The sequence below is a fragment of the Colius striatus genome, chromosome 9, assembly GCF_028858725.1.
Source record: "Colius striatus isolate bColStr4 chromosome 9, bColStr4.1.hap1, whole genome shotgun sequence".
NCBI classification, from domain to species: domain Eukaryota; kingdom Metazoa; phylum Chordata; class Aves; order Coliiformes; family Coliidae; genus Colius; species Colius striatus.
Window position 1 is genome coordinate 11,568,068 of NC_084767.1, and position 134,925 is coordinate 11,702,992.

The 134,925-nt window shown below is 52.0% G+C and overlaps 10 protein-coding genes, 2 long non-coding RNA genes and 1 other non-coding gene across 20 annotated transcripts; 6 read left to right on the forward strand and 7 right to left on the reverse strand.

The window, feature by feature from the left end:
• The first annotated feature begins 1,004 nt into the window (after positions 1–1,004).
• Positions 1,005–3,296, forward strand: LOC133626091 (uncharacterized). Its single transcript, XR_009819282.1, has 3 exons — positions 1,005–1,090; positions 2,201–2,286; positions 3,016–3,296. It is a non-coding gene; the product is annotated as an uncharacterized LOC133626091 (long non-coding RNA).
• On the forward strand, positions 2,684–2,887 carry LOC133626150 (small nucleolar RNA SNORA74). Its single transcript, XR_009819324.1, has one exon. It is a non-coding gene; the product is annotated as a small nucleolar RNA SNORA74 (small nucleolar RNA).
• A 1,716-nt stretch (positions 3,297–5,012) lies between the features above and the next one.
• On the reverse strand, positions 5,013–6,200 carry LOC133626092 (uncharacterized). Its single transcript, XR_009819283.1, has 3 exons — positions 5,903–6,200; positions 5,250–5,372; positions 5,013–5,145 (listed from the first exon to the last, which is right to left on the reverse strand). It is a non-coding gene; the product is annotated as an uncharacterized LOC133626092 (long non-coding RNA).
• A 53-nt stretch (positions 6,201–6,253) lies between these two features.
• MATR3 (matrin 3) lies at positions 6,254–33,092 on the forward strand. 5 transcript variants are annotated; one of them, XM_062002735.1, is made up of 15 exons: positions 6,254–6,342; positions 14,809–15,881; positions 20,337–20,398; positions 20,879–20,920; positions 21,161–21,264; positions 22,407–22,459; positions 22,928–23,053; positions 23,768–23,893; positions 24,081–24,251; positions 25,427–25,558; positions 26,907–26,950; positions 27,391–27,781; positions 29,345–29,738; positions 30,331–30,452; positions 32,007–33,092. In XM_062002735.1, the coding sequence occupies exons 2-15, from the start codon at positions 14,991–14,993 to the stop codon at positions 32,055–32,057; spliced, it is 2,709 nt and encodes a 902-aa protein (XP_061858719.1). In that variant the 5' UTR covers positions 6,254–6,342; positions 14,809–14,990; the 3' UTR covers positions 32,058–33,092. The 5 variants fall into 5 exon arrangements, with proteins under 5 accessions (XP_061858719.1, XP_061858721.1, XP_061858718.1 ...); XM_062002734.1 differs by lacking the exon at positions 6,254–6,342 and adding an exon at positions 6,419–6,486; XM_062002733.1 differs by lacking the exon at positions 6,254–6,342 and adding an exon at positions 6,499–6,678.
• Positions 33,093–36,218: 3,126 nt separating this feature from the next.
• Positions 36,219–43,865, forward strand: PAIP2 (poly(A) binding protein interacting protein 2). The gene is made up of 4 exons (XM_062002929.1): positions 36,219–36,363; positions 40,306–40,463; positions 42,432–42,611; positions 43,623–43,865. Exons 2-4 carry the CDS (start codon positions 40,326–40,328, stop codon positions 43,686–43,688), a joined length of 384 nt encoding a protein of 127 aa, XP_061858913.1. The 5' UTR covers positions 36,219–36,363; positions 40,306–40,325; the 3' UTR covers positions 43,689–43,865.
• A 2,778-nt stretch (positions 43,866–46,643) lies between these two features.
• Positions 46,644–50,567, reverse strand: SLC23A1 (solute carrier family 23 member 1). The gene is made up of 14 exons (XM_062002536.1): positions 50,545–50,567; positions 50,279–50,380; positions 50,009–50,166; positions 49,839–49,927; positions 49,661–49,728; positions 49,400–49,581; positions 49,186–49,306; positions 48,934–49,090; positions 48,638–48,785; positions 48,435–48,540; positions 48,226–48,355; positions 47,922–48,065; positions 47,707–47,802; positions 46,644–46,912 (listed from the first exon to the last, which is right to left on the reverse strand). The coding sequence occupies exons 2-14, from the start codon at positions 50,336–50,338 to the stop codon at positions 46,650–46,652; spliced, it is 1,722 nt and encodes a 573-aa protein (XP_061858520.1). The 5' UTR covers positions 50,339–50,380; positions 50,545–50,567; the 3' UTR covers positions 46,644–46,649.
• A 634-nt stretch (positions 50,568–51,201) lies between these two features.
• MZB1 (marginal zone B and B1 cell specific protein) lies at positions 51,202–52,748 on the reverse strand. The gene is made up of 4 exons (XM_062002796.1): positions 52,415–52,748; positions 52,128–52,234; positions 51,949–52,053; positions 51,202–51,624 (listed from the first exon to the last, which is right to left on the reverse strand). Exons 1-4 carry the CDS (start codon positions 52,604–52,606, stop codon positions 51,447–51,449), a joined length of 582 nt encoding a protein of 193 aa, XP_061858780.1. The 5' UTR covers positions 52,607–52,748; the 3' UTR covers positions 51,202–51,446.
• Positions 52,749–54,016: 1,268 nt separating this feature from the next.
• Positions 54,017–58,327, reverse strand: PROB1 (proline rich basic protein 1). Its single transcript, XM_062002763.1, has 3 exons — positions 58,060–58,327; positions 55,558–58,017; positions 54,017–55,518 (listed from the first exon to the last, which is right to left on the reverse strand). The coding sequence occupies exons 1-3, from the start codon at positions 58,325–58,327 to the stop codon at positions 54,017–54,019; spliced, it is 4,230 nt and encodes a 1,409-aa protein (XP_061858747.1).
• A 3,587-nt stretch (positions 58,328–61,914) lies between these two features.
• On the reverse strand, positions 61,915–74,432 carry DNAJC18 (DnaJ heat shock protein family (Hsp40) member C18). Its single transcript, XM_062002446.1, has 7 exons — positions 74,350–74,432; positions 74,058–74,203; positions 72,755–72,940; positions 69,430–69,542; positions 68,364–68,473; positions 66,291–66,463; positions 61,915–63,185 (listed from the first exon to the last, which is right to left on the reverse strand). Exons 1-7 carry the CDS (start codon positions 74,385–74,387, stop codon positions 63,061–63,063), a joined length of 891 nt encoding a protein of 296 aa, XP_061858430.1. The 5' UTR covers positions 74,388–74,432; the 3' UTR covers positions 61,915–63,060.
• Positions 74,433–75,615: 1,183 nt separating this feature from the next.
• ECSCR (endothelial cell surface expressed chemotaxis and apoptosis regulator) lies at positions 75,616–93,629 on the reverse strand. 2 transcript variants are annotated; one of them, XM_062002498.1, is made up of 11 exons: positions 93,484–93,629; positions 84,934–84,975; positions 84,611–84,661; positions 83,120–83,233; positions 82,582–82,629; positions 80,656–80,733; positions 80,019–80,117; positions 78,775–78,873; positions 78,159–78,195; positions 76,776–76,875; positions 75,616–76,269 (listed from the first exon to the last, which is right to left on the reverse strand). In XM_062002498.1, the coding sequence occupies exons 1-11, from the start codon at positions 93,539–93,541 to the stop codon at positions 76,261–76,263; spliced, it is 735 nt and encodes a 244-aa protein (XP_061858482.1). In that variant the 5' UTR covers positions 93,542–93,629; the 3' UTR covers positions 75,616–76,260. The 2 variants fall into 2 exon arrangements, with proteins under 2 accessions (XP_061858482.1, XP_061858483.1); XM_062002499.1 differs by lacking the exons at positions 80,019–80,117; positions 80,656–80,733.
• Positions 93,630–96,655: 3,026 nt separating this feature from the next.
• Positions 96,656–97,084, forward strand: SMIM33 (small integral membrane protein 33). Its single transcript, XM_062001967.1, has one exon. The coding sequence runs from the start codon at positions 96,656–96,658 to the stop codon at positions 97,037–97,039; it is 384 nt and encodes a 127-aa protein (XP_061857951.1). The 3' UTR covers positions 97,040–97,084.
• A 7,334-nt stretch (positions 97,085–104,418) lies between these two features.
• PCDH12 (protocadherin 12) lies at positions 104,419–114,681 on the forward strand. The gene is made up of 4 exons (XM_062002093.1): positions 104,419–107,443; positions 107,834–107,928; positions 109,002–109,153; positions 113,933–114,681. Exons 1-4 carry the CDS (start codon positions 104,567–104,569, stop codon positions 114,295–114,297), a joined length of 3,489 nt encoding a protein of 1,162 aa, XP_061858077.1. The 5' UTR covers positions 104,419–104,566; the 3' UTR covers positions 114,298–114,681.
• Positions 113,708–134,204, reverse strand: DELE1 (DAP3 binding cell death enhancer 1). Of its 3 annotated transcripts, none has more exons than XM_062002095.1 (12): positions 134,074–134,204; positions 133,817–133,928; positions 133,550–133,670; positions 133,039–133,170; positions 126,948–127,003; positions 124,484–124,577; positions 123,609–123,751; positions 122,729–122,887; positions 121,729–121,821; positions 118,125–118,281; positions 117,118–117,365; positions 113,708–114,291 (listed from the first exon to the last, which is right to left on the reverse strand). In XM_062002095.1, the coding sequence occupies exons 1-11, from the start codon at positions 134,202–134,204 to the stop codon at positions 117,127–117,129; spliced, it is 1,437 nt and encodes a 478-aa protein (XP_061858079.1). In that variant the 3' UTR covers positions 113,708–114,291; positions 117,118–117,126. The 3 variants fall into 3 exon arrangements, with proteins under 3 accessions (XP_061858079.1, XP_061858078.1, XP_061858081.1); XM_062002094.1 differs by having other exon boundaries at positions 124,484–124,598; XM_062002097.1 differs by lacking the exons at positions 124,484–124,577; positions 126,948–127,003.
• Positions 134,205–134,925: the final 721 nt, after the last annotated feature.

The window sequence follows — 134,925 nt, forward strand, 5'->3', positions numbered from 1 at the left end:
CTGAGATGCTTTGTTTCAAGACAGATTATAGATATAAATTACCACAAAACAAAAGGCACAGCCAGCCTTCAGAAGAGCTCTAGTCTAGACACAGTCTCCCTTGAAATCCCTGCATCCCAACACAGCCCTGCAGTTTGTGTTCAAAGCAACTCAACGGCCCCAGAAGCCTGTTTAACCCCTCTCAAGCTCTGTAACTCAGTTACAGAATAAAGGAGAGGTCGCATCTGAGAGATTTTGCTCCCATAAATTAGCAGGATAGGTTGAATCGGAGCATGAACCACTCTCTGCCGGCACAGCTTGAGGGACCTGCAATCACATGGAGCTGTAATGTTTCAAAAATACATGTTCTACAGGCCTAGGATGGGACAGACCAAGGCCTGGAGCTCCTGCAGCAGCAAGAGCGATGTTTTACTGTTATCCTCAGCTCCTAAACCACCTTGGACTCACTCCCTGCCCCAGCTCAGTACCACGATCCTTCCTACTGAAACATGGCTCAGCAAGCATCTGTGCTGCACAGAGTCCCTGGAGCACAAGAAAGAACAATGCTGGGGGAGTGGGAAGAAAATTCAGTGAATTGCTGCGAGAAAAGTTCTACAAAGGGGTGGTGTCATCCAGCCCCGTTTCCCTTGGCCGTTAAGTCCAGCCTGACTTTCCAGTAAAGTAGCTTTGGGGCCTTGCGGGTTCTGATGGGCACTTGTAGAACTTTAAATGTCTGTATTTGTTCCTACAAGCATGACTGAGACACAAGATTCGACGCCGGCATTTGTCCTGACCCCGAAGAGAGGAGATAGAGAGAAAGCAGCACCCTTTCCGCTGCCTCTCGACGAGACAGCGAGTTTATCCCCACAGAGCGGGCACCCACGGCGAGAGGCTGCCCGGGCCCCGCCACCGCCCCCGAGCCGCGCTGTGCCGTGCCGGGCCCGCCCCGGGGGAGCGGCCGAGCCGTGCGGGGCGGCGCCTGCGGAACCACCTCGGCGGCGGGGCCGGGTTCGGCCTCTCCTGCCGCCCGCAGCCGGGAGCGGCGGCCGCGGGTACTGGCCTCTCACTATGAGGGCTCGCAGCGCGGAAGAGGCGGGCCGCCCGCCATGAGGTGAGGCAGAGGAGGCGCCGGGACTCCCGCCACCCCTTCCCGGGCTCCGTAAGAGCAGGCAGAGCCCCGGGACTCTCCGTGCCCCGCTCGCCATGAGGTGAGGCAGAGGAGGCGAGGCAGAGGAGGCGCCGGGACTCCTGCCACCCCTTCCCGGGCTCCATGAGGGCAGGCAGAGCCCCGGGACTCCCCATGCCCCGCTCGCTATGAGGTGAGGCGGAGGCGCCGGGACTCCTGCCACCCCTTCCCGGGCTCCGTAAGGGCAGGCAGAGCCCCAGGACTCCCCATGCCCCGCTCGCTATGAGGTGAGGCGGAGGCGCCGGGACTCCCGCCACCCCTTCCCTGGCTCCGTAAGGGCAGGCAGAGCCCCGGGACTCCCCGTGCCCCGCTCGCCATGAGGTGAGGCGGAGGCGCCGGGACTCCCGCCACCCCTTCCCTGGCTCCGTAAGGGCAGGCAGAGCCCCGGGACTCCCCATGCCCCGCTCGCCATGAGGTGAGGCGGAGGCGCCGGGACTCCCGCCACCCCTTCCCTGGCTCCGTAAGGGCAGGCAGAGCCCCGGGACTCCCCGTGCCCCGCTCGCCATGAGGTGAGGCGGAGGCGCCGGGACTCCCGCCACCCCTTCCCGGGCTCCGTGAGGGCAGGCAGAGCCCCGGGACTCCCCGTGCCCCGCTCGCTATGAGGTGAGGCAGAGGAGGCGCCGGGACTCCCGCCACCCCTTCCCGGGCTCCATGAGGGCAGGCAGGGCCCAGGGTCTCCCGCCATCCCTCCCCGTCTGCCATGAGGTACGGGGCACCGGGTGTGGAGGCCTGGGTTACCTCACCTCTCCCCGGGGCTCTGGAGACAGAAAACGCCTCGTGAAATATTTCCCCCCTCCCCCCTCTATTTTTTTAATTGCGGAAAGGCGGTCGGCTGATGACCTCTGAGGCCCTGGGACCGAAGGGTAATTTGTTCAGGCCATGCCGTTTAGAAGTAATTTCCCAGCCTATTACTCAGTTTAATTTTTTTTCCCCTCTTTTTCCCTTCTGCAAGCCTGATCCCAGCTGTTTAGCTCTATTAATACAGATTTAATTAATTGAGTATTTGAAGTGATGTTTCTCTTATGCTCTCTTCAGGATTTCCCGCAGATAACATGGCTTAAGCGCATGTGAAGCTCGGAGGTCTGGCTGGCTATGAGCTCCCTGGAGGATGCAGCCTTCAGGTAACAGGGCCTCACTGGTGCCCTTTCTCTGTGAAATCCCTGGAGTTTTGCAGTAGTGCCTGTAGAGAGGTGTAAAGGAATAACCTGCATATGAGGCAGGAGGGAGCTCAGGAGCTGTGCGGGTGAGGCCTTTCCAAGAGCCAACAAGGGGAGATGGTCAAAAAAAGACACCTTGAGCCATTCTGAGTCAATTGAATGGCCTCTGCTGGCCTGTGAATATGCTACCGTGTCAGCCTCCAGTGCCTGAGGGTGGAAATAACCTGGTTTATCGCACATGGGGTCCAGTTACTGGAGGAAGCCCTGATGAGAAGTGCCAGAAGCAAGGCGTACATCACCAGATGTAATTTGGGGCCTCTGCTTTCTTCTGTCCTTTAACTCAGCTGTGAGTTGCATTTGATCCAGCGGTAGTCAGCTGCCCATAGCTGCTCAGTGCCTGGGATAGTGTTATGCTGCTGGGAGAGGAATGTGCTGCCGAGTCCTTCCTGGCACCATCAGTGCTGTTCTAGTGCTAGATGATGCCAGGTTTTGGCAGCACTCTGCATGCCTGAGAGTGGAGTAACTCCTCCTCAGTGGAGTTAATCCTAGACTGGATGCAGACAATGTGCAGTCAGAATGAAAAAAATTAGCGATTGCAGCCTTTCTGTTTAATATTGCGTCGTGTTGAGGGGTTGAATTTGAGGTCTTTAGAGACACTCCTGTTAACTGTCTTTGTATGTGTTTTAATTGCAGAGAAGTGGCTTGCATGCCCTCGTTGGGGCAGCAGTAGTTGTCAGAAGGAACAAGCCATCCATGCTGCTTGGAAGATCCCCATTTGACAGGTACTGAGAAGATGAAAACTTAAAGTCCACAATATCAGTGAAGTACTTCAGGGTCTGGATGTAGTAACTTGAAACATCAGTGGAGGCTGGAGGCAAGGTATCACAAGAATTACATGTATAATGTGTTAATCCCCTCTCACTGCTTGTTTAATTTTTTTAATGTGACCTCTATTAAACTTATTTGTATTTAAACTTGCTCATTTTGGCTTTTGTTATATCATAAGGCTGTGGGGTACAGCAGGATTTGAAAGTCCAGGCTGAATCCTGGTCTGTGGGAGGCTCTGGAGGGGCAGGAATGTGATGCTAGGTGCCCCTCCTGCCACACTCTCACATGCTCTCCTCCATTGCTGCTGCTGCAAGGACAGGTTTTTAACAAGGTTTCCTTTCCTCCAGCACTCTGAAGGTGATGAGGTGTCTGGAGTTTTGCTTAAGGGACATAAGGTCTGGGATTCTTGCTGTGCACATAGCCAGTACAACTTCATGACATGCTGCAGTTTCTGGCTTGAAAACTTTCTCATCTTCTCCCTTTCCTGGGCCTGGGGGAGGTGAAACCCATGAAACAAAGATGGGTGAGCTGGAAAAAGCTGCCAAACAGCTAACACATGAGCAGTGATGGGGAGGGGCAGGGGGAGGTGACCAGCATGGACTTGACGAAAATCCTCTTTAAAACTCAAATGTCACCGTAGTTATCAGAGCAAAGCAGTATATTGCTTTCACCAAGATGCCTGGTTTTGGCTTCACAGTCTGGAGAACCCTGTGTTGGTGAAATAATGCAAATTTGGGAGGTTTTTTATGATAAAACTTTAGTTTTCATACTTGGCAATGCTTCTCTTTCCTGGTAGTCATCCAGAGGGGAGCAATGAGCCAAGTAACTGTCTGGGGTCACTCCTGTGACAGGTATTTCTGAACCTGCCAGAAGGGAGGAATATACACCCTGCTGTCAGCCACATGAAGGAGGTGCTATATGGACAATAAATACATGCTAACTGGCTTATTTCCTTGAAAAACTTTTCTGTGATAGAGCTCTGCTATATTCGTCCCAGGGCTGAGCCCAGAGTCTATAGGCCTGGTCGTGCTGTAGAAGAGGGTGGAGAGGCAGTAGAAGAGGGAGCAAGTCTGTTGTCAGTGATGTTTATCCCATCAGAGCATCTGGGAACAGCTGCAGAGCTTTTCTCAGTGCACTCCACACACACCCCAAGAGCTCCTGTGTTGCCCTGCAGCAACTCTCAGGCAGCTGGAGGGGTACTACTTTTTCCACAAATCCACCAGGCTTTGTGAGCAGATGCTGGAAAAGAAACCAAACCTCAAACATGAGGATGTCATAAATGTTCTCCAGTGAGGAGCAGGAGGCTCAGGCAGCTGCGCTGGCAGGGTAGTGATGGTCAGTGCTGCACAGCTCCTTCTGTGGCACAAACATAACGAAGGCCAAAACAATTCACCTTGCAGGCAGGTTGTGCCTTGCCCAAAGGACAGCCAGGGAAATTGAGAGAGAACCCACGTGGGCCATGAACAAAATGCTGGCGCTGAAGTAAAGGCTGGGCGATGGAGCAAGACCGGCTCTTGTACTCAGGAAGTGCGACTGTGATTTATGGGTTCCGTTTAGTAGCACCGTATGGATTGCAGCCTGGAGATGACTCCTGCTGAGCAGAAGTGGCTAGGCTGCTTTACATGTGCTCTGCAGTACTGTTAACTTAGATTTACGTGTTTGTTTCTGAGCACTGAATTGGTTTTTATCCTGAGCTTAAAAGAGCTGAATTCCTTGTGATTGTTCTCTGAGCCCTTCCATATTATTTCAACACGTATCTTGTACAAATCTGGGTTTCATTTGGGTTTTTTTTACCAAATACCTTCCATGCCATTGTTTCATTATGTTCTCCAGCTACAGAGAAGAAAAAAATCAGCCTCTGATGATTGCAGAAAGCAGATTTTTCCTTTCCCCTGGAGACCAAATGCAACCACACACTTTCACCTTTGTAAAGCTGTTGGAACTTAGCAGCTCCCAAGATGATGGAGAAGCTTATTCTTTAGCCACAAAATTAATCTGGAAAGAAAGATATGGGATATGGAATAATTTCAAGCCGTAAACAGCGTTTGCCTGATGAGTACTGCTTTAGCCAGAGTATGAACAGACAAAAGTGAATTTACCTCCTACCAGCGCGAGGTGGCAATGTCGGCTTAGATGAACAGGAAAGCCTTGCGCATAAGCTGTGCGGGTTTTCTTTTACCAGAATCTTCTAACGAAGCCAATAAGCACGGAGAGCCCATTGTCTGAAATATTTTAGAGATGGCAACATGTTCATTCTGCTGAGGGGTGCAGTCTCTAGGCTTCAGCTGACACAGCATAGAATCACAGAATGGTGGGGATTGGAAGGGACCTTCAGAGATCATCTAGTCCAACCCTTTTGCTAAAGCAGGTCCCACAGGAACGTGTCCAGGTGGGTTTGAAAACCTCCAGAGAAGGAGCCTCCACACCCTCCCTGGGCAGCCTGGGCCAGGGCTCCCTCACCTCAGCACTGAAACATTTTTTCCTTATGTTCAAATGGAACTTTTTGTGCTCCAGCTTCTTTCCATTACCCTTTGTCCTGTCACTGGATACAAAAAGTGCTGCCCCAACCTCCTGACACCCACCATTTAGATACTTGTCAATATTAATGAGATCTGTCCGCAGTCTCCTCCAGACTAAACAGCCCCGGATCCCACAGCCTTGCCTCTTAAGGAAGAGGCACGGCTAGAGTGGAGGTCTGCCCTGTGACAAAAGGGGTCAGGAGAGCCATGGGGCAGCGAGGAACCCTCAATACCTTGGACAAAACGCAGCTAAAGCTCTTGGCGGCGTGATCCGCCCCTCCCGTCCCAGCCGCGGGCAGCGGCCTAAGCGGGCCCTGAGGGGAGAGATTGCGTCTGCGGGGCTGCGGCCGCGTTTGCTGCGGCGGGTTCCCCCGGGTGTGAGGGCACTGACGCCGGGCTGCGGCCGCGTTCCCTGCGGCGGGTTCCCCCCGGTGTGAGGGCACTGACGCCGGGCTGCGGCCGCGTTCCCTGCGGCGCGCTCCCGCCAGCGTGAGTGCGGCGGCCCCGGGCCGGCGGCGGCTGAGGCGCCGAGGCCCCGCCCCTTCCCCTCAGCCCGCCCCGCCCCGCCCCCGCGCGCCTTCCCATCCGCCCTCGCGGGCGCGCGCGGACAATGAGCAGGGGGCGAGCGGCGGCCCGGCGCGGCGTGGGGTGGCAGGACTCTCGCGAGAGCAGGGTGAGTGGCTCCCGCCTCTCGCGAGACGTGGGCACGGCGGCTCCTCTCCTTGCCCTCCCCCGTCGCGGCCACATCCACACGGGGGGGCGGAGCGGGGCAGCGGCGGCGGGCGCGGAGCGGAGCGGGGCGGCCACCGCCGGGCACGTGAGCCAGCGGGCGGGCGGCGGGCGGGCGGCGGGCGGGCGGGCGTGTTCTCGCGAGAGCGGCGAGGCGTGCGCGGGGCTCGCGCAGCCGTCCCTTTCCTCCCCTAAGTCCCTCCGTCCCTCCCCCGCCGCTGGTGCGACAGCGAACGGGAGGCGCCGCCGCGCTCGCTTCCCGCCGCCCCCCGGCCCGCAGGTAGGAGCGGTGCTGCGGCCGCCCCCGACCCGCCGCCATGTTGGGAACCGGCGTCGGCGGCCGCCGCTGCGCGAAGGAGGGTTGGGGAGCGTCCATTAGGAACGGCCGAGTTAGGGGAGAAACGGCGGGGAGGGGAGCAGGGCAGCAGTAACGGCCGCACGTTCGTGGGAGCTGCGCGCTCGGCTCGGCCCGGCCTGGCCGGTGCCTTGTCCCCGCCGGCGCCTCACGGGCCGCCCACTGCCGCCGGCGCCCCCGCCCGCCGCCTGGCGGTACTGCGGCCGGGCCGCGCAGCCTCCGGCGGGCCCGAACAAAGCCCCGCGGCGTGCCTTGCCGCGACGTCTCTGGCCGCTGGCTGGGAAAGTCCGGCTCCGGCGGGCCGGGTGCCCGCTTCCCCCGGCTTCCGCGGGGACACTTTTCGGTGCTCGCTGCAGGGAGAAAGATTTGTTCTCGGTGGTTCCGCCCGTAAAATATGTTCTCAGGGGCAGCCCCAGCGGAACTCACGCTTCGCCCGCTGCCTGGGGCTTTATGGAGCGCCCTGCTAGTACGTCTGGTTCCGGCTGAGGCAGCGGAGGCGGCATCTTTCCTCCCGGCCCCTCGGAAGCTAACCAGCATGTCCATGCCCTGTGTGCCTTCCTAACGCCTCTGAAGGCCGTTAGTCTCAAAAACTGCTGGTTGTTATGCCTATCTGGTGCTGGGAATTAATGAGTTGAGCCTTAAGAATGCTGATAGTAGAACCACCTTTTTGACTCCTTTCTACTCAGTTTCACTTTCATATAATTGAGGCAGTGGTTACAAGTCCTGCTGCAGGGATTGTTTTGTTTTGTTTTCTCTCCCGAGGTGGATTAATAACGTTCAGTGCTTTTTTTATGTATGTATGTTGGTCCAGAGTAAAAAAAAAATCAGATGTGTGGTTAATCTATGCTGAAAAATAAAAGAAAGTTAAAAAGAAGTTTCTGGGAACCTGAACACCAGCTTTGTTCTGAGAAATTAAACGTTTATGTTGTAGAAAGAAAGCTGAAAAAGATCCCTCTTTTAATGTATGGATTTTTTCCTTTCTTCAAGGCATACCTTTGGGGAAAAAAGTATCCAGTTCTGTTTTAAACAAGTGAATAGTCTTTGTTCTTTTTACTCAAGTCTTTAATTCTTTAGAGTTTTTAAGCTATTGGTGTCGTTAGGTGGTCCTGACTTCCAAAGGTAAGATAAGTAGAGAGCAGCTCTCGATGAAAACATCCCTTCAAGCAGTCTGTGTAGTGTTGGTGCCTCAGAAGAGAACAGAACATTTTCAGATACTGTTGATCCAGAGGCATAATCTTCCTCAATTTTGAAATGTGTTAATATATTGAAAACATGACTATATTAAAATCATGTAGTTAAACATATATTAACATTTTTAAGGTATCACTGAGAAATGGATGAACTTCTATCTTGAATTTTGTCAAAAAAAAAAGCCTCACAAAATGATTCATTACTGAACTGCATGGAATAATGAAGTTAAAGTGAGGATACCAGCTCTTGAGCCTCGTACATGTATTGGTTCAGTGGTAACCCTATGTCTGTACTTTTGTGTTGTGTGCTACCAAGGAGATGAAACCTGAACAACCAATTGAAGACTCTGGATCATTTCCTAGTGGTTCTCGTGCAATGTCACAAGCTTCTTTTATGTGTTTGTTTTAGAGAAGCCATCCAAGGTAACTGTGTATTGAGAACTTCAGCTTCCAGTGGTTTGCATGTATCTAGTTGTTAAATCCTAGCACTAAATGAGGGGAGGAATAACCAAGAGAAATCCCTAAATGCATCCTTAAAATGCGAACATCTGTGTTCCTAAAGGCAAAAATGAAAAAACAATTCAGGAGGAGGGAAGAAGAGTCAGTCCAAACTAAACTGAGGATCCGTGATATTATCACAGAATGGCTGAGATTAGAAAAGACCTTTAAGGTCATCAATTCAGCACTAACCTGTAACCCTCAGTGCAACTGAAATAGAATGATTACCACCTGGTTTACCCAGGACTACACTTAAATAAAAATGCTCTTTAATTTGATAGGAAATAAAGGAGTAAATATTGTCCACTGCCCTTCTCTGTGACTTGCACTCCATCTCTGCTGAGAGTTTTCCTGAGCACAAAGATACTTCGTAATCCAATACTCTTGATAGTGTTCTGAGCTGCTCAGCAAATGTGGGGGAGAAGCTGTTGTAAGCAAAGCTGCAAATAAATGATTGCCATTCTGTTTGTTAATTTATGAGTGCATTTCTGTGGCCTCCTTCCTCAGTGCTCTGAGTCAACAAGCTCTGAAAACAAAAAAGCAAATCCCTCACAATATTTCTGAACTGATTTAGTTTGGAAGTGTTTTAAGTACCAGATTGTGCAGTGATAACTTAACCAAGAGAGCCTTTTGAGCACTGAAACAGTGGAAAAAGTCCCTTGATTCTTCTCTGCAGCTAGAATACATCTCAGCAGCCTCATGCAAGATTTCAGCTGGGAGAAAATGTAATTTTTATCCCAGCTGTGAACGTGCCCAGAGGCAGATTTACATTTGCTGGTTAGTCAGAAGGCTTTTTAATCACTTAGATCAGAATACAGAAGTGTTCTGGTTTGGGGTTGGTTCTTTTAAAGGTAAAATTGGTTCTCTGTTACGATGATTAACTCTGGTTGGTGTATCTTTGGATTACTTTATGACCTATTTTTTAAGGAGAGAAAAAAAAAAAAAAGGAAAGCTGAGGTATGTTCTGTGGTTTCTGTCAAAGTTTTGCTGCCTTTGAGGCTGTTTCCAAAGTGGATGTGAATGTGAAGAGTGATTCTCTCCTCGCTTGACCGAGCAGTCTGAACGTCTGATCCTTACTACCAGAACTTCCCAGCTGAGGTCCTTCTGCAGCGACTGGTTTTAGCAGACTCCTGCTGAACCAAGTCTCAGTGGCTTCATGGAGCTTTTCCTAGATGCTGGAGCCTGTGTTCATCCATCTTACTGTAGAGCTCTGCAGGTAGAGATAGAGTGGACTCGAAATTAGTTGGGAGGAGTGTGTTTATGCCATAGAGGTAATTGTGTTTTTGGAGCAGCCAGGACATGCAACAGCAGTTATTCTCACTGTTCCCAACTGTGTAATTTCCCTTCCTAAAAATACAGATTTTTTTGCCTCCTTTACTCTTTATGTACTGTTCCCTGGACCCTTTTTCATTTCTGCTGTTGCTGTAAGGGAATAAATGCATTTTTTCCAGGCACTTCTTAGAATCCTTCAATTTATTAAATTACATAACGAGCAAAAAACCAGTAAATTAGCATCTTAGTTTTATAATGCTCTTTTCTTCATTCAAATGGTAAAAACTCTCTAAGTTCTTTCAAGATTCTTAATTGCTAAGCTAGTAATTTTAATTCCCCATTTATAAATAAATCTTTTTCATATGTGATACTTCTCTGTTCTGAAGCAATCCTCTTGTTACAGTAACTTCAGATCTCAGAATATTATGTGCTCCTCTGATTGAGCAAGTCACTGAGATGAAGCTGAACATAATCCTAAGAAATGAAGCTCTTCCTGTTGTTCCGCAGGGCCTGAAGCAGATTGTCATAGCTGTGCACCAAAAAAGCAAGTGCATCCAGCGTGCCAGGTGATGCTTAGATTTTTCAGGTCATGGCCTCTGTGTACAGTTTAAACAGAAGAGTTGTTTTCATGCATGTGAAACAGCAATGTTAAATAACCACCCTGAAACCTGGTACCTGAAATGGGTGCTAATCTGTGTTTTCTCTATCTAAGGCTGCTACAGATCCTCCTTTGCCTTTGGAAGACAGAGGCCTTTTTTGTCTTGTCCAACTTACAGTAATCCTGCAGATTCTAAAACCTTTACACTTGGTTATTCAGCAACGAGAAAACATCTGCTTCTAATTTCCTGGCAAGTTCTTGGTGTTACTAGCATTAATTCTCAGAGCAACAAGGGGAGCTGCCTGTCCAACTTTGTCACTCTTCTGTCAATGAACTTTTTTTTTTGCCTTGATGAATTGGAGGCAGTTTTGCCAAGAAGTATGTGAATTCTTTCATAGTAGAATAGATGGCTGCAAAAAGGATTGCTGCACCCCTTGTAACACATGAGGGAGGAGAAATCCACAGATTCTTATCCAAAGGGGAAGGATTGTTGGTGTGAAACTTCTTGGAGACTTTTTTCCCCAAGGTGTACAGTCTTCAAAAAAAGTCTTGTGTTACAAATGGAGGGTGTGTCTTTCAGCTTGCTGATTGTTTCATGTTTGTACAGCAATTGAGCTTATTTGATGAAATTCAATGTGTTTTGAGGAGTTCTGGTTTTGAAGTGAAAGTGAAACTGACTAGAAAGTGTCAACACTTGAAAATTTTTAACCTTTTTTCTAAATGATGAAAAAGAAATGGGTAAAAGATGAGTTGTTCTAAGAAAAAGATGAATATTCGAGGTATAATATGTATCCACAAGGTAGAAAAAAGTTGAGCGGTAGAAGGAACAGGGAGACAGGGGATTCTTTTCAGCCTTCTAGTGTTCCATAAAAGATGGTAATCGAAGGTTAGGGTGTTCAGCATGCTCAGAGTATCCCAGGAACTCGCTGAACTAAACTGTTTTCAGCAACAAAATTGATATTTATCTGGATCAACTGAATCAATTTTACACAAAGAAAAACACCCCTTCCATAGTGTTTGACAGTCAGCCTCATTTGGGCCTTTATTTGATAGCAGTGTATTCCATCAGATTCAAATTTCTTATTTTTGTTATCTGCCTTTACAGAAAACTCTTTGGCAACTTGTAGGTAAAAGATGTGTTTTTTTCATTGTCTGCATTTGCCTGGAAATCTAGTAACGCTTTGCCTTTCAACTTATTTCAAGATTGCTTTATATTATATATTTTCAAATCTTAATATGGCCAAATTTCTGTCCACAGAGCTTAAAAATGTATATCTGAAAGCCTGTCTGTTCCCAGTATAGCTGAAATTATGTGAAGAACAATAAGCATGACACTTCCAACTCTGCTAAATCATGTCTGGATCTTTTTAGACAGCTTTGTTCAGTCCGACTCATCTTGTCGCTGTGACTCAGTTGATGGCACACTCACTCGAAAGCTGGCATTGGGCCCTGGGAACCTGTCTCTATCAGATACTGACATGGAGTCATTGGGATGTGATCCACACAAACCATGCAGTCTTAGGATCACAGATTAAACCTGACCATGTGGAAGTTAAACATCCTTGGGTATCATATATAGAGCTTTTCCCCCACTTTGTTCTGTTGTTGTCTTCCTTTGATCTTAAAGACTAGGGGTGGTTGGGAGTAGAGTACAACAGAAAGTGCAGGATGTTAGTGATTTTTGAGGATAATTTGGAAATTTAGATTTTGTAAGTACTGGAATACCTAGTTGAGCACAGGGCAGTTTACTGGCCTGCATACCAGCTGCCAACATTATATACTGTCTTCATCATACAGTTGTCTTACTGTCCCACCTCACGCTTTTTCACGAGATTGTCCCTCTTTGTTTACTTGTCTGGCTTTCTCCCCCATCTTTCCTGTCTTTATTTTTCCTTTTGCCCTTTTCTCCTGTGGGTATCTGCAGCAGCAGCATTGGTATGGTTCTGCGAAAGCTCTGTGTGTCTGTGGGCCAAAGCACAGCACATTAACCAGGTTCTCTGCAGTCCAGATCCCTGCTAGGCTGGGATGTGCTGGGTTTTGTTCTCTGCTAATCTCTCCAGAGCAGTACACAATGACCTGCCAATTGAAAATTCTGACGAGAGGATTAGTGGTCAAAGAGAAAAGAGTATTTTTGAAGAGTGGAGAACTTTCCTGATTTAGTGAAAACTTGTGAAGTGCAGGTCCTTGCATTAACAAGAGGACGCACTGTACCTTTCCTGACCATGCTGAATCACTCTTGGGCTGGTTTATAAAGCCCTCTGGAATATCTGATTTATAAAGAATCCACTAAGTTTGTTTTCAAATCATTCTGTAAGTGTGTGAGTGAACTAGAAGGGAATTGATAAGTAAAAATGGAAGGGGCGAAGGTTCACTTGTAAAATTGTCATAAAGTGCTTTGAAGATTACTGAGTGTACGACAGAGAAAACGTGGTACCAAGGTGAATGTTAGTGTTTCTGTTGTGTATGAACTCAAGAGAGTCTTGTTTTTTACAGTATAGTCCTTAAATGCTTTCTATTCGGGTGTTCTTCAGTGTGGTCAGCCTGTCCTGGATATCTCAGAAATTGCCTCGTCTGCTCTCCCTATATTCTTGTTTTACCATTTTCCTCTGAAGCCCTCTGCAGTACTTTTCTGTCTTCTGCCTCAGAGACTTTTAAACTTATTTTCTTACTGATATTTCTCAATCTCTTATTCCTAGCTGAATGTTGCACAATTAAGCTTACTTGGAATCCAATATATGTGGATCTTAAAAGCGTAACTGAAATACAAGTTCAGATGTACTGATGACAGATTATGTAGCAAACTGCACAAAGCCGTTACTTTCCAAAGATGGAATTCTGTGTGGGTTGTGTCCTTCATGGATCTCGTAGAATCCATTCTTTTTCTCCATAAATGAATAATTTCATAATGCACTTCTACTGAGAAAGAAAACCCAAGAGCTTTCCAGCTTAAAGTAGAAAAAAAACTTGGTACAGTATTAAATCAGGGCTCTGGATTGAGTAGGCAGTTGGGATAGAGACACACTCATAACCTTGACCTTTTTTCTTCTGTTTCCAGTACAAGAGAAATTGCCTTCTGCAGAATTGGTCTCTTCAAGGCAAAATCCTTGCTTTCATTTTATCCTTCCCATTCCTCTCTAAATGTACCTGTTCTCTTAGAAGCCGGTTTCATCTGGAGCTGTGCAATTTTTTCCTGTTTCTGTTTTTTTTTCCCCAAGTGATAATAATGTTTCATGTGCACCTGAGTGGCAGTGCTGGGGAAGCAAAACTGCTCTGCAGAGATTTGAAAGGGTTTCACTGCATTGAGGACCCAAGAGCAGCATGTTTTCATGTGTGTTGAATTGCTTTAAATTTTGTGTATCCATCCCAAGGCTGAAAGAATATGGAGAGAAGTGTTACAGTTTTTCTGCTCTGGGTTAAAAAGAATGAACCCTTTATGAAATGTATCTGTTGCACCATCAAATAAACTGTAGGTATTGTTGCACTGTTTAGTTAAAACTGTCGAGTAAATGCAGTGGAATCAAATATTTCAATACAAGGTTAGCGTTTCAGTGGGACATGGGGCAGATCTTGATCTCTTCTGAGCATTGTTTTAGGATCTTTAACTACCACATGTGGTCATGGTATCAAAAGTGTGGGGCCTGAGCCACGGCAGATAAGAGATGTGGGCCAGGGCCGTCTGCTGGGCTGGCTGGGACACAGTGCCATCTGCTGACTCGCCTCTTTCTGCAGGAGCAGGGTTTTCCTTGGGGCTCCCATCCCTGTACTAAGCCTGACCTTGTTTAGCTTGAGGTCTGCGAGTACATACTGATGTCACGGCTGCAGTGTTAACCAAAGACTCCCTTCAGAAGTTCCCTCACCCCTATAACTGCAATTGGAGCAAGAGGTCTTGTTAACTTCCTGCAAAAAATTACAACTTATGTTCCTCATTCCCATCTGTCTTCACATCGCTGGTTTGAATTGACTGCATAAAGATTGAATGGTGTGGTTGGTCTTTATTTACCAGATCTTACAGCAGAAACTTTTTGCCCAAACTTCAGTTACCTTTAACTTCCTTTCGTCCTGTTCTGTGGTGGTACAGGTTTCATTTTCAAATATGTTGTTATATGCCAAAGTCATCTTGGATTCTGTGGGCTTAAGGGTTTTTTTGTGGTCTTCTCATAGACACAGTACAGTAACAAAACTATTACCCAGAGATCAAGGCTTACATGCTAGTAAACTTTAGATGCTTTCAGACATCCCAAACTTCTGAAATTCACTTGTCTTCGGTATGAAAGTAGCTTTTTGTAGAAGAGGAGTAGTATGTACAGGAACCACTGCTGTATTTTTATCTGAAATAATATATGTAGGTTCTGGGTACCTCTTGAATCTGTTAAGTTATGTAATAAAAGCCTTGTAAGATTGAGCTCTCTAATGTTTTTTTAGATCAACATGATGCATAAGTTTAAAACTGCATCTGTTTAAAGGGATTTATGACTAAAACTGCTTGTTTTTCTACAGAATTGTCTGGTGTTTCTCAGCTTGAAGAAGATCTGCAGTCATTATTGATCCTCTTTCTTGGCGTTACCGTTGTTGAAGTGAAGTTTGCCTAGCTTTCTAGTGTGAGCTCTCTTTTCAGCCATCTTAAAAAAAACAAAGAACATTTTTTTTGATCCATAAAGTAGACAAACTATAGTTCTACAATGTCCAAGTCATTCCAGCAGTCATCTCTGAGTAGGGATTCGCAAGGTCATGGGCGTGACCTCTCTGCAGGAATAGGCCTTCTTGCTGCTGCTACCCAGTCTTTAAATATGCCAGCATCTCTTGGAAGGATGAACCAGGGTACTGCACGCCTTGCTAGCTTAATGAATCTTGGAATGAGTTCTTCATTGAACCAACAAGGATCTCATAGTGCACTGTCTTCTGGTAGTACCTCTTCCCATAATTTGCAGTCTATATTTAACATTGGAAGTAGAGGTCCGCTCCCTTTGTCTTCTCAGCACCGTGGAGATGCAGACCAGGCCACTAACATTTTGGCCAGCTTTGGTCTGTCTTCTAGAGACTTAGATGAACTGAGTCGCTATCCCGAGGACAAGATTACTCCTGAAAACTTGCCTCAGATCCTTCTACAACTTAAAAGGAGGAGAGCTGAAGAAGGTTATGGTAGAGATGGCAGATCATCCGCACGGGAACCACCGTACAGAGTACCTAGGGATGATTGGGAAGAAAAAAGGCATTTTAGAAGAGATAGCTTTGATGATCGTGGTCCTAGTCTCAACCCAGTGGTTGACTATGACCATGGAAGTCGTTCTCAAGAATCTGGTTATTATGACAGAATGGATTATGAAGATGACAGATTAAGAGATGGAGAAAGGTGTAGGGATGAATCTTTTTATGGTGAGACTTCGCATAACTATCATAAATTTGACAGTGAGTATGAGAGAATGGGTCGTGGTCCTGGTCCCGAGAGATCTCTCTTTGAGAAAAAGAGAGGTGCTCCTCCAAATAGCAATATTGAAGACTTCCATGGATTCTTACCGAAGGGTTATCCCCATCTGTGCTCTATATGTGATATGCCAGTTCATTCTAATAAGGTGAGTTATGCACCAGATGCTTCTATTTTCCTTTACGTTGTAGTATCTGTTCTGTTTTTACCTATTTCTTTAATGATTTCTATAGCCTGGTTGCTTTTGAAATGATCTGAAAGTTGGTTTGAGAGTGAAAAAGGCACTCGGTTTATTTGCAAGGTAATTGTTAACAAACACTGTAAACCAGGGCTTTACATTAATGTGTTTTGTTTGCCCAGATTGCTTAACTTCAAGTCAAACAGCTATCATCTGCTGGGATATCTTATTTATATTTTACATCTACATGTTCTCTTAATCACAAACATCTGGCATTCAAGCAGTTTTTGGGTGGGTTTTGCTATTTTTGTTGGTTTGGGGGGTTTTTTGCAGTGTATCTACTGTGCTATTCAGGAAGCTAGTTTCAGCTCCTCCACATCTGTCTTGATTGCTGATTTATATGTAGCTAAGGTGCATTCTTGCACAGTTCTGCTTTTTCCCTGTCCAAAGGGAAAGAGTTAATGTAGAGCCCTGGAACTTATTTGCAAAAGTAAAAAAAAAACCCAAAACCAAACCACCCACGTTTTAGACTAGCTCATTCTTGCCTTTTTAATTTCACTTTAACACTCTATCTCATACTATGGCTGAAATTTGTCGTCATTTTTCTCCTTTTTCACAACTTTTCTTAGAACACTTCAGACTCACTTTTTATTGTCACATGTTGCATCTATCCCTGTAGACTCTCCGAGCAATCCGTCTGCTGTTGCAGTATCCTGCTCTGTGTTCCTAGTAGCGTTCTTTCCTCGGCTTGCAAGTAGAGTGGATCTTCGGGTATATTCGGTTATGCTGAGGCTTCCCTCTTTAGTTTATTCACGAGTAGCTCAACTCTCTGCCAAGGTAGCAGGTTACTCCAAACGGCTGGTTGATTCAGATGGTTTTTTCGGAGCCTTCTCACTTTGAGCTTTTCCAATGTTACTCATCTTGCTGATTTTCAGTATACTAGGCAATTTAATTGGCTAATTGGCTAACGGTGCCCCTCTTGTCGCAATTAGCGGCTGATTAGCTTGAAGGCCTTCAATTGAAAATATAATACATGCTATGACTGTAACGTTGATACGATGTGGAATTGCTGTTACTAACCAGTTTCTTTACAGTTACTTCTCAAAGTGCTGCTTCTGACCATCTAATCTTTTTGAAACGTGAGAATTATTCTATCCTGGCAAGGAACGATCAAACCAGTTTTAGAGCACGTGCTGTATGACTCCAGCTGATCTGACAGTCGATGAAACTTGTGTTGCTTTAATTACCTTTTGATATAAAACAATAATCGCAGTAATCCAGGTTTCTCGTCTCCTGTATTTGACCTTTATTTCCATAAAAGGTTTTAAGTGTTAACAGTTTAGCTGCCATGCTCAGTTCTGTAGAAGGACTTCATTTGGTTAGATTGAAAACAAAACTTCTGAGGCCTTTGAAGATGGCAACCAGTAATCCTGTAAGTAGGGTTCTTTTTAGCACTTTATTTTAAAGCCTCGTGGTTCTTAGTTTGCTTTGATGTGCAGATCTGTTGAAAGGATATCCAACACAAAGTATCTTTCCAGGTATCAGAAATACCAAATCCTTTGACAGCGTAAGTGGCTGACTTCTTCCTTAACACGGAAAACCATCTCTTTGTTTTTTAAGGGATATGCTTTGACTTAAACTGCTAGTACACCATTAAATATTTGAGATTGGATCATCTGTTTCTTATGACCCAAGTTTGGGCTTTGTTTCTAATTTCAGAAATCAAGTCACTGCAAGAATTTATCTCTTTTCTCTCCTTTTTTTTCCTCTGCTTTGCACACCCAACAGTTACAGAATTTCCTGTTTTCTGTCTCCCACAAAATGGAAGCAAGTGGAACATAACTTTTAAAGTAACCTGATCTGAACCAAAATTTATGGAAAGCAGAAAGGGAATGCTTTTCTTAGCTGGGACAACAAGCAAACTTGTCACTGTAGTGTCAAAATCTCACTTTGCCCATCTCCAAATAAAAACAGCGTAGATGTTTGATAAGCATATGATAAAGCAATGTGTATTTTTAAACCTGAGCAAGGGGTTAAACACCCTCAGTGTACCTTAAACTGGCAAACTAGTCCTCTTGTTTTTCTTTCTCAGCATTATTCTTAATTGCTTTAGTTTGTGTATATATTTTTAAGCCCTGGGGTATTTTCTGTCTAACTGTGAAGTAAATTGGGCCCCAGGTTTTTTAGGCATTTTCTCAATCCTGATCCCTTGATCAAGGAAAGAGGGTTTAGATGTGGAGGGATTGTTTTTCCTGCCAAAGAAGGCGGCTGATGTAACGCGATCAGATGAATTTGGAGGTTAAATGCTTGAAATGGTGATACATCTCACAGGAAAACAGGACTGTGTCCCTAATAGAGGGCTATTTAAAATTAGGTGCTTAAGTTTGGCCTAGTTTTCTGAAGAACAGTGTGTCCTCTTGCCTGCATCGATTGAGGCAAAAAGGGATCTGAGTTTTAAGAAACACAGTTCAGATTTTCTCTAGCTTGACTTTGGGTGTTGGTGTTAGTGGTTGTAAATACCCAGCACCCTGAAGCCTCAGGAGTGATGCTTCCAACTGGGAAAAGGCCAAGACTAAAGGGAAGTCCAGATTAAGAGCTGTACTTAGTGACAAGTTAATAACATAAATGAGCCCATGTGTTGTTCTGAAAACCTTCCCTAGGGTGAGGGAGGAAACCTCAAACTTAATTTATACATCAGAGCTCTTTTTTTTTTTGGCATTTGAAGTATAATAAGCATCAGATCTCCCGAAGTTTGGCTCTAACTTTGCAACTAACTTCTATTTCACTTTGTAATACCTTTTAGACAGCTTCAAAGCATATTGTACAGCAGAATCGAACACCGAGGCTATGCAGATTGTGAGCCCATAGTTAGAGGGAGGTTTTTTAGTGCTTAAAGGACTGTTTTCTGTAGTGTAGTGCTAAAACTTGTTAGGAAGGCATAATCTGAAGAAAATTAGTTTTTAAGCATCAGCTGTTTCATAGGCAGACTGGCTTGGGCATTTTGGTGGGGGTTTCTCGTCCTAATTGCCAGCACATTTATTCATGTGTAGTTGCAGAACCTACATCTTGTTTAGGTAACAAGAAGTGGTGCTCTCATTTTACACTTTTTTGATAAAATGAATGAAGGTTTCATTCTGCTCCATGTTATGTTCTGTGTACCATGGAGTAATACTGCAGTGTAGCCTAACGACAGGACTTTATGGGAGACTTTAAATCCAGGTTTTTCTCCTCAGTGGAAATTGCAAAGTAGGTGTTTGGCATATGGAAATGTTAGACTAAGCCTCAGAAGGATTGTGGTATCCAGAAGTATGACTATAGTGTGGTGGAAACTAAAAATCAGGGAAGCTGAGAGATTAGGAAAAAACCATTTGTGAGTCCTGAGCAGAAATACAGATGTGAGACATATGAAACAGCCAGTGCAGTGGCTGTGTGACTGACAAGAGAAACCTCCCATTGTTAAACTGCCCCCCTAAAGATCTACAATTGCTCTCTCTGTGAACCTAAAGCAAACTTCCCCCCTGTCTCTCTGCTGATCTCTTTGCTTACCGAGGAGCAGCAGAGTGGAAACTAGACACAGATGTGCAACAGTGAAACTTGAGGAGGTTGGTCACTTTACAGATGTGAATATAGCACCAACTAGTGCTGCTGCAAGAATGTAAGGATAGAGAGATCAGGCACCCTGTACTTCCATAAAGGAGGAGCCCCATGCCTTCTTGAAATAAATAACTCCATAAGCAAAATAGCCTGCAGGGAAAAGGTAAAAACCCTTATTCCTTTCTAGTGCCAAAGCCACAAAGAGTTTTACCTGGCTGGTGTGGTTTAATTCCCTTATTCCTCCTCTGCAGCACTGTGATTTAGATCTCCTTTCTGCCTCCATCATTCCCCTCAAATAGTCACATTTTTATATTTCACCCCAATACTTGTAGTTTGTCCTAGCTATACACTTTCATTTCTTCTAGTCTTTCCTTTCTGAATTCCTTGCAATTTCCTGGCTGCTTTATGGATCTAAAAACTTGAGTGTTTAGTTCACGTTAATCTTGAAAAGTCTGAGGAATGAAGCAGAGAGAATGGAGGAAATTCTGAATTACTAAAGACAAAAAACCATCTCAGCATCTCGTTCCAAAAGTTGCAATGGCAACAACGTGCATGTTTGCTGTAGCACTTACCCTGGTAAGCTTTGCACCTCTGAGGCAGGATCAAGCCTATAGATTGCAAGGCATTTTTCACCAGACACCTTTTTACCCAGGTTTAGAGGGTGACAAGGTAGGTCCAGTTTCAGCGTGTCTTTAAAGTGCTACAAAAAGAGATATTTGTTGGCTATGGATCTTCAATACTTCAGCTTAGAAGAGAAGATACTGTGCAGTTGTTTTGTTAAAAGGCTTGCCTCGTGTGGCTGTTAATTTTTCATTATTTACTTTGCTGCAGGAGTGGAACCACCATATCAATGGAGCGACTCACAGCCGACGCTGTCAGCTGCTGCTTGAAATGTATGAATTTGAAGTACAGTACACGTTCTTGTGGCATGAGGGCTTTCACTGCACAGTAACGGGCATTACATACACAAAGCAGGTTCAGACAACATGCTGTGCCTTGTAGGGAAGAGAAACATCTCAAAAGGGTATCTTCAGAACAAACAAGGGGTTATTTTTGCGTCCTGATCTATATGTAACACTTTAAAGAGCTGGATCTTAACACTTGAGACTCCTTATAATTTTTTACTACTCCCTTAGACCAACTTCTACATTTTGATTGTGAAACGAACTGTGCCATTTGTATTATAAATTAACAGACATGTTACAGTAGGAAGTTTCTCATCAAGAGCAGATATTGCACATGTCTCTTCCATGGGCACTGTTTCCACTCGCTTTGTGTTAACATGTAAAGGTATCCCTGCTGGTATGAAGATTGTTACATGGGTAGAGAAGATTGTCTTTTTCTTACCTTTTCCTTTTCCTCTTTCTTTTAAGATACCCAGAATGGAATCCTGACAGTGATTCGGGACATGGAATGTAAGTAGTGATGAATTTTGAAGTATTTATAATGCTTTGTTTGAAGCGGAGGGTGTTGTTACTATTTCATGTAAAATGGCACACCTTCTTTTCTTAAAAGGGATACCTTTCTGCTAGCTGAAGAGCAGCAGAAATACCTGAAGCTGTCTTCTCCTTAGATGCCCTACAGAAATTCAAGGGTTTATTTGAGAATGAAAGTTTTATGGCTTAAAACAACTCTGTGTTTTCCCCTCTTTCTAGGGGTGATCCCTTTATGTTGCAGCAGTCCACAAACCCTGCACCAGGAATTCTGGGACCACCACCACCTCCATTTCACCTTGGAGGACCTCCTGTTGGGCCAAGAGGTAACATCAACAGGCACCTACTTCTACAGAACTTAAATTCTTGATGATTGGTTTTTTTCTTAGTCTTACTTTAATTTGTTACCAGTGTTACAGAACAACAAACCAAAACACTCAACTTTTCTTGAGCGTGGAAGTGAAATGCTTTAGTCTTTCCCAGCACTCTGATCCCACACTTTCACCTTCCAGCCATCTTCAGGCTACCAGCCACTTTATAATGACTGAGTTTTGTAACACTGTGAGATGGATCCACACGTGTTTTAGACTTATCTTTTTTCCTGTAACTCTTCTCATCAACTAGAGATTGGTGGGCCTTTTCTTTGGGTTTTTTTTTTAGTGAAACTTGTAAGAATTAAATGTCTTCAGTGGTATCCCCCCATAATGTCAAATGAATTTGACAACTAGATTTGAATAACTCCTGAGAAATAAGAAGACGTGATAAAAGTCTCTTCCTTTCATAGAAGAGCAGGCTAAAGATCAGGTTCTTGCTTGAAGTTGTTAATTCCTACCTTTTAAATATATCAACTGACCAAAAGAGCAAAAGTAATTAATTTACCTAGGTACAGGTATTTCAGACACTTCAAAGTTGGATGATAGCTGCACTTGTTCTTCATTTCACTGTAATAATACTGTTCATTTTTCAAACTTGACTTTGAGCCAAACTATCAAAAGGCTTTTTTGAGGTGTTTACTAGTAAAAGGGGCATTATGATAGAACTGGTGGTGTTTTGGAACTGAAACTAGGAGTCTTTTTGTACATCTAAAACCTCACTGGAAAAAGTGTATCTTAGAGAAGTCACATCTCTGGTGTATGGAGATATTTTTGCTATGGCAAACCTCACTCTAAAACAGGAGAGAGAGGTTTTATCAACAGGCTTTACTTTCTGCTATTTCTGCAGGTCAGTCAGCGCAGCTCTTCATCTAGTGATAAACTGAAGAGAATGATGCAGGAGGTTAGAAGAAGTTACAAGAGCTCTGAAATAAATTAACAGCCTTTTTAGACTGTAACGAAATAACTAGTTTTTAGAACTTGATGTCATTCCAGTTTAGTATTAGGAGTGACTTCTGTCTCTTAAGAACTTGTGATGTGTTAATACCAGTCTTAGATGTGGAACTAAGCTTGCTCATTCTTTTAATTTCTTAAAGGAGCTGGGAATGGAAATATGCAAGGACCGAGACACATGCAGAAGGGCAGAGTGGTTAGTATGAAATGCTTCTCAGTGTGTTTTTTAGAACCTACAATTTTAGTTGCATACTTCTTGTTTAAGGGGTGTTTTTTAAAATGAATTAATTGTCTTTAAAAGTGAGATTTGGGAGTTCATTTGTGTGGAAACACTGAAGCTTTGGAATATGCTTAGGGTTTTGTTGTGCCAAGTATCGTACAAGATACTTGTTCCAGAACCCTACAGACCTTGTTTAAACATTGTCTTATGATGAAGCTGTGGGACATGAATGTACAGAAAGGCAACTTTGACACAACAGGCATCTTCCTCTGGAGAAATCTCTGGGGGTTTTGAGCCTTTTCTGGATGAATCTGGTTTGGTTATTACTTGAGATTTTAAAAATGTACAAGTAGGGCAGAGCTTTGCCAGGCTTTGTTTTGAGGTTAGCTGAGAAGCATTTTCTTTTCATGTTGTGTATGATTGATTGCTTTTTGTCTTCAACAGGAAACAAGCAGGGTTGTTCACATTATGGATTTCCAGAGGGGAAAGAACTTGAGATACCAGCTGCTTCAGCTTGTTGAACCATTTGGAATCATTACAAATCACCTGATTCTAAACAAAATCAATGAGGTAAGATGAGGGGCTTTAGGACTGCTGTTGGCTCTGCTTGATGTCCTCAGTATACTTACTCTCTGACCTTAATTTAGGGCTTAGTGACACCTGTGTCATCTTACTTGGTAGCCAAGGTCACATGTGTGCAACATGTATGTTCCTTTCCAGAAGTGCTGTAGTATCATAGAATCACAGAATGGTAGGGGTTGGAAGGGACCTTTGGACATCATCTAGTCCAACCCTGCTGCCCTAGGTAGGAGTTGGAAGGGACCTTCAGAGATCATCTAGTCCAACCTTCCTGCCCTACTGTGTTTTAAACTCAATATTGTTTAAATATGCCTTCTTGTTGGCTGTTCATAGCTTTCCCAAACACATGTTATGCTTGCACATCTTGTTCTAATACTCTGGAAACTTACTTGGTCTTAGTTTGTGTTGTACACAGTGTCATGTTTGGAAGTGTTGAAAAAGTCAATATCGTAGAAGAAAAACAGGAAGCAATTGAATGTTCTGAATCCAAACCTAGGTGGAGTGTAAGCAACCAAACAGTTCTGTTTGTGCACCTAGATAAAGTGTGTGAAATTCATGCTGAGTTCTGCAGGTCGGTTCATGTTGTAACCAAAAGGCAATTTTCACTTTTGGTGCAGCTGTTTTTACAGGAGAGCTTGCGACTTTTAAGCAAAATTACTCATTCTTGAAGCAGTAGTGCTTCATTTCTTTTTCATGTGATTTCAGGCATTTATTGAGATGTCCACCACTGAAGATGCCCAGGCTGCAGTGGAGTACTACTCAACAACACCTGCACTGGTGTTTGGTAAACCAGTCAGAGTCCACTTGTCACAGAAATACAAAAGAATAAAGGTAAACCCCTTCTGCTTCTCTTCACATTGCCTTCTCTTAATCTGAGGCAGGCAGTGTTGTCAGGCCATGCCACTGAAGCTACTCTTTATGTACATCTCAGCTGTGTCAACTTTGTACATGGGTGACTGTCCCTTGGTTATTTTATGTGGTATGTACTTCAAAAAGTTTCATTCCCTCTTCATTTTAGAAACCTGAGGGTAAGCCTGACCAGAAGACTGAGCCTCCAAAACCAGAGCTTGGTCGTGTGATTCACCTCAGCAACTTACCTCATTCGGGATACTCTGACAACGCCGTGCTCAAGCTGGCTGAACCCTACGGCAAGATCAAGAACTACATCCTCATGAGAATGAAAAGCCAGGTAACTGTGTGAACATTTGAAACTTGGCTTTTTAACAGTGAAGAAACAATGTGCCTTTAACTGGTGGCATGTGTAGAGTTTCTGCTCCAGCAGAGATCTGTGGAGAGCTATGTAGGTGGTTGTTCACTATCTAGCTTACTGCAACATGTTGCTGTAATGTGAGCTGCTTGGAAAAAAAAAGAACAGGCCTCAGCTGTGAAGAAGGTACTTACCATGAAGGCTTTCTTTTTTATTAGGCAGGTGTCTAGGAGTCTTGGAACTTTTTTTTTAAGGCTAGAAAAAACAAGATCTACAAAACATGAACAGATATGTTCCATTATTACACATGTATTTAATTTACATTTTGGTTTTCATTCTTTAAAGAAAAGCAGTCCTGCTGTGGCTCTCTCAAAGTATTTGAAGGTAGTGCATTGTGTGTATAGTAAAATGCACGTGTTCCTGACCTGTACAAATACACAGCACTTCAGAATATTCTATTTTTTTCAGCTTTGCTGTCCCAGTTTGTTGCTCCCTTGAGTTAAATGGGCAATTCCAGTGCTTCTCCTAAGTGCTGAATCCCCTAGTGCCATACTTGTAGAGTGAAAATTTACTAGAATGTATTGTATGACCCATAGGAAGTCCTCTCTGACCTTATTTCACTAGGTAAATAAAATCCCTTGCTCTCCAAGTTGGATGCAGAAACATCTTTCTTCTGTCTCCTAATGGTGCTGCAGCCCAGATGGGTTTTTAAAAGCTTGTTCAGCAAACTTAGCGTGTCACAGGCTTGTTTCTTGGAGGAGCACCTCACAAAGCAGGGCTTAGTTGCTGCCTTTCTCTCCCAGGCTTCTCTCAAAATAAAACACTGTTGTAATTTCTCAGCTACCCTGGCGTTCAGACACCAAAGAAATGAGTTTCATTGCCCAGGTGCTTTTTACTTGACCTTTCTATGCAGATTACTTAAATGTCTGTTGTTTGATTTCAGAACTTTATGTGGGACAGATATTACTGAATGGAAAGGCTGGGACAGAGAGAGAGCACTTTGGTCAGTCTTTCTCTAGTTTGGAGAGGATGAACATAGCTGAATCTCGGTTTCGTTTCAGCATTAGGAATCACCGTGGTTTAAGTTAAATAGCTTTGCCTGCAGAAGTGTTGTGTGCTTTCACAGTTGCTTTTAATGTGTGTTTTAATCTTTTCAGGCTTTCATTGAGATGGAGACCAGAGAAGATGCTTTAGCTATGGTTGAGCATTGTGCCAACAAAGCCCTTTGGTTCCAAGGCAGATGTGTGAAAGTGGATTTATCTGAAAAATACAAGAAGCTGGTGTTAAGGGTAAGTAGTGGGGTTAGTTTTTCAGTTGTAGTGGAAGGTGTAAAGTGAAGACAGCTATTGCTTATTGAGAAATCGGTGCTGCATGTAAAATGGAAGGGTTCACTTCAGTATTTTCTGTCTCCTTAGGAGGACTCACTTAGCATGAGCCTGGTGTTCGGAGGCCAAAAACAACATGAAAAGTGTTTACTTTCAAATTTAAACAAACCAAACTCTTGTAATTCAGATTTTAGAGTAATTGTTGTAGATTTTTAATTAAAGTCTCACCATCCAGAGCATTCTGTGGGTTCTTTTTTCTTACCCTCCTCTGAGAATGTTCAGTGAATAAAATCAAGCTGGGTGGTAGAACTAAGCACCCATTCACTACATGCTCAGTTCTCAGCCTTTCTTTCCACAGCTGCTGGTCTGTTTGTCCATTTTGCTGTACACATACTCTTGTGTACAGAAAAAAAGAGAATGTTTTCTAGGGGCTCTTTTTTCAGCTATGAAGTATTCCAACAGTATGTGTTTTCTGTGTTAGATGCCATCCCAAACCTTTGTTCTTTAGCACGAGAGCACTTTGTTGTGGACACTAACCCCAACTGCCTAGATAGATTGTCTTATCATCTCATTCTTAAGAATAAGCTTTGACAGAATTTATGATGGTACTGTACCTTTGCATGTGCAGCTCATATCAAATAGGAAGGACTGGCTGTTTGTTTTGGGGTTTTTTTGATGTAATGGCAGGCTAATGCTCCAGCAATTGGACTTAATCAGCCTAGGACAAAGAAGAAAAGTAGGAGACATCTGAACTGTCAAGCTGTCTCAAACATAAGCTTTTGATTGTGGATTATGAAGAAATCTCAGCATTGCACTTGGTCATGCATCAAAAAAGAACATTTCATGGCCAATTATTCAACACATTGTGAAGTACTTGGGTTTTCCATGTTGCTGCCATGCAAGTTGGAATCTGCCATTCAGTAACTTATTTATGTGGTGTTGGGCCTGCTCCAGCTCTCCATGCAGCCCACTGAAGATACGGAAAAGGGTATAGATTAAGATTGATTTGTGCCATTGCCTGCACCATGCTGTGTCAGTTCATAAACAATAGAGGAATTGCCTGTGGCTTTCTGGAGCAGGCTATCCCACTTGTTTTGCACTGGATAATTGTGAATGAAGCTATAGGATTTCTAGGTTGGTAAGGTCCTGTCTACCAAAACAGTTTATTAATTGGATGGTAAAGCAAGAGTACCTGTGGCATATCATAGCTGTGAGTGCCTGGTTAGATTGTGCTGTCTGGTCTGAATTAAGGCTGTAACAGAGGTGTAAAACCACTGTGACTCACAGATCTTTGGTTTTTGTCTTATTTCAGATTCCAAACAAAGGAGTTGAACTGCTGAAAAAGGATAAAACCAGGTAATTTCCTATTGCTAAGCTAAAGCATAATGTTGCTTAAAAGAAGTACAAAACTACCTGCTCCAGAGTATAGAAATTATATAAAAGAAATCAAGCAAGCCCTGAGATGAACTGTTTCTGATATGCCACCTGCCCTCTTGCTCTAATAATGGAGATTCCACAGCCTCTTCTGGCTCCTCAGGAACTCTCTTCCAGTCTTTAATTAACCTTGCCTTCCTGCAATTTAAACCCACGAGCAGTTGTCCTGTCTTCTAAGGACAATTCCTCCTTGCCACAGCCTTTTGCATATTTGAAGACATCCTTCAAGGTTTCCCTCAACCTTCCATTTTCTGAACTAAAACAATCTTCTTCAGGCTTGTCTAGAAAAATACAGCCTTCATTTTTTTGTCATTGCTGGGCTCTCTTCAGCTTCACAAGCCACTGTTCTTTGTTCTTTACAGAAAGAGAACATATTCTCCAGACAGCAAAGATTCTCCAAGTGATAAGAAGTCTAAAACAGACGCTACTCAGAAACCTGAAAGTGGCAATGTGGAAGAGAAAGTGAAAGAGGAGAAACAAGATGAGGCTGCTGAGCCATCGGGTACTAAAAGCGGTGAACAGGCAGAGCAAGACGAGCCTAGTTTGCTCCTTGAATCTGAAGATGAGCTGCTAGTGGATGAGGAGGAAGCTGCAGCTCTGCTAGAAAGCGGCAGCTCTGCAGCAGATGATACAGATGTTGCCAACTTAGCTGATGTGACTACTGAAGAAAAAAAGGAGACAACTGATGATGTGGCTGTAAAAACTGAAGGGAACGTTGTGGCCAACCCAGCAGCAAAGAAGAAGCTTAAAAAGGTAATTCTACAGCAAGGTAACTGAGTGGGGGCAAATCTTAGCTAACTTCAGCAGCTCACCACAGTACATTCTGGTTTAGATCTCTTTCTGTGAGTCTTTAAAACAAGTGCATGGCACACTTCCCTGAAGAGAAATGGCTGTTAAAACTCCTGTGAAGTTTTAATGGAAGATGCCATTGGATGCAACTTGCAACTGGCATGACCTATAAATTGCTGTTTCTGCATTGACAGGAACTGTTAGCTTGTGGGCTTCCACCCATTTCACTTCCTGGGGGTTTTCTTGCCTTTCTCTTCATTTCTAATGGTAAGCAGGCAGGAACTGCTTTCTCCTGAGCAGTTTCTCATGAGACTGGTTGTAGTTACTCTTTTAGGCTCGGAGCAGAACAATGACATTCAAAACAAAAGGGACTAGACATTTGGGACTAGAGACTAATCTAGACCTGGACAAAACTGTATGAACACCTTTGCTTTCTGCTCAGCCAGCAAGACAGGCAAGTCCATCTGGGGTTATCCAAGGCCTATTTCCAACTGGAAGGAAAAAAGCCATTAAAAACGAGTTTAAGGTGTCAGTTTTATCACCAGATGATCCAACACTCTCTTAGTCTATGTTGTCCCAGCTGCTTTTTTTAATCATACGTGGTTCTGTGCACTGGCATGTGAAGTTTTAGTAACTTTATTGACTCAGAAAGTTGTTTTGCAAAAAAAGTGAGGCATGTTCCCTATTCATAACTGAATGAAGTGTGCATGGCTTTCAGTCCTGGGGCGGCTTCTGTTGGGAAGCCATTGACATGGTGCTGGGGGTAACACTGCTAAGGGAAACAGCAAGGATTATTTCTTCTTATATGGGTATCACGATAAACCGCCTCAAAACTCAGCCTTGCTTCCTTGAAGACCTACATTCTTAGAGCACAGATACAGAGCTACAGCTGTTTCAGTACCATCCACAATTGCTGTGCAGCACGTGGAACACTGGTGTCTGCAGATCAGCAGGGAACGTTACAAAACAATCAGAGCTCAGCCAGAATCAGAATGAAGCTGGATTTTTAAGAGGCCTCCACAGTTGTGGTGGCTGGAGTTTTTTGGGTGGTTGGCTGTTGGTTTGGTTTTAATGCAGAAGCTTTAAGCTTGAAAAGAAGCTCTTAATGTTTAAAGAAGATGAAGTTTCATACCCCTAGTAGGCCCAGAATTGTTGTGGTAAGGTCTTTATTGTGCAGGCATGAATCTAAAGATCTTGTGGGGCTGTTTCAAGTAGTATGGAAAGCCCAAGTTCTGTTTCTGACTTCCACTTCAAAATAGCCACGTTAGAAAGACTTTCGAAGTAACAGTAGAGCAAAAAAGATACTGAAGTTCTCAAGTTCCTATCACTAGCACATGCTTACATGATGAAATAGCCAGAAGTTGAAGTGGAGAACTCTTAAAAAGAGCTTGAATGAGGTGTAGGTCTTGAAGGAAGAACTTTGAGCATTTATTTCCAGGGAATTTAGAGAAGATATTTCACTTGTGAAACAGTTTGAGGGGAAACATTTAAGAATGAGCTGACATAAGGAAACCGTTTTCTCCCCAGCGCTACGTGGGCGGCTTTCCACGGAGCATGGAAGGGTTTGTCACTCTGGATGAGGTTGGTGATGAGGAAGACTCTGATCATCAAAAACTCCGCAAGTCGGCTCTGGCAATCAAATCTGCTGCCAAAAACGATGACAGTTTGGCAGAAATCAAGGTGGACAAGATCGAGGAGCCAGAGCAGGAAAGTGAAACGTTGGAGAACGGAACCAAACCCGAAGATAACGCAAAGGCTGAAGGCGGCGAAGCCTCTGACACCACAACAGCACAGGATGCTGAGAAAAACACCCACGAGAACACAGACACCCAGGACGAACAGGAATCAAAGAACATCCCAGAGAAACCTCTTGTTCCGGATGAGTTTAGGATTGGGCCGTACCAGCCAAACGTCCCTGTTGGTAAGGCTCTTTCCGTCTCGGTTCTCCTCCAGCTGTGTCTCTGTGCATTGCAGTAGCATTTCTCATTTCATTGGACTTTTCTTTCTGGCAACACTTATCCTCTGAGACTTTCATTTTAGGGCTTCCCACTCTTCTCCCCATCTTCACTCTTCCCCCTAAGCCCTAGTATTTCCTTTCTTTTTCTCCTTATTTTCATTCAGTTCTCCATAACACTTTCCTCAGGCAGAAATTAAATGGGAAGAGGTGATCTTTTTAGCAACACAAATCCAATTCATAGCCCAGATCACAGTAGTGGTAAGAGTTCAGCTTCATCCTAAATACTCAGAAACTGATGGTAGCACGTTGTTAGTTCTTTTGAAGAAACCAATAAAATGGACCCTTGATCTCAAAGGTTGCTTTAAAATCAAAAAGCCTGCACATATTTAGTTATTACCAGGCCCTGGCTTGACTAAACTAAAATGAGGACTTTTAAAGATAAAGCAGCTTTTAATGTGAATTATGGTTTTAAGATTTAGCTGAAATGACATATGACATTAAAATAAATGATGTAGAGTAGATCTCTTAGTTTATTTTGTGGTGTTTACTTCTCTAGGTGTGAATTATGTGGTACCCAAAACAGGGTTTTATTGCAAATTGTGTTCCCTGTTCTACACAAATGAAGATGTTGCAAAAAAGACCCATTGCAGCAGCCTTCCTCATTATCAAAAGTTGAAGGTAAGGCAAAAACTTGTTCATTTTAAACGGCGTGATTCTTTCCTGGGGAGTAGATCTGAACGAGGCTGGACTGAGGGAAGACAAAAAGGCTTTCAGGCAGGGGAAATTGGCTTGTTCTATAACTTTTAACTCAAGCTTAGACCTCTTCAGAACTTCATATTGTGAAGAGAACACGCAGGATATGCATTTGAAAGATGGGCTCCAGCATCTTTTTTGCCAATTTGGATTACAGAGGGTGTTCCAATTGGAGTAAAGGCCAGGCTTAGAAGTAGTGGTGCTGAGTAAATACAGATAACTCTCAGCCCATCCAGTTGTCTCTTTTGAGACTATTTTTAACCAATCCACAGAGCCCAAGCTGAAGTTTTTCTAGATTTTTGAAAAGAACCCAAACACATTTGCAACTTCTGATTTTGTGAGCGTGTTTGACAACTTGGAATTGGATGAGGTATCACATGATTGCATGGCATGAACATAACGCTGCTGCTGCTGCATCTTGGTGTACCGTGAGCTGCTTTTCAATACCACCTGTGAGAAAGGGAAATCCTACACAGTATTCTAATCATAATGCAGTGTTCACAGCAATTGATTTCATAGCAGTCGATGATTGAGCTGAAAACAATCTGTTCTGTAGAGAAGAAGGTGGAATCCAACGTTTGCTTTTGCCCTTTAACAACAATAGGGAACCCTAAACAAATACAGGGCCCTGCAAGGCAGATGGCACAAGTAAATGTCAGCGAAGCAAACAGCAGGATGGAGGAGTAGATCACAAAATGAGTTACCATGCAGAACCCTGTAGTAATAAACCCCACCTCATCCATCACCCATAGCTTTTTTGTTTTGCTTTTTTTTTTTCCATTGAGGTACCTGACTTTGGGGCTTTAAAGACTCGGTGTAAAGGGGGAAGTGGGGGAAATCATCCCAATGGATTAACTTAATCTTTTATACATGGTTTGATTTGCTTCTTTTCATGGCTCCAATGAGTAGTGAGCTGCTCTGGAATGAATTTGTAATGTTGGTGTGGGTTTGGAGTCGGGGAAGGAAGGGGGGGAAATGCAGCTTCTGTTTGACAATGGCAAGGCACTTTTCTAGCTGGGGTCTCGTTTGCTTTGAGAGCAAGAAAAGTAAATACCTAGATGAATAGATATTGCTGCTGGATGTCATCGAAGTGATAACACATCCCTAACCCTTCTAAGCTAGGGAGGGGGGAGGTATTTTGACCCTGGCTTTAGAGATGGCAAATTCCCACCAGGTAAGTGGCACAGTCGCTATCATAAGATGCCAGGTAGTTGTGTGGGCTGACTGGCCCGTTTGGAAGGCCCTGATGGCAGTGCCAGGGAAGTGCTTGCAGTGACTGCCATCCGTGTTCACTGCTGACATGAGAAGGTGGGGCTTCAGAGGTCGTGGAGAAGTGCCAGGCGTGTCAGTTAACTGCAGAGGTCATCACTAGCACAGCTTTTACAGCTTGAAAACCAAGACTGGTGTTTGTGTGGTTGATGCTGTGACAGGGAGAAACTCTTTAACTATATCCAAAATCCAATTGCTTTCTTTTCACAGAAAATTCTGGATAAAATGGCAGAAGACCACAGGCAAAAGAAAGAAGCTTAAAAAGAAGGAAGGACGTAAGGAAAACAGTGGCTTTTGTTTTTAATGTTACTCTTTTTTAAAAGCAGTACAAGTAGTAGATGGAAAATACTGTATTCTTTTTTTGTTTAGTGAGATACAGTAGGCATTATAGGTCTGTTCATGTGTTAAATGTTGTAGCAAAAGGCATATGCAGTTCAGTTAATGCCACAAATCTGTTCTTAATGTGAGAATGGCAACAAGTTTTCGTTTTGACACTTCGAGCTACGAAAGAAAACAAACCTTTGCACCCTTGTGGAAAGCTCATCTATGGGAAGAAAACTTCATTTAAGTGACATTTCCTGTTTTCAAGCTTCAGAAATTTGTCTCTGGATTCCATTCTCAATAAAAAATGAAAAGTCCCACTGCTACTTTGCTTTTTATCTAGAACATTCCGTACTGGAGTCGGAGCCTAGCAGGTCTTTCATTTGGAGTGTGAGGCTGTCATTGCATTTCACTTTGGAGAAGTCTTTAAGTGTTGCATTTTTCAAATGTTGAATTGCAGTTTTCTTTTAATGTCACTGCTGTTATATAGCAAATAGGAGGATTAGTGATTAGTCAGCTTTACAACTGTGATCTCTTTTTGTTCCTAAAGCTCTCGATAGACTTTCAGCTACTCGGTGTCTTTCTAGTGAAAAGTAAATTGCCCATTCTCCTCTGACCAGTATTATTTCCTTGAGCTCTTCCTGCTTTTACTTGAATCTTGTAGCTGTCGTACATCTCTAGTATATTCAACAGCAGCATTTGAGTCCTGCAATGCAAAAGAAAACAAAGTATCTTTATATCCTTCACATGTAGTTTTTTCACACCTGCATTTTAAACCCGTTTTTGTTCACCTGGTTTCGTCGAGAATCCTTAGAACTGTGCTCTTCAGTGTACCTGCACACGTGGGATGTGAACAGGAATTTGCATGTGTGACCTGTGTTTATCTGTAGGTTTTGTTCTTTACTTGCTTCTTTGTGAATTCAGGTTACTAAAGTGATTTACCAATAAACAAAGCTAGGCCACAGTGGTTTGTTATAGATGTTTGGCATGTTAACCGATGTGTCTACTGAGCTCTTTACTCCTGTGTTCATGATACCACACTGAAACTCTAGCTCTCTTTTTAAAATGTGCATGTTTTAACACCTGTGATTTAGCAGCTTACTGCATAACTTTTCTTTCTCTTTTCCTAAAGCCTCTTTTTTTGTTTCCAAACAAATTAAAAGATCACTTGTTAAAACACTTGGTAGGAATATTCTACTGGCAGTTTTCTTTCTGGAGTTTTACAGTATTTTCATCAAAGCTGAAGTTCAAGCTCCATCATGTGGATAAGAAGTGAGCAGGGACAGTTGCAGGGCTGAGAGCTTTCAAATGAACCCTCATGAAGTTGGTTTACTTCAGCATGTGCATCTAGCAGACACAACATGGTGTGTGTTGTGGTACTAATCAGGTGTTTCACATTGAAACCTTCTGCTGTTGCTCCTCAGGGAAAGGGGAGGTTCACAATCCCTTTCCTGTAACCTCAGCCCTCTCTGGGGACTTGCTGCAGAGTGCCGAAATGGTAATAAGCAGCAACTGGTGCAGATTCTATTTAAGTAACCTATCCAAATGCTAAACTGATTAAATGCAATGCAGTGATACAATCTCAAAGCTCCTCCCCAGCTTTCCCAGGCCCTGCAAAGAAAGTGCAAACCCCAGCAGCCCTGCACTCAGTTCTATTTTGATTAAGTCACAAGGATGGATTTGGACGCCCACTTGTTTATGATGGCATTTGTCATTCATCTGTCTCCAGGAGACTGCTGAGTTCATCAGCCACACAGAGAGAGCAGAGAGCCTGACTTCAAAGCAGTCAGTGGTTGCTAGTCCTCCCCTTCTCTCCAGGTGCTGGATAAAAACTGGCTATGAAGGTGTCCTCCACCCACAAGCATTTTAAATTGCCTTACAACATGCCCTGGGGAGGAATGGATTGAAATACTACAGCTCTGTGTGTTTTATGTTCAAAGTAACCTTTCCTTAGCTCTTACCTGCATCTTGACCAGCTGCACCTCACCCTCCCCTCAGTGCTTACCTGGGTCACTGATCTGATTCAACCATAGGAGGCTGTTTAGCAGCTAAGCATAAAGAATTCCCAAGCATGAAGTAACCTCAGAGTCAAAACCTCCCCTGCTCTCTCATCAGCTCTGGGTTGCTGGGGTCAGGGCACCCACGTTGCAAACCCAGAGCAGCTCTGTGTGTCTGCACCCTGTACCTGTGCAATGTGATGCTTTTATACAGCAGAAAATAAGTCAAACCTAATCTGCTTCTGCTAAATACCTCTTTACAGACACAGAGAATGGGGAGACTGTTCTGAGGAAAAGGTGGCACTGGGATAAGCAGGACAGAGGCCAGGAACACACTTTGGTGACAGACCGATGAGAGGGCTTGCCACGGGCTGCTCCCTCTGTGGAAATCATTGTATATCTGCACTCCTCTGCCATTTGGATGCCAGCTTTCATACCTGAATTTCAACTCAGAAAGCCTCAGGGCTGTTTCCTCTTTGCTCTGTGTGCAAGGTGCAGCCATGGGCAGTAAGCAGAAAGAGAAGCCTTCATTATGGATGAGAGAGCTCTGACAGGCTGGAGTGATTAAAGTAGAGTTGGAGAGGAGTAAGAGCAGAGGAGGTTTGGTTAGTTTTAAGGTTGTACTTGTCCAGGAGGTAGATATTTAGCAAGTTTTTAAGCCCTAGAAACAAATTTGTGATGGTAAGGAATACAATCAGTATAAACAGCTTGACATGAGGGAGAATATGTCCCTGGAAAAGCTGAGACATCCCATACTTCGGAGTTGGTTATCCCTCTGTAAATTTAGGAGGAAGGAAGGAAGTAAAAGGGCTGAGCAGAGGAGTGCTGATGAAATTGGGATAGCCCCTCTCCTGCTTCCAAGGCAGCCTACATGAGTATAAGAGCAGAGCAGCCTCCTCATCCTGACAGGTGGTGTAACACAAGCTCTCAGCTGAGCAAGGTGAGCTTCACTCCCTGCTCTGGAGCCTCAGCACTTCTCTTCTGTAACTCTTTAACCGCTCGTGCAGGTCAGGGTTAGCCAAGATTAATCATTTCCCTAGAACTCAGTCCTGAGTATCACACATTTTCCTGCCAGATATTTCCCAATGTGCTGTTGGGGCGAGTGTCCTGCTTTTTGTGGCAGTGAGCTTGAGGTGGGTGTTGAGGGCAGGTGGGTTTGGCTCTGAATCAATTCGGATGGAGTCTGTCCATGACTTGGGTGGACAGAGGGCTTTTAAAGCTGTCAGTGTCTGGTTTCTGCTTTTTAAGAGACCGTGAAGGTCAGAGGCCTGGGGGTGATGGAAGGAAGCTGGAACACAACAAGTTCCACTTAAACACCACGAAAAACTCTTTCAGTGCTGAGGTGAGGGAGCCCTGGCCCAGGCTGCCCAGGGAGGGTGTGGAGGCTCCTTCTCAGGAGGTTTACAACCCCGCCTGGACACGTTCCTGTGCCCCCTGAGCGAGGGGAACCTGCTTGAGCAGGGGCTGGGGCAGCTCTGTGGGGCCCTTCCAGCCCTATGATTCTATGCTAAGAGTTGAAATCTAGGCACCTAATGCTGGTCCCAGCAAAGAGCCGTTTCCTAACACACGGCCTTAACGAGCGTGCGTAGCATGAAAGCTGCTTTACGTGAGCAGGCGTGTTATTCACACCAGGACGTTAGTGAGGGTGAGCCCGCGGCTGGGAGGTTTCCCTCAGCCAGCCGGCGCCCCCTGAGGGCGTCTCTCCGCGGCCGCGCAGTGCCCGAGGCCTGGGGCTGCTCCCCGCGGGCGGGCGCTGGGGGTCTGTGTGCGTGCCCACCCGCGGCCTGGGGCGGGTGCCGGGGCCCGTGTGCCCACCCGCGGCCCCTCAGCGCGGGCCGCTCCCGCCGCCATTCCAGCCGGCGCCACAACATGGCGGCCGCCGCCGCGCGGGCGAGACTACGTTTCCCGACGGGCCCCGCGCGGTCAGCGCCGCGCGAAATGGCAGCCCGGAGGGACTACCACTCCCGGCGTGCCGCGCGGCGCCAGGCCCGGCAGGACTACGGGTCCCGGCACGCCGCGCGGCGCCGCCCGCCAGCGCGGTACCCGGCGGCCGGGGCCGGGGGCGGGGCCGGGCGCGCGGGGTCACGCAGCGGCCGGAAGTGATTTCACGTCCGTCGGGCTGCGGCGCTGGGAGCGGAGCGGAGCGGGGCCGGCGGGCGGGGACGAGGCGGCGGCGGCGGAGCAGCAGCTCGGAGCCGGAGCAGCTCGGAGCCCGAGCGCGCACCCGCGGCGCTTCCCTGTGCGCGCAGGTGAGGCGCGGGGCCGCGCAGCGCCGGGGCCGCCGCGGGCGGGGAGGGCAAGGGAAGCGAAGCGAAGCAGCGGGAGCGGGAGGAGCCGCCCCCTCCCTTGAGGCGGCGCCGGGCCGCAGCGGCACCTCTCCGCCGCCCCCCTTCCCCCGGCCCGCCCCGCGCCGCCGCTTCATTGTCTGCGGCTCCATCCGGGTCCTGGGCGCGGGGAGGGGGTGAGGGGGGGGGCGGCAGCTCCGGCGGCGCGGGGCCTGCCGGGACGGATCCCCCACCGCGGGGGCGGCCCCTCGGCCCAACAAAGCGGGCGGGGGGCGGCGGGGACGGGGCCCGGCGGGGCGGGGGACAGCGGGGGTGGGGCCCGGCGCGCCGGGAGCCTGCGGCCGCGGGTGTTTATCGCCCGGCGGGTAGGCGGCCGTTCCGCCCCCCCTTCCCGGGACGGGCAGCGCTCCCGGGCCGCGTCCCAACCCGCGATGCTATCGGCGGGGCTGCGCCGCCCGGCAGGTCCGCCCGGTTCGCGCAGAAGCGAAGCGGCTCCGCGGGCGTCGGCGCTCGCTGTTGCTTTAAACCCCGCTCCGCCCCCCCCACGCCCCCAGGACGGTTTCTCCGGGAGCACACCGTGCCCCCGCCGAGCTGCTCAGCCGCTGCCAGGGCTCTGCTCCTCGCAGCCGCTGCTATGCTGAGCCCCGGCGCTGACACGCCGTGTGAGGCGGCTGCTCCCGTGCAAAGACCCCGGCGCAGCTGCGCTTGGAAGCGTTTCTTTGCGATAGCCTTGGCATCCCACGGGAATTCCTGCTGAAGGAATCCTGTTTATTATGCAGGGGAGAATCAGTTGGGCTTGATAACCGCCACTTGCTAATCTAATTAGATAACGAGGAGCTGGGGCGGCACTCCTGACTCACAGGCCTAATCGCTGGTTAATAAACACAGAGCACCATCTTCTGCAGGAGTTCAAAGTACTCCCCGCTGCAATAAACGAGCTTGGCTTAAACTTCAGCTGCGACAAAAAAACCCCGATGTGCTGCTTGCTGTTCTCTGGTGCTGATGGGGGCTTGGAGCATTTGTTTTCCTCTCGTTCTGGGGCTGTTTTTAATCAACGGTAAAGGAGCAGGGGCCTTCTGAAGTAGGTGGGAGATGATCTTCAGTGCCTGGGGGTTAAGTGTAAAACCTTCAGTCACTAGGCTTTGAGTGTTAATGGTGGTTGGGCTCCTTTGTGGCTGTAAACACAGCAGAATTCAGAGCAGCTGGTACACTCAGCCGACCTGGGCTAACGAGTTCCACACAGAAAACACTTTGAATCAACTGTAAGTCCTGTTGTTACAGGATTTTTAACTTCTGACTTCATTCCTGAGAGTAAAACCCTATTTCTTTCCCCTCCCTTCACCCTTCCCTTTCCTTATGTGCTTACACTGTTCTTCCTGCATCACCCCCACCAAAATCCCGGAATAATTCAAGGCTGGAGATCCAAACCTGTGGTAGAATTCTCTGTGTTGTCTGTCCTTAGCACCACCAGTGCCGTGTTTCCTGTTCTGGTGTAAGGAGCTGTGAGATTCTCTTGCTTTCCACCTACTCCCAGATGGAAGATGTGTTATTTTTATTCACAGCAGGAGTGTAGCCTGTCACTGTGGCTTGTTTTCTGCAGCAGCCTCGTTAGGTTGAGGCTTTCTGCAAGACTGAGATGGTGTTTGGCTCTCTTCTGAACTTCCCCGTAGCTCGTGGCTAAAATGTCTTAATACCACTGCACTGAGACTAATCTTGTCCTCACAAACGAGCCCAGTAAAGCCCAACTGGTTTGTCTCTTGAGATGGTGAAACAGAAAGCTCCTTGTACAAAGTGCTTCATTGCAACTTGCAGAAAATCAGGTTTCAGGGAGTGCCGTGAGGAAGGGTCTGGCCAGGGGCTCCATGACTGTTCCTGCAGCATCAGTGTGTGTGTGGGGACGTGTTTTCCTCTGGGAGAACGTGAGTGGGCTTGAGGCTTCTCCAGATCAACTTCAGATCTTGAGGTTGAACCTTTCTTGGAAGGTGATGACCCACCTGGTCCTGGGCAGGAATGGAAAAAGTCATTTCAGTCCAGATGTAAAAGGCTGCACTTCTCTTCCCTCCCTCCTAAAGCAAACAGCTCATGTTCTGCAAGGAACACTTAAGAAACTGGGAAAGCTTGTCTTTGGCTCAGCAAATGAACCTTTCAGGCTTTTTACACAAACAAGTAGAGGTGTTTTAATTATTGCTTTTACCTCTGTGGACGTGTCTGGGTGCTGGTGGCTTTGTCCAGATGCTGCCTGGGATTTGGGCTGAGCACCTCACCCTGCCAACGCAGAGTTGTGTGTGTGAGTTGTTGGAGGGCAGAGAGCCCAGGGGAGTATGAATAATGAGATTTACTTCAGCAAAAGTGAAAGCGTTTGCCAGGAGAAAAAGAAGAAGAAATTAAGACTTTTTGGACTCTGAGGTGTTTCTTTCAGTCCGTCCTGTTTGTTAGCTTGGGAACGGCTGAGGCTGCTCAAAGCGGTTTGAAGCTTGGTGTTAGAGGCAAAGCCTTTTCCTGTTGTATGGCACAGGCTGCCAGCAGCCTTCTGTGAGTTTGTTTTGAGAGAACATCACAAAGAACCTGCTTTCTCTTGCTACAACGCCCGGGTTCTGCTCTCGTTTGTTGTACTTCCCAGGGAGCTGAAGGGACTTGGGCTTGCCTTTGAGTTCTAAACCTTGAACAGAGCAATCCAGGCAAGTTCCTTTTGCTTTGTGCTTTGCTTGTTCGATGGTTTGGATGTGTCTGGGTTTTGCATCCAGTGCATTTTGAACCCAGACTCGCATCAGTTCCCCAAGAGCAGCTGAAGTGCAAAGAGAAAAGGTGAGCTGCTCCAGGAGAGGCCCTTGTGCCCTCAGAGCAACAGAGGTGATGCTTTAATATCCTCTTCTCCAAATAAGCTGGGGTTTGGTGCCCAGTCTGAGAGCCAAAACACAGATTTGAGAATAAACCAGGAGCATTTTCCCTTTCTGCTGCAGTCTCATTGTGACTTTTTAGCCCTGGAGGAACGTTGAAGTTTGGTTTGTTTATTTTCTCTGAGCTCGTTGCCTCTCATGCTTTGTCTGCAGTCAAAATATTCCACACTGCCAGTGCTGGGACATAAAAATGCTCAGCTCTTCCAGGATTGATGTCTGGACTTAGACATGGCATAGGAAAGCCAGCAGCACTGTCTCCTCCACTTGACAACGCAAATAAGGTTCTCGGTTCCAAGCTGGGCTGTGAGCAGACGGAGGACTCTGAACTCAGGCTTCCGAGCTCCACTCAGGTTCACGAGCCTGGCAGAGAGGCTGCTATGCCATTCTTCTGGCAAGGATTCAGACCAAATGTAGCTTTTGCCCTGGTTTTGGTTGGCATTGAGGGGATCAGATAGGCTGCCAACTGTGTACCCTCCTTCCTCGAGTCGTGCCACATGTCCCTGGACACATGGAAGCGTTGGGCTCTCTCCACACAGGATGAGAGGAAAGCACAGATGGGCTCCCAGCCCCTTACAGTCCTGTCCTCACCTGGAGCTTCCCAGGCAGGGGGCTTGTGCTGATGAAGCAGCTGCCAGAGCTGCAGTGCCAGGAGGGCTCTGTGAGGAGCCCATGCCCAGCAGCCTCTGCCTCACCCTTGAGGCATCCCAGCAGAGAAGGTTCCCACCACATCCCCTAACTGAGCTTGGGGAGGCTGCAGGTCACACCCAAGTTCCTCCCCTGAAATACTTCCCTTCTGGCAAGCCTGGCACACCTTTTCCCCTGGCCTGGTGCTCAGTGTTTGCTGGTTCCGTGGGGTCTCATGTGGGACGGCGATTTGCCCCTCAAATCCACCTGCAGAGGGAACGGCGTCTGTGGTGCCCTTCAGTCACAGCCCTGCCTGCAGCCTTCCCCTGGGCTGAGCTGCTGCAGGAGGCTGCACCTCTGCAATTACAGCATTTGTTAATTGCAGACTTGGAGCGGGACGCAGCCATGAAAGATCCCAGTCGCAGCAGCACCAGCCCCAGCATCATCAGCGAGGATGTGATTATCAACGGTCACTCTCACGAAGATGACAACCCCTTCGCAGAGTACATGTGGATGGAGAACGAAGAGGAGTTTAACAGGCAGGCAAGTTGTTTCCCCTCTCTAAGTGTGATGTGCTTTGCCGTTTTCCAGCTGGAGGGAGAGGTGCTGTGGCTCAGCAACCAGGGCATGAGTTGAGGAATCCTTCTGAGAGGAGAGGTTTTAGATAGGCTTGCTAGGATCTCTGGCAGGAAAGACTTGCTGTCTGTAATCCTGGTGACAAATACAAGAAGGGCAGCACATTGTAATGCACCCAGTAATTCCCTCCTCCTGTGGAAGGGAGAGGAAAAACCAGAAGGTAGTAGCCAGAGTGTGTGTGGTGCTTTGGAAGGGCTGCGGAGGTGGGACCTGCGGCTCCGCACGGGCTCTGCCCAGGCATGAACCTGCCTCCTCAGCAGGGAGGAGCTGCAGCACGTGGCTGGTGGCTGACAGTCTCCTTCTGTGCCTTACATCTGGCCTGAGCAAACAGGTTGGGAGGAAGCCTTGGCTTCATCTGCCCACTTGCACCCAGATGCAGTTTTCCCTCCCGTTGATGCCAGGACCTCAGTCTGCCTCTTTCCACTGCCCCTTTCCTCACCAAAACTTGATCTTTGTGCTCTGGTAGCTGCTTTCTCTGCACTCCAGCACCGAGCTCCTGAAATAGGAGACGCCTGTTGTGCTCTGTGTGCTGCCAGCAGGACACAAAGCTGATCTGAAATTGCTTCCAAAGTGTAGATTCTCGCGTGCCTGTGCCAGGATGCTCTGGCTGTCACTTCCTGATCAGTGGGTTTTCCCTCCTGGGGACTGTGGCTCTTGGAGCTGAGCACTGTGCCCTGAATAAACAATTTTTCAGGTACAGGCTCCATTTTGGCAGAAGAGGAAAGGTGGGAGCAGGAGGGGAGAAGGGTCAGGTTGAGGCAGGTTACCTTGTGGCTGCCTGGTCGCCTCCCGCTGCAGGCACATCTCTGTGCAACCAGAGCGAGTTCAGCTTGGGAAATACAAGCAAGCAGTGCTGGTTTCCAGACACTGGGGGAATGGAATGCTGTTTCATCCTTCTGGAGCTACCCCTGGAGGCAGCTGTAGGTGTGCAGCCATGTAACCAAAACCACAGGGCTGGTGTGTGGCTGCCTCCTGCCTGTGTGTGGGATGCAGCCAGCGACCCTCCTCCTTTCTGCAGTGGGTCAGGGCTGGGTTGCTGCTCTGTGCAGGGTGGGAATTGTCTGGACAGTTGTTCACAGCTTATGGCAGCGAGTCCCTGTTCCCCAGGGCACTAAGTGAGCTGATGTTTGCCTCGAGCCCAGGGAAGCTGGATTTTAGGGGTATCCTGAGCTCTGGCATTAACTCTCTTGGTTTGGTATTTGTGCTATGTGTGACATTCCACTCCAGGATCAAGTATATGTTTGATTTCAGAGAACTTTTAAACCTGTCCCACATCACTTTTCCACTCCCTTCACGCTGGCAAGATGTTCACAGCAGCTTCTGTTCCCCTGCTTCCCACCGGGAAGCTCCCTCCAGAGCTCCTTTACCTTCCTTCAGGCTTTGCAGTGTGTCAGCTCTGCAGCAGCTGGTTTGTCCTGCATGCAGACCAGCAGGTCAGGAGTCTTCCCAGCTGCAAAGGTCCTGTGGAGTTCCTCAGGAGAGCTACAGTGGGTGAAGCATCACGTGCAGCTGAGGAGATGCTGCTCGTGCCAAGGGACAGGCGATGGTTGCTTTTCCCCCAAGGAGCCTTGCAGGGAGTGTGTCCCTGGCTGCACGTCTTGTCATGGGTTCCCTTCCTCATACCTGCAGTGACTTCAGTCCAGACTAGTTGGTACAACCAGAACTTTCACTTGGTACTGACGTTTTCCTTCTCCTTGAGCTCACAACAAGCTGCAGGGGAGACAGGGCTGGGGAGCTTCTCTTGCCACTCTCCTTTAACCACAGCAGCCCTGGGACAAAGCACATCCAAAAGCAGCTCAGCCAGGTCCACAAAGCTTGGAGTGAAGACCCCTGCTCTCAGTGTTTGCTGATGAAGGGCTTCTTGTCGTTGTGTAGATCGAGGAGGAGTTGTGGGAGGAAGAGTTCATCGAGCGCTGTTTCCAGGAGATGCTGGAGGAAGAGGAGGAGCACGAATGGTTCATTCCAGCCCGTGACCTCCCACAAACAATGGATCAAATCCAGGACCAGTTCAATGACCTTGTTATCAGTGACAGCTCATCACTGGAGGATCTGGTGGTAAATTCAGTTTCTCAGCAATCTTTCTTGGCACCTCCCTTTGCCCCAGGCTCCTTTTGTTGCTGGTAATGGCAAGGGGAAGCCCCTGCACCCCCAGGCCAGAGGCTCCTGAGCTGGGCTGGGCTGTGGGGGAGGGAGATGTGGGACAGTTGGGTCCAGGGATGTTTCCTCGGGGGATGTGACCTCTTCAGGGCCTTGTAACCACGTGGTGCCAAAGTTTAACTCGGTGTCTGTCAGTGCCTGTGTGTGGGCTGGGCACGAGCTGCCTCCTCAGGTCTGCCCAGCATCCTGTGAAGCACAGCAGGGAAACCTGAAGGGAGGGGACAGCAGCTAAACTGATACTTCCCTCTCTCTTGCTGTGTGCCTTCAGTGCAGAGCCAGGAAAGGGCAGTGTGTGCACGTGTTTTCACTAACAAAGCACAAAGTTACTGATCCAGAGTACAAACACACTCCCCTGTGTCACACAGCTGCTGTGAAACTCAGATGCAAACCCCTCCTCTTCCAGGCTCAAGCACTTCTAGCCTAATCCTCCATTTCTTTGTGGTAAAGTGTTCATTTTGGGGGCACTGGAACTGCAGGACACAGCAGAGCAGCAGCTTGCCAAGGGGGGAGGACAGAGAAGTGTAACAGTGCAGCACTCACACGTTACAGTTCCCACAAGTGGCTTGTGTTCCTGGGACAAGTCTCCTCTTGCCTAAATGAGGGAGACCTGAAACCTCCTGGCAGGTTTGAACAGCTCCACCTGAGAGAAAGCTCTTCCAGCCTCCAACAGAGCTGCTGCATTTGATGTGTGCCTGGGACTGCCTGGTGCCCTCTCAAGCCCTCACCTGACCCAAACACCCAGGGGTGCCAAGGAAGGGTGGGTGATTTGGGTGCAGAGGAGTGGGCTTGCCTGGTGCTTGCAGAGCCCTTGGGCACGTGCCCGATGTTTTTTACCGTCCATGAACCATTCAGAAAGAGGAGGAAATAACGATTCAACCGGGCTTTCTGTTTTGTTTTTCCCTCCCTCAGGTCAAGAGTAATCTGAATCCAAACGCAAAGGAGTTTGTCCCTGGGGTGAAGTACTTAAATATTTGAGTAGACTGGGCGGTCTCTTGGTGGATGTAGCACAATTTCCACACTGTGAAGCCAGTATTAGAAGATTTAATTGTAAAAGCTCTCTCTTCTTGTCACTGTGTTACACTTATGCATTGCCAAAGTTTTGTTAGTCTTGCATGCTCAATAAAAAGTGCTGAGACTGTTATTAAGTACAAACCTGTCAAAAGTTTAATGGAAACACAATTGGGCCCTGGCTCTCCCAGAAGGAGGCAGTGAGGTAAGAAGCACCAGTCAAGTTGAGACAAAGAACCACCTCGATTCAACCTTTCTGCAGGCTCTGTCGTTGTTTTTTTAACCAGGATTTGCTGAGGATGGCCTGTTGTTTTTAACTAAAGATGTGTTAACTGGTGCTGCCTGCACCTGATCATGCCTTAACCTCCCAACCACTGCGAGGGTATCTGGTTGTTATGCAAATTATCTCCTTCCTTTCAAATGCCAGGATTGTAATGCTGATTTTTGGGGGTTATTTCCCCCCCACTCCCTCTTTACAAAGCTTCCTGCTCCTTCTGAGCAGCGGGAGAAATGGGACAGACCCACACAGAGTAGATCTCAGCTAAACAAACCCCCCCCACACACACACACACACCTCCCTGGGTGGTCAGGAGGAAGGAGAGAAGAAATCCCCACCTCCTCGGTGTGTGATAGTGGTTCCAGGAGGTGTGAGTTTCACACATCCATGAGCCTGAACCCTGCCCATCTCACTTCACTTGATCAGAGCTGGATTTAACCCGAGCCCAGCAGGAGTGATTTGAGTGGTGCTTTTCCCTCACTTCGTTTAATCATCACTACACCATAGTCTACAGCACAACTTCTTTTGGTTTGGGTGGGGTTTTTTTTGGGGGGGGGGGGGGTGATGTTTTTCTGTTGGGGGGGAGGGGGGAGGATTTGGGTCGGTTTTTGGTTTGGTTTCTTCTTTTAATAAAGCTAGAACAGTTTTGGCTTCTTAAACTCGATGCTGGGGTAGGTTGAGCTGCCATCCGTGTTCAGTGTGAATAGTGTTTCAGTTGAAAATATTGTACAAAAAGTATATTTTTTCAAAAATATTTAAAAAAAAATAATAAATCCTAGTGGAACTGAATCCTGGTGGGTGCTGTGTCGTGCCTGTGCTGCGGGGGGCAGCAGCTGCTGGACCTGCTGCCTCCCGGGGCCCTTTCCAACCGCTCTGAACGCTTCCCCGCAGCTTGGATCCTGACCCTGCTTGGCTTTCCTCCTGCTTTATGTGCTTTCCTGGGGGTGTTTTTTGTCCTCTTCAGCTTATAACCCCCGATTTCCTGCCAGCCAGGGGCTGTGGTGGAGGCTTCTTCATGTCTCCTGGGGGTTTTTTGAAGCTGTGATAAAACCCTTTGGAGATGAGCCCAGGGAGGGTGTGGAGGCTCCTTCTCGGGGGGGTTTCCAACCCCACCTGGACATGTTCCTGTGCCCCCTGAGCGAGGGGAGCCTGCTTGAGCAGGGGCTGGAGCAGCTCTGCAGGGCCTTGCACACCACTCTGGGGTGCTGTGATTCTGTGATGTGCTGCAGGGCAGGAGATGGCAGACAGGACCTTCACACAGGTGTTGCTCTGCAGCATCACCCCAGCGCTGTGTGGTCAGCAGAGGTTGCTGTTGCTGAGCTGCCTCCTGGGGTGATGATGGGTCATGGTGTGGCGCTGCTGGGAACACACCTGATAAAGAGCAGCGCCCTGATGCCCTCTCCACCCTTGCTTTGCCTTGTTTTCCTCCCTGCTGTATCCCAGCCAACAACATGACAACAGGACTGTTATTGTAGAGGTCTCTGCTAGGAAGGAAGAGGCTGAGGGGAGACATGAGCACTCTACGGTTCCTTGGCAGGTTGTGGCAAGGTGAGGGCCGGTCACTTCTCCAAAGTGTGGTGGGACAAGAGGAAAGGGGCTCAAGTTGCCCCATGGGGAGGTTGAGGTTGGAGCTGAGGCAGAACTGTTTCCCTGAGAGGGGTGTCAGCCCCTGTGCCAGGCTGCCCAGGGAGCTGGGGGAGTGCCCAGCCCTGGAGGGATCCCAAAACTGTGGGGCTGAGGTGCTGAGGGCCATGGGGTAGTGCTGGGCTGGGCATGGTGAGGGCAGGGCTGGGACTGCAGCAGCTTCAGGGGCTTTAACAACACAAGTGATTAAGTGATTCTAAGCAGCTGCTGTTCCCCACTGCTCCCGCTGTCCTGCTGCCCTTGGAGTTTGTGACTAAACCAGAGCTGCTCACACAGCCCTGTGCTGCCTGCACAGCTTTGGCCTTGCTGCAGCCCCAGCCCTGGGGCCAGGGAGGTGGGCAAGGAGCTGGGAGGGGACACAAGCAACCGACGGAGTGTTGGACTCCCCATGTGACATCCTGCTGAGTGACAGACGTGGGGCAGCAGCAGGAGAGGGGCTCAGAGCCCGGGTGACCCCGCAAGCAGAGCGGCAGAGCCATGGGATGGGCATCCCTTGGTGGGGTTTGGTGGAAAGCTGCCGAGGCTCGTTCAGCACAGAGGGCTGAGGGACTGGTGCAGGATGCAGCAGGGACAGGAGGGCAGGTGGGCTTGATTTGCTTTTTTATTTCATTGTTTGTGGTGTCTGATCTCAAAGCAGGCACCTGGACGCTGCTGCGGCTGCTGCTGCCCGCACACAGCCCGCTGCGGCTGCCACCCAGCCTGGCCCAAGCACAGCCCCGAGCCCTGCGGCTCTGGCTGGCTCCAGCCGCGGCTAACGAGCTTCAGCAAGGGGCTAGTGAGCCTCAGGACTGCTCAACGGGTCCCAACCAGCTGCAGCTTGTGGTGGAACAACGACATCCCCAGGCCAGAAGCCCCGGAGCTCGGGATGTCCCTGAAAGGCAACTTTGGAGTTTCCCCAGCGCTGTGTTTGAGATGAGCAACCAGGAACCTTGGCTTTGGGTTTGGCGGGTGCTACCGAACCCCGACAGCACCCGCGGGAGCCCGGCTCGGCTTCTCCCTGCCCTGCCTCAGACCTTGGTGCACACAGTGAGCCCGTCTGCGGCGTCCCCCGTGGCCGTGGCCGTGGCCTCCCCGCTGCTGCCCTTTGCCCGTGAACACGGGGCCCTAAAGCCCGTGAACACGGGGCAGATGGGCACGTGCCGCAGCCACCGGCTCCTCCTCACCACGCTCATCCCCACCGGGAAGTCGTAGCTGCTGAGGTTGGCGCTGCTCCCGCTGTCCGAGTGTGCCCCGGCCTTCCACTGCACCAGCCCCCGCTCCTCCTGCGTCCCTGCGGCAGCAACCCCCCGTCAGCCCTCACCCCAGCACCCTCACAGCCCCTCCTGCAGCCCTAAACCAAAGGGAATCAGCCTCCAACCCTTCACTCCTGCATCTTCCTCCTTCTCATCACCCTCACAGCCCCTCCTGCAGCCCTAAACCAAAGGGAACCAGCCTCCAACCCTCCACCCCTGCTTCTTCCTCCTTCTCATCACCCTCACAGCCCCTCCTGCAGCCCTAAACCAAAGGGAACCAGCCTCCAACCCTCCACGCCTGCTTCTTCCTCCTTCTCATCACCCTCACAGCCCCTCCTGCAGCCCTAAACCAAAGGGAATCAGCCTCCAACCCTCCACCCCTGCTTCTTCCTCCTTCTCATCACCCTCACAGCCCCTCCTGCAGCTCTAAACCAAAGGGAATCGGCCTCCAACCCTCCACTCCTGCATCTTCCTCCTTCTCATCATCCTCACAGCCCCTCCTGCAGCTCTAAACCAAAGGGAACCAACCTCCAACCCTCGACCCCCACTTCTTCCTCCTTCTCATCACCCTCACAGCCCCTCCTGCAGCCCTAAACCAAAGGGAACCAGCCTTCAACCCTCCACTCCTGCATCTTCCTCACCCCATCACCCTCACAGCCCCTCCTGCAGCCCTAAACCAAAGGGAACCAGCCTCTAACCCTCCACTCCTGCATCTTCCTCCTTCTCATCACCCTCACAGTCCCTCCTGCAGCCCTATACCACAAGGAATCAGCCTCCACCCCCCTGTTTCTTCCTCCCACCACTGCCCTGGGGCTCTGTGTGCTTTAGTTACCTGGGATGGTGTTGTCCAGGATGAAGGCAAGGGTCCCCCCAACGAACATCTCCGTGGTCAGCAGCACCATGAGGATCTGGTCCAGCTCGGGGACACCTGTGAGGGCGCAGGGACGGGGCTGGGCTGTGCTGCCAGGAGCCGAACCGCCCACGAGTACCCGCGGGGTCTGCCCTCCTCCCTCCCCAGACACCCCAAAGCCGGGGCAGGCGGGTTACCTGTGTTAATGGCCTTGGGGTTGGCATCCAGGTAGTTGGGCAGCGTCAGCCCGAAGAACATGGAAAAGCCCAACACGAAGAGGTTGCGGGAGGAGTTCATGTCCACGAACTGCAGGTTGGAGAGGCCCACGGCCGTGATCGTGCCTGGCAGGGAGCGGAGACGACGGCTGTGGCACGGGACGGAGATGCCCACACTGCCACTGCTGGCTGGGAGCTGGGCATCACCTGAAACCCAGCCCCGGGGGCTCCCCAGAGCACAAAGCTCTGCCCACGGCAGCGCCGAGGGGTGGCTGTGGCGAGTTACCGAATAAGGTGCAGAACATGCCGCCGAGGACGGGGTCGGGCAGCGAGGCGAAGAGCGCGGTGAACTTCCCGACGGTGCCCAGCACCAGCATGATGCCGGCCCCGTACTGGATCACCCTCCTGCTCCCCACCTGCAGGGAGAGGCGGGCTGTAGGTGACAGAGCCCCTGTCCCCCTCCCCAGCCCCGGGGCCCCTCCCCAGCCCCGCTACCTTGGTGATGCCCAGGACGCCGATGTTGGGGCTGGAGGAGGTGGAGCCGTTGCCTGTTCCCATCAGCCCCGCGATGATGCAGGAGATGCCTTCGGTGAAAATGCCCCTGGGGAGCAAAGAGACCGGGCCGTTCCTCACCACTGCCCTCCTGTAGCATCCCTGCCCGGTCCCCAGGGGTGCCTGGCGAGGGTACTGGGCCGTACCTGTTAATGGCGTGCACAGGGGGAGGGGGGGCTCCCGCCAGCCGGGCGCAGGAGTAGTAATCCCCGATGGACTCGATGATGCCTGCCAGCGTGGCACTGAACATGCCCAGCATGGCTGCTGAGGTCACTGTGGGCAGACCCCACTGACCTGCAGAGCGAGGTGTTGTTCTCCCTGTGCTCTCCAGAGCTGCTTTGGGACCCTCCCTGGCACAGCATCCCCCGGACCCTGCATCCCCCGCAGAGGGAGGGGGGTATGGGGTGGGGAGCTGCGCTCTGTGGGGCTACCTGACACTCACAGGGGTAGGGAATCCGAAACCAGGGTGCCACGGACAGGATCTCCCCCCGGGCATCCGTCCTGGCCTTGTAGCCGTGCGCCTCGGGCTCGCTGGGGAAGCTGCCGGTGAGCGTCAGCACGTAGCAGACCAGCCACACCACCATGATGGCCAGCATGATCTGCGGGCAGAGAGCGGGACGTAGAGCCACACGTGGAGAGAGGGGAAGGGCTTCAGGGACACCCCAGCAGCCAGCAGCTCTCCTCTGGTCCCTACCGGGAACATCTTGAAGATCTGGACGCGGATGAGGACGAAGCCGTGGCGCCGCCGGTAGCTGGGCAGGCACACGGCCACGTGCCGCAGGTACTGGGCGAACAGCACGATCAGGAAGATGGTCCTGGGGAGGGGGAGAGAGAAAGACGAGGTCCCTCGTGCCCCTGCCATCCTCCTGGCACCATGGGGGACTCCCTGTCCCCTCCCCGTGCCCTACAGCATGGCGATGCCCCAGTGGGAGCCGGCCCGCTCGCCGGCCGCCTGGAAGACGGAGAGGCCGATGAGGGAGATGGTGGGGGTGACGGTCAGCGGCCCGATGTAGCTGAGCAGAGCCCCGGGGAGCCCCAGCAGCCCGATGGCCACCTCCACCAGGCTGGACACCACGATGGCCCCCTGGATCTGCGGCACAGACAGGAGGGAGGGGGGGTCAGCAGCCCGCCAGGGATCCCGGGGGGCCGCGGGGTGCCGCCGGCCGTACCTCTCGCATGCGGGGCTGCCAGATGTGGGACGTGTTGAGCGGCAGCGTCCAGTTGCCGTAGATCTGGTCTGGGGATGGAGAGAGGGGTGAGTTGGTGCCTGGGGTGGAGGAGCGGCTGGATCCCCCCTGCTGCACACACACACACACACACACACACACACAGTCCTTCTGCCCTCACCTTCGGGTGGGCATTGCCACTTCTCCAGGGCCAGGATGGACTTGGCAGGGACGAGGAAAGCCAAGGCGCTCGCCTGGAAGAGGGGCAGCCTGGGAGGGGGACGAGAGGGGACGCCTGCGCCCGCGGCCGGGGGGTGGGCAGGGGGGATCCCGCCGGGGCCGCGGCTCTACCTGATGCCCACGGTGGTCTGGATGAGGGTGGTGACGCCCACGCAGGTGAAGATGGTGCCGATGAGGTAGCTGACGGTGAGCTGGTCCTTGCCCACGCACATGCTCTCAGCCAGCAGGAAGGGGACGGCGATGGTGCCGCTGAAACAGGTCAGGTAGTGCTGGGGGGGCGAGGGGGGGGCTCAGTGGGGTTGAGGTGCTGTGGGCTGCCCCATGATCCAGGGAACAAGAGCTTGGGCTGTGCCCAGGGGGTTATCCCCTTCCAGGCCATACCTGGAAGCCGAGCAGGATGCAGAGGTACCAGGGGGGCGTGTCCTCGATCTTGTAGAGCATGTCCACCTCCAGCCTGGGGGGCCTGGTGCCTGCCCCGGGGTCCTGGTGTGAGGAGGCACAGCTTAGCCCCGGCTCACCCACTGGCAGCACAGGCTGCCCCATGGAACCTCCTGCGCCCTCAGGGCTGGGGATGGTCCCGACTGCCAAGTCTCCATCTGTGTTGCAGAGGATTCGGGGTGGGTGCCCAGGGATCCCCCAGTACTCACCCTGCCCGCTGCAGGCAGCTCCTTCCCGTGAGGCCAGGGGGGGCTGTTGGGAGCCACGTTCCCGTTCTGGCAGCGAGGGTGAGGCAGGAGCCGGGTCAGTGTTTTCCCAGGTGTCCCATAGGAACAGGGCTGGGCTCTGCCTGGGGCCGTGACGGCCACTGGGCCATTGCTCAGCACCTGCAGCTGGCCAGCTCTACCCAGCACCACCTCTGACCCCCGAGAGGGATCTGGGCTCCAAATCCAACCCTGTGCGATGGTTTGTCCCCAGAGGAGGGGGAGAGGAGGGACCCTACCAGCCCTGGGGTGCCTGGACCACCCTGTGAGCGCTGGGAAGGATGGCACAGCCGGTCCCAGCTGCAGGTGCTGGACTCCCTGGTCCCCCAGGCCCCCACACTCACCCCATCCCCTGCCAGACCCAAGGCACCCCTCACTGGGGGCAGCTCCCCTGCTCCCACCCCGCAGCCCCAGACTGCGTTCACCTGGGGCTGAGCCAGGTGTCTCGAGCAGGGCTCCATGGTCTTGTCCCCGCAGCGATGTCGCTGCCGGGTTTTATGGCCGCGGGAAGGACTTTAGTCCCGGTTGGGCCACGGTGTGATGCTGGCGGGCCCGCGGGAGGCCATTGGCTGCCGGTTGTGAAACCAGGGAGGGCTGCTCGGGTCAGGTCAGCTATTAACTCCTTTAATTAGGGCTGACACCCACCGCCCAGCAGTGAAACATTAGAGCCGAGGGGTTACAAAGTGCTGCCCGCGCTCGCGGGGTCCGGCGGCTGTTGGCACCGTCGGGGGGCGGTGACGGGCGACAGCGGGACAGTTCCCACCTCCCGGGGCCGCCGCGGCTCCCGCCGGGGACGAAGTCGGCTCCGAAGGTCGGCGAGGCATTTAAGCATTAACAGCAAAGCGGGGCTACAGCTCGTTCTGCAGCGCCTTGCGGGGGGCAGCCCCCCCGGCCTTGCCGCCGGCACAAGCTCCCTTGTCCCCGTGGCACAGCAGCTCCCGCACGGCCGCCGGGCCCCGACGGTGCGCCCCGTAGATCTGCGCCTCTCCCCGCTCGCCCACGTAGCTGTGGCACATCTTGGAGAGCCTGCGAGGAGCCGGGAGCGGCTGACGCTGCATCCCCTCGCCGCCGGCACCCCTCCGCATCGCCGGCTCCCCCTGCATCGTCGGCACCCCCCGCATCACCTGCACCCCCCCCCCATCCCCGGCACCCCCCGCAGCGCCGGCACCCCCCGCATCACCTGCACCCCCCCCGCATCCCCGGCACCCCCCCCCACCCCCGGCATCCCCCGCAGCGCCGGCATCCCCCGCAACGCCGGCTTCCCGCATCGCCGACATCCCCCCCATCGCTGTCTCCCCCCCGCACCGCCGGCACTCCCCCTGACCACCGGATCCCCCTGCCCCGACTCACCTGCCCGGCCACGGCCCCCCCATCACCATCACGCTCATGGGCTCCTGTGTGGGCAGCCCCGGCCCCGCCAGCCGCTTCTGCCCGTCCAGCTCCTGCACCCCGTAGCTGTGGGGAAGGGAGGGGGTTGGGAAAAAGCCGGTCCCTAGGGACAGCCTCATCCTTAGGGACCCCCCTCTCACCTCTCCCAGCCCTGCGAGCAGCTCCTCTCCAGCACCTCCATGTAGTCGGACTCGCTCAGCGCCTTCCTGCCTACCTTCCCCTCCGCCCTGCTCAGCTGCTCCTCAATCTGGGGCGAAAAAAGGGCAGAAGTGGGTTAGTCCGACGGGCTCCACAGCCCTACAGATGCAGCACGGGGCGGGGGGGCCCAGCAAGACGGCTTTTCCGGGGAGCAGCCATCACCGTCAGCACGTCCCCAGCCCGGAGCATCCCCGCGAGGATTCAGGGCTGGCGTGTCCCCGAGTCGCACCTGGAAGGCGATGGCGTGGCAGGCGTCGCAGCGCAGGGCCTCGGGCATGTGGGGCGAGAGCCGCTCCTCGGGGCTGAGCTGCGGCGCGGGGATGGAGCGGGACGCGGCTGCGGGAGGATCCCCGCACGAACCCTGCGCCGCCGTCCCCGCCAGCAGGCTGAGGCTCAGCCACGCCGCCAGCACCGGCCGCATCCCGAGCCCAAAGCGCCGGGGGGAAGGCGAGCGCTGGCTATAACCCCCCCGGGCGGGCGAGCGAACGGCACCGAGGCGCAGCTGACACCTGCATCCGGCTGCGGGCCCCGCGGGACGGGGCTGGTGTGCGGGGGTGTCCCCGACCGAGGGCTCCCTCCCCGGGACGTTTGTGGTGTGACTCGGTCCCTCAACGCCTGACCCCTCCTCCTCCAGCCAAATCCTCCCCGAGGTGCCTGGAGATGGGGTGGGGGGTTGAGGGGGCAGGGCTAAGGGCTTGGGGCTGAGATTTGGGATGCAGGGATGGGGTTTAGGGTTCAGGGATGGGGTCTGGGGTGCAGGACTGGAGTTTGGGGTTCCGGGATGAGGTTTGGCGTCCAGGCATGCCGTCTGGAGTTCAAAAGCTGGCATTTGGGGTTCAGGGATGAGGTTTGGGGTCCAGGCATGGGGTCTGGGGTTCAGAGGTTGGGGTTTGGGATTCAGGGATGAGTCTCAGGGCTCACTGATGACTGCAGAGCCCCCTCCTGCTCCCAGGGACTGTGATTCATCCAATGGAGTCTCCAGGACAGAAGGAGAGGCTGCAGGTTCCAAATGCCTCAGCTGTCCCAAAAGGGCTGAGGGAAGCCCCTCACACTCCCCCTTCACACCACCACAGGATGGATACGCAGCTTTTAATGCAGTCTCAACGTTTTTATTACTGTTTTAGGGAGTCTGTGCTGCAGCTGAGGCTGGTGGGGCTGCGGGTGGCCAGGCCATCGTCCCCTGTGCCCACCAGCCTGGGTGGCCCTCAGGATGGGACCAGCAATCGAGGGGAACATTGGGTGCCATGCATCTGGTCCCTTTGCCAGCTGGGAGCCTCCTCAGAGCTGCCAGGTGCTCACATTGGAAAATACCCTTTTCCTGCTCGTTACCATGAGGAGCTGGTGAGTTCCAACCAGTTCCTGTCACCCCTCGGTGCTGTTCCAGCTCAGCCATGGGCAGAGGACTGTGCCATGGCAGGGTGATGCCGACTTTGGGGGTTAAAGCCCAGCCACTCAGGAAGGGATATGCCACAGGGGTCTGTCCCTGCCTGAGAACTGGCTACAGAATCATGGAGAACCATACAATCATAGCATCAACCATTTGGGTTGTTAAAGCCCTTGAAGGTGCTGGAGTCCAACCCTCCCCTCACCATGCCCAGCCCAGCACTAACCCCTGGCCCTCAGCACCTCAGCCCCAGGGCTTTGGGATCCCTCCAGGGCTGGGCACTCCCCCAGCTCCCTGGGCAGCCTGGCACAGGGGCTCACACCCCTCTCAGGGAAAAAGCTCTTCCTCATCTCCAACCTAAACAACCTGGCCAATTTTCCTCTTGTCCTGTCATTCATTCCTGGGGAGCAGAGCCTGACCCCCAGCCCACTGCAGCCCTCCATCAGGTCACATGTGGGGCAGGGGTCCATCCTCGGGGCTGGCGGGGGGCTGGCTGGGCCCGGGGCTGGCCCGCATCCCCGTGGGGATGTAGTAGGGGCTCTCCAGGTAGCCACAGTCCGGAGGCCCGGCAGCGGGCAGCCCCTCAGCCTTGGGAGCCGAGCTGAAGGCCCCGGAGAAGCCGGGGTTCTCGGCAGCCGGTGGGTCAGGGGCCACCGGCGAGGGGGCGGCAGGCGGCGGCGGTGCCGGGAGCCCCGGGAAGCTGCCGTAGGGCACGTAGGGGGGGGCATACAGCAGGGGGTTGAAAGGAGCCTGGTAGAGCCCGGTGTGAGATGCCACCGGCGGGATGAGCACCTCCAGGTACTGCCCGGTCTCGGGGTCGTACAGTGTCTTCAGCTGCGGCTGCCGCGGTGGCTCCATGTAGTAGCACTTCCCGCTGTCGGGGTCAACGAGCATCCTCCGGTGAGCGGGGGGCCGGGGGTGGGGGGCCAGCCCCGCCGTGGGGCTCGCTGCGCTCTTACTGCCCGGCACGGCACCGTCCGTCCTCCTCGGCACCTGGGCAGCGTCCTCGGGAGGAGGCTGGGGCTGGGCTGGGGGCAGCGGCACCGGACCCTCAGCAGCTCGGGGCACGGCGTGCTCGGGGCCAGGTTTGCTCCAGGGTGCTTCCCCACCGGGCAGGGGACACACACCACTCCCCAGGGCCAGGCTGGGGACCAGAGGGGATGAGCTGGTGACGTTGGAGACTGACACATGCCCAAGGGAAGTGGGAACTGGATTGGGGACCATGGGGGACCCAAAGGATGAGTTGGCTGGGTTGGGGACCAAGGGGACTCCGAGTGATGGATTGGCCAGATTAGGGGCTGAAGGGGTCCCGAAGGACACACTGGATGGATTGGGGACCTGGGGGGTTCCAAAGGATGAGCTGGATGGATTGGGGACCTGGGGGGTTCCAAAGGATGAGCTGGATGAATTGGGGATCTGGGAGGTTCCAAAGGATGAGCTGGATGGATTTGGGACTAAGGGGGCTCCAAAAGATGCACTGGATGAATTGGGGATCTGGGAGGTTCCAAAGGATGAGCTGGATCTATCTGGGACTAAGGGGGTCCCAAAGGATGCATTGGATGGATTGGGGACCTGAGGGGTCCCAAAGGATGTATTAGCTGAGCTAGGGACCAAGGGAGTCCCAAAGGATGCACTGCCAAGGTAGGGGATCAAGGGGGTCCCAAAAGACTTATTAGTGGGGTTGGAGACCAAGGGAGTCCCAAAGGCTGTGCTGGCCAGACTGGAGGCTGATGGATAGGTAAAAGATGAGTTGGTCATGTTGGGGACCGTGGGGGTCCCAAAGGATGTGCTGGCTGGGCTGGGGACCGACGGGGTCCCAAAGGGTGTGCCACACGGGTTGGGGACCGTGGGGGTCCCAAAGGATGCGCTGGCTGGGCTGGGGACCGACGGGGTCCCAAAGGGTGTGCCACACGGGTTGGGGACCGTGGGGGTCCCAAAGGATGCGCTGGCTGGGCTGGGGACCGACGGGGTCCCAAAGGGTGTGCCACACGGGTTGGGGACCGTGGGGGTCCCAAAGGATGCGCTGGCTGGGCTGGGGACTGAAGGCAGCTTTGGCACTGGAGAGGATTTGGGAGCTTTCACAGGAATAGCCAAGTAGTTGTAGTTCTCCGCCGGGGCAGCCGGCAGATACGGCTCAGAGGCCGCTGGCCACTTCGGTACCTGCTCCCAGCCCTCTCTCCGCTCCGGCAGCCAGATGGGGGGACCTTTGCTGCCCTCCCTGTCTGGAACCACGGCGGTGGGATCCGTGCCACCCACATTGCTGCCGGTGCCGGCTGACACCGTGTGGCTGCCGGGCCGCTGCCGCCCCTGCTCAACGCCCGGTGGCTCCGGCTGCGGGCGGGTGCTGCTGCGGGCTGCGGGGCCGGCTCCGGGGTCCTCCCCGGCACCGCTGCCACGGCCGTCCCTTCCCTCGGCAGGGCTTGGCGGCGGCGGCAGAAGGACGGTCTTCTCTGCCCGCAGCACCGGGCCGCTCTGAGCCGCGGCCCCCTCCCCGCCCGCCGCCGGGGACCGCCGGCCCACCAGCACATGCAGGTGGGTCTCCACGTGCGGCACCCCCTCGGCCGCCGGCACTCGCGGTGGCACCCTCAGCTCGCTGCGCTCCCGACGCGGTGGCGGTGACGTCTGCAGCCCCTCCACGACAGCCGGTGCCCTCCGCGTGGCCTGGACCTTGGTGATGTGCACGGGGGAGCCCCGCGTGGGCGAGGGCCGACTCCCAGCGAGCTTGGCAGAGCCGTCGGCACATGTCGGTGCCGGCTCTTGGCTGGTGGCTCCCGGCACCCCCTCGGCCCCCGGCTCCGGCGCTGGCTCCTGGCGGCACACGGAGGTGCAGTGGATGACGAGCGGGGCAGCCGGCGGTGGCTCCCCGCTGCTTGCCGGTGCCGCGGTGCCGCGGGATGTGCCGGCGGTGCCGAAGCAGAGGCTGTAGCTGCTCTTCAGCAGTTTGCGCACGTCCCGGGGCTGTGGGATGAGCCCCTTCCCCTTCTCCTGCGGCTTGGGGGGGATGGCTGGGGGCGCCTCCCGGGCCGGGGGCTCGCGGGGCATCGCCGGCGGCTTCTCCTCGGGCTGGCTCTGCGGCACCAGCCTCACCTCCTGCGCCCGAGAGGTGAAGAGCCGTGCCGGCAGCGTGGCGGGGAGCGCCGGCCCAGCCGCCTCGCCGGGGAGGGGTTTGGGGTAGCTGGGGAGGATGGCTCGCTGCTTCAAGCTGGGCCATGGCTTCGGCACCCTCTCAAATCTAGGGGCAACGTCCAGCACCTTCCCTACCCCGGAGTGGGCTTCAAACAAGGCACGTGCCCGGCGGTACTGGATCCTCTCTGCCGACGGCTGCTCGGTGGCGCGGGGCAGCCGCTGCCCTTCCAGCACCTCCTGGTACTTCATCCTCTCGTTGAGTTCGTTGAAGGTCTTCTTCAGCTTGCAGACGCTCTCCCTCGTCGCCTCGCTCAGCACCACCCCCTTGGCGGGATGGCTGGTGGCGGCATCGCCCCTGGCCACCGCTGCCGCCGGCACGCCGCCGCCCCGCAGGTCCTCTGCCGAGAAGCTGCAGTCGGAGCGCGACAGCGAGCTGGACTTGCCTTCGGGGCCGTCCCCCAGCAGGTCGGTGCTGGCGGAGGACGGCCCCGAGGAGGTCGAGCTGCCCCGCAGTCCCTTCTGCTCCATCTTGATCCGCTGCTCATACTGCATTTTCTTGGTGAGGACGTTTTTCACCAGGCAGGAGGCCGCCCTGGTCTTGCTGGCGTCGGCATCCAGGGAGGCTGTCTTCATGAACTGCTTGTAATTGAGCCTGAAGTCCTCGCCCAGGGCCCTGCCCTTGCTGGGGGGCTCCTTCCTGGCGGGGGGCAGGGGCTGGGTAGCCGGGCCGTCTCCCCAGGGGCCGAAACCCATCTCCTTCCTCTCCTTCCTCTTCAGCAGGATCTGGCGCTTGGGGACGGTTCTCTTCTTGCAGTGGCCCTTCCTGGCCTCCCCGCTCTCCAGCTCCACGTCCACGCACTCGAACTGCTCCTTCCCCAGCAAGCCCAGCAGCTCCCCGTCCGCGCCGGCGGGGAAGGGCCAGCCCACCCTGCCGTGCAGAGCCGTCCCCGCGCCCCGGGGCTCGCCGCCGCCGCCCCCCGGCCGCCGCCGCGGCCGCCCGCCGTCCTCCGACTGCGAGTTGGAAAGGCTGGAGGAGGTGTGCGAGCTGCACATGTCGAGGCGGGCGCCGGGGAGACCCGAGAGGCTGCGGAAAGCCCTGGCGGTCAGCGCCCGCACCTCCCCGTCCGCCTCGTCCGAGTCGCTGGGAGCCGCGCCGAGCATCCCCCCGGGCTGCCGGGCCGCGGCCGCGCCGCCGAGCTGCCGCTCCCCGCCGACGGCGCCCATCCTGCCGGGCTGGCCCTGGCTATTCTTAGCCGCGGCGGACAGCTGGGGCTGCTTCGGGCGGGCGCGGGGCCCGGGCGCCGGGGGCACAGAGCCGGGGGCTCCCGCCGCAGCCCAGCGCCCCGCCGCAGCCCCCGAGGCACGGGGGGGGGTCCCCTCCTCGTCCAGGAATTCCAGGCAGTCCTTGAAGGTCTCGGTCCCCTCGGAGCACAGGGCCGAGTGGTAGGAGGAGACGGAGGAGCCCGACATGCTCTTGGCGAGGTCGTCGCGGGGGAGGCCGAGGAGGTGGCCCTCTTCCCCCTCCTCCTCGTCCTCCTCCGACGTGGTCCTCCGGCCGCCGCGGGGGCCCTGGCCGTCGGGCGGCTCGGCGCGGGACAGCGGCACGGGGTCCCTCTTCCCGCGGGGGATCATGGCGGGAACGGCCCGGGGGGACCCTCCTGGGAGCCGGGGACTGTTTGCCGGGGACGGCAGCTCGACCTTCTGGCTTGCTGGCCGTGCCGGCGGCTGGACCCGGCGGCGGGACGGAGCAGCCCCTGGATCACATGGACGCCAGCGAGCGCCAGCCCGGGGAGGCGATGCCAAGCGCATTGCAGGGATGCCGCTGCCGCCCCCGGCCTCGGGGGTCTGCTGGGGGGCTATGGGCTCCGTCCCCCGCCCCTCACCCCGTGACGCTGCTCCCCAAACCCGCACACCAGGTGCCTGGATGTGCCCCCCCCCCGGGCTGCTGCACAGTTCCTTTCCCCCACCTCTGCCTGCCTTGCTGCAGGGACAGCCTGTCCCCATCCAAGGGGCTCCCCTCAAAGCCACCCTGCCCCAAGAACAAACCACAAGCGGCCAGGAGCAAGCTCAAGGCTTGAAATCAAACCAGGCACCTCAGGGGCTCACAAGAGTCCAACCATGGATGGCTACTATTTGCCTTTTTTAAGGGGGGCGTGGAGCAAGCAGCTGGGGTCCCTGGCACAGCACCCAGCTCCCCGCAGCCTGCCAGCCCTGCCTGCCACCGGCACAGCTCACGCCTGGCTTGCAGCGGGGATTTTTGCAGTGAAGCAGCAGCAGCAGGTGCTCCCTGGTGCTGCCAGCCCCACAGACACCCGATGCCCCAGCCCTCTGGGTTCCTGGAGGGACTAAATTTAAACCTTGGCAAGGAAAAGGAGAGAAGCTTTCCTGACAGCCTGGAGCTTAACCCTTCGCTGCTGAGCAGGGCCGTGCTTCCAGGTGGCATTTGTTCCCCTGGGGAGTAGAGGGGGATTTCGGAGGGCAGCACCACCACGGGGGGCTTGTGCAAGAGCGGGTATGTGGGGATGATTCCAAATCCCCAAACCCCTCCAGCCTGACTGTGTGGGCAGCCACGGGGGTGAGGGGCTCCCTGTGCTGCCTGGATGGTACCCTGCACCCCAAAACCTCGGGCTGCTGCTTGAGTGCTGCAGCTCTGCTACAGCCCCCATGTGAGGGAGGTTCCAGCGCTCAGCCTGAGGCCAGCAGGCACGACCCTGAGCCCCCCTATGCCTGGCTCCCCATGGCATGGGCTCGTGGCTTGGTGGCCTGGAGAGTACCTGCTGAGTCACTGCTGGCTCCAGCCACTGTAAGGACACGGACACAGCCCAGGCCTGTGACTGGATTTTGCAATGCTGGGGGGTGCACAGACCCACACTGAGGAGGGGATGTGGGTCCCCACGGGCTGAGCTGACCCCTCGGTTCCTGTCCAGATCCTAGAGAGATGCTGTTTCCTTCCCTGTCCTCTGCCAAGGGTCGTGCCCAGGCTACTAGCACGTGGTAGGGAGGGAGGCTGGTGCAGCCCCAGGTCATGGATGTCTCACTGGCCAGGTCAGCTGGGCCACCACTGCTGGGGGTGAGGACAGACAGGCAAGGCACAAGGCGAAGAGGGGCTGCAGGAGCTGGTAAAGCTCTAAAGAAGTTAAAACAACCAACCCAGTGGGAGGATGACCACAGCACAAAGGGAAAGCTCCTCGTTGCCACTGCCTGCAGGCCCTGCTGTCCTGGCAGCAGGTGAGAGGTGCATTTAGGGCAACAACTTCAAACCTTTGCTCTCCCTCTTTCTCAGCACCCGCACTCGGCACAATTCCCACGGCTGCTGGGTCTTTGACACTGAGCCCTGACCAAACCATCATGGTCAGGGTGCCAACACCGGCAGGGTCAGGCTGCCAACAGCTGCAACAAAGCACTGCCGGAGCTGTGGGGGTGGACACGGATGGAAAGCACTGCCGCAAGCCCGGCCCTTTGCCACCTCCCCCGGACACCCCTCTGGCTCCAGGGCAAAGCATGGCCAGGCTGCAGCTCTGCCGGCCTGGCTGCTGTCTCCCGCCGTGGAGAACCTGCCTGTGTGCCACTGGAGCAGAGAGGGAAGCAGCGGGTGGGCAGTCCTGGCTCTCCCCTCTGTCCTGCTCCATCCTGTCCACCTAAATTCAGGGAGAAAGTCCTTTGGTGCTGAGGTGAGGGAGCCCTGTCCCAGGCTGCCCAGGGAGGGTGCGGAGGCTCCTTCTCGGGAGGTTCCCAACCCCACCTGGACACGTTCCTGTGCCCCCTGAGCGAGGGGAACCTGCTTGAGCAGGGGCTGGGGCTGCAGCAGCTCTGCAGGGCCCTTCCAGCCCCCACATTCTGGGATTCTGTGATTCTACAAACCCTGGTTTATGTTCAAGCCAGCACAACACTGCCTGTAGCCTTACCCCTGCATTGATGAACTGTGTTTGTGTGCCAGCTGTGTGTGCTCACCTCGCCACGCTGCCAGGCTGGGCTGAGAGGCTGCGAGCAGGTGGATGGATGCTGCCGGTAGCAGCGGGACACGTCTCTCCCACCGTGGACCTGCTTTGTGCAACTTCAGAGGAGCAGGAGATGCTGCCCCAGCCTGGCACGGGGCTCCCAAAGGACCAGGGCAGCTGCAACATGCAGGGGCAGCTCTGGCAAGCCTCAGGTCCTGAGGGGAGGAAGGTGCAAGCGAGGGGCGATATAAAGAGCTCAGGTAGCTGGGTTGGGATAAGGGGCTGGGGAAGGGTCTCATGCCGCCCCTCTCTGAGGGAAGGACTCAGCCTCTCACACCCCAAGGGCGAGCTCTGGCTCTGGGGCACCCACAGCCCCCCCACCCTGACGGCAGCATGGACAGCCCGAGGGCACAGAAAGCTCTTGTTCCCAGCAAGTCTCTCATTTCAAACCCAAACAATGAAATCCATCTGTTTCTAGGCAGCTGTTTACACGGCCCTGGCGTTGGGAAGGCAACAGGAGCCTCACCAGCAGCAGCCAGCACAGCCCTTCCCTCCTGTGCGGAGCTGAGAAGTCATCAGAAGTCAACCGTATCCTGGCAAGTGACCTGTGGTTAACGACAGCCATGTGTTACCCCAACAGCTCCGGGCACGAGGCAGGATTGGCCTTTTGTCCTCTCCTGCCTGAGTCCCATGCTCCTGCTCTACAGAAAGCTCTTGTGTTACCAGCACAGGCACTGGAGTGCAGCCCAGTGCCCTCAGCCCCAGTGTATGCTGGCACAGTCACCCCAACACCTTCCACTGTGATTACAAACGTTGCCTTTGGAAATGTTTCTGCCTTCTAGTCTCATCCCCTGCTTGCCCCTGACCTGCTTCCAAGGGTGAAGGCTCTCCCCAGAGAGACTGACACGTGCTCGCTCACCTCCATGAGGCATTTGGAGATCTTTGGGCAGAAGGTGCAGCCTCTGCCGAGTGCAAAACGCTGTGTGTGAGTAAAGGAACAACTTGGATGGACTGCAAATATACTCCACAGACTATTTTATATCTGAAGAGCCCCGTGACAAGAACGTTGCCGTTCGCAGACACTCAGAGCCAGGCAATGCCAGAAGGCAGGCTGCCCGTGGCCCTGCAGCTGCACTGCCAAGCAGGAACCACACACCCCTTCTGCCCTCCCCACCACCCCCTGAACGCCTCCTGCACCTCCCTCCCAAGGGCCTGACAGCCTCTGCTCACCTTCCCCAGTCACTCCCACTCAGGGAACAAACTACCAGGAAAGAACAGCTGTTATCAGGAGTTACTATGTTGGGTTTTTATTATATTGCAATGGTCTCACCACACGTGGGATGGGTTCAGCTCATCTGCAGGAGCACCGAGGCTCAAAGCCCAGCACAAACCCCCAGCCCGTGCTGGAGGCCCTCAGCAGAGTTTCTCTCCCCACAGCTCCAGCTTTGCTCGCTGGCCAACCTAAAGGACAGGGCAGGGACACCGAGGGGACATTCCCTGGTCCCCTGCACCTCCAGCCCCGGTGCTGCTGTTCCTCAGAACAGTTCATTCCGCTGTTCAGTTCATCCACCCCACCCTCGCCCTGCCTGCTGGGGATCAAGGAACAACAGGACACTAGCACATGGATCTTTCCCTTTGCAATGCTAGTCTCTACAGTGAAACAGGATTCCTAACTGCTCAGCTGAGTTTTGCTACATCAGAGCTGCACCAGAAAAAGCAGGAGCCCTGTAACAGCCGGAGAAGAGTTTGCAGAGAAAAGTCAGGATTAAACAGCCAGCTTGGGAATATGCCACTGGAAACAGATGAGAAAAGAAACACAGTTGTCTTTTACAGTCTGGCAGACGCTGGAATGGGTGCAATTCACAGATTTGTCTTCTCACTCCATGTCTGTGTCTGGTCCCACCATGATCAGAAGAGGCCTGGCCCTCCACCCTGACCAGGCACAGGCTCAGGTGCCTCTGGCAGCGGGGAGAAGAGGCTCCAGGGCTCACCCGCAGCTCAGAAAACACTGGTGCCTTCCTCCAAATCCTCCCCACAAGGCAGGGCAGCAGCAGGACCCCAGCACAAGGCCGACCGCTGGGGGCTACGCTGCTGGTGCAGGTCCATGGGAACCACGGGAAGCCAGGCCAGCTGCCTGCCCTCCTGGGAAGCAGCTGCCACTTGGATGGCAGACAAACCACTGATGGAGACGGGTTCCAAACTGCCAGCAGCTCCCAGGGAAGTCATTTACAAAGTGCCACTGGTCCTTGGAACCAAACGGAGCGTCCGGTTTATCTCACAGCAAGCACGAGCCCCGCAGCTGGCGTACGCACAAGGACTGGAGCGTTCAGTCTCTTTACAACAGGCCCCTTCCTTTTTAATCCAAAGGAAAATGAAACTGAAGTGAACCCAGCAACAAATTAAAAGTGCAGGAGGTGGGTGTGGAGCTCAGCCCCCTTTGTGCATGCCGATCAGACTGGAGAGCTTCTCACAGTGCTCGAGTTTCAGCGACTCCGCTTTCTGCTTCAGCCGCTCGTCCCTGTACAGCTTGGCCAGGTTCGACAAGTCAGACTCTGCAAGGTGAGAAGCAACGTGTGTGAGGATGAAGCCACGAGCCTACGTTAAATAACCCCTCCTCAGGGCTTTGTTATCCCTGTGGCACACAGGGGCTTCTACTAATCCACCTTGTTTCAGTGCAGCTGGCCGTGTTGATGGTTTTCTTTAAGGAGAGGCTGCTGGGTGTGAGCAGGCTGGTTGCTGGGTGTGAGCAGGCTGGCTGCTCAGAACAGCACTTTAGTTCTTTATATTGATATGGATTTCTATTTCTGTTTGAATTCTATTCATTTGTCACTGCTTGAAAACTCAGTCTCAACAACCCCCCTTGCCAACGCACCAGCAGGGCACTGCCCTGAGCGCCCATCCACAGAGAGGACTTTCAGGTGTAATTATTGGGTTGTAATAATTCAAGTGCCCAGAAGGCATTACAGACCCTTGTAATTGTTGATATTGATGACAGGCAGGTGAATGGGCAGCTGAGGGACTTGTCTGAAAGGCCTCTGTGCCCTTTCATTAACAATCTCAAATGCACTTGGTATATTTTTTTCCCCCCCTTCTTCTCAAAAGCCACATAAAAGTGAAACAATCCCACTGTTGAAATTATTTCCCTCCAGGGATGCAGAGAAGTTTCTTTTGCTGATTAGCTAAGGAAGTCTTGATGTGTCTTTCTCCCTGAAGAATAACTGAGATGCAGGATTAGATGCACCTCAGGGAACAGTGCTCATTTGTTTCTGAAAAGTTCAGCACTTCCCTAAGCACGGGCTACCTGATGACAATGGTGTTTCCAAAGGGCTTTTATACACCTTACAAGTCCCTGATGTTATAAATGATCCAGAGTGGGGACCCCTTCCACAGGTCCTTTCCCCAGTCCCTGTCCCACTGGAATCTAAAGCCATTTAACCCTCCACCTGCTTATGGAAAAGCTTCCCACTCTGGGAGGCAATCAGGGGGGTTCCATCTTTTCCACACATTTGTTCCTTTTTAGGACTTCCTTAAAAAGCTCAAACACTCAATCCCAACTAGATCTCCTTATTCTCCCTGGTTTCTCTGTTGGTTTGGGAGCTCTCTGCAGTCTGACTTTAGAATTGCGCTGTGGTGGCTGAACAATCTCCTGGATGAAACCTGGGACGTGCTTTTGTACTTCACTGCATCAGCTCCACAGCAGACCCCAACTTTTACACACCATTCTGCTGTGAAGGGACAAACCCATTCCCATTTAACTAATCCACGTCTGTTTTGCTGCTGTTAACGAACCTTCAGTGAATATAAAAGGTCTCCCCCTTACCAGCCATTCAACTGACAACACATAAACTGTCCCCACCAAGTGCAACAAGAAGTAACAGACTAAAGTTATGAAGCAAGACTAAGCAAGCTGACTAAGAACTGTCTCAGCATGGCCAGAGAGCTTCTCCCCAGCAGCCCACCTTGTAGTCACAGTTTATTTGTACAGCCTTGGCTGGACTAGAGTTAGCAGAGTCTCAGCTCGCTGGCCTAGATGGTAAAAACTCTGAAAAACAGGAGGCTGTTAATTACAGTGGTCTCCTCAGGCTCCTGCTAATTGTGGGCCTTGTAAATGCATCTGCAGATGTGTGGCTAATAAAGCCTCGGTGTAGAAAGCTCCATTGTTCTGCTGGCATCACTTGGCTACCTGACTACCAGCCTCTCTCAGACTTGCAAACCCTGCAGCCCACTTTTGGGCTGTGGCCCTCCTTAGCTCAAGGACAATGTGGCAGAGATGATGTGGTGACTTTCAGTTGCACCAGGTCAATGAAAAGGATCTTTTCTGTGGGAGGTAAGTTCTATCCCTTTAGCAAGTCTATGTATGAAGCCTATATTCATGGTTATTAACAGCCACATTATGCCCAGAGGCTGCTACTGCCAGCTACAGATGCTCAGAGATCACAAAGTCAAGCACAGCAAAAACTAAAGGACTGTCTGGGATCTTTATGCTCTTACATTATGGGTTCTCTCCTTTTCTGACTTCAGAGCCTCCATCTGTACATTTCTCTTTAAAAGCCAGACTGGTGACTTTTAGGTAAAAGAAAATAAACCAAAAGAGTCCCTGGCTGAAAACAAACCATCCCAAACCTGTACATAGTTTGGAGTCAAGGAGACTATTGTTATCTCAAGGGTAGGGTTAAATGAGGCTCAAAGTGTGCGCTTCAGAGTGATGCAACTGCTGAAGAAAACTGTACACAGGGGCAAAGTCACCTTTTAGCAGCATGCCAAGGACAGTTTTACACAGCAGTGTGTGACAGCAGCCTGCCTGCTGCTTTGCAACACGTGCACGGAAACAACAGCAGCACTTTGTATTTACTGGCTTGGAGGCCAGGAGTTCTTCAGCTGAGTAAAAAACGAGCCCCAGCTTTCCACACTCCAAACAGTCCTTGTGATGTTGTTTACTGTTTGCAGAGCTCCAAAAGAAGCTGGGATTTGTTTTATTTTCAATGAGCTACATTAGTAGTAATTAAGAAAGATGCAATACACGGGGTTAAAGTAGAAGGCTGTACAGCTGCCACTGAAGGGATGAGGGCTGAGGTGAGAAGAATGACTCTGAATGCTCACATTTGTGTGTTCTCTCTTTCTGCATTCAGTTCTTGTTTTTAAAAGACAATGACCTGAAACTCATCTCAAGATAGAAAATGCAAATAAGTGCACAAAACCAAGCTCAGAAGCAGCCTCTGAAAACTGATACCAGGGACACCTGAACAGGGGTGAAGGTTCTGAAGAAAAAGTCAGATGACCTTCCCCTGGAGCCACTCAAAGCAAAAAGGACTCTGGTCCAGCAAAGGAAATGTGCCATAGGTGACGCCTCAATATCTTTTCTAGCCAAGCAATCAGTGAGAGCTAGATAAATGCAGTGGCTACACGTGCAAAACATCCTCACTACGAGTTACTGAAGCATAAAAGCTGAGTGGAAAAAGTGGCTCAGACGGTAACATCTATTTTCCCCTTGTCTCTCAGAAAATGAATTGTGCCAGACCCTCAAGAACAGTAAATTCAGTGGTAAGAGCAGATGTGAGACACGCCAGGGCAAGGTTTGAGAGGTCAGAGCAACCAGCAGTGCTTGGTGAAGCACAGTCCTTGTGCAACCAGCTTGCAGGAACCCACCCCTTACTTACTTTGCTGTTTCTCCTTCCAGCAGCTGGTCTGGATGTAGTCTATGTAATCCTTTTCAACCGTTTTCTCTAGCTCTTGGAGTTCTGCTCCTTGGTAATTCTTCTCAAAGTTTTTATCAACATAGTAAGGCACCTGCAAGTTCTCTGTTTCTCTGCTAATCACGTGGCCTATGGACCTGGGAAAACATCACGGCAGGAACAGAGGTTTTCAGCGGTTCAAACAGAAAGAAATCAAGAGATGTTTCTCCCCGTTAGCATTTCCAGAGGCCAGCGGCTGCAACAACCTCTTTACCGTTGCTTTCTGCAGGACTACAGCTCCCTCAACCATCCAGTGAGGAAATGACAGGCCTCAGGCACAGCGAGCTGTGAGCTACAGACAGAACGCCCCGACTAAGAAAGAAACCACGGCAAAATATCTAAGGCTTGGAGAGATCTAGAAAGAACTGCCAGCACGGCTTCCAAACACTGTGCTTGTTCTCAGCAGCTTCAGTCAAGGCACTTCCAAAACATGAGAGCAAACTTTATCTGTGAACAGAAGCTCCACACACTTTCTTCTGTTTGCTGGTCATTTCTGGCAAGATAGGTCCAGAAATCCAGGGGAACTGATAACAAACAGGGAGGGTACAAGAGAGGCACAGGGCCCTAGTGCTGCTCAGGGCACAATGCCACTGGGTCTGGATTTCCCCCAGTTTCTGGATCCTTTAGTAGAAATAAAAATTAAGGGAGATTCCAGTTACACTTTCCTTTTGGGTTCCCTAATTGTAAGTGGAGTGGGGCACGGGCTATTCCAAAGAACACACAGCCCCTGTGACACAGGCACTGGATTCAACTACCCTCATACTGAATTTACTGTCCTTATTTGAGCAGAGACACCCAGGCATTTTTTCACACTGCTGCCCAGACAAAAAGGCAGGCAGCCAAAACACAAAAGTTTACACTCTACTCAATGGAATCCAGTTTGCCCCTTCCATTTCCTGGAGTCCTCTTCTCTTGCTTGGTCTCAGAGGTGTGTGCTCTCTTATATAAACAATTTCTTTTAGGTTTTAGGCTGTTAGGGTTTTTTTAAGGATATGGTTTAGAGAAACAGAACAATTGTGTAGCAAGCTCAGGGCTGACTATCTCAAATCAACAGGAGAAGGGAGGTAGTGAAGAAAAGCAGGAGAGATTAGCTGCTCTGGGGTAGTGTGAGAGGTTTCACATGGCACTGGCAGATAGCAAAAACATTCTCTGGGAAAAAAAACACCAAACCGAACAAACCTCACCCAAAACCACAAGCCCTCTCCTGTTCTTAGGCTGGGCCAGCACCCTGACAACTTGTGGTACAAACCCACAAAGGGTTTTGGGCTACTGTGACAGTGGTGCCCTTGGAAGGGGGCAAGGGGGGTGCTTGCAGCACTCTGCTCCTGCTGTGCAGCAGGTCCTCCAAAACCTGCCCACCCCAACTCCTCTCTCAGCAAAAGCAGGGAAGGTGACTGAGCTGAGCTCCTTCCCACTGAGAGCTTCCCTCCAGCCAGCACTGGATGCTGAGAAAAGCAAGGCTGTGTTCTTCTGCCCCATGAACTCAAACGACTGCAGGGCTGGTGGTGCTCCCTCTGCTTCCAGAGCTGACCAGTTCTGTTTGCCCTCTGCAACCCCTGGGGTCCTGCTTCCTTACAGATGTCAAACCTTTCAAGCCTTTAAGGGAAGCTTGACAACTGTCCCAGTGGGAAGGAGCCTCCAGAGCACATTTGGATCTATCCTGTGAACCACAGGCAGCATTTTTTAGTTGCTTTGCAGAGGAATCTCAGTGGTGGTCCCATACCCTGGGGGGCTGGGCAGAGCAGAGGCTGATCAGCACTGCAGCTGAGCTACACCCACATTCCTGCTACTGGATCACAGAAACATTTCACACCAGTTGAGAAAGCTTGCTGGCTCAGTGCCTCTGTTTCTCCTCACCTGGGGACTGCTTATACTGCCTTATTTACAAATTGGCACCACTTTCTGAAAAGGCAGCACATTTTGCTGTCAAGGCCAACTTCTCTCTGCCTCCTTATCACAAAAATAGAGAGTAGAAACACGTGTTCTGAAAGGACTTACGATTTGTAGAACAGGCTGTAGGGAGGGTTGGTGGCCATGAGCTGAGTTATAACTGACACTATTATTATGATGAAAACAGGCATCAACTGAATAAATGCAGAGTATGAATTCTGAAAAGAAAACAGTGATAATTAGGAGTGAAGCAAAGATACAGATGGAAAAGGGTGCATCTGTTCACAGACAACAGGCTGTCTACCGTCAACCAACAATGTATTAAATGGAAACTGGAAAAACATGAAGCACTTCTGAATTTGGAAAGGGAAAACATTGTAATTGCAGACTAACCTTTATTAATCACCTCAGGAAATTCTCTTTAAAGAAGCAGTTCTCTTTTGGTTATGTTTTCATGATGGTTCTTTGCCCCACTGCTTCCTGTTCTGTTGCCCACAAGGATACCTGACGCAGCAGTAGGTGGGATCCATCTGCCTTAGTGGAGCTCTCTCTAGGCTGTATCAGGTTGATTTTTTTTCAGAGCCCAACTACAGAGGGGGAAAAAATCACCTTCCTTGGAGAAGGACCTCATTAGGTTAACAGACTGTCTCCACAGGAGGATTTTCCCAAGGCAGGTGGCATGTGTGTATGTACACTTGCAACAAATGACACCTTGTGCCTCACCTGAAGGTTTCAGTTGGTAGAAATGTATCCCAGAGCTTTCTTGCTCTGGGCTGAAGAAGCTTGTGCAGCACCTGAGCAGAAGTTTGATGCTAATCTATTGAAGGATTAAATCCATAGCAAGGACAAGCCAGTACTTATGAATTGGTTATCAGTCCATATTTGGGGTAACTGTTGGATTACCAAACTCTCAGAGCTTGCAAAAAGCAAGCATCAGCAAAACACCTGGTGCCAGAAACTCCAGGGGCTGTAATCTCATCAGTACCATCTCTTTTTGAAGTAGTGACGAGTACAAGACAACCCAGTCACTTTCGAAAACGTCCCTTCTGGCTGCAGCTCGAGGATAAACACTGAGAGTTTAAGGATGGGGAGGTTTGTCCTGCCTTCAGGTGTGTAAGTGGATCCCTCACCCTGGTGAAATATTTAAGCCCAAGAGATCCCTCCTCCTGGCTACCTGTGGCCTGTTTTCCTCCTCCTCGTGCTCCTGTGTCCACGCTCTCTCATTTCGGTGCCTCCGTGGATAATAGTGAGCATCTCTGGCTACGTTAGAGAACATATGGATGTTTCCTGTTAAAAGAAACCACAAGTCATGATTTCCATCCAGTTGCTGGGACTCACAGAGCTTCTACCTGATTATCCAGGCCTGAATTACAGCTGTGTGTGACCTCTGCTTAAAAAAGCACAAACACACCCTCGCATTTACACATCAATCAACATGTTCCAAAAAGTGGACCAGAGGCACTGTAGGGTTTGCCCCAAGTCCAGCACAATTTCAATCCGACTGCAGGAACCTGCTGTAATTTTCATCACTGCATCTCACATCTCATCTTTGGCTTTGTCACACTCATGTTGTATCCCCAGGCCACAGGTTATGGCTTCCCACAAGTACTGAACACCAACTTCTACGCTCATTCCTACTTCCTTCAAGCTATTTGTAGTTTCACTTAATGGTTTTATAACAAGGCAAGATATTGAAAAGTGAATTAAAAGAGGACAATTTAGGATCTCCTCCTTTGCACACCAGTGTGGTTGATTACTTTTAAGAAGTAAAATGAGGAAGGGATTGCATTTGCTGCTTTCAATTGGAAGCTTCAACTGATTTTACTAGTACTAGCTGATCTCTCCTCTTTTGACATTCACAATGCCTTTGTGTGAGAGAATTGAGATTTATGGCCTTGTCTTGACAACATTAGAAATGCCAATCTATTTTTAAGCCCTGGGAAAGATGGCACATGATTTTATACACTTTACATCGCTCTTTCTCTCAGTTTCCCAAAGAGTTCTGTGAGAAACCTGTGCAGAGGTGACCTTTGCTATTGTGTCACAACTTGTGTTTCACTGCTTGTTCAAAGCTTTCTCCCAGGGTTTGCAGTCAGAGCTCCAACGGAGAGACAAATGAGGCTGGCCTGAGGAAGGAAGTTTCTTTCTTGGAAAGGAAAGTTTACTTCTACCATTCAGTGCTGCTCAGACAATATCTCATCAAGCCCTGAAAAAAAGCCAGGAGCAAGTGTGGGAAGAAAAGAATGGCTTTTGCAGGGTGCCTAGAAAAACACTCTTCCTCAGTTCTCGACTTCTCAGAGAATTTCTGCCAGTGGCTTCTTGTCTTCCACGTCCCACATTTTTTGGAGGCAGAAGTTCAACTTGTAGCCTTTGCCCATTATAACTGCCACACTATGCCATGTGGAGAGTCTCCTTCTAGGCCTCAGGACACTTGATATTTCATATAGAGGAAAAATGCACGATGAGAACTAAGCCATCAGCCTGCCCACAACAGCTACACAAACAAGTTTACCCTGACACCAACATTTCTGACTCAAGATTCCCAGCAAGCCTGGTGACAGCAAGGTGTCACTAAACAAAATCCATCACGATGCTGCAGCTCAGAACAAACTTCAGCCCATGCAGGCAAGTCCTGCTTAGGACACTTCAGAGAATGTGCACTTTCTACCAACTATCTGGACATCTTCTTCCTAGTTACTCCTAGCAGAAACTGGGTGGGCTTTGCCTATTTGGAAATCTACTGAACCAACCATTTTCTATCACTTTCAACTCACTTTTAGATTAGGAAAATGTACTTCAGATCCCAATACCAGTTTGGGTGGGAAACTACTGTTTACTACCAACACCTATTAGCAGGAAATCATCTTTTTTCTTATTCTTTGCCCCTTTGATAACATTTCCCATTCTCTTCTTCATGCTTCTCTGCCTGCTAAACCTGCCAAGCCCAGCACCCAAATTCTGCCCACAGCTCCTCAGTTTCTTGTCCTCAGCTCTAAGAACCTCTGTTGCCCACAGCTACATAGCTCCAAGCTGGAATAACCCCATGCTGAGTTTGTCTTGCTCTACACATTTCCCAGTCAAGTTTTGAAAACATTTTGAGGTCTCTTTAGCTGCAAGATGCTACTAGAAAAAGGTTATGTGAGGCTTCTAAGTAATTCCTGTTATCTGTGGCCTTGGGCTGTAGTAACAGGCATGTATGCTGCTTTATGGCAAAACTTGGTGGTGAAAAAGAATCACACAATCACAGAATTGATGAGGTGGGAAAAGAAGCTCATGGAGTCTAACCAGTAACCCAGCATTGCCAGGCACAGATCACTAACCATGGCCCCCAGCACCATGTTTACACAGCTTTGGCATCCCTCCAGGGATGGGGACTCCACCACTGCCCTGGGCAGCCTGGCACAGGGCTTGACAACCTTTTTGGTGACGACAATTTTTCCCAACATACAATCTAAACCTCTCTTGGCACAACCTGAGGACATTTCGTCATCCTGTCAGTTGTAGCTTTGCAGAAGAGACTGACTCCCACCTCATTACCTCCTTTCAAGGAGTTGTAGAGAGTGATCATGTCTCCCTTCAGCCTTAACATCTCTAGTTCCCTCAGCTGCTCCCCATCAGCCTGGTGCTCCAGACCCTTCCCCAGCTGCAGTGCCCAGCTCTGGGCACACTCCAGCCCTCATCAGACACTGCCAGGAAGACCCTTGAGCTCACCACACTTTTCAGATTTACCTGTATTCCACTGATCTTGCAGTATCTTTCCATTTTTAGCACAAATACAAAAGCCAAGGCTGGACTGAAACATGCACAGAACTGCTAGAGGTACAGATGTGCTGTTCAGTTACTGGCTACTGCATCTTCAGGAAGAGCCAGCCTTTCCTGGCAGGCAGCACTTCCTAAGCTAAGAAGTTTTCCTTTCTGTACAGTCTGCAAGCTGTATACATTTTCCTAGTTCTAGAGGCACTGAGACGACAACACCAGGAGCTGCTGCCATGCTGTACTGGAAGGCAGGAAGGTGTCTCAAGTACATCACCACCAACAAAGACACTTCTGATCCCTTGCCATTCACTGTTTAGTTTACATCCCATACCATCGCTGGCTTCAGACAATGGAGGGAATAGAAGCAGCAATAAAAAGATCTTCAGCTATAACTGGTATGAAAATGTTGCCTACCCAAGAATCAAACACTATAAGTCTTCACCAGACTAAATTATTCCTACCTCTAACTAGCACTGTCACAAACTTTGAAGAGAGGGTAGCAAAATATCCCAGACCCACTAGCAGCTCTCTTTTCTTGGAGCATTTCTGGGCAGCCAAAGTGCATTAAAGCAGCTTCTCCAGTCACAAAAAGCTAGGAAGGGAGAAAAGAGTAAATCCAAAAAGGTTTTTGCTCGTTTCAGATGCATCATCAACTCCCTGAGCAGCACCAAGAGAAGCTGAACTTCCCTTATGGTCTAGAGTCAGTCCCCTACATTGCAAAACCACCACAGACAGATACTGACCTGTAGGGAAGTGTCCACCAAAAAACACATTGAATATTTCTTCTGGTGTAATGTCTGCTTCAAATTCTGTGTAGTAATTATAGTGCCTGGCTTGGCCAGTGCTGACATGCTCGTGGTTGCTTCCGAATTCATCGTATCGTAATCGTTTCTCGGGGTTGCTCAGGACTGCAAAAGCATTACCTATTGCTGGAGAGGGAGTGAAAAGAAGTGTTACATGGGCATATCATGCACAATGTCTCACACTTGTGCAAACAGAAGAGGAAAAAAAAGCCTGAACGGGCAGAGAAAATTTGTACTTGGCCAAAGATTGAGTTCTTTTCCAAAGAACTACCTGTGATGGAACCGATGTCCTGCAACCACTGACAGCAGGAGAAAGACAAAAGTGTTAAAGTCTATGCAGAGAGGTGAGGTGTTTGTAAAACAGAGGTGAGAGTCCACTTCAGCCAAGAGACTGACTGAGAACGTGACATCTGATCAAACTAACCACGGATATAGACTTGCATGGACAGTTAAGGCAAAGTTAATAACTGCAGAGAATTAACTAAAATGCAAAAGCATATTCCAAGTGTTTCTGTCAGCAGAGATGCCCGTGAAGCTGCACAGTGTCTCTATTTCATACTCAGGTCAAACCACCCAGGGGTATTTGTTTGGTTCATCTTCCACCTCCATCTTTGACAGAACACGGCTGTAAAGTTCACTAAAACACACAACCCTCACACACACACAAAAGGATAAAGAAAAGCCTTTCAAAAGCTCCTGATTCTAACAGTCTGTGAATTAATATCTCACTTTCCAGTGCTGTTGCAGACAGCTGCAACACAACATGGAAAGGGCAAATGATGTCAAGAGCTTAGATGCCAGCATCCTTGATATGGGCTTAAATTGCAACACCACTGGAAAGTCCAGGTGCAGAATGCTAGACTCCAGGTTCCTCTGCTTGCATGTGTACATACACAGGATGTATTTATGACACAGAGCAGCTATTGGTTACACAACAGCACACTCTCCTGCATGGCCAGTGTAATTCCCAAGCATCATCCTCAACCCTCAGCAGGATCTGGGAATGACACCGGGACTACCCTTCCCTTTGGTTCCGAGGGAAATCCGCATTCTGGAGATTAAAAGGCAAATCTTGCCGAGCAGCTGTGGGATTCTGTGGAGATGCACCTATCTGTAAACCCAAGCTGCTGTATGGGCCTGCGTGATGCGTTTATATAAGGCACAGGAGTGTAATCCCGGGGCAGCCTGTCCTCGTTTTCATCTTGCTTTACGGCTCTGGGAAGCGGCCCAGCCCCCTCCTCACCTTTAAAGGCTTCCGTGGCCCCGGGAGCGCGGTTCTTGTCAGGGTGGAATTTCAGGGCCAGCTTGCGGTAGGCTTTCTTCAGCTCTTCCTCGCTGGCATCCCTCTCCACGCCCAGAATCTCATAGTAATTCCGACACCTCTTTATTCTGGAAGCGTAACACAAGGTTACGGGTACCGACACCCGCCTATCGCCACGCACCGCGCGACCCCGGCCCCCGCCGCCTCACACCGAGCCGCTCCCCGCGCTCCCGGCCCCGGCCCCGGCCCGGCGGAGCCCCGCCGCAGCCCTCACCGCCTCACGCCGTCCAGCTGCTCCGCCGTGTAGGTCATGGCGGCCGCGGCGGGCCCCGCGCCCCCCGCGCCCCTCAGCGCCCGCCGCCCCGGCCCGCCCGCGCCGCCATGTTGAGCGCGGAGGCGGCGGCCGCGCGGGAGCCGCTGGGTGCGGGAGGCTCGGCGCCGGGGAGCGGACTACAGTACCCAGCGCCGGCTGCTGCCGGGCCGGGGAGCCGCGGAGCCGCACAGCCCCCGCGCAGGCCCTGCAGAGAGCCCTACGGCCCCCTCACAGCCCCGCCACAGACCCCTCACAGACCCCCCCATGGCCCCCTCACACACCCCCCCATGCTTCACTCACACCCCCCCCCATGGCCTGCTCACAGACCCCCACAGCCCCTTGACAGACTCCCACACAGCCCCCTCACACACCCTGCCACAGCCCCCTTGCAGACCCCCTACAGCCCCCCCACGGCCCCCTCAGAGACCCCCTACAGCCCCATCACAGACCCCTCACAACCCCACCACAGCCCCCTCATAGACCCCCTCATGGCCTCCTCACAGAACCCCTAAAGCCCCCTCACACACCCCACACAGCCCTCTCACAGACCCCCCACAGACCCTCACACACCCCACACAGCCCTTTCACAGACCCCCTCACGGCTTCCTCACAGATCCCCCCCCAGACCCCCATAGACACCATACAGCCCCCTCACAGACGCCCTAAAGTCCCCTCACACAACCCTCACAGATCCTCACCCCCCTAGACCCTAACAGCCCCCTCACAGACCCCACCCCTCCAGCCCCCCATGGCCACTCTCTGAGCCATGCCAGGGTCCGGTGCGGGTTCAGCCTCAGCCGCCCGTATTTTGCTGTGGGCAATAAGAGAGTGAGGGGCAGCAGGGCCTGAGCCAGCCCAGCCTGTGCAGCAGCGGGACCCAAACTTGAGCTGTCGCACTGAGGAGCCTAACAGAGGGTGTTCTCATTATCGTGGTGGTTCTCGGTGCTGCTGTGGGTGCTCTGGATGGTCTGTGGAAGGGGATGATGCTCTGCCAGGGAGCCCTGGGAAAGTGATGGTGCAGAAGGTGGAAGCTCTCTCAGCAAAGTCGGGCTACCAAACCTCAGGAGCTGAGGGAGCTCAGCATTTTGCTTGTGACCACTGCTTTTTGCACTCACATAAACCCCTCTCTGTGCAGAGACTTTGTTGTTTACACTTAAGATGAGACATTGAGCATGTTGGACCTGTGGCAAGATAGTGATCGGCCTGAAGCTCACTTATTGAGAAGTATTTTAAGGTAGCAGTTTGCATTTCAGCAGCACCTTTAATTAATGGCTCTCCCAATGCTTTACAGATGCTGACAGCCTCACAACAACCCTGTGAGGTAGGTGGGTAGGGCCATCCCTACTGCTGCAGGGACGATGGAGAACACCAAGGACAAAGGGCTTGGAGCAGATGTGCTGGGATTTGACCCATCACTTGGCCATTTCTGTCCTGTCAGGTCTTCAGCCTCAGATCACACTTTCCTAATGCTTTCCTTCGGCTTAGAGTGGGGCCACACTAATTAATGAGCCTGCAACCGCCTGGCATAGACCCTAAAGGCCATTCATCTAAGGCAGCAGTTTAGCAGCAAAGTAGATGGCTCCTTGGTGCTTCTTGCTGCTGGAATAATCTGAGGATTTGAAGGCATACAAAACAATTAAGAGAGGTCAGCCACTGAGAGCATGGCAGGCTGTGAGTGGAGAAAGCCCTCAGACCCCATGCGAGGGAAGCGAGGTGGGATGCTACTGTAAATGTATGGAACAGAAAGGACATAATAATTTATGTAGAAAGTCCACTCTTGTTCTTTCCCCAAGGAGAAAAAAATCCCTTGGAGGAACTTAGAAAGTCACTGCTGGTTGTCATGAGTCATCTTGGAGCTCTGGGCCCTTGGCTTCACAGCACCTGCAGAAAGAGCAAAACACGGTGCATCAGCAGCCTGCTTGTGCTGGCCAAAGAAGCAATGTGTTCTCCTCAAACCCTGTCCCAGTTTAGCTTGAGAACAACTTAAAGTGATGGGAATTACTCGTGTGGAATGGATCTGAGAGTTCTGATGCGAACGTGCTCCAGCATCACCTGTGGAGCAGGAGTGTGGTAAGCTAGAGGGTGAGCCCCTGGCTGCACTGGGGCTGGCTGATGTACCCCTCCTTTTAATGGCAAACCACGCCAGCTCTGGTGATGGCAGCTACATCTGTGAGGTACACTTGACCCCTTGAGTTCAAGCAGCTTGGATAAGCCCAAAACAGGCACCTCAACTTCCACCAGGCTCACTGGAACTGGTTTGGACCTTTAAGAGTTTGATCTTTCTGAAGGAATAAGAGAGCAAAGAAATACCTCGAGCACACGGTCTTACCCCTCAAGAGAAACAATCCCCAGCTAACTCTCTAAAAAGCAAGGTCTGAAAAGGAAACCTTTTCTGATGGTGGGTAACTCATGCTGTTGTTCATGTTGATGTTCTTCATGGAGATCAGAGTGATGCTGTTATCCTTCTGGCTTGTGCCTGCCGAGCAGCTGCCAAGAAGAGAAGGCAGTATTAACTACCCTGGAAAAGGAGAGAGGGAAGTTTCTTTGCACACAACTGGAGGCAAACGGGCAAGACTGCAGCTGGCTGTGACACCTTAGGACATAAGCTTTATTTCTTGTCAATGCCAGGGAGAAATGTTAGCTGTATATAAAGAGGGAGTTGTTAAATGCCTAAAACAACGAGGCTATGCCTGAAACCATGAGGCTGTTAAGGTAGGAACTTGAAGCACGAGTGATCTGGATATCTCAACCTACAAGAAGTTGCTCAGACAGGAATAAAAATGAAGAGTTCACCAAGAGGACAACCACAAAAACAGTGGTAAGGGTCTCTCTGACTGCCAAGGACCACAGAAAGGCACCCTCAGCAACACAATGCACACACGGAATGGCTGTGCAAACATGATCATACATTCCAGGGAACAGAATGAATACATAGAACCATTCCAGGAAATATAATACCTACATATATAACAACCTAATTTGGGGTTAGTCCCCACTTATTTCAGGGTTAGAGCCCTGGCTCGAGTTTGGGTTAGAATCCCCGCTTGATTTGGGGTTAGAGTCCCCAGGTAATCTGGGGTTAGAGTCCCTGATTGATCTGGGATAACAGCTGGTACATGGGACCAGGGCTGACTTGTGCCACCCTGATTCAGGCCCATCCCTCCTTCTTGCCAAATTCCCCATCCCCTGCCTGATCGTGGGAGTGAGAGTTACAAGTGTTAGGAAGGTGGAATTCCCCTTTCTCCCTACCCAGAGGACTGGGATATGCACTCAGTGTCAATGGAGAGCGAATGATTTTGGTGATTAGGGTGCTCTGGGGCACAGTCCTCTGCTCTGACACATCTTATCTTGGCTGCTGCAGATCACTTAGATCCCAATTGTTAAGGGTATTTGGGAACCTTTGATGCTGATGCAAATTTGGCACCTCAGTACTTGGGGATTTTGCTCCTTGTGTCTCTCCCTACTTTCCAAAGCAGTTTATTACTTTGGTAGGATGCTACAAACTATGAGTGACATGGTTTTGTCCCTTCTTTCCTGCTCTTTCCCACGTGCAGCCTCTCTCCTTGGGTAGAAGTGATGGGGAATTGCTTTGGGAAGGTAGATGGTCTTCATATGTCAGTGCAGGGGCTTTGAAATGAGCCCCCTAAATACTGAACTTCTTGAAATGCTTCCTTCCACTTCAAATAATCAAAGCAGCCTCTTTTCCTTGCTCAAATTCGTCCTGGAATAAAATAGGCATTCTGAATAGGGTGTGAATAGCACAGCCTTACCTCTCTGACACCATGGAGCTCCCTGGTTTCTGTTTGTCTGGAGGGAGAGAAGCAGTGATGTACAGGTGAGGAAGCATCGCAGGTGAGCACTGAAATAAGTCAGCTCTATTCAGAGTGACATTGTACAGGGTTAGAAATTAAATCCCCATGAGATTAGAGCCACCACGGAGGATACCTGAGAGCTGATAAGCGAAAATTCTTCAACTAAGGTGCCACACAGGCAGGAAGGAATGCTCTGCTGCCTCTTTAGTCAGCAGCATCCTTTGGTCTGCGGAGCAGCCTTGCCCTCTAGCGGCACTGCTCGGTGGGAAATGGGATTCCGAGGGGAAAGGAGAGTCAAACTGCATGATTTCTGCTGGAAGGGCTGCCCTGCCCACCTCTGGAAATCCTCATATTGAACTGCAGCAAGCTTGAGACTCTTTCCTTGGTGGGTCGGGGCTGGGGCTCCAAAGAGGTGGTCACACTGCATCCCTGGCTGCTGAAGCTGTGTTCCAGTTTGGCTTCACAACCTCCCCACCGGGTCAGCTTTTTAAAAGCATCTTTTAGGAACTGCCTGATCCACATAGAAACTGATGGCTCTTTGATGAGGGAAAGACAGATCTCCCCAGGCAAATACCTTCTGAGTCCTTTGAGTGGTTACACTTGAACCTCAGGCTGACCACACCGACCAGAATGATCACGACAACGATCAGGATAACTATGAAGCTGATGACACCTAGGGATGGAAAAAAGAACTGTCTGTGACCCCAAAACAATGTGCTTGTCCTGGCAGCAGGGAGACTTTGGCTCTCAGCAGAACTTGAGTAGGAAATCAATACTTGCATTCAAATGAGAGTGGTATGTAACAAACAGAGAAGTAAGTAGTCACCAGAGCTTTACCCTCTTGTGTTGTAGCCTCAAAGGGCTCCTGATGAACACTTAATTGATAAGGCAGTGCCAGGAGGGCAGAAGTCAGCTGTTTACACTGGGCATTGATTGGAGTCAGTATGTCCCTACTACAGTCAGTAAATCACGTCCAAAATGCGTGTTAAGTCAGATGAATGTGTAATGTAATGGGGAGAGACAAGCTTCAGAGTGTGAGGGATGGTATCTGCCTCATCAACCAGTGGCCAAGTGTAGATTTCATTCTGACATCAGGCCTCAATCATTTGAGCTGTTCTTTGCAAAGGAATCTTGTCCTGGTAAGACTCCTTCAGCACTTCTCGTGGCTTCCCTTGCAAGATATAAGCAACTGACACTTATGAAGTTAACACCTGGCTTTTAAAAATGCTTCTGAAATAGAACTTTTCCCCCTAGTGTGATAGAATTGAGCAAATTGAGGGTTTTCTCCTCATCCTCATGGAGGAGGGGGATGGTATAGCCCAAGGCAAGCGTGTCTCTTAAATCTACCCCACACCTATTATCTTCAGGTTAATATCTTGTGCCCCATCCTTCCAGAGTCTGAAAGACGTGGAAGACTGCTGCTTCCTGCCAAGCAGAGTGCAAACACACAGGGAAGAGCAGTAGGGCAGGGTGGGAATGCAGTCCCAAGAGGCTGGCAGGGAAAAACAGCTGTCTAAGCTTCCAAGAGGGCAGTGTATTTATTCTAGACCCTGTCAGGGAAACCAGAGCATAGCATGGGATAATTTGTGCTCAGGTCTTGTCCTAACACGGAGCTGGGGGCAAACACTGGTGCTGGGAGCAACATCCCAAGCTTGTAGCCATGATGGACTTCCAACTTGTCTGTCCCTTGTATCCTGGGCATGGCTGGGAGGATTTCTTAGATGCTTTATTGCATGCTGATGAGAAGTCTTGTTTTCAAGAGTTTTCCCTTGATGAAACAGCCCTCCCTCCTCTCCCCAGGCTGCACAAAATCCTTACCAAAAGCTGCCACTGTCAGTGGTGATTTATCATCTGTGGGAGTGGGCACAGGCAAGGAGCCAGAGGAGGCTGCTGTTGGCACAACTGGCTTTGAGGTGCCTACAAGGGAGGAAAGAAAAGGTAGCTTTATATAAAAAAAGGCTGGGAAGAGGATTCTTATCAGTTCTAGAGGTTATAACTCGCTCATTATTGAAGATAATCAGGTTGGATCCTGGCCAGCCTGTTGACAGGGAAGTGACCAAGAGCTGGGTGGGAATCAGACTGCCTTGATGCAGCCCCTTTTATCAGCAAACTGATAACTCTCACAGGGGTTTCTGCTGAGGCCCTGGTGAGGAAGCTGAAGGTAGCAAGTGAAGGACTCATCTGGGAGTGTGTTTGAGGGGGGAGCTTGTCCTGTCTCCCTCCTTTTACAGCCTTTTGCCACAGGGGCACTTTTCCTGCTGTGACTTGCAGCCACTCTTCCCAGGCTCAACAGGTTGTCCCAAAGTGCTGCTTCTGTGGAGCTTTACAGGCTTTTGAGGGCTCAATGGGATGGCCAGCATCCCTCAGGTATTCCCTGGCTGTTCACCATGCTGTCTTGGGCTATGATGGCTTTGCTGTTGGCTGTGTAAAGGGCCATAAAAGATCTAGCACTAACCATCTCTCTGTGAGAGAAAGGAGGAAGCACTTTGAGTTGCTGGTGCTGTGGTTCTCTCACTTCCCTGGGGCTCTTGACCTGCATAGAGAAATGCAGAAAGTGAGTCTTGTCCTTGAGTGTCATCTCATAAACAAGCAATTAATGCTCATGAACGGATTCACAGTGACACTGGTGACAACTGGGAAAAGAAGGAATCCATTCTCAGGCTAAAACCTTCCCACCAAGCATACTTTGTGCTATTTTCCATATCCAGATAGAAGCTCAGGGGTCCAAAATTCAAATGCCCATGTACAAACTGTCCAGGTTCTGCAGTCCCAGGGGGAGTTGTTGGGCAGACACAGCAACTGAAGGAAAAAGCTGGGGAGGTTATGGATTTGCTGTCATTCATGAATGCTGAGACTCTACCTGCTAAGGGGAAGAAATTCTGCAGAATATGGGTGTGGATTGACTGTTTGGCTTGTCCTTGGACCTGCTCTCCTGGGTTATCTAGAAGTAATTTAGTTTGAGTTGGGCTAACTTGTACACCAGATGTAGTTTATCTGTGGCAGCATAGAGGTTTGTTCGAGCCAGGACTCCAGCTCTCGGTGGGATGAGCTGGCTGATATGAAGCTGTTTGGTTTGTGACAGCTGCTTCCAAGGCCCAAACATAAAACTAGCCTGTGTGTTTCCCCCATGCAGAGGAAAAAACCCCTCTGCTGCCTCCTGAATGTGTGTTGGGCAGCCAGATTATCTGCATTGACCTTCATGAGCAGCTACAGGAGCCTAAAAAAACATACTTTAGAACTTCAGAAGATCATCTGTAGGTCAAGCAGGATCTTTTTTACCTCCTTTCCCATCCCCACCTTCCCAACAGAAGCACTGGCCAAAAGCATGTGATGCCTGGAGAGGTGTGAGACAGCTGCTGGCACTCAGCAGGGACTGCAGGGCTGAAACTGGGGTTCCTGTCTTGCAGGGGAAAAAAAAACCATCATATTTTTGGACTTTAATTTTGCCAAAAGTCAGAAGAAAAAGGAGAAACATTATGGAAAGGGGAAAAGCTGTGAATTAACAAATCTAACTGATTCAGAAGCCACATGGGACAGAACAGTCCTGAGAAGCAGGGACTACTGCTGCACAGTTTTTCCACCAATCATCAAACCCTTTGTTTCCTTCTGAAATGGTTCTTGTGGCCACAGAGGGTGGCAGAAAGCTGTGGTTTGCTGAGCCTGGCATGGATACCCCATCCCTGGGAAATGCTGGCTCTCACACAACAGGAGACCTCACTTTTGGAAGCATCAGCAACATTTCTGTAGGCAAAGATGTATGGAGCTTTTCAGACGGAAAGCAGGGTTATAATTAATGGCAATCTGCTCTGGTGCAAAGGGCTCTTGGCTCAGCTGGGCACAGGCATGCTGGTTGGACATCTGTGCAGGCAGAGCTGACCATGGGTTTTAACCTTGCTTCTGTTAGAGAAGATCTGAGAGGCACTTGGAGAGACAGAGCAGGTTCTGTCTTGGCCACTGCAGATTTTTGAGGCTGAATGTTTAATGAGGAGTCAGCTCAGCTGGCAGATTTCAGTCTCCTCACTCTTTGGATGCTGCCCTGTTCTGAGGAAACTCTTCCTGAGTGCTCTGCTTTTTGCTTACAGGCTGGATTAAGCAAGCTGTCAAAAGCAGAACAGTAATGTTTTAAAAGCTGTTTAAAGGGCTCCCTTCTCCTAAACAGAGATCAGCCTGTCAAGTTCATCCTAGGCAGAGGATGTTCAGTGCACTTGGTCTTGTGTTTTCTCACTGCTTGTAAGGACACCAGACAGGATTTTACGTGTTACTGATGGCTTAACCCTGAGGTAAAGAGTAGTGCTTGGATAACCTGCAGCATGTGAACCAAGTTAGCTAATTGCCATGACATTAGCTAAGCTCACTGTTACCCTATAAAAGAACAAAGTACCTTGAGATGGTGAAGCTGTTGGGTTTCTCCTTCCACTAGTGGTTCTATCTGGGTGGAGAAAACATAAGAAAGGAACATTAACTCTTGAAGCTGCTACTGATTGTGCTATGGAGAGCTGAGGGGCTTCCATGGGGTACAAAAACTTTGTGGGTGTGAGACTTCCTCTCCAAACAAGCTTCAAAAGGTGCAGCTAGCAAGCTGGGCAGTCAAATCAGAGAGTGTATGAGCCTGGGAGAGGCCTGCTGGGAAGGCTGGAGTGCCTCTAGCTCCTCTGCTATCTGGCAAAGCACAGCCTGGCTTTTCTAATGTGGGCTCTCTGTTCAGCTGCCACATCTAGTTCATGGTTGTGTCCAGCCCTGTGCTTTTGGGGAGCTGGACTGAGCTGCTCTTTTAGCCCAAGACTCAAGATTGATTCAATAGCTGCTACTGAATGAATAGCACAGCATGAACAAGCCCAGTCTTTCTGATGCCCCTGTGGCTTGGATGAGGAAGGATGCAGAAACTGGCCCTGCCTGGATAAAGGTTTGACTTTACTTACCTCTTGTGGTCAATGCTAATGGTGTTGTAGGGGTGGGAGAGGGTTTGGCTGCAGTAGTTGGACCCAGAGAGGTGAGATTCAAGTTGGCTGATGATGTTGATTTCACTGAAGGCTCTGCAGAGGAAGCACAATGTTACCTCAAGGAGCTCTGCTCACCAACAGCTTGGAGGAGGGCATGGCTGTGGCAGAGTCCTCACATTCCTCAGGGGTTATGGGGTGAGTAGACAAGGAAATAGCCTTCATCCTGCTGAGAGGCAGGGAGCTCTTTGCTTTTTCTGGTGTATGGAGGTGCTGAGCTGACAGAGCTCAGCAGGCACACAGAGAAAAGCTGCTTTTTGCCCCCTGCCTTGGAAATGAAGGTATTTTTATCACTGGACACTTTAATGCTAACTTTTAGGCTTTATTTCACTCTAGGCACCAGTAACTCAGTTCTTGCAGTGTTCTGGAGACACTCTCCTCTTCCTCAACCTGCTACTCAAAGCTACACAGCAAGAACATGATCCAGAGCAAGATGTGGGGCAGAAAGCTTTCAACAAGCCTTCTGCACAGTATGGATCACCAGCTTGGGGTTTATAGGGAAATTCCTTGTCTAGACTCCTCTTGGCTTTCCAATAAAAGTGAGAAAAGATTGAAGAAGGTTGTAAGGTTGGGGTGGGGTTTTTTGTTTCCTTTTATCCAAATGCCTTGCCAAAAGCTTTGAATTTTGGAATAAGCTGCTTTTCTTCCTGCCAAGCACAGAAGTAGCATCTGAGATCTTTTTGAGGCCTTTTTCCTGGATGTTTTTGGAGAGGTAGCTATGCTTAGAAAGAGATTCCCTCCCCCCTAAAATGTATCAGGAAGAGATCTGTCACCAAAGCTCCAAGTGGATTGAATAGATGTGGATCTGGAGTTGGGAGACATCTGTTCTTGTGTATTTGGTTTGTGCCTTTTCACACTGAAACGTGTGATTTTCTGCAAACACCTCTGTACACTTGCTTCCAGGGGCTGTGTGTGACTATGTGGCAGTGTCTGGCTTCAGCAGAGGGGAAGAACAGGAGCAAAAGCATAAAGGGAACTTCTCAGAGGACTTATAGAACTTTTATTTCTTCTGTCTTTATGGGTGATTGCTACTTCCATGAAGGTAGAGAAGAAAGGAAAACCCCTGGCCTGAGTAAATGAATTAGAGCTAAGGTAGTGTTCAGGCCCTGTGCTCTCAGAGAAACAGGGAAGGTGTTGAGCTGTTGCATGGGAGGTGCTGAGGGTGTGCTGGGAGTTTTTAGTTAAAGCCCCACGTGCTGCAGACACCAGCTTGCCCTGATGCCTCTGGGGTGAGCTGGCTGGATCAGAAGCTCTTACACAACAATGTTTCCTCTTTCCCCACCACTGTTCTCATCTAACCTGCTGCTGCACAGCCCTGCTTATTGCTGGATGGTCCAGATAGGCTGAAGGTCACACCAGCTATGAGCCAGGATGCCCCTGAGCTGCACTCTTAGGTCTCCAGGTGAGTGTTACCTGAGGTATGGTTCTTTACTTCAGGGCTGGGTGGTGTTGCTTGGGATTGACCTGTAACAGAAGCAGAGAGACACAGAGGTGATGCCTCCTACACGTGCTCCTTGTGGGTGGGATCCCCACCAGAGGGAGGGTTGGAGGATGTGCTGGGAAGAGGCCGTTATAGCCAAGAAGAGCTGAAAGGGTGATGGGTCCTGGGAGAAGATGCTTTTGAGGGGATGTTTGAATCTGGTTCCCATTTGTGGGCTCTGCATTTGCATTCCCACATGGGCATGTGGGTGCACATCCAAACACACAAACAAAGCAGATCCCAGCCCAGGAGGTACCTGTTACAGTGGGGATGGAGGAGTCTGTGGAGGTGGTGGTACCTGAAATGAAAGAGGAGGAGCATTAGTGGTGCTAATCTGTGCCTGTCAGGATTGCATTAGTGTTGTTGCTGGCTGCCTGCTTTGGCTTTTCCTCACCTTCTATAGGAGTGACTTTGAAATATGTGATTTCCCCAGAACTGTTAGCAAAGAAATAGCTGCAAACACTGAGTGCAAAACTATCAGGCTCTGAGTAAATTAGTATGGGAGTGTATTCAGCCAGGACAAACTTATTCAGCCAGGATAATTCCCTCCTTCCCAAGTGGAGCAGAGCCCTCTGGGGAGCCCTTTTCCTCTGTTACAGGGAACATGCAAGGCCAAGTAAAGCAGTGGGGTCCTTCCCTCCCCAGGAGCTGTCCGTCTCCAGGGAAAGGCTGTTTGACTTGTGTTCTGGAGCTGTTTAAAGAGTTAAGACACACAGTTGAAGGCTTTGTTCTCTTAATGAGTGGATGAGTGAGGTTTGTAAAGGTTTCCAGGAGTCAATGGGCCTGTTTTCCTTCCTGTCTCCTACCTATGATCCCTCTGTCCTGTGTGTGTCCATCCTGGGAAGCTAGCTGAAGCCCCATGTTGCCTACTCTCAGGATCCTCAGTGCTCTTTGAGCCCCAGCTCCTGAGGTCCTGTGATTAGATGAGATGCCAGCTACAAATACTGCCATGTCCAGTTCTCACACTTGGGGACAGGAACTGGAAAACAGAAATGCCCTTGAGATGCTGAAATGAAACCCAAGTGCTTTAACTCTCAACAGCTGCCTGACTTTGAGTCTGTTATCTTTGAAATAAGAAGTGAATGCCAATTAGGATCTGAAATCCTAATTGGTGTTCTGAAATGGTTATAGCTGGTGAACCTGTAGTTAAGATTCATGAAAGAAACTACATTACAGCTCCAGAAACCATCTGAATTTGAGCTCGTGGGTGATCCATCTCCCCAGAGCCCCACGAGAGAGCTCAAGGTTTCAGACAGAGAAGGAGAGCAGCGAGGGTTGAATCCTTCCAGCTCCCTGCCCCCTGGTGACACCCCCACAGCGGTGCTCAGTGATGAGGTGCTGTGCCTGTGCTACCCACTGTGGGCTGGCAGGAGGGGAGGGAGGGCCAGCAAAGCAGCACTTGTCAGAGCAGAGCAGTGCTTGTGTGCCTGCTCACAGCCAGGACCTGTCCTTGCTGTATGTGAGACTCATCTCACCTGCTGCTTCACACCTCTTGTTAGCCAGCCTGCCAGACAGCTCATCTCCAGGCTCTGTCACACCAAAGAGGTGACCAGGCACTTCCAAAACCCTGTGGCTCTGACTGATTTCAGACCTTAGTACCTCACCTACTTCAGATCTCTACCTCGAGCAGCCCCAGCCTGCAACATCCCCCTTGTTACCAGAGGCGATGTAGGTGGGAGGTTTGTGGTAGGTGGCTGTGCTGTGGGGGCCTGAAGGAGGCCAGATGAATGCCCTGGGTAGCGGTGCCTGTCTGGAATGAGACCTTCAGCATGCAACCTGTGTGGGTTCTGGGGGCTTGGCTCAGAGCCCACCCTCAGGACTGCCTGGGCTTAGTGAGCTCATCATTGATCTCGTTTGTCTCACGTAACCGCCTTGGAGCCCTCTTTGTTTTTTTAATCTGAGGCTTTATGACCATGATCTGAGCCAAACAGGAACCAAAACAACATGTAAACTGTGGTGGATACATCATAAAACACAGGCTCTTTCCAGATGGGGTTTGGCTGTGAAAATCAGGCCTGACTTCTCAGATCTGTTCCCTGCTTTTTCTCTGCTCTGCCTACTGGGCAGCAGGCTGGCAAGATGTGTCTTGTCTCCTCCCTGAAAAGGAGATGATCAGATCTTTAATTGCATAGAGAGGAAAGGACTAATTGGTTTTCTAAATCCATTGGGAACAGGACCAGACAACAAGGACTATAACTGCAGCAAGGAGGAGGGAGGCTGGGCAACAGGGAACTGGCTGACATAAGGATAGTTGGTGGCTAAGAGGGATTGTGTAGGAAAATGCTGGATCTTCCTTCTCTGCAGGTTTTGAAGAGCAAGTTAGATGAACCCCAGCCTAGTAACAGACAGGATTGTGGAGATGCAGCATCACTCACCAAATCAACTCATACAATGGGGAAAAAAAGCCCCAGACGTTTTGGGCACAGGGTGGTTCTGAAAGAGGTGTAAAGGTGCTGCTTTTGAGGAAGGGAGCTGCACCCTTTGGCAGCCTGAGATGCTGCCCGGGGGCAAGGCTGACTCCAAGGAGAACGTGCAGTGACTTGGGCTCTTTCCATCAATCCCAACAGTTTGCCAAGTTTTCTCTTTCTCTCTGGGTTTCCCCAGCTTAAACAGCTTTACAGCACAGTTTCTAGATGCTGGCTTGCAAATGCCTGAAGGTACTCTGTACACATTCAGAACACACACACAAAATAGCAGCACAACACCCCTCCCAGTTGTTCTTTTCCCCAATTTCCCTGCAGGAGCCATTGTCTTGTTTTCCCACAGGGAGAAGTAGCTGCTTGTAACACATTTTCTTTGTTATAATATCACAGGTGCTTTTTAGTGAGCAGGGCACGTGAAAGTATCAAGAATCACAGAAGAAAGAGCTGTTGTCTGCACTTTGTCAAAGGAAAAGGGGAATAAAGATGCTGAGCTGGCTGGTAATGTCAGAGAATCAGAATCCTTTGGCTTGGAAAAGATGTTTAAGCTCATCAAGTCCAACCCCTCACCTTATACTGCCAAGCCATGGCCCTCATGAGAGAGGCCAGCACAGGGCTCCCAAGATGCTGAAAGGATGGAATGTGTGTGCTGCAGGACCTGGGGCTGTTCAGCCTGGAGAAGAGAAGCCTGAGCTCAGGGACACCTCAGCAATGCTGCTCAATCCCTGAAGGGTGGGTGTCAGGAGGATGGGGTGATGCTTTTTTTCTGTAGTGCCCAGTGCCAGGAGAAGGGGTGATGGACATCAGCTGGAACACAACAAGTGCCCCTGGCACAGGAGGAGAAAGTCCTTTGGTGCTGAGGTGAGGGAGCCCTGGCCCAGGCTGCCCAGGGAGGGTGTGGAGGCTCCTTCACAGGAGGTTCCCAACCCCACCTGGACACGTTCCTGTGCCTCCTGAGCCAGGGGAATGTGCTTGAGCAGGGGCTGGGGCTGCAGCAGCTCTGCAGGGCCCTTCCAGCCCCCACCATGCTGAGACTCTGTGACTTTGGCATTTACTTGGGGACAACTGCCTGTGATTCCAAAGCAGAGCAGGCCTGGCTCTGACTTCTGGCCACTGCTGCTTGTTGTGCCTTCCCTGCCAACTCAAATAATCAAAAGCCCTGTTCTATTAGGTGTTTTCTTTTGGGGAAGGTGCTCAGCATCCCCAGTGAATTGCACTGGAGGGGGACAGACGTGTGCAGAGCAGGAAGGGCCCTGAGCCACGTCCTGGGGCTGCACAGCAGGAACGGGCACAGACACAGCCCAGCCACGCGTCGCAGCTCCCGCAGCCCTCCCCGGGGACTCCCGTGCAAACCGCGCTGGAAAACATTTCCTCCTGCTGCTGCTGCTGCCACAGAGCCCTGCTCCCCTCCACCGAGAGCCCCGGCTCTATAAACAGCCAACAATAACCCCGACGAGGCAGCCAGGGCAGCTGTAATTGCAATAAACATCAAAGGCACTGCGAGGACTGCCGGTGCCAAGCTCATTGTGGTGTGTTTGGGCACAAGCGGTTCACAGGCGGATTGTGCAGCTCTAGGTGGAGCCAGGGAGCTCGCTGTGGGATTTAGGATAGGAAATGCAGAGCCTGCTATAATGGGAAGCTCCCGATTCGACCCCAGAGCTGTGGGGCTGCAGGGCAGCAGTGCACAGCTGCAGGTGCATCGCGGCTCTTCAGGTGCATGATGTTCCAGAGGATGAGCAGGTTTGATTGAGAATGAGCAAAGGAGTAGTTTGGATTCTTGTTCTGTGAGTGTGGGACTGAGAGCAGAGGGGTCTTTCCACAGAGCTTTCTCTCACAGCAGCTGAGGTGTTCCCAGAGCCAGCAGCTCACCCTGCTCCCTCCCCAGCACACAGTGACGTTAAACCAAAACACAAGAGGTGAATTCTAGGTTCCTCTGCATTGGTGTTATTTTGGCAAGAGCTGTTTCTCCAGCTGCTGAGCAGATTGAGGCACTACCAGTTGAAAAAGGCCAGGCTTGCCAGCAGAGCCTCCATAGAGCAGCTGTTGGGAACACTTCAGCGGGGTGTAGGTGGGGCTGAGGAAGGGCTGGTGCTGGAGATTGGGATTTGGAGAGGGATGGAGTCACAGGGGAGGATCTCTGGCACTAGTCTGAAGGGACTGGGATGGGTCCTGTCTGCTCAGAACTGGTGATGGAGAGGGACAGTCTGTCCCTGATGCCATGTAAGCCTGGGCTCACTGCACTCTGCCCTGGCAGATTTGGAGGGAGGTGTGATGTCCTCCTCTGCTTGCAGGCTGCATGATCACAGAACCTTCAGGGTTGGAAGGGACCTGGAAAGCTCATCCAGTGCAAGCCCCCTGCCAGAGCTGGGCCACCTAGAGCAGGGCACACAGGAACTCATCCAGGTGGGTTTGGATGCCTCCAGAGAAGGAGCCTCCACAGCCCATCTGGACAGCCCGTTCTAGCAAGCTAAAGCTAGACTCTTCTATTCAGACATTGGCACCAAGACAAATCCAGCCTGACTGCTCAACACAAGTGCAGCTGCTTCCTGGGTGAAACACAGCAGCTGCTGCTGCAGCAGAGAGCACCAACACCCCATCCTTAGGGCCTTCACAGGGAAAAGAAACCCTCTGGTAGGAAAGCTGGAGAGCAGAGAGCTCTGCAAAAGCTTAGGTCCTGTTTTATTAGGCACTGCTGCCTCAGGGGTGTCAGAACAGGGAAGGTGGAGCTTGTGGAGAGAGAGGAAAAGTGTCATTATACAGGCCAGATAACTGACAGCCTCAATGAGGTCCCAGAGCCACAGAGGTATTGAAGTGCCTAATTCCCAAAGGCCACGGGGCTTTGATAGCTCACTGCCAAGTGCTTCTGAAGCCTAGGCACTTGGCCCAAGTGTCAGGGGAAGTTTAGAGCCAGGAATGAAAAACCCGGATCTCAGCAGCAATTAAAACTAATCTGAGCCTTCCTTTGCCCTTCCTCAAGGGCTGCACCCAGGCCTGGGCATCCTCTGTGAGCATCTCTCTCTGTGCTCCTCTCCCTGGTGAGCTGTTCTGGAAGCACATCTTAGCAGCAGGTAATTAAAACCCACTCAGGTAGAAAACAAGGTGGGAGACCAACAATGTGGGGAAACTGCCTGCCCAGAGTAGGCTCTGCCACGTCCCTGTGGGAGCTGAGGTTGGGTTTGGCCACCAAAAGTGGTACCTCCTGGAAGAGGAAAGTAACAAAGCTCTTCTCCTGGCTGCACCACGGCAGCCCCGTGGGGGTTGAGTGGGGGCTGCTGCACCATCACCCTCCCAGCTGCTTACTGCTTCCAGTTTCCCCCGTGACCTGCTTGTTTTAGAGCTCTGTGTTTGCTCCTGGTCTTTGGAATGCTGGTGGTGTGGCTCTGCTGCTCCTGGGGTTTGATGCTGGGTCTGGGAGTTTGGAGGAGGAAATCCCTCCAAGCCCGATTCAAATGAAAGATGGGATGCCCACCTCTCCAGGCTTGATGGAACTGGGGCCCAGCAGGGGCTTTTTTGCCTAGATGTACAGTTCAGCAGATCTGAAGGTGCTTTACAGAGAGAAGAGGTGGTGGTAGCTCTGTTCTGTTTCCTGTAGGTGGACAAACAGGCTCAGAGGACGCAGACTGGTTCAGCAGCACTGAGGTTCAGTTCCCCCTCTGCTCTGCCCTGCTGAGGCCTCATCTGGAGTCTTGTGTCCCCAGTTCTGGGCTCCCCACCTCAGGAGAGACAGGGAGCTGCTGGAGAGAGGCCAGTGCAGGGACACCAAGATGCTGAGGGGATGGAACGTGCGTGTGAGGAGGAAAGGCTGTGGGCCCTGGGGCTGTTCAGCCTGGAGGAGAGAAGCCTGAGCTCAGGGGCACCTCAGCAATGCTGATCTATCCCTGAAGGGTGGGTGTCAAGAGGATGGGGCCAGTCTTTGTTCTGTGGTGGCCAGTGCCAGGACAAGGGGTGATGGACATCAGCTGGAACACAACAAGTGCCCCTGGCACATGACGAGAAAGTCCTTTGGTGCTGAGGTGAGGGAGCCCTGTCCCAGGCTGCCTAGGGAGGGTGCGGAGGCTCCTTCTTGGGAGGTTTCCAGCCCCACCTGGACACGTTCCTGTGTCCCCTGAGCGAGGGGAATGTGCTTGAGCAGGGGCTGGGGCTGCAGCAGCTCTGCAGGGCCCATCCAGCCCCCACCATGCTGGGATGCTGGGATTCTACTATTCCCTTTTCCAGCCTCAGAGGTGTTCCCAGCCATGGGTCCCAGCAGCAGCCCCTGCAAGGACACCTGCTGTTGACTCACCTATTGTAAATGGGACAGAATTCCTGGAAACCATCCCTGGCCACTTGAGTCAGATTTGCAGAGTCATCTGCAGGGTTTTATGTTACCAGAAGGGAGCAGTTTGTTTTGTGAACAAACAATTCTCCTGCCTGCCTCCTGCCCTCTCTTCCCTCTTCACCAGGTCAGGGTTGCTCTGGCCTCTCCTCTGGCCAAGGAATCAGCTTTAGGATGCACTGTGTGTCCTGCTTTAAGGATGCAAGTGCTGCAGCTGGAAAGTCTCCTGGTAGCTGAATGTCTGTCCTTCAGCTGCACCCCATGGTTTTGGGGATATCAAAAATATCCATGGCCATACAGAAATGATTTAGCAGCTTCTCCTGGCACTGGCATTGCCCGGGCTGTGGGGCAGAGGAGGAGAGCAGGGGTTGGAGTAAGCAGCAGTGGGAAACTCCTGCTGGCTTTTCATCAGCTTCCAGGAGGGATATTTTTCAGTGGAAATCTTTTGTCTGGAAACTGATGGCCCATTGTCATGGAAAATATCCATAGGAAAGGGTTTGTTTGGACAAATTTGCTGTTAAGTGTTTCAGGGGGAGGGAAAACAGGCTGGAAAGCTTCCAAACCTTCCCACTTCAGCCATTTCAAAAGCACAGCGTTGGAACCTCCCTTTAGAGAGACCTGGGAGCACTTAGGAGTTTAAATTGAGAAACAATCAATTCATTAATGAATTAATGAGCTCACACAAAGGAAAACAAACAAACAGACCTGTGTGGAAACAGGCAGGTGTTAGTACTCAGGCAAAGCACATTCTGCCACTCCTGCAAGGTTACCTCCACCTCCTCAGGTGCAAGGAGACCTCTGGGCTCCTCTGCCTTGCTCAGGAGCCCCTGATTCCCTGCCCTGGCAGAAGCTCTGCCCCCATGCACTGCAGCACCTCAGCCACTTTGGTCTAACACTGAAACCAAAAGTCAAGCTGTGTCAGAGCTGTGGGATGGATGCACAGAAGGGAGACAGTGTCTGGCAGTGAGGAGGGGGCGGCTGCTCGGGTGGGAGCTGGAGGGGTGGGAGGGCAGCATCAGCTGACTCTCTGTGCCCCAGGGACGTTGTGCACAGGCCCTGCCCAGTGGCTTTAGGCAGATGAGGGAGGACAAAGGGATGTGCAGAGGAGTGGGTGGCAGCGGGTGGCAGCCCCTCACCCAATGCCAAGGGCATCCCTGGGGCTGTCTGATCCCAACACGAGATTCACTCTCTGCTCAAGTCAGCAGTGATCACCCCTAATGAAGAGAGAGATCTTCCAGTCTGTGTGCTCTCACTCCTCAGAATTCCTCAGCTGCCAGCTGAACAGTTTCTAAGTACTTTGGCTTTCAAAAAGGCCGTTGTTACCCTCAGAGCAGCTCTGACCCACAGGCAGCTTCTCCAGTGTCATGCTAAACCCTGGCCGTGTGAGACACCTCGTTTCTAGGTGGTTGTCTGTCCAAGCAGCGATGCTGTTGCTGTCTATACTTTCCTTTGAATGCTTTTCAGCTCCAGCTGTCAGCAGCACAAGGAGAGGGGGCCCTGACAATGCAGGAAGAAACAAGCTGTCACCCTTCAGGGCAGGAAACCACCGGCTCCTTCATCCCACACCGTGGCTCACGTGGGGAGAGAGGAGTCAGGGCAGAGTGATCACAAAGGAGCACAGTGATTACTGCAAGGATGGGGCATGTCCTGGCTGAGTCTTGCACACAGACTTCATATTTCTATCAACAATTACAATCAGGCAAGGGGAAAAAAGGTACTTTTGGGGAAAATAATGTCCAGTTGGTTTCACTGTTCTACCTTCACGTTTATTTAACTCTGAGAACACCTCAGCATCGCAGCCCTGAGCAGAAACACTCCCTTTGCTAACCAGGAAACAGGTTCTTTTCTTCCAGCACCATCAAATAAACCCCATAAACCTGGTGTGGCCACATTCCTCCCAGCACCCAACTCCAGCACCCCCTGAATTGAAAGGCTGAGCTTCCCACTGGCACCTACCACGCGTTCAAACCTCCAGCCGCTTGCCTACCGTGCCCCCAGCGAAGGTGGGCTCCTCAAATCCCTCCCCCCAGCAGCCCTTTTTCCCCCCTGGGGTGTGAGTGGAGGGTCTCACCTCGGAGCAGCACACAGCCCAGGAGGCACAGGAGCGGGCAGAGGGACGGAGATGGCATCCTGGTGGCGTCTGGCCCCTCGGCGAGGCTCTGGCCATCCCGGAGCGAGCGAGGAGCGCTTTGCCTGCCTGGGGCTGGCTCTCCCACAGCTTCCTGTTAAAGAATAGAAGGAAACAGGCTGAATCCACAAGGGAACTGTGTTTTTCAGCCCATTAGGGCTGGAGAGGATGTGAGACATCGCTTACCAATGGCAGAGGAAACCTCGCCGTGGCATTGGTGGGGTTTGGGCTCTGAGAGAGGGGCACGGGGGGGCCTTGCCCTGCCCTGTGCCTCAGGAGCTGCTTTATGCTGCTTGGTGGGGTTTGGGGAGGTGTTTTGTTAGTGGTGACAATGTGCTCCCCAGGTCCAACCTGCCCAACATCCACTGTGAGGGCTGCAGGCTGCCTTGGTCCTTCCTGGGTGAAGAGCTGGCCTTTCCCTCCTTCCTGAGAGGCGATTTCGTAACGACTCCAGGAGGGGTTTGGAAACCTTTGCTGCTCGTGGGGCCAAGGTAGCTCAGCAGCCAGTGCTGCCCTGTGCCTCCCCCTGTGCTACCAGCCAGCCTGGGCAGCACTGTGCTGGCTTTGGAATGCTGCTTCTCAGGCAGCAGCAGCATCCTTCCTCACAGACACACAGCACACGCTGGGCTTGGACTTGACCCTCACCCCAGTTCATGGGCAAGGGGAGGAGCTGGGGAATCGGGTCAGTTCTGCCCCCCACATCCAACCCAAGGGGCTTGGGGTGTTTGGTGTCGTGGCCCTGACCTTGTGATGCACTTGTCTCTGCACGTCCTGCCTGTCTGTCTGTCCCCTGCCAGGGTAGTTTGAACTTTGCAGGTGTGTGTTGGGTGAAAATGGGTGTTTGGGGGGAAGAGAAGGGTCTTGGTGTCCACTCATGGGAAAGGCTCCTGTGCTGCCCATCTTGGGGGTCCATGCAGGCATTGGGGATGCAAACCCACAGGATTGTGTCTCCTGGCTGAAAGGCTGGTCCAGCCCCATCCCACAGTCCCCTGGAAAGCTGCAGAGCCATGGCCAAGGGCGTTGGAGCTGCTCCTTCACTGCACACAGTGCATCAAGGGGGTGTCCTCTGCTGCCAGAACAGCCTTTGCCTTCCATGACCAGGAGGTGGTGACAGGAATGGAGGGAGAGATCTCCTGGGCACTGTGCAGTTCCCCAGGTGTCACTGGGCCTCCTCAAACACCTCCAAAAGCCCCAGGCCAACATCAGGCCAAAAGCAGCCAGCACCCCACAGCAGCCTTTGGCTGGATGAAACCCCTGGCAGCAGCCTCCCCCACTGTTTTCCCTCTCTCTTGCACAGATGTGATGCTCAGAGATTATGCTGTAGATTAAGGTTTTAGCGGATCCTGAAATGAGAGCAAATTCCCAGAAGCTCTAACATACAGCCAGATCTCTGCTGGACCCTCAGCTGGATGGGGGAAGAGGCACTTCCCATCCTGTCCTCCCCATGTACAGCAAAGACAGAGCCCCAATACCCACCCCAGCTTGTCTGCTGAGAGCCTCCAGGTAAGAGCAGCGTTGTTTGGGAGGGAAAGATGGGGAGACATGTTTTGTAATGGCTAAAACTCCAGAGGATCCACCTCTTCTGCTGAGAGATGTGCTCAGGGTCATGCTGGGTGGCAGAGGGGTAAATCCTGCTGGGACAAAGGGCATCCTTGGTGAGGGCAGGGGCTCCTTTCTGCCATCCCAAATGGATCCCAGGGTTCTGAGCTTTCACCCTGGGCTCATGCTGCTGCTGCTGGATAGTTCTCCTGCAGCAATGGGACTGCCCTGGCAGAGAAAATCAGCCCTGGGGTTGCATTGTCTCTGGGACAGAGGGTCCCTCTAGCCCAGAGCATTGTGTGGATCCATGCTGCTGTACAAAGAGCTCACGTGCAGAAGGGTGGTTTTTGTACACTGATTTCTTAACTGTGTTAAATTTTCATAGAGGCACAGACTGCTGGGGGCTGGAAGGGCCCTGCAGAGCTGCTGCAGCCCCAGCCCCTGCTCAAGCAGGTTCCCCTGGCTCAGGGGGCACAGGAACGTGTCCAGATGGGGTTGGAAACCTCCTGAGAAGGAGCCTCCACACCCTCCCTGGGCAGCCTGGGCCAGGGCTCCCTCACCTCAGCACCAAAGGGGTTTCTCCTCGTGTTTAAGAGGAACTTGCTGTGTCCCAGCTTGTGCCTGTTGCCCCTTGTCCTGGCACTGGTTGCTACAGGATAGGATGGTCAGTCGCCCCCCCATCCTCCTGACACCCAGCCTTTGGGCACTTGTAAGTGTTAAGGAGGTCTCTCCTCTGCCTGCTCCAGCTTGAGCAGCCCCAGGCGCCGCGTTTTAACTTGGGGTCGGTGGGAGGAGGGAGGTTTGGTGCACAAAGGGGCTGCTGTGCCGCGGCGGGAGCCGGGGGTGGGACGGGACGCGGGGAGGGGGCTGCGGCGCTGATGTGGCAGCGGGCACAGGGACGAGCTGCGCTTCCTCCTCAGCCCGGGCAGCCCCGCGGCGTGTGGGGCTGAGCCGTGACGTGGCAGGCAGCCGAGGTGAGCCGGGCTGCACCCACGGCACACAGACACCCCGCTGCACACACAGCTCACGGCCCCCCCCGGCTGCACCCACAGCCACCCCGCGGGGCTCGCTGCTGCTCCTGCCATCGCCGGAGGATGATTCCCGTGCAGCAGGGACGCCGAGGTACCCCGCGGGGCTGGGGACGGCTCTCCCCTCCCTTCCCCTCCTCTCCCTGCTCACACCCTCCTCTGGGGTTTCGTTTCGGTGGGGTTGGGAGGTGCCTGTGTTGGGTTTGGGTTAGCACCGTGGGGCTGGGGGTGCAGAGGGGAAGGTGGAAGGGTCCCCTCCAGGGGCTCCCAGTTCCCATCGCTGGCTGCAGCCAGAGAGGCCAGACCCCCGTGCTGAAGGTGTCCAGGACAAGGGGCTGCAGGGCATTGCCTCCCTGGCTGAGCACGTCCAGGGCACCTTCCCTACATCCCAGCTATTAGCACTTGGGTCTATCCTGTCTCCCAAAGCCCAGGGAGGGAACACTTACAGCACGGCCCCGTTCCCTGGGCAGGGGATAAGGCCGTGGGACAGCCGCCGTGTCGGTGGTCACCCCTTTGCCCCGCTCTGTCCCAGGTCTCCCTGCTGAGCCATGAACAGCTCGGTGCCCAGCGGCCAGCTGAGGCAGCCCGAGCCCCAGGACGTGGGCTCCTTCACGCCCGTGACCATGGTGAGGAGCGTGGCCAGGAGATCCGACGCTCTGCCCGTCATCTCCGCCATCGTCGTCGCCTTCGTCCTCCTGGCCGTCGTCATCGTCGTGCTGGTGCATTACGGCCCCCAGCTCCGCACCGTCCAGCTCACCCTGTCCCACGAGCCCCTGCCTCAGGACATGGACCATGGGGTGCACCTCACGGACTGGAAGCAGTTGGGCTCCCAGAAGCAGCTGGGAGCTGCCCAGCCCTGCCGCTGCTCCTGCAGGAACCACCTTCCCTGCGGCAGCGCCGAGCCCGGCCTCATCGAGGTCACCTACCTGTGAGGAGGCTGGGGCATGGAACAGCAGGGAACTGGCAGCTCAGCACCACTTCCTGCACCTGGGGAGTTTAGCTCCCTAGGGTTGCGTCCAGGGGAGCTCAGATAGAAGGTTGTGTCACTGCAGTGGCCCATCATCGGCCTCCAGCGGTCTGGCCCAGCAGGACCACAGTCCTGGAGCAAGGGCTGGGGTCCCAGCTCAGGCCCTGGGCCTGGCTCAGCCCATGTGACACAGCATTAGCATCTCTGCTGGTTTTTCTCAGCCTGTCACATGCTGGGAGTGCCCAGGAGAGCTGTGTCAGTCCTTGCCCCAGCTGGGAGCTCTGTGCTCAGCCCTTGGCAGGAGCTGCAAGTTACATCACCTGGAATCGCTTTCTGGATTAAAGATGTTGCCACATGCACAGTGTCCTCATTATGCCATTTATATGGCACAGAAAAGCCTCCAGCCCCTCTTTCCCTCCTTTCTCCCTGTTAGAGGGCTGAAGCAGTGTTCTCCCTGCTGGCAGTGGGCTCAGCCTTCATGGCAATCGGCCAGAGGAGAGGAGGCAGCGTCTGAACCGTGTTGGTAGCACCAGCAGCAGAGGACAATGTGCACCGTCCCACTGGAGGTGTGTGAGAGAGGAGAGGTGACAACAGCACCTCAGCCAGCCCTTGCAGCTGGTTCAACATCTTGAGGTGTTGGCAGCAGTGCAGAAATGTGTATGTCTGAGCAGAGCCTGCAGCATATCCCCGTGAACAATGGTGGATCCTTGGGCTGGATGTTGATGTGGCTCAGGCACCCTGGGTGGAGGTGGCCCAAGGGAAGCAGCTGGAGGGGTGATACATCATCCTGAGCCTTGTGAGGCTTTCAGTGGGAGCAGACCCTGCTGACCTGCTCAGCCCTGGCAGTCTTTCTGCTGCCAGGAATTGATCGGAGTTTGCGCTGACAGGGTGGGAACTGGACAGCAAAGCCTGGCTCCAGGGCATGGGCTCAGAGGACACAGCCTCTGAAGTCACCCTCAAGGATTTGTTCTGCTGAATAGTCCAAGGTGTCCAAATACAGTTCCTGCCTCTCCCCTCTCCATCCCAGAACAGAAAAGCCAGACTTGAGCTGCCTCCCTGGCACAGATCTCTCTGTGTGTTGTCAGGCAAGAAGTGTGGTCTCTGACCTGTTCCTCTGGGTGTTGGAGCTGTTGCTGACATTATCAGTTACTCAAGCATCCTTCCTCTCACTTATTTCCAGCTTCTTTTCTCATGTTGAAGCCAAGTAGTGATTGGGCTCACTGGAAGTGTGGTCTTGACAATAAACATGATTTATGTGACTTTGCTGGGGGTTGTGTTCAGTTTTCATGTGCCCATTTTGTTTCCCAGAGGTGACAGTGCATTATCAGCCTTCCCACACCCTGGGGAGATAAGATCTGTCATTTCAGTTGAGAATCACCCAGTCCCACCTCCCTTTGCATGTCAACACCGGGCTTTTGCATTTCTACATCCCTAATTAGCAAGCCCCACCCCAAGAGAGAACCACCTCCCAGGGCCAGCTCCAAACCATGGCTGCTAATCCATCTGGTCAGCCCCACAGCTTAAGGAACCCCACAGAATGGTTTGGGTTGTTAAAGCCCCTGAAGCTGCTGCAGTCCAACCCTCCCCTCACCCTGCCCAGCCCAGCACTAACCCACGGCCCTCAGCACCTCGGGAGGCTTTGGGATCCCTCCAGGGCTGGGCACTCCCCCAGCTCCCTGGGCAGCCTGGCACAGGGGCTGACACCCCTCTCAGGGAAACAGTTCTGCCTCAGCTCCAACCTCAACCTCCCCTGGGGCAACTGGAGCCCATTTCCTCTTGTTTTATCACTCTTACTCTGGAGAAGAGCCTGACCCCCAGCTCACTGCAGCCTCCTGTCAGGGAGTGTCAGAGAGTGCTCTTGCCTCCTTTCAGCCTCCTCTTCTCCAGGCTCAACATCCCCATTCCCTTAGCCCCTCCCCAGCACCTTTGTGCTCCAGCCCCTTCCCCAGCTCTGGACAACTGAAGCTGTGCCTGGTGGTACCTACAGCCCGTCCTGGGGGTGTTGTCTGTGCTGGGCTGGTGGGCTGGCAGAGCTGCCACACTCCTTTCCTGGTCCTGTCACTTCACCTCAGGGAGCTCCGTTTGGATCAAGACAAAGCCTTTAGTCAGAGGAGCAGGAGCTGTGGTGGCAGCTGCACTGAAGCACTGCCCCAGCAGGGAAACGCTGTGTTTGCAAAGGAAAGGTTAAAAATGACTCAGTATTAATAAAGAGGAAGATAAAATGTGTAATTGCTGCCAGAGCTCCTTGGTGTGGAGCCGCCGGGAGCTGCAGAGTCTGATCCCTGTCACAGGCAGCTGTGGCCCACATCTCTCCCTGCCACAGAGGAGGAGCTGGGGAAGCCCCACTGCTACTGCTCAGGCTGTCAAACCGAAAGCAGATGAAGCTATCAGTGAACAGTGGGGCTGAGATGGCTCCAACTTCTCCCATCTTTGTCCTGTGCATCGATCCTTCCAGGCCAGGAGCTGTCAGTGGCCTCTTCTTCTGTGGGACCTTTTCTGGAGAGGTGGGGTGTGGAAGTTCTGGCCTGTAGGAGTTTCTCCATGTGTTTCATTTGCAAACAGTTGCTTAGACAGAACCTTTTGAAATACAAGGGGAAAAAAAAATGACTGCAAGGCCTGAAATAGCAAAGTGGAGCACTGAAGGAAGCGACAGGCTTTCCCCAGCTTGCTCCTTCAGGAGGACACTGAGGGCTATGGCTCAGCTCTGCTTCCCACTGCTCTCTAAGACACCAGAAAATGGCATTTGTACAGATTGCCCTTCCTTACATTTGGCCCATAGCATTGCTTATTGCAGCACAAGGCTGGATAAAGCACATGGCTCTCAGGTGGCAGCAGCCAGGCATGCTAATGATCAGAACATTGTCAGTCCCTACTCACACCCTGAGCTTGTTCCAATTTACTTCACTCAGAACTCTCTTCCTCTCCTTAACAATAATCTTTTTATGAGCACAGAGCAACAATAACCCTCCTTATCACACCCTCTGCACAGGAGAGCTCCTGGAGCACAGCAAGCAGGAGCTGGCAGAGACTTTACAGGTACCTGCTTAGCTCCAAGCCACATTGCTGCCTGAGGAAGCTTTTCACAAGCCTCTGCATCACCCATTAACTGTGTCCTGATTAGAGAGCACCTGCCACCTCCTTTTATTTCCCTCCTAATTTGGATGCTCAGGTGCTGCAGGGAGAGCACCTCTATAACCCCTGAACAGGCAGATGGCTCCCACGAGGGGTTTTACAGGTGAGGGCTGCAGGAAACTCAGCTCCTGATGCTGCAGGGCAGCCTAAAACTGTGCAAAGTCGAGGGAGGCATCCAGAGCATCCTCAGCTGAAGGTGAGGGGGAGCTGCAGCATCTCCCAGTGTCTCTGTCCCTGCAGAGCTGGAAGCCATCCGAGGCCTCTGCCTTGGGGATGAGGGTGGGCTGAAGGCTGAGACCCTCTCCTTAGCGGCTGGAAGCTCCTTGTCTCCGCGGGATGGGGCCGGGGCTGGCAGAGCCGAGCCGAGCATGGGACAGCAGTGGGCTCTGCTGGTGGAGGCGGCCAACTGCAGGCAGGGGATGCAGAGGCGAGGATGCGGCGGGGCGGCAGGGGATGCAGAAGGGCTGGGGCGGTGACTTATGCTGCATTAGGGAAAGCACAGCTAGGCTAAGCTGATGTTTGAGGGATGGGCCTGGCTTTGGGCTCTGCAATGCAAGGAAGGTGTTGCTGGAGGAGGCTGCAAGAAGAAGCTGAAGTCCCCACTGTGATGAGGGATGAGGTCCTGAGAAACCAGCCCTAAAGGGCCCAGCTAGGTGGGAGAGTGGAGATGTGGAGGCCCCTTTCAGACAGTAGCACCTTCTGATTTTCCAGAGAAGCACAGGGAAAGGCAGAGCTGCCTGAGAGACTCATTCAGATGTTTGGTTGTTAAAGCCCCTGAAGCTGCTGCAGTCCCAGCCCTGCCCTCACCCTGCCCAGCCCAGCACTGACCCCTGGCCCTCAGCCCCAAGGCTTTGGGATCCTTCCAGGGCTGGGCACTCCCCCAGCTCCCTGGGCAGCCTGGCACAGCGGCTGACACCCCTCTCAGGGAAACAGTTCTGCCTCAGCTCCTGTCTCAACCTCCCCTGGGGCAACTTGAGCCTCTTTCCTCTTGCCCTGTCATTCCTTACTGGGGAGCAGAGACCTACCCCCAGCTCCCTGTAGCCTCCTCTCAGGGAGTTGCAGAGTGCTCCTGTCTTCCCTCAGCCTCAACACCCCCATTCCCTCAGCTGCTCCCCATCAGACTATTGCAATATACTCTAAACAGAAGTGATGCTCTTTCTGAGCTTTAAATGCAAGGGTTTAGGTGCAGCCAATCTCTGGGGAGGGGGTTGGGGGGAGTGAATTTAATGTTGATACACACAACATTGTCTATGGAGGTCTTGAAGCACCTGTGTGCTGGAAACCTGCTTGTGTGTGAACAGGAAACAGGAGGAGACTGTTTTTTGCTGCCTGTGCTTCTGGTGAGCCTCAGCTCAGCCCCATTTCTCTTTGCCCCTTTCCTTTGTCAGCTTTCCCGTGCCCTCCTTGCCCCCAGCTGCAGCCACAGTGCTGTGCAGCTTGGCAGTGCAATTGCAGCCTCCTGCACCCTCCTGCCTGCAAACTGCTGATGTCCTCAGAGCTCAGGGGCACAGAGCAGCTCAGGAGGGATTTATTCCTGAAGCAAGGTAATAATACATCAGCTCCTTCTCTCTTGGGCAGTCCAGGTCTGTCAGCAGTGCTGGTGGAGGGGATGGTGCTCAGGAGTGGGTTACAGCCCTTGTCTCAGTGCCTCTTGACTTCTCCCAGGGCTGGGACTGTCCCATCAGCCTTTCCTTATGGTGGCTGAGCCAACTGGTGCTCAAAATCCCACCTGCCTCTGCCTTTGGGGAGAAAAAGGAGTGGTTTGGGGCTGCAGCAGCCTAAAAGGACATCCTTCCTCTGTCTGGAACACGTGGCTGCTGGTGTTGGGGCCATGCATCTCCCGGCACAGCATCAGTGGGTGAAATGTGGGGCACTTGGTGAGGTTGGCTTGACCTGCAGGTGGCTCAGGAGGCTGTGGGGAGGAGGATGTGTCCTGCAGGGCCCTTAAGGAACCCCCACACCTCTCAGGCATAATATTGGTTTCCTTTTGGTGACATTTCAGCGTGGTTCTTCTGTCCCTCCCCATCCCCGAGAAGGAAAAGCATCAAAGGAGGGAGGTGGGAGGATGAGACTCCCTGCAGAAGGAAGCAGCCTTCCCTCCACCCCCCAGCCGAGGAGAGGGCCGGGGCTGGGAGACATCCGCCCGTGGCCGGGCAGCGGCGGCGCATCCCTGCGGGACAGCCACGGCCGTGCTGCATGAGGAGGAAACCAGAGCACAAAGCAGGGAAATGACTTGGCAAAGGTCACCTGGAGCTGGGGCCGAGCCCAGGAATAGCAGCGCTGCTGCAGCCACCCCCCAGCATGGCCGAGCTGCACCGGCCCTTCCTCCCGCTGTGGCAGGAGGGAGGGTGCCCTTAAAGTCACCAGAGCAGAGCCAAGAGCAGAGAGGGCCACATCAGAGCTGCGAGGAGAGCAGGCAGAGAGGGAAACAGGATGGGGGTACTGAGGTGCTTGTCAAGGCTGGACAAGCAAGAGGAGAGGGGTGAGGTGGGGGTACAGGGCTGCAGGATGCTGCCTGGTAGATGTGAGGGGCCAAGATAAAGATCATAGAATGGTGGGGGCTGGAAGGGCCCTGCAGAGCTGCTGCAGCCACAGCCCCTGCTCAAGCAGGTTCTCCTGGCTCAGGGGGCACAGGAACGTGTCCAGGTGGGGTTGGAAACCTCCTGAGAAGGAGCCTCCACACCCTCCCTGGGCAGCCTGGGCCAGGGCTCCCCCACCTCAGCACCAAAGGACTTTCTCCTCCTGTTTAAGGGGAACTTGTTGTGTTCCAGCTTGTGCCCATCACCCCTCAGTCCAAGGATGATGTGGCTGGTGGGCCCCATCCTCAAACCACACCATGAGGACGCTCTGCTCCCTGTAACAACCACGGAAACTTCTGCAGTGCCCTTCCCTGCCCTGAATGCCTTCAGTCAGCTTGAGACCTGAAACACAGCCCAGCTTGGAGAATCATCTGTGCTCTGCAGGCAGCCAGGAGCAGGGGGAGCAACAGGAGGCTGTGCTGCCTGTGCACACAGGGCTGTGCAGCCCCAAGAGGGCAGCTGGAAGAGGGGGGAGTCTGGGGGTGATGCTGAAATAAAGCAAAGAAGGATTTGGTGGTGCACAATCGGCACTGGGTGAGGAGTGACGCAGGGGAAATCAACACAGAGCTGAGCTGGGGCCAGAGTGTGTGCCAGGACAGATGGATGGAGGGATGGGGAGAGGCCTGACAGGACACAGCTCACATCTGCCAGAGCCTCCCTGCTTCCCCTGTGCCCCCTTGGCCTGTGTTTGACGTGGCAGCTCTCCCAGTGCTTCATGGGCTCACTTCGGTGTGTCCAGATGAAAATAAAGCAGAGACATAATGAGAAGCCATATGTTGGAAATGATGATATGGGCACACGGCCCTGGGAACTGATGGCGAAAGGCAGAGCAAGGAGCAGGGATGACACACTGGAGGGAGATGAAATGAAGATAAATCAAAGCCAGTGAGAAATACAGCAAGGGGAACGAGTCTTTGGGTTAATGCAGGAGCAGAAGTCCGTCACTGCTGGTCCTTGCAGGCATCTGCCTGGGGCTGCTTAGCCTACAAAAGGGATGACTGAGAGGGGACCTCATCAATACTTACCAGTAGCCAAAGGATGGGTGTTAGGGGGATGGGGGACACTTCTGCAGCATGCAGTGCCAGGACAAGGGGTGATGGACATCAGCTGGAACACAGCAAGTTCCACTGAAACAGCAGGAGAAAGTGCTTTGGTGCTGAGGTGAGGGAGCCCTGGCCCAGGCTGCCCAGGGAGGGTGTGGAGGCTCCTTCTTGGGAGGTTCCCAAGCCCACCTGTGTCCCCTGAGCCAGGGGAACCTGCTTGAGCAGGGGCTGGGGCTGCGGCAGCTCTGCAGGACCCTTCCCACCCTCACCATGCTGGGATGCTGTGCATCCTCCTGAAGCACAGGCTGTGGGTTGGTGGTGGCCGTGGCAGTGCTGGGGGAACGGCGTGACTCGATGGTCTGCAAGGTCTTTTCCACCCTCAGCCCTCTGTGTGGTGTGTGAGGCTTGGCAGGTGGGTCGGGGCCGGTCTGCAGGTGACAGGAGGCAGCAGGGACGCTCCCTGCGGGTTGGGAACCTGGGGGCGTGGGGGTGGGCTCTTCCTCCAGCTGGGGAGCCCCCCGAGCCCCCACCCGCCCGGGCATTGTACCAGCCCGGCCCTCCCTTTTCCTGTAGGAGGGGTTTCCATAGGAAACGCGGGTCCCGGCGCGGTCCCCGGCGCGGGCAGCGGCGCTGGCGGCTCCGTGTGCGCCGGGGCTGTCCCGGCCATGGCAGAGCGGGGCACGGCCGCCCCGCTCTCTCGCCGTTCGTCGCTGCCGAGCCCCGGCTGGTGCCTGCGCGATGCGGAGGTGGGAGAAGGCGCCGAGGGCTCGTTGCCGCTGTGAGCGGCGTCGGGGCCGCGGGCCCGGGGGCTGCGCCGGCAGCATGCGGCTGCTCGGCCGCTCCGCTCTGCACGTCCCGGCTCTGTGGTGCTGGTACCTGCTCCTCTCCGCCGATGCCCAGGAGGTGGCCACGTTCACCGTGCGCTACCGGCTGCTGGAAGAAGTGCCGCCGGGGACGGTGATAGGGACGCTGGCCGAGCACGTCGAGGGAGGGGGGAGCGGGGAGTCGGGCGATGCCTTCCAGCTGATGGAGACCCCCGGGAGCTTCCCGCTGGCCGTGGGGAGCGGGGACGGGGTGCTGAGCACGGCCGGGCGGGTGGACAGGGAGCAGCTGTGCCGGCACAGCGATCCCTGCTGGGTGTCCTTCGACGTCCTGGCCTCCCGAAGCCCGGCTCTGATCCACGTGGAAGTGCAAGTGCTGGACGTGAACGACCACGCGCCGCGGTTCCCCACGGCCGAGCTGGAGCTGGAGGTGTCGGAGAGCACGTCCCTGCGGACGCGCATCCCGCTGGACCGGGCGCTGGACGCCGACGCCGGGCCCAACGCGCGCTGCTCCTACGGCCTCTCCCCCAGCCAGCACTTCGCTCTGGAGGTCGTGCCCGGCTCTGACGGGACGAGGCACGCCGAGCTCGTGCTGGTTAAAGAAGTGGACCGGGAGCTGCACTCCTCCTTCGACCTCGTGCTGACGGCCACCGATCACGGGCAGCCGCCCAAGTCGGGTACGGCTTTAATCAGAGTCATCGTGCTGGACTCCAACGACAACAGCCCCGTGTTTGCAGAGAGCTCTCTGACGGTGGAAGTCTGGGAGGATGCTCTGCCCGGGACACATCTCGTGACGGTCACTGCCACCGACCCCGACCAGGGTCCCAACGGGGAGATCGAGTACAGCCTGAGCAAACACGCAGCCCCGGAGGTGCTGAGCGCCTTCAGCATCGACCCCCGCACGGGCAGCATCGTCCTGAGGCACCCGCTGGACTACGAGGAAACCCATGCCTACGAGCTGGACGTACAAGCCCGGGACCTGGGGGCCAACCCCATCCCAGCGCACTGCAAGGTCCTGGTCAAAGTCCTGGACGTCAACGACAACGCTCCCGACGTCCACGTCACCTGGGCGGCGCGGGCGCCCGTGCTCTCCGAAGCCCTCCCCAAGGACAGCTTCGTGGCTCTGGTGACGGCCAGCGACCCCGACTCGGGGAGTAACGGGCAAGTGCATTGCTCCCTCAGCCAGGGGTACGAGCACTTCAGGCTGAAGAGGACCACCGGCCACAGCTACGTGCTGCTGACCAACGCGGCGCTGGACAGGGAGCTGCGCGCCGAGTACAACCTGACGCTGGTGGCGCGGGACCAGGGCGCCCTGTCCTTGGCCGTGCTGAAGCACCTCACCATCTGCATCAGCGACGTCAACGACAACGCTCCCTCCTTCGAGGAGGCCGCCTACGAGGCCGCTGTGGCCGAGAATGGCGAAGTGCCCGCCTTCCTGCTCAGCGTCCGCGCCACCGACCCCGACCTGGGCTTCAACGGCAACATCACCTACAGCATCCCGGACTCCTCCGCTTCGGGGCTGCTCTCCGTCAACCCCACCACCGGCGACGTGTTTGCCCTCCGGGCTTTCGATTACGAGCAGGTGAGGAGCCTGGAGTTCGTGGTGAGCGCGGAGGACGGCGGTCAGCCCAGGCTGGCGTCCAACGTCTCCGTCAGGCTGGCCGTGCTCGACCGCAACGACAACGCGCCCGTCATCACCGCGCCGGCGCTGGCGGAGGGCACGGCCACGCTCTGCGTGCTGGTGGACGTGGCCACGGGCTGCTGCTGGCTGGCCCCCGGCAACGGCAGCGCGGCAGCGCCGACCAACGCCACGCTCGTGCCGTGTGCCGCCGCTCCCTTCCTCTTCGCCGTCGTGGCCAGTGACCTGGATTCCGGCACCAACGGGGCCCTGCGGTATGAGGTGGCAGGGGGGGACGACGCCAGGCTCTTCATCCTGGACCCTCTCTCGGGGCGGGTGTCCCTCAATGCCAGCAACGCCAGCGGCTTGGTGGGCAGCGAGCGGGAGCTGCTGGTGCGGGTGAGCGACGGCGGGGACGTGCCCCTGCACGCCCTGGCACGGCTGCGCTTGCTTTTCCGGCGCCACGGGGCGTTCTCCAAGATGTCAGCCCGGGATCCCGGGTGGCTGAGCCCCTCGGTGCTGGTTGTCATCTGCCTGGCCGCCCTCCTGGGCGGCTGCCTTCTCCTCTTGGCTTTAACCCTGTCGGTGCGTAAGAAGGAGAAGAAGGACGGCATGGCCTACAACTGCAGGGAGGCGGAGGATGCCCGCCGGCAGCAGCAGCTCAAGAAGCCCCACAGGCAGATCCAGAAGACAGACATCCACCTGGTGCCGCTGCTGCGGGGCCGGCCCCGGGAGCCCGAGCCCCCCCAGCCCTGCCAGGAGGATCTGCCCGGCGCGGACCCCCCTGCGCCGGGGGCCTCCCCGCAGCCTGCCCTCCACCTCACCCCTACTCTCTACAGGACCCTGAGAAACCAGAGGGCCCAAAAGGACTCAGACGAGCAGCAGGAGACCTTTGAGCTGCCCATCCTGCAGCGCCAGCCCCACAGACCCAAACACTCGGGCAGGGAGGCCGCGAGCCCCCCGGCGGCGGCACCGCACTGCAGGAGCCTGGTGAAGCCAGCGCCGGTGCCCCTGGGAGAGCCCCCGCTGCCAGCCCCACAGCCCCTGGCCTCGGGGGCACCCGGGCAGCCCCAGCCCCACCAGCACATCCTCAGGAGCCTGGTGCGGCTGTCGCTGGTGGCACTGGCCGAGCAGAGCCCCACGGGGGAGTTCGCCATGGAGTCTGCCCCGGTGCAGGTGAGAGCTGCCCCACAGCAGGTTTGGACACTCCCCACAGATCCTTCTGGTGCACCTCAAGGGAGTAGGAATGGCTTTTGCATGTCTTCTCCCATCCCTGGGTAGAGGTACAGAGGTACCCAGGGTGGGTAGGAAGAACGGCCACACCACCACAGGCAGAGCCTCCCCGGGAGGGAAGGGGACAACCCCATGCTCATGTCCCCACGGGAGAGCTGGGGCCTGTGGGCTGCCCAGCCCCTTGTTTTTCCCCCTGTGTGGGGATGCTGAACCAGCTGCAGGAGGAGGAAACACTATAAAAAGGCCGTGGGGGGGGGTTCAGAGTGGATGTCCTGGCAGGAAGCATCTTGAGTGGCCATTGCCACGGCTCAACAGGCTTTTCCTGCCTTACAGCAAATCTCCCAGCTGCTCTCGCTGCTGCACCAGGGCCAGTTCCAGCCCAAAACAAACCACAGGGGAAACAAGTACACGGCCAAGAACGGCAGCAGGTAAGGCTGGTGCTCAGCCCCTCCCTTCCCCTGCTTCAGCCTCTCTGGGCAGGAGACTCCAGGGCACCAGAGACACAGGCTAAAACCTTGTCCCTGCTTCTGCTGACCTCAGACTAGGGAGGCGGGTTAGGGCATGGCTGTGCTCCTCTGGCTCTGTATCCTTGTTCTCCTTTTAGTGCTCTCCTAGGGCTGCTCTTTGCCCCCTTCCTGGGGCACCCTTGGCAGCTCCTTCCACACTCCCCATGTGCCACAGACAACTGCCCGTGCGAGGCAGGGGAGCAGCCATGTGCTCAGGGGTGAGGGAGAGGGGCCCAGCTCTGCAGGCAGCAGCACAGGGATGAGTTTTCTCCTGGCTCTGGGTACTTTACAGAGATGCTGCTGCCTGTTGACATGAGTCTCGGGCATTGGTTCCCAGGCCAGGAGGCTAGTGAGGGAGATGCTTGTTAGCAGGGGTAGGAAGGACTGTGCTGAAGATGCTCCCAGAGACAAACTTTATGGCCTTCCTATTAAATGATGCTGTTGATATCTCTGAGTGGACACTCCTGAGGATGCCAGGGCTTCATCACTGCCTCACCACTTTCCCCATCTCCCTCTGCCCAGGCCATGGGCAGACACTGTTTTCTCCACCTTTCTCATCACCTTTCTCTGAGGAGAGAGAGGGAAAGAGAGCTGCCCTGAGGCTGCTGGGCAGGGCTGGGATGTGATGCTCCTCACCTGGTCCTGCACCTGGGCAGCTCCTCTGAGTTCATGGGGAGGAGCCAGCAGCTCCCTGTTTGCTGAGGATTTCCCTGCAGGAGGATAAAACCCCTCTCTGGCAAGGTGGAGCAGCACCTAGCTAGGGTCTAGTTCTTGGAGGGGTTGTGGCATTCTTGATCTCAGTCCTTGTGGTCTCAGAAGTCATTCAAGGGTGGGGGACTGAAGCGATTCTGCCTTCAGCAGAGCGAGTGATGCACCCCAAAGCCACCTCTGGCTCGTTTAATGGGGGGGATAAAGGCAACCACCTTCATGGTAATGGTCAGGGGAGGGCTGTGCTGAGGGCTGCAGTGTGAGCTGAGTGTTGTGGCGTGGCACAGGGCTGCGGGGCTGGATGCTGACTGCCTGAGCACGAAGGACAGTGGGCACGGCGAGAGCGAGGCCGAGGACCGTGACTCCGACAGCGGCTTCGAGCTCTCGGTGCAGCAGCTGGTGGGAGAGGAGCTGGAGACCCTCCTGGAGCCCCAGGCAGGTGAGTGAGGTGGCCATGGGACTGGGGGCATGCTGGGGCTGGGCAGGGCTGCAGGAGAGGGATGTCCCCCAGGAACACTGTCCCCAGTTGGGATCAAGCTGCAGGTGGGGGATGCCTCAGCTCCTGGGGCAGCTCTGACAGGGGACGGTGTGGATGGGCCACCCTGTGCTTATGGTACCAGGCAGCTTACAGCAAAGGCAATTGCTGAGCTGCACATAGGGCTTCTTTCATGTGTTTAGTCCCTCTTGGTGGATCTTTGCTTCCATGGATGTATCTGCTGCTGCTCAGTTGATTTGAGGTTGGCTTCTGTTGTGTAGGGCTGAAGCCCAGTTTCACTTGAGCTCTCTCCTTTCATGGTCTCCTAGTCCATGCAGAGCAAGGCAGGTGAAGAGCTGTCCCTGGCAAGCCCCTCGAGATATTACACACCCTTGGAGCCCCATCAGGCTCTTGTTTCCTACCAGGAGCTAGTCCAGTCTCTTGTCCTGTGAGCGAGCTGTAACTAACTTTGGCCTGTCCTTACTGAGGTGTGGTGGCCAGAGCTGTGTGCAGAGCTCAGGATCCTTCCACGCTGCTGGTATCTGGTTTGCTCTTCATTCCTGTCTGGGCTCCAAGCTGAGCTCTGCTACCAAACTGCCTGTGGTGACTACCAGCTCCCTCCTCTGTGTGATGGGACAGTCTCAATGCCTGATGTGTCACTCCCCATGACAACAGTTGGTGACACAAATCCACCAGCCACTTTCTGCTTCTGGCACTCGGTACACTCAGGCCATCCAGCATCCCTCTGCTTTGGTGTTTGAGTGGAGTCACCACCACCACCAACCCCTTCCCTACATCATTTATCACTGTGTTGAACAGATACTTTGGGATTCCACCAAGGACCTCCCTTTGTGGGGCAGATGGTTTATTCCTGCCCTTGTTTCTCAGTGAGCCTGCCTGGTGCTCTTCTGCCAGCTCAGGTGTCCTTTGGCAACCAGGACTCTTCATCCACCTTCCCTGCCTTGCCCAGGCCACGTTGCTTCTTGTCTGAATGCCTGGCACCCACTCAGCTCTCTGCCCAGTTTCCCATATGATGGTTTTTGTGCAACTGCCTACACTAGATTCACCTTCATGTGCTCAGAAACTCCTCTCACAACTTCTGCCTTCCCATCCTCTCGATACCACGTTCATTTGAAGCAGTAGTTAACCAACAGCAGTTAATAAACCAAGCAATTTCATATCTGAGTTCCTCTAGCACTCCAGGGTGAGCACCATCTGGGTCTGACATTTTCTACATGCTCCCTTTATTGATTTGTTCTAAAAACCTCTTCTAGTGGCATTTCAATTTGAAAGCGTCGGGCTGACTCACGTCCTGTGGCAGGAATTGTGTTGTGGAGCCTCTGTGCCCCTCCCCAGCAAGAGGAATCCATTGAGCTTTGCTGGTTTCATTCCAGAGCTGGGCATCTTCTGGGCTCTGGCTTATAGAGAGAACCACGCTGCCTCTCTGTTTGCCTTCCTGCCTTTTTGTTGTAGTATAGAGGAAAGGCTGGGTCAAATGAGAGAGAGAGTCTTCCTCAGAAGAGCAGCTGCTGAAGAGGCTGCTCAGCCCCATCCCATGGCTCTACTCATCCTATATGTATACAATGGCTGAACGTGAGCCAGTATATGCCTAGGGAGCCAAGAAGGCCAGTGGCATCCTGGCTGGGCTCAGCACTGGTGTGGCAGCAGGAGCAGGGCAGAGATTGTCCCCTGTGCTGGGCCCTGGGGAGGCTGCAGCTCCAGGGCTGTGCTCAGTGCTGGGCCCCTCACTCAGTGCCAGAGGGACACTGAGGGGCTGGAGCACAAGGGTGCTGGGGAGGGGCTGAGGGAATGGGGGTGTTCAGCCTGGAGGAGGCTGAGGGGAGACAGGAGCACTCTCTGACACTCCCTGACAGGAGGCTGCAGGGAGCTGGGAGTTGGGCTCTGCTCCCCAGTCATGAAAGAGAGGACAAGAAGAAATGGACTCAAGTTGTTGAGGTTGGAGCTGAGGCAGAACTGTTTCCCTGAGAGGGGTGTCAGCCCCTGTGCCAGGCTGCCCAGGGAGCTGGGGGAGTGCCCAGCCCTGGAGGGATCCCAAAGCCGTGGAGTCGAGGTGCTGAGAGCCATGGGGTTAGTGCTGGTGAGGGCAGGGCTGGGACTGCAGCAGCTTCAGGGTTTATTTCCAACCAAACCGATTCTATGACATCCATCAATCCTAGTAAAGGGACTTGTGCACCCACAGCATGTTTGCCCAGATCCAGTCCTGCCCAGACAGGCAGCATCCCAGAAGATGTGTGCTATGGTGAGGTACAGCCACCACGTGCCCTCTCCCAGGCTACCTGGAAAAACCCCAACCCTTCTGCCACTCTGTTGTAAATTCAGAGTGAAGACCAGAGGTGCACACTGAGGTGATGCCAGTGTGGCTTCCTGCCCCTGCAGGAGTGCTGGACATGACAAAAGAGGCTGCCCTGTAGTGAAAAACAACCTTCCCCATCAGCCCAGACCTTCCCAAAAAAGCAGCTGAGCAGCCAGCCTCCTTCCTCCTCTCCCAAACACAAACAGAGCAGTGGACCTGCATCCTGAGAGCAGGAGGAAGGAAACACTGCTTGTATCCTAACAGCTGGCTGAGCCTTTGTGCTCCTCAAGCAGGGGGAGGACAAGTCTTCTGTCCCAGACAGCTCTGGGGTTGTTTATGCTGTGAGCATGGAGCTGCTCAATGAACTCTCCACCACCTGCCCTCCACCAGCAAGAAAGGGCTCGTGCAAGTAGCAGGTGAGAGTTTATTGATGATAAAAACAACCCCTGCTCCTGAAACACTATTAAAATAAGGCAGTAAAGAATTAGTGGTTGAATTAACCACAGCTAATTATAAAGCTTGATGGTTATAGGACCCTCAGCCCCACTGAGTCTCACTGTCCCTGCAGTGAGCAGGCTGCTGCTGTGCCCTGCTCCAGAGCATCCCAGGGTTCAGGGAGTGCAGTGGCTTCAGAGGCTGAGGAGAGAACTGTGGATGCTTTAAGAGCAAAAACATGGGACTTCGGTATGCATGAGGGAGCTCTTAGGGACCAGTCACTGAGGCAGAAAGAAAATAGAGATTGCAGGCAGAAAGTGAAGCAACACAAAAGGATTTTGGGGCTTCAGCTGAAATGAAATGTAAGCAATGTATCTGCCCTTCTCCACTTAGCAGGTCTGAATCCCAGCCTTCACCCACAGGCCACCTTGGTTGTTTTCCAGAGGAAAGGGACTCATTGCTCAGTTGGTTGAGGAAAGAGAGTGGTGCCAGGGATTGAGCAGCCTCTGCCTGAGGCCCACAGGTGCCATGCTGTGGCAGGGGATTGATTGTCTTAATGGGAGCAGCACGGTAAGTGTGTTGGGATAGGGACTCTCCTTTCAGAGGTCACTCTGTAAGTCAGAGCCACAGGATAGCTGCGACGACCTGTGATTGGGGCTGTTGTGTTTTGTTGCCAGACACGGTTGACTTGTTTTTGCTTCTGTGACTCAAGAAGTGTTTCCCAAACCTGCCTGTGGCTTCCAGCCCCCCTGGGGCTCGGGGTTCCTGTGGGGTGGGAGGCAGTGGCCGTGCAGCACGGCACGGACTCTTGTTTACCAACTGCAAAGCTCTACCTTAAAAAACAAGCCCTGCTTCCTGAAGTCTGATGAGGAAGCTATTCCAGGCTCACCCTGCTCTGGGGTCCTTCCTTTAATTTCCAGTGTATGTTTATTCATGGCCAGTTACAATCACTTCTTCTTTTGGCAACACTATTTTAAGCAGAGACGTTTCCTTTGTCGGTGCTTATCTCGTCAGAGTAAGGACAGGTTGATGCCTGATCCCCTGTGAGCATTTGCTTCCTTGGGCTAAGCAACCCCTATCCCTTGGAGCCTCCACTGTGTAAGCCTGGACTCACTCCTCATTTCAGTAGTTCTCTCTGCACTTGTGTCATTTCAGAGCCTCTTTCCTAGGGCTGGATAATCAGATTTGGATGTAATGCTCCTAATCAGGTCTCACCAGACCTAGTAACAATGCCAGCGATGTGCCTTTGTGCCAACAGGGAATACCTTGACCAACACACTGTATCATTTCATTTGCCCATTTGGGGCAGAATCACATTACTGGGACACTAACAAGCCTGCAGCTCCCACCCACGCTGGGCTCCCACTGCTCTTCAGCTGTTCCCAATTGATGAGCAACTACTTTATAGCTCAATTTCTGTGTTACCAGTCTTCAGCCACCCAGCTGTGCCTTTTATAATTGAGAATTTCATTCTACTTCTGTTATTGCTGTTTTCACAATAAGCACTTTCTCCTTGGTCTTAATATCCCTGCTTACCAGCAAATTCCCACCCTAGAGTGACCCTTAAGAGAAGCCCATCAGTGACCTCCTTTCTGTCTGACACTTCCCCCTTGACAGCTTTCCATTGTCATCTCCCCTCCAGCCAGCCCTAAACCCTCCTTTTCTTTGGCTTTGCTAACAATTTAGTGAAGTGCCACTTGAGGCTGCAACAAATGAGAAAGCAGAGGGATGCTCGTGGTTATTGAATGGAAAAAAAAAAAAAGCAGAAGAAAAAGCAGAAACCCAAGAGTTTTAAACCAGTTCCAGTTGGTTTGGTTTTCCCAAGCTGTTGGTTTGAGTGATGCTGCTGGTAGCTTACCTCGAGACCTGTTTACCACCAGTCCTCTCACAGCTCATTTCATCAAGTCTCCTCATTTATCACTCTTCTTTTTTCCCTTCCTCTTCTCTCTTGTACTCCACATCTCACCAGCAGTTGTTGTTTTCTCTCCCTCCAGAGCTGGCCCTCAAGAGGCTGACGGCTGCAGACCCAGCCTGGGTGGCTCGGCTCTCCTTGCCACTTACCGGCAGTTACAAGGACAACGTCTTCTCCCCTGACTCTCCTCACTCACCTCAGGACGAGGAAGCTGCAAGGCAGGAGAAACCAAGGACCTTTGAAACCTTTGGGAAAGGTGCTGGAGCTGACTCAAACGCTGCTGGGACGAGACTTGCCAGCACTTTCCTCTCAGAAATGAGCACCCTCTTTGAAATGATTTTGTCCCAGAAGGCCCAAGTCCACAATGAAACGGGCCCCGGGCTTCTGCGGCAGCTGTCGGCACACGGGAAGAGCCTGGGGCTGGAAGACAGTGCTCCTGTCCTGTGAGAAGGAGAGCAGAGTCAGGCAGAGCTGCCTTCTGCAGCTGGGGTGCACATGTGTGCTTTTACAGGGTTGCTGTATCAACCATCCACGTCTAGACTGGTCACAACAGCCACATCTGTCATTGCCTCACCCCATCCAGTTTCTCCATGCCTGATTCCACCTTGTTTAGTTCCCTTCTCCCTGCCTGTTCTTGCTGTCCTCCCCTCCCACCCTCATCCCTCACCTGGCCACCACAGCAGGAGAGCCTTTTCCTCTCCGAGGGGAGGGAGGTGGCCACGCAGCATGGCTCCATGCATGTCCCCAGGGACAATCAAACAGTGTGGTGCTGCAGAGTTGGGCTCCAGGCTCTCACTTCTTATTTAAATAAAACTGTGTGTTTTTTCCCTATCCCTGGAACAAGGTGCAGTGTAGCTGACATCATGCTGTATCTGCTGAAAGCCTGAAACTGACTCCAAGAGGGGAGAGCTGCCTGGTGCCTCCCCCCCATCCTTTCAGCTTTTGTCACTGGGAAGTTGGCAGTTTGTAAACCACCCATCAGCACTGGCATCTCCATTTCTTTCTCTGTGCTGTCTTTTGAGGCTATGGGCTTTTTGGAGTGTAGTCCTTGCCTAGAAGCAGACAACAGATGGCTGGAGTCTGCCAAAGGTAACCTGGGAACAGGGAAGCGTGAAAGCGCCGGTTGGAAATCTTCAGGCACGAGCTTCAACCACATCCCGGGCTCTCGCTTGGAGCTGAACGTGTATGAGCTCTGAGACAGTTTCAGGACACTGGCAGGTGCAGGAGAGCTACACTGCAGGTATTAGTGGCAAAAGAAGAAGCACACAGGTGGTGTTAGCTGTGGGGATTTGTGCCCAGAGAGTGGAAAGGTGACAGTGGCGCAAGTGTGATTTGCATCAGGTGTCTTTGGGTGCTATTTTTGGCTTCCATTTTTGTTCTTGAGAAAGAGGCAGCAGTGTGCCCCAGCAGATATGATCCCTGAGCATCTCAAGAGGGTCTTACCCATGTTCTTTCCCCATGCACCTAGAGCTGACAGTGCCCTGATTAGTGTGTACACACACAAGCCACAGCAGCGGGCAATCACACAGATGATTTAAAGCAGAGTAAATGAGGAAGTTATCCCTTTCTGTTGGTTCTGGGACCAAATGACAAAAGCAACAGAGTTAAGATTTCCCCAGGTACACTCTTTAATATCCCAAATATCCTCTGCTGCATTTGGAGTCTCCGAAGTACTTTATGGATGACCCCCATCTCAGGCAATAAGCTCCACTTTTGGGCTTTTGCCCCAGCCTGCTCCTACTGCCACAGAAATACTTTGCTGTTTTATTTTGAAAACAAAACAGGCTATTGCACCAAAACAATGACAGTGAGCCAAATTCTGACTCAGATTGCAGCTGTGCAAACCAAGAGGGAGGCAGATCTGTGACTGTGAGGAGATGCAGCCCTGTGGGGCTCGTCCACATCTTGGGAACACACACAGAGGGCAAACACACAGCACAACCTCACTGTCTTCCTCTAGAAAGGTACTTTGATGTGCCTGTTGAAGGACAACCTTTACCCAAAAATACATCATAATAAGCAGATTAAAAAGGAGACAAATTCTTCTCTCAGTTCCATTTCCTGATTCCACAAAGTGCTTTCAACCCCCACCCCCCCAGGCCCTGCCACCCCCATCCCTGGCCTGTCCTGGCCCATGCTGTGGATTATCCCAGAAGAGGAAATCCACCCGAGGAATTTCCTGCTAATTGTATCCTGCTTGATAAAGGAAATGGGCTAAGAAAGCTTGGTCTGAGCAGAAAGAGAGACCAGACTAGAAGAACAATCAGATGTGTTTGAGTGCTGGCTGTGCCACTCCCTTGCTGAAGGGAGACCACAGCAAGTTCAGGATGGGGCTGTTGCCTTTGTTTTTCAGGGCCTGATCTACACAAAGCAGCAGAGCACCACGGCTACAGGAAGCTGAACAGTTTGTGCAGATGCCCTTGAACCAGTTTCAACTGGTGTGGACAAATTTCTTTTTCCGGATTCAGCTGTCCCAGTGGAAGAAATGATCCTCCCAGCTGCCTGCCACTGCCTGCCTGCCAGTGGTTGCTGCCTCCTGGGAGCATCCCTTATCCACAGAAGTGAAAATGAGTGAAAATGAGCTGGTGTGCTGAGCAAACACGTACAACGTGCATTTTGAAGCAACCCTTGCTCATCATAACCCAAAGGGGTGTACCCATGGGAGCAGCTCACTGCCAGAGCAGAAGGAATAATCCCTGAGGACCAAAGGGCACTGACAGTGGTGCAGGAAGGCTGAGGACAGCTCTTACTTTCATTAGTTCAGGTGGACCCATAAGCCACATCTCAGAAAAAACTGTGCCTTAATAATCAGAATTCACTCTCTTGCTTGCACAGGTTGGAAAGCAGATTAAAACTGCCACAATGGCAACCTAGAAACAAGCCCAGACCGTGTTGGCAGCAGAACCACTAGCCCTGAAGTGAGATCAGATTGCCTCAGAGGTGGCAGGCCAGGCCCACCAGAGAGTGAGCTGCCAACATTGCCATATGTTGGCTTGTAAATCTCACTGCAAGATGGGCAGGCCTACTGGAGTTAGAGCCCCAGATCACATCACTGTGGCATGCTGTTAGTCTAGACCTAGCTACATGAAGGGGCGTAGTATCAGAAGGCAGAGGGCCAGCTGACATGGTGGCATAGGACACACCACAAGGCTTATTCTCACAATCCTGATAATCAAAATGGCTCCTGTCTTCCCACTCCCTGCTAGCCTGCTTCCAGCTCCACACACACTGAGAAGGGCTGCCCTTCTGCCTGCTTGTCTCACTTACCACCTGGCTCTACCACCAGCAGCGGTGGGGCTCCTGCGGCGCTGCCCTGCTGCCCAGGGCACGGCTCCAGCCTGCACCCAGCAGCCTCACGTGTAGGCTGTCTGTGCTCCAGGAGTGGGACAGGCTGAGGGCAGATGGCCTTGGCTGGGAGGTGTGGAGGTCTGCAGGCACAAGCTCAGTAGCCCAGAAGCAGGGGCTGGAGGAAGAGGACCTCATTCCGGAAGAGAACGTGTGCTTCGTTTGCACATCTGAAAGTATATTGCAACAAGAGATTAATGATGTGTCCTGCTGTGGGAATGGTTTCTCCAGCTCAACAGGAACTAGCTAGAAAGAACTGAGAAGTCCCTTCAATAAAAAGGGCCATGGCCCTCTGCTGCCTTCCCTCTGGTGATAGAATTATAGAATCATTTTGGTTGGAAAAGACCTTTAAGACCATCGAGCCCAAACACTCACCTCACACTGCCAGGCCCTTCACTAAAATAAACCATGTCCCTCAGCACCTCAGCTATGTGTCTTCTAATGTGGGACTCACCCACCTTCCCACTGGAAGGGGGCAGCCCATTCCAGTGCTTAACAGCCCTCTCAGGGAAAACGTTCTTCCTCAGCTCCAATCTAAACAACAACAATCTGAAGCAACTGGAGCCCATTTCCTCTTGTCTTGTCATTCATTACTGGGGAGCAGAGCCCAACCCCCAGCTCACTGCAGCCTCCTGTCAGGGAGTTGCAGAGTGCTCCTGTCTCCCCTCAGCCTCCTCCAGGCTGAACACCCCCATTCCCTCAGCCCCTCTCCAGCACCTTTGTGCTCCAGCCCCTTCCCCAGCTCTGGCCGTGCTGCAGCCCCTCAGTGTCCCTCTGGCAGTGAGTGAGGGGCCCAACACTGAGCACAGCACTCAAGCTGCAGTCTCACTGCAGTCTCACTGCGTACATGGGGAGTTTGGGGTCACTACCCCTGTGGTCCCAGTGTGGTCCCCTGTGGTCACACCCTCTTGCCCCACTGCCCGTGGTACCTTCCGCCTCCTCTTCTAACACTCGCAGCCTCTCCGCAGCGTTCCTGTTCCCTGCTGCAGCTGCCTCTTGGTAGTGTCTCATCGCTTCTGCCAGGTTCTGCTGCACTCCAAGGCCCTTCTCATAGCAAACTCCCACGTGATATCTGCTTTGGGCATCCTAAGCCCCAGGAGAAAACACAGCAATCAGCTCTGCATGATGTACAAGTGACGACAGCACACGGAAGGGGAACAGAGATTCTTTAACACCTTTAAAGTACACCAGTCTGTCTTTGGTCAGCGTCTTTAAAACTTACCCCTCTGTCTTTGGTTCCTCAGCCTCTATCTTCAGTAATTCAGTCCCTTCTCTGAGCACATAGCAAAGTGCAAATTCTTTCCAGCTATCTTGGACTCTGTTCTCTCATATCCCTTTCCAATTAAATTCACTGATTTCCTTTCAGCATCCAGGTCTGTGTCACAGGAACAAAGGAACTGCTATCTCTGCAGAGCATCCCAATTGTCTCAGGGGTCAGAGCTAAGAGAACTTGGGCATCAGCCTTGACTGCACCCACATCCTGATCACATCCCTGCTCTGAGCACACCCTGTGAACTGCCCTGATCAGATCATCACTTCATCACTGTTAAAGACATAACAAATGCGACTGAGGTACTTGCTGCCAAGGGTTAGAAGATTCCCCTTGGTTGCATCAGCCCTTCAACACAGCAGCACGGTGTAATCTTACTCAGCAGCCCCCTAACTATACTCCAGAAGAAATCTCAAGCAGCAGAAATGAAGTCAAGCAAATAAGTGCTAGAGAAAAATCCCCCCCAAACTACTCAGGCACATGTAAGTACTGAGAATGAACTAGGAAGTAGAGGATGTCCCTGCAGATGGGTCAGTGAAGCCAAACCCAAACCTGTGTTGGCTGTGCACTTGATTTCTGAGACCCAAAAGGAGGAGAAGGGTCTTGCAGACAGCAAGGAAGCAAACAACAGTTCTGAAGACATTGAAGAGGCCATGTGGGCTAGTGGTCACACAGACCTTGTCCAGCCAAAAAAAAAGCCAGCAACATCAGTTGAAGAGTATGACTGCCAGAAACAAGAATAAGGCTATGCTAGATAGAAAAGGGAATAAGTCCAGAGGGGAAAAAAAAGGAAGTAAGTAGCCATGAGAAAAGAGAGCAAAATTGTTCATGAGAAAAGAACATATTGCAAACATTGCTGTCTGGGTTGTAGCTGGTAGAGGAAAGTGAGGATCTCAATGAGTGGGTGCTGTGCAAAATGTTGCAAGTCTCAGTTTATGACAGCAATAAACTTCTTCAGAGATGAGATAAACACATTGAAGGATTGGCACTTCAGATGATACTTATTTGACCCTGTCTCATGTCACAAGTATTCCCTAGCCATCTCTTCAGTGATGAACACCTCAAAACAAAGACCACGAGGAGGAGAGATCCCCAAACTAGCGTAAGTGACTGCAACATACTTTGGAATCTGAAGGTCAGGCTCAGTTCTTCAACACCACTGTTTAACATGGTTTTTATGTGCTCTGGTTGCACGCCTGAAATAAAGGAGGACAAGAAGTGGTAACCAAAGTAAAATGTGGCTGTCTGGAGTGGTGTTCTGTTTGGAACACTTGCCAGAGTTCCTCCCTTGGCTCCAGCAGAGCATCAACCTGAGAAACACTGAAGCCAGGACTTCTTATGCCTGCTTTCCCTTTTTCAGTCATAGCCAAACGGTGCTGTCCTTGCTTCACCCTTTATCCAGTGTCCTTTTAACTACCTAAAGACAAATTCATACTCTGGGGTAATGGGAAGAGGCCCACGGAGCCCTTCTCCCAGCAGAAGGTGTGGGGTTACATCCCAGGGAGCCTGTGCATGAACCTGCCACCTAAGAGGCTGTGCTACATCACAGCCAGCACCCACTGGGAAGCAGAGGTGGGGAAAGGTGACTGGCTTGTGACAACTGCTGTGGCTGTGACCAAAATGTGCAAAATCCTCATCTGCTGGGGTTTGTCCCTGGGACCTGCAGTTACCTGCCAGATGTTCTGCTGTTAAGGGCTTACTGGGCATTCAGTAAATGCCAGTCATCTATTGAATGAGATAATTCATTGTTGTACTGTGCAACATACACATCCGACATCAAGCTGGAAGAAAGAGGTCAACGATGCAGCTTAAGAAAGATCTTTAGCAGCTCTGGAATGAAACACTCTATCAGCCATCATGAAGGTGATAGTGATGTCTGAGCTGCTGGGGCTAGGCAGGTCTAGCCTCAGCAGTGACCTGACAGAGTCTGCACACTTAAGAGTGTGTGAAAACTGAAGTGCAAGTGATGTAGTGTCATCCAGAGCTCAGATTCTTCTTTAAACTTTTGATTCAGTGTCATTTACAGATGACATTTCCTTTAAAGAATGAATCAGAGAAGATCTTGCAGGATGAAGGGGGCAACACAATCACAGAGGTAACTCGGTGTTGACAAATGCAAAGGAGTGCTTATAGAAAGGGATTCTGTGAGTCACTGTGATAGCTCCCTGAAAGTTTCAAGTCACTGCTCACCCAGCAGGCAAAAGGGCAAACAGCATTAGGAATTATTGGACGGAAATAGAGAACAAAGCAGAGCATCTCATGATGTCAGATCCCTGGCAGTGCCTCCATCTTGAGTCCAGTTTTAGGCCCAACATCTTCAAATGGTCACAGGGAAATGAGGAAAATAGAGAGAAGACTGACAAGCAAAAGGGAACAGCTTAACTACATGGAGAGACAAAGTAACCTAGTGCTCTGAAGCCTGCAAAACGGCACAGAGAGGACAAACTAAAGGGCAACAGAATCAGGAGTATTAGCCAGAAGAAGAGGAAATAGCTATTCATTATTTTTCCATTGTACAAAAGCTGTGGGAACTGTAGTTAAAATGAACAATGAAAAAAAAACCCACCCCTAACCATTACAATGCAGTGCATCCTGAAAATGAGTGAGGTGTAAAGAAACAGAGCTGTGGGATCTCAAACCTGTGCTGCTCTGAGTGCTGGGATGGGCTCAGGAGCAGTACTATGCTGAGACTGTGGCACTGTCCTTCAAAAAAGCTAAGCCTGGGTCAGTCAGAGAAAGTTAAAAGGTGAGCAAGAAAATGGTTGGGGATGCAGACAAGATGTGTGAGGATAAGCTCAAACAACAGGGGAAGGCTGGATGCAGATTTGAGTATTTAAGTACGTTAAAGTTCCCTGCAATGAAACAGGAACAGTCTTCATCTTCTCTACAGAAGGCAAGAAATAATGGGCTAGTTTTGAAGAACAGACTCGAGAGACACAATAAAGTTCTCAAAATGACACAGCAGTGGAAGAGTTTGACTGCAGAGGGTGCAGATGCTCCACAATGGGAAACCTGTACATTTTTGCTAGATGAATATAAGCACTGGTGCAGGCAGAACTGCTTCAACACAACAGGGATGTTTCTACACCGGTGTTTGGGTGGCTCTGTGCCCCAGGGACTGCTTCCTCTCCAAGATACACTAAAGCTCCACTCTGTCCTTCTCAACACTCATTCCCGTGTCAGAGAAGCCCCCAAATCTGCCACCTGTAACCTGCAACGATCCCAATCTGAGAATAACCACAGCTTGCAAAGGCATTACTTACGCCACTCCTTGCTGCCAGCAGCAGGTACTTCAGGCCTGTCTTTTCTTTAGGTTGCAGCCCCCTCATGTAGAACACTCCCAGACAAGCCTGTGCCTGCAACAAAACCACACAATACCAAATCAGCCAGGATTGCCCCCTTCATTACTCCAGCTCTTTTAGTGATTTTGCCCGTTGCTCAGATGCTAGGGTTACTGCAATGAGGGAGCTCAGCACCCTGCCTGCTGCAGAGCCTGGGAGAGAAGGGAGGGCTGTCCTAGGAGAGATCAGTCTGACATGGTAAACACACACAAAGAAAAAAAAATCCCATCTGATCTATAGAACTCCACTATATGTGCTGTAATATCATTGTGCTAACACCGTAAGACCCAGAATATCCTTCCAAACGTCACTGTGGAAGTCAGAGCCAGAGAACAGCTCCTACTCGTGAGCTGTCCGTAAGATACAGCAGATGCACCTCCTGGAACAGTGTGCTACATGAGGCATAGTCACTGCCAGCACGACTGGCACTCGCAGCACAAGATGGGACATGCCTAAATGCATCTCCCAGAGAGTGAGAAAGGAGGGCAGGGTACACAGATCCATGTGGATGACTCATCTTGGAAAGTCACAGATAGAAAATGAGGATCTGTTCTTACTTCAAGCATCTCGTGGAAGTTCCTCCACCACAGTGACCTGTACTCACAGAAATGAGAGATGAAACACAGAGCTACATGTTCAGCTACAGGTCAGTTTTCCTAAGACAATGGTCTAAACCAGGTGTCTAAGAGCCACCTTAAAAAGCCCAGCAGCCAAACAGCCAGCCATCACTGACAGTGGGTACCTAGGTGCCTCCCACATGCAGGCAGGGCTGTCTCCTGTGTGCTCTCAGTATAAATACACCGGAAGGATTTTGCTCTGAGTCCCACAGATGCTGCTTTCTAGGATGTCTTGTGTTTCAAATCCTCTCGACAGGGTTCCCTGCTGGCTGTCTCCTATCAACTCCCACACTGTGGACACTAACCTCTGTAATCCCAGCCATTGCTGCTTGCTCCAGGAAAGTGACTGCCTTGGGATGCCTGTGCCATTCGTTTTCAGGTCTGTGGCACAGAAGGCAGCGTGCGTAGCGGTACTGTGCCAGGGGGTGACAGCTGCTGGCTGCATGGTAGTAGTAAAAAGCTGCCTGGAAAAAGAGAAACACACTTGCGTGATTCAGGTAATACATGCCCTCAAACATGACATGACTCCCCTCTGGCCAGGACAAGCTTAACCTCCCTGTCTAGACCTATCATCAGCTGCGCACTTACCCCGGCAGCCCTCCCACACCTCCCCGCTGACAAACACGAGACTGTTGGAGTGAGACAGTGGACTGTGACTACACCAGAGCCCTCCAACCATGCTGCCTGCTCTACTCACAACTCCCAGTGTTGAAGGGGGTGGCACTGGGCCAACAATACCAAAGCTTGTTGTGTGCCAGCAGGGATCTGCACAATTACTCCAAACAAGCTGCCTTTGCAGATCCTTGCAGCTCCAGCAGGATGCCGGCTGTGGCCAGCCTGCACTAGATGGCAGGCTGTAGTTGAGGTATTGAAACGGGATGGCAGAGAAGTGCAGTGGTGTTTTAAACACAGGAACACGACAGGTTTCTCCTGGTTACTCTCCTGGGTGCTAGCAGCACAGCCTGAGTACCTGTGAGAAGACCTGAGAAGCTCTGAGAAAGGGGATTTCAGGAGCACATGTCTGAGGGGAACTGTGACACTAAAGCCAGCAGCGCAAACGCAGTTTATACGATTTCCAGCGTCTTCTAAGGGGACTTCAGAGACTCTCACCCCCATGCAAAAGGAGAAAAGTGCCTGTGCACCCAACACAAACTCACACACACAACCCTACAAGCCACGGGATACCTTTTCCAAGTCTTTTTCCGTGCCTCTGCCGTGCTCGTAACACAGACCCACGTTGAACTGGGCCTTGCTGTAGCCTCGATCTGCTGCCAGCTTGAAGCAGGTATAGGCTATCCTGTAGTGGCCTGCTCTCATACTTTCAATCCCTGAGAAGAACACAATGTAAAATCAGAGGGGAAAAAATCTCAACAATCCATCAGACAGAATGTAGCCTCAAATACAGAAACCTCTCCCACTACTCCTGGGCCTTCCTTGGCCCAGGCCAAGTGCTCTGGTCTACTTTCAGCTAGCTCAGCAACCCTTACTCCACAGGACCAAAATTCCCCCAGGAAAAATGGCAACACTGCCTTTCAGGAATGATTCTACTGTCATTGCAAAGAAGGATGAGGGGTGAGCACTGTGGTTCACACAGGTGCAGCTTGCTTTTTCAGTGATGCAAACAGAGGTGTATATAGGGCAGGGGCTGTTTTCTTAGATCACTGCATCTTCCTTCAGCTCTTCTTACAGCTGCAACTCTGCAATTGCTTTTTCAGCTTCCCAGGAAGACTGAGACGTCAGACAGTAAAAAAGAATACAAGGATATAACACCCTGTGTTGCAAAAAAAAAAGACAAGAGATGGCTTAATTTCCAACTACAGATGTCAGGACAACAGGGCAGGCTTCAAGCAAGCCTGGATTTAAGTATGCTGATATAAATCAGGTGGCAGGATGGGACAAAAGACAATAAATCTCTCAAAGCACAGGCAAAATTGCTGAAAGGAGGCTTCAGCTTGGTTATATGCCATCTCTGCCTTCACACAAGACCTGCAACCATTTGGAGGCCCTCCAAAAAGGGGAGTGTGTGGTTTAAGGACAAAACAAACCCAAGGCCACGTTACCGAGGATATTCAAGGCAATGGAAATGTCAATCCGGAAAATCTGCTGCAACTGGAAAGCAGCTTCCTCTAAATGCCCTCGTCCAGCTGGGTCACCCTGAGCAGTTACAGAAGAAACCTATTAAGACAGCAAAACCACACAAACCCTATAGGAGATTCTTTCCTGGAAAGCCAGCAGTGAGACACATTTGTTCTGTGCTATAGTTATCAAGAGGGTGATGTAATCTTGTGTCATGCATCCATAAAGCATCTCCCTGTCCTACAAAGCCAGATAGTTAGGGAAGCTGTATGGACATTGCTCACCTCCCCTCTGGCCAGGGAGCTTGGTATCACCCCTTGGACATCATCAGACCTTTTGGAATTTCACAAATCACAGCATCCCAGCATGGTGGGGGTGGGAAGGGCCCTGCAGAGCTGCTGCAGCCCCAGTCCCTGCTCAAGCAGGTTCCCCTCGCTCAGGGGGCACAGGAACATGTCCAGGTAGGTTTGGGAACCTCCCGAGAAGGAGCCTCCACACCCTCCCTGGGCAGCTTGGGCCAGGGCTCCCTCACCCTCACAGTGAAATAAATGCCTGATACTATTCCTAACTCTCCCCTTCAAAAGTAATGTTAGACCTTGTTCACTCAGCAGCACAGTCAGTCTCTGACATATCTGTACACACTTTACACAACTCAAGCTGAGCCCACACTATCAGCTCACTGACCACTGCACACTCCTAATAAAACCCTCCATAGCAGAGACAATGCCTTTTCTTTCTCAGCAACATCAGTACACGTTACTTTGCCCGAGCTGCGGGAGGCGGGAGGTGAGAGGATTAGGCCGGCCTGCGGCTTCAGCTTCCCAGCCTGTGTCCAGAGGCAGTGCCACCGAGTGGCAGCAGTGCACACTGCACACAGGCTCTGATGCCTCCCTGCTCGGGGAAATCACGCTGCAAAAGGGCCCCAAAAAGACCCAACAGCCTTCCTGCTCAGCCAGCACTCAGAGCTGCTCACAAGAGGACAAGACATGCACCAACTCCCCTTCTCTGCAGAGAACATCCTGAGAGCTGCCCCAGGACCTATGAAGGAGCTACAGACTCTTCCCACAGGCCCTGCAGAACATGGCACCTCCCAGGATAGGGACCTTGATCACAGAATGGCAGGGAATGGAAGGGACCTTTAGAGATCATCCAGTCCAATCCCCCTGCTAAAGCAGGTCCCACCTACATCAGGTCACACAGGAACGTGTCCAGGTGGGTTCTCCTCCTGAGAAGGAGCCTCCACACCCTCCCTGAGCAGCCTGGGCCAGGGCTCCCTCACCTCTACAGTCAAATAGTTCTTCCTTATGTTTAAATGGAACTTTTTGTGTTCCAGCTTCTTTCCATTACCCCTTGTCCTGTCACTAGATGCTCACTCCCTCAGCAAATAAGGGAGTCTTTCTGGTGGGGAGCAGGGCTCACGTCCATGCCAAAGAGAGGATCCCACTCTGTCAAACGCTGAATTTCTCTGCACTCTGTTCAGTGTCCTCGAGGAAATGCTCAGCTGGCTGATTTTTAGAATGGGGAATTGTCTGCACCCAAGACTGTCAATTGCAAGGAATGAGCAGGTTTAATCACAACAGGAACAATACTATAATTGATGGCCTTGTGACTCTCAAGCTGATGCACCCTCTTCACACCCAAAGTGACTTCCTCTCTCGAACAGTCAAGAGCCAGCCCTGATTTGCAGCTTTAGGAGGAGTGACACCACCTTCTCCACTCATGGCTTGACTGGTAAAAACCAAAATAGCAACAGCATGCAATCACCTAGGGAAAGAATGCATTAAAATACACAAGTGCTATTGAATAGGGTCTTTTTTAGTCTATTTATTTGTTTGGGGGGAGGTTTCTCATTTTCTCTCAGTGCTTCTGTACCAGCAACCCTGTTCCACAAGATACTTTAAAGGATGAGGATGCCAGTTGGTAGTTTCTGGAACTTGGCTTTGCAAAACCTAAGGCCAGCATATCATATCTCTCCTTCTCCTGGCTTCCAGCTGTGCAGGGCAGAAGACAGCTAGTGTTGAGCTCAGGGCAGGGCCACAAAGACGATGAAGTGGAGCATGTCCTTTATGTTGTGGGTGTCAGGAGGCTGGAGTCAGGATCTTCTCAATGGTGGCCAATGATAGGACAAGGGGCAATGGGTAGAAGTTGGATCAGAAGAGGTTCCAGAGAAACACAAGGAGGAATTTCTTCCCTTCTGAGGTGAGGAAGCACTGGAACGGGCTGCCCACATGGGCTGTGGAGGCTCCCTCTCTGGAGGCATCCAAACCCACCTGCACGAGTTCCTGTGTGCCCTGCTCTGGCAGGGGGCTTGCACTGGATGAGCTTTCCAGGTCCCTTCCAGCCCCTACCATTCTGTGATTCTGTGTGAGTGGGATTGCTCAGGCTGTGCATGGGATTGCACTGAGGTGTCTCTCTGTGGGGATGGAGGATGTGCAAACAAAAGCGTACCTTTGTGCTGGGGAGACCTGGCCCCGAGCTGGAGCTCTCAGGAACTTGGAGCTCCCCTATATTAAAAACAAAAAGAACAAAAAACCCCAGGGTTAAGCAGTGCCATCTCTTCACTTCTTCCTCCTCTTCCCATCCTCTCTACTCCACAGCTCTTTCCCAGAAGACTGATTTCCCACCTGGTCATGGACATTAAGAAGAAACCTCAATCAAGCTGACCACTGTATCAAAAGCAACCAAATGCTAGGGGAATCCAGTCCTGCAACTGCGGCTGGCATTCAATGCACCTCCTCCAGACAAGCCCTTGGTCTTGAAGACACAAAAAATGTAGAGAATATCCCACTTCTTCCAAAAGTTTGTCCCAGCAGCTTGTAATCACTCCTTCAAACCTCTGTGTGTCATCTCAAATTCAAACACATCTGGTTCCTGCTCCACTGGCTCTTTCAGGCTTTTTTCTTTTCCTTTTTACTGAAAAGCCCATTCTCCTTTTGGACGTCCTGATAGCACTAACCAACCCCTCTTGATTCTTGTCTGTGATTCTAAACAGACTGTGCTGCTTGTGTCGTTCAACTGAAGGACTTTTCTGCCCAAGCTGATTAATTTTATGACTTTTTTTGCCACTGTTCCTGAATTTTCAACGTTATTATTGAAGTGTGGACCCTCTCAACAGCATCAGAGGAAGGGTAAAGTTGCCTCCTCCTTTGTAACTGCCTAGTTTGCATTATCAGAACTGCTCCTATTCCCACTGCCCAGGGCACCACACCGAGATGTCACGCTTAGGTGCTTGCCTCTCTAGCTTCTTTTCCAGTCAATTTCTTTCCAGGGTACTTTCCAGTTCTGCTTCTGCAAGGGGATGGTCAGACGTGCTCTTCTGGCAGATCAGATGCAGGCTTAGGTTATCAGCCCAACGTGCCCCACTGGCTCATGGCTGCCCTCTTAGACACGCTAGCACAACTGTTTGTTCAGCCACTCTCTGGCCAGTTTCAATCAGAATAATCTAACAGAAACATCTACAGCAAGAGCTAAGCCACCTTGTTCTGAACAGAATTGTGCAGGAAGCGATTACATGGGCATTTACTCCAGTTGCTCTGAGAGGATGGTGACCTCCAGCAAAGAGGACAAATAGTTGAGGGCTCACTGAGGACAATTATTTTTAACCTGCACCATGAGCAGCTGGATCCCACCAGGCACCTAACACCAGGTGCTGAAGCCTGGATCCCTTCAAGCCAGTGCTGTGAACACAAGAAGTAGCTGTGCCCTCCCCATGTCCCCCAATCCACCTCTCAAGTCATGGGGATAATCTGAGTGAAAAATCAGTCCTTTTGTGGACCTGAAGCCTTAATTCCTGTCACTGTATGGTTACAGCTGCATTTGTGCCAGCCCAGCAGCAGAAAGGAGTGTGCAGGATTGCTTTCTGCAGTGCCTGCACCATCTTAAAACATGCACGAAGCCATGGCCTGTGTTCCAGCTGCAGCCTCATTATTCCCAGATAAACAATTCCCCCCCGGCTGTATTAAAATGTGTTTTATCTGAACAAGTCCCACTCACCCAAAACAGCCAGATCTCTATGGCAAACACAATTTCTATTCTATCCATCAAAAGTAATGTAATCTGTGAATTTGTTAGTTGTGCTTTACATTTCTTTTCAGATCAGGCATCAAATTATCTCATCTTCCTCACTGTAAGGCTCTACCTCTCGTTCAGGTATCTCAGGATGTAATTGGGTTTTTTGCTATACATATGAAAGCAAATCCCTTGGAAAAAAAAAAGTGATGTGGATTAAAAATCCTTCCAACTGTTTGTTTAAACAACATTAGTCCACTCATGCTTTCAAGGAACTTGATGTTTAGCCTAGTCATCTACTCCTGAGTCAAAGATCCATCACTTACTGACGATGTGCTGTCATTAGGACAAACCATTAGCCAGTGAGAAATAAATGGCAACTGAGTCTGAATTGTATTAGCTTGCAAAAGTCTCTCATGCGCCCCCCCCCCCCCCCCGAAATCCCTCCTCACCCTAATCCCAGTAATCTCCCCAGATTAGAGTTACTGCTCACGGAGAGCATAAGGTCATTGGAGGAAAACAGAGGGACCAACCACTGCTGACACCCAGTCCCGTCTCCTGAAGGATGGGACTGATGAATTCTCTCAGATCTCACCTTTGAGGCTTGGAAAATCTCAAAACAAATCCCTGCATGGACGTGATGACCTTTAAGACTTGCCTGTTTCCGAGCAGCTGCCTCAATATGAAGCACACAATCTAACCACAATGCTTTGGCTCCTTCAGTGACAGAGAAATAAAAGCATCCCTGGCAGCAAAGAATCCCATCCTGCTTCAGCAGAATGAGACAACCAGCTTAGACTAATCTTTAATCTAACATTAGCTCATGCAAGTTCACCCCAACTGTTTGTTTAGTTCCCAAAGAATGGTCAAACTTCAGCAGAACCTCAGAGGAACCAGGCTTTGAACAAATTCATTGCTATGCTGCACACACAAGAACCACATCAAATTGTTCTTAAAGGTTGGAAGCTGGGAATACCACAGTTGGAAGCTTCTGTGCAGCTTTGTTCTACTTCTCCAAACACATCCCATGTCATAACGTGACTATGCATCCTCTTTTCCATGCAGTCTTGCAGCTTTCAGAGTACTGGATGCCCAACACTCACATATTCAGCAGTTAATGTTCTGTATTTCTCCACTCTTCACCCTGTACTAATCAGATGCTGCTCAAAACTAGATCCAAACGAGGAATTAATAATCTCCTGGTAGACAGTCTAGATTGCTCATCCCAAACCATCCAAATGCTCCACAAGAATGAATTCACAAACAAGAGCTGGACAAAATCCAGGATTTCTGCCTCATGGAAAATTTTTAGTGTTTCCAATTGCTTTCATTGTGCTTTGAAATGAAAACACACTTTTCAAATGTCTGTAATCTCAGAATTGAAATAAGGAATTTTACAGTTCTGCCAGGGGTAAAATACAACTCCCCAGGGCAGCATTCAGCTGCTGTAACACTGCGACTGGCTGTAATCACCTGCTCCTTCACTACGTGCCTTTAACTTTTGGCAAGAAAAGCTTGGAGTGAGGCAGGAATTGCATGAAAAAAGAATAGGATGCAATCATACAGCTGAGGACTTGCTGATAGGAATATCCACAATGCTATTTATAGCAACTTTTACATGAATTTGCCCAAGTTTTCTTTTTAAACACACTAACAGAGTCTATCATATCGTGTTACGTTAAAACCAGAACGGCTCATCTGCAAAACTGGGATGTTTAGATCTATCACAAGGATCTTTGTCACTGGAGGTAACCAAGCAGCTGACAGCACCAGCAGATTGCCACTGCACATGTAGAGCAGCACAAGCAAGTCTGGAAAAAAACTGAAGCACTGAAAGAAACGGGGAGGTCACAATTCTCTCTAGAAGGTCCTTTGCCATTGCTGGCAACAGCAAACTGGAGAAGTGAAGGTACATTCTGCTCCACACCGAGCTCTGGAGGTCTGTTCTCTAATGGCAAGACTTCGCTACCAGATTCCCCTGCACCATCTGCCAGGCATCTTTCCTTCCCTTCCTTCTGCTCTCCCCAGCTTCATGCTGCATTCCGATTTAGCCAGCCTCATTCTCTCTCGGTTGCTCAACACCAGGAAAAAAAAGGGAATCCTAAACCTTAGGCAGCTTTTTCTATAGAAAACAAAACATACTTGGAGAGAAAGGGACCACAAAGCTTCAGGTTAAACCTTTCCACTCAAAGATTCACAGCACCTCCTGCATTACCAAATGTGCATTTTATTTCCCAGGCTTTTCGGTGAAAATTACTGAACCTCTTCACCCTGACTTTTCTCAATAAATTCCCACCAAATGGATGCACAGCACACTGTGAGAATGTAACCTAAAGGACTTAGGTATTGAGCAAAATCACATTATTTCTGACATATATTATCTCTGACAACTGACAGTTGGCTTGGGCAGAAAAGGGAAAGAAAGGAGGATTATAAAGTCATGCTTTTTCCTGGCAGAGCTATCCAGCAATCAGCTGCTTTGTGATCTTCTGAGCAGGTTTGGGCTGGACCAGTTAAGTCTAATTCGAACGTGTAATTTTATGTAATCGCTTCTTGGAACCCATTTATACTTCTGGCCTGTAGCAATGAGAGTGCCACAATTTACCTGTGCCCTGGCCCAATACATAGTGTCTTCTGCCTTTCTTCAAACTCACTGACTGTTCCTGTGCTGCCTATTAATCCCTGTACAATGAAAAATACAGTCTCTCTTCACCTTCCCCCAACACTTTTAGTTTCAGAGAGCACTAGCACACCCTCTGCCACTTCTTTTCTAAGCTGAGGAGTCAGTCTCTATTTGTATGCAGCTGCCTCCTTGTCATCCTTTTCTATCCCAGTTTTTAAGACAAGAGTGTCTTACTCCTTAAGTCTTCAAGATGTGGCTGCATCAGAGATTTACATAAACCTACAACACTTTGTCCTCAGTTCCTTCCTTTACAATAATTAACATTTAATTGGCCTCACTGCTGCTGAGCACTGACTTAACCTTATCAAAAACGTATCCACAGTGACTTTAAATGTTCCCTCTGCAACACCATTATTAATTTGACACTCCTCATTCTGTGTGTGTATTTACAGCTACATTCCCCTGAGTATACTAATTTAACCTACCTTGGGATTACCCTGGTTTTCGTTCTTGTGCAATCTTTTGCTGTGACTTTCACATTTGACTGTCCTGAATAATTCTGTACCATTTGCTTCTTCTGTCATCTCACTTGTCACCTCTTTTTTTTTCCAAATCACTGCTGACTTTGCTGAACAAGTTTCAACAACGGACATCTGGGAATCCACCAGTAATGGCTTTCCACTGTGAAAACTATGTCTTGTACTTTAAGGAGTTATTAGCCCGAAAGTAGCCCCTCTGTTTTCCCCCAGATCAGCTTCATTTCTCCAGATAGCTTTCTTTTTAAGTCCTGGCTGAAAGATTTTCAGAAAGCTAAAGGCTGGATAATCTTGTTCCACATGCCTGTTGACTTCTCCAATGAACTCTTAATAGATTTACAACTCTCTTAAGTCTCTGCAAAGGAGCTAGCTGGTCTGAGAAATGGCTTCCTAAATTCTTCCAGGACCTTTGATTCTTTTGATATAGCAAGCTCATCCAGGTGTCTAACATCTCTATTCTATAACACCGTCTCTGTCAACTTAGAACTACCTTTTCTGCAGTCCTGCATCTCAAATAACACCCCCATTTTAAAAGCCAGTGTCCAGTCTGTCAGTGTTCATCCTTCTGGTCATACAGCAGATTTAAGCACTGGATAGCATATCATCACGAGAGGCTCAGTGATTTCATAGCTTCTGAAGAACATCTGAACAAAGAGCACGTGGCCTCAGTGACTTGTCACTGTTCAATTCATCAGTTTGCCTAAAACCTCTTCCTATTGACTCTCAGTAGGAAACTGTTTGTCAGACACAGACACACGTTCACTCCTGAACGTTCAGCTGTGCCAACTGAAGGCATCACTGTCTCCACTTATTCCCCACCACTTCTCCCAGAGGTCTGTGTCCAGTGACCTGCCAGCAAGGCAGTGTGTCTGAGTGCTTCTTAATTCGCTCCAGGCAAAAGCAGATGGGTTAAACAGTCTAATTGGCAGTTTAGGTAAATTAACCTGGCTGTTTTCCTGGAGCTAATTAGGAGACATGGAAACAAAATGCTCCATTTGCCAACTGATGGGAATGGCAACCTCTGGCAGGAGATGGGTTTGATAAGCAGTGAGGGGCTGTAGCCTAAATCAGCACTGAAGAAAGGCAAAAATCTGGAAGAAAGTAAAAGAATGGGGAACCCTTTTGACCAGAACTGGTGAAGTTGATGACACCTACACAGTTACAGATCCTCTGTGCCTTCAGGAGCTATTTTCCTCCTGTCTCTGGACTCCTGATTCGTCTTTCTGAATTTCCGTCTTTTCCCTCTAACTTACTTCCTCAAGTGTCAATAAATAGCAACACACTTCTTGGCCTTTAACTTTGCTTTGGAGTAAACTCAGACCCTGAAGTCCTTCTGCCACAAGTATCCTGCCCCCCAGCACATTGCACATACCTTCTTCTGCCCAGGGCTGGCTCCCTCCTTGCCCTGAGGATGAATGCTCTGGTATGACCTCTGGACTTTCTTTCTGCAGAAAGTGGGACCCCAGCTGTGCACTAGAACTGCTGGTCGAGGCTTCAGTCACCACTGAAATACAGAGCACAAAACAATTCTCCTGTCAGCTGCTCAGTGTCTGCTTTAGGAGGCTACACTAGCCTGCACCTTGACTCAGTGTCCTTCCCCGCTCTGACCACAAAGCCAAGCAGGAGGAAAGTTTGAGGGGCTGAGCCCAGACCAGAAAGGTAAAGCCATGCAGGATGCAAAGTGGGATCACACCAAATCACTAGGAAACATAGAGATTCCCCTGGCAGATACCAGCCCTCATCCTCCCCAGAGAGCTTGAAAGCTGGTCGCTGGCTTCTCACAACAGCTCTCTTCCAGACTTCGTGAAGATATTATGAAGCAGCAATCGTGCCTGACAGCCAGGCCCTCCCACAACCCCTTCTCACAAGCCAGAGCAGCTAACCTGTCTGCTGAGAGGGCAATGAAGAAATCCAGAGAGACCTGTGGCCTCCTTTGCTGTCTTGCAGTGATCTCAGCCATGAGATCTGTCTGACCAGCTGCAGCAGCAGTGCACCGAATGCTCCCTGAAGAAAAGAAGACACAAGTCAAGAAGAACAGCCCCATTCCCTCTCTCTGTCCCATTTCCACGCAGCAGCTTGTCCACAGCTCAGTTCTGGGGGCCCCAGTCGCCACAGCACCCCTCCCCTTCACATCCCTGCCTGCTCCTCACCCAGGTGACTGCTTCCAGCACGGAGTAGTGGGGCACCAGGCCAGGCAGGGGCTGCTGCCTTCCTCCTCGCTCCCGGCCATCCCTCGGCCGTCCGTTCTTACAACCGGGCGCTCTAAAACAACCAGAAAACACCGACACCGTGAAGCCAGCAACGAGCCCTCAGCCCCGCCTCCTCGGCCCCAGCAGCGCCCTGAGGGCAGCGGGACACTCCGCTGTCGCTGCAGGCCGGGCCGTGCCCCGGGCCGGGCCGCACTCACCGCTCGGGGCCGGGGCCGGGGCCGGGGCCGGGGCTGGGACCGTGGCCGTCGGGCGGCTCGGCGGCGCAGGCGGGGCGGGCGGCGGGCGGGCAGCAGCGGCCCAGGCCGCGGCCTAACAGCAGCCGCCACATCCCGGCGCCCGCCGGAGCGCCGAGAGGCCGCGTTGCCGAGCGACGGCGGCCTGAACCATAGAGAGGACGGAGCTACCGAGCGGGAGCGGCTACTCCCGGCGGGTTCCCGCGGGGCGCCGGCGCCGGCCCCGACACCGGGCAGTGCGGGAGAGCGGATCCCGCGCGGGCAGAGCACCGGGAGCGGTGTGGGCAGCCCGAGCTCACCGGGCGCCAAGGCCCGGAGCGCCGCCAGAACCATAGAGAGGAGGCAGAGCGGCGCGGCTCGCCCCGCCCCCGGCCAGAGCGGGGACGGCGCGGCTGAGGCCCAGGCTGTGCTTCCCTGATACACCAGACCAAAGGTGCCGTGTCCTGACACGGGTGTCCTGCAGCACAGGGATGTGTTTTCTTGCACCGCAATCGAGTTTGACAAGGAACCGTCGAGAGGCTGCCCAGGGAGGGTGCGGAGTCACCTCTCTGGAGGTTTCCAGGCCCACCTGTCCAAGTTCCTGTGGCCCCTCTGAAGGGGAACCTGCTTTCGCAGGGGCTTGGGCTGCAGCAGCTCCGCAGGGCTCTTCCCACCCTCCCCAGTCTGTCATTCTCTGTGTGAAGGAGAAACTGGTATTATAGCAATAAAATAATTTCAGGTGCCTTCAGAAGCTCAATGGTTAGTCAGTGATGTGATTAATTCTGCTTGGGAAATGGGTACAAATGCGAACCGTGAATGGAAATGTGTAAAACCCAC

What these genes read in the sequence shown, in the direction of transcription:
- MATR3 (XM_062002735.1), top strand. Translation starts at nt 14,991, where the DNA reads ATGTCCAAGTCATTCCAGCAGTCATCTCTGAGTAGGGATTCGCAAGGT. An exon ending in AGTGATTCGGGACATGGAAT is followed by an intron (nt 20,921 to 21,160) that starts GTAAGTAGTGAT and finishes CCCTCTTTCTAG; the next exon opens with GGGTGATCCCTTTATGTTGC. An exon ending in ACAAGAAGCTGGTGTTAAGG is followed by an intron (nt 25,559 to 26,906) that starts GTAAGTAGTGGG and finishes GTCTTATTTCAG; the next exon opens with ATTCCAAACAAAGGAGTTGA.
- SMIM33 (XM_062001967.1), top strand. Translation starts at nt 96,656, where the DNA reads ATGAACAGCTCGGTGCCCAGCGGCCAGCTGAGGCAGCCCGAGCCCCAG.
- PROB1 (XM_062002763.1), bottom strand. Translation starts at nt 58,327, where the DNA reads ATGATCCCCCGCGGGAAGAGGGACCCCGTGCCGCTGTCCCGCGCCGAG. An exon ending in CGAGGAGGGGACCCCCCCCC is followed by an intron (nt 58,018 to 58,059) that starts GTGCCTCGGGGG and finishes CTGCGGCGGGAG; the next exon opens with CCCCCGGCTCTGTGCCCCCG. An exon ending in CCCCACGGTCCCCAACCCGT is followed by an intron (nt 55,519 to 55,557) that starts GTGGCACACCCT and finishes TCCCCAGCCCAG; the next exon opens with CCAGCGCATCCTTTGGGACC.
- DELE1 (XM_062002094.1), bottom strand. Translation starts at nt 134,204, where the DNA reads ATGTGGCGGCTGCTGTTAGGCCGCGGCCTGGGCCGCTGCTGCCCGCCC. An exon ending in CCAGCCCTGGGCAGAAGAAG is followed by an intron (nt 127,004 to 133,038) that starts GTATGTGCAATG and finishes TTTTTAATATAG; the next exon opens with GGGAGCTCCAAGTTCCTGAG. An exon ending in CATTGCCTTGAATATCCTCG is followed by an intron (nt 123,752 to 124,483) that starts GTAACGTGGCCT and finishes TGTTCTTCTCAG; the next exon opens with GGATTGAAAGTATGAGAGCA.
- MZB1 (XM_062002796.1), bottom strand. Translation starts at nt 52,606, where the DNA reads ATGCGGCCGGTGCTGGCGGCGTGGCTGAGCCTCAGCCTGCTGGCGGGG. An exon ending in TGCTCGCAGGGCTGGGAGAG is followed by an intron (nt 52,054 to 52,127) that starts GTGAGAGGGGGG and finishes CCTTCCCCACAG; the next exon opens with CTACGGGGTGCAGGAGCTGG. An exon ending in GGGGGGCCGTGGCCGGGCAG is followed by an intron (nt 51,625 to 51,948) that starts GTGAGTCGGGGC and finishes GGCTCCTCGCAG; the next exon opens with GCTCTCCAAGATGTGCCACA.
- ECSCR (XM_062002498.1), bottom strand. Translation starts at nt 93,541, where the DNA reads ATGCCATCTCCGTCCCTCTGCCCGCTCCTGTGCCTCCTGGGCTGTGTG. An exon ending in ATTAGCATTGACCACAAGAG is followed by an intron (nt 82,630 to 83,119) that starts GTAAGTAAAGTC and finishes TTCTCCACCCAG; the next exon opens with ATAGAACCACTAGTGGAAGG. An exon ending in AACAGCTTCACCATCTCAAG is followed by an intron (nt 80,734 to 82,581) that starts GTACTTTGTTCT and finishes TTCTCTATGCAG; the next exon opens with GTCAAGAGCCCCAGGGAAGT.
- PAIP2 (XM_062002929.1), top strand. Translation starts at nt 40,326, where the DNA reads ATGAAAGATCCCAGTCGCAGCAGCACCAGCCCCAGCATCATCAGCGAG. An exon ending in AAGAGGAGTTTAACAGGCAG is followed by an intron (nt 40,464 to 42,431) that starts GCAAGTTGTTTC and finishes GTCGTTGTGTAG; the next exon opens with ATCGAGGAGGAGTTGTGGGA. An exon ending in CATCACTGGAGGATCTGGTG is followed by an intron (nt 42,612 to 43,622) that starts GTAAATTCAGTT and finishes TCCCTCCCTCAG; the next exon opens with GTCAAGAGTAATCTGAATCC.
- PCDH12 (XM_062002093.1), top strand. Translation starts at nt 104,567, where the DNA reads ATGCGGAGGTGGGAGAAGGCGCCGAGGGCTCGTTGCCGCTGTGAGCGG. An exon ending in TGGAGTCTGCCCCGGTGCAG is followed by an intron (nt 107,444 to 107,833) that starts GTGAGAGCTGCC and finishes CCTGCCTTACAG; the next exon opens with CAAATCTCCCAGCTGCTCTC. An exon ending in CCTCCTGGAGCCCCAGGCAG is followed by an intron (nt 109,154 to 113,932) that starts GTGAGTGAGGTG and finishes CTCTCCCTCCAG; the next exon opens with AGCTGGCCCTCAAGAGGCTG.
- SLC23A1 (XM_062002536.1), bottom strand. Translation starts at nt 50,338, where the DNA reads ATGCTCTACAAGATCGAGGACACGCCCCCCTGGTACCTCTGCATCCTG. An exon ending in CAGACCACCGTGGGCATCAG is followed by an intron (nt 49,928 to 50,008) that starts GTAGAGCCGCGG and finishes TCCCCCTCCCAG; the next exon opens with GCTGCCCCTCTTCCAGGCGA. An exon ending in CATGTTCTGCACCTTATTCG is followed by an intron (nt 48,066 to 48,225) that starts GTAACTCGCCAC and finishes GCTCCCTGCCAG; the next exon opens with GCACGATCACGGCCGTGGGC.
- DNAJC18 (XM_062002446.1), bottom strand. Translation starts at nt 74,387, where the DNA reads ATGACCTACACGGCGGAGCAGCTGGACGGCGTGAGGCG. An exon ending in GGCCACGGAAGCCTTTAAAG is followed by an intron (nt 72,941 to 74,057) that starts GTGAGGAGGGGG and finishes CTCCCTCTCCAG; the next exon opens with CAATAGGTAATGCTTTTGCA. An exon ending in TGGTGGACACTTCCCTACAG is followed by an intron (nt 69,543 to 72,754) that starts GTCAGTATCTGT and finishes TTCTTTTAACAG; the next exon opens with GAAACATCCATATGTTCTCT.